Genomic DNA, 131,730 nt, shown 5'->3' with positions numbered 1-131,730 from the left:
AAATTGAATTTAAAGAATTGTTTCTTGTTTCTTTCTTTTTTTTTTTTCCAAGAGTCCAAATTCCTCTCTGTCGTGGGCCCCGCGAATTTACAGCGCGTCACTGGTCGCGCCAAAAACTACTCTGGATCGTCGAGACGCTCGACGTTACCAAAGTTCCGACAATCGGTGTGGCAACGATTCTCAACGAGGTGCTCGATGACTGGCGATCGTCAGGGTCATGGTGTGATCGAGGGAGGATTTAGAGCTGTTTACAGTTTATAGGGGCGGACACGCGGCTAAAACGGCGGCGTTGCCTATTTTCGTACGAAGTGTTTGCTATCCGTCGTCGCATGAAACACCGGCGAACGAGCGAGCGAGCGAGCGAACGAGCTAACGAGCAAGCGCGTTGCGCGCTCGTTGAAAGTGAAAGGAGGTTGAATCGCTTGCCCGTCCACTTCTGCCTGTTCCGAGGGAAGGGGGGCCGCCCCCTTGCCCCCGACGCCTCCTTCGAAACCACGAGCAAACTCCCCCTCCCCTGCCCGCCTCCGTAACCATACTTATTCCCTTCCCTCGACCCTACTACCCCGAACGCCGCGCCCCGCCAATCCACATTGCCGCCTCCGCCACCCTGTGTGTGTCTGCTTTACGCCTCCTCTCTTTTTATCTCGCTTTTACCCTCGCTCTCCGCGGAATCCCTTTGACTGCTTGTCCTTTTCATCTCCGTTTCTCTCTATTTTCACCGCGCTCACGGAATTCGGTTCAAACGAAAACAGCCATTTTTAGGTCAATCGCGAAACGACTTGTTACCGACAGAGAGCCCCTCGGAAGGTAAATTGTAACGGGGACGAATATTGAGAATAAACGCTTTGTATCTGACAATGGCTCGACTATTAACTCTTCTCGCAACCTGATATTTTGCAGAATTTATAAATACCCTACGCATTCTCCTTTCTCCCGTTTCATAACATGCGACAAGGTAGGGTTACCATCCCTGGATAACGACAATTAAAATACTCGTACTTTTTATATCTTATCTCTGACTTGATGGTTAGTTGAAATATTCTTCATCTTAATTTTACCGAACTGAGTTTTATTATGTATGCATCGATGCGTACATGAATACGTGTATGTTGAGTCTAACCTCAAAATGACAGGAACTAACCCAGACCTAACCTTACCTAATCTTAAAGAACACGTTACGTAATTACATTTTATCGCCCGAAGTAAGTAAACGATGTTCCCAAGTTTGCGTTTTATTCGTTATTCGACATTTTGATCTAGATAAAGAAATTCGCCCATCTGTGGCCTCGATGCATCATCCGCGACCTGAAATTCATGGCTGCGCGCGCTTAATGCTCGCGTAAACTTGACACTAGTCGTTGCATACGTTTCTCGAACTTCACTGCTCGCTCGATGCCATCTGCAGTGGGTTCTGACGAACGTTATGCAAAGCGTCATACATCATCCGTGAATTACGCGCGAACTACGGCGAACGCATTCTCGTTTCTCTCATTCCGCAACTTATGACTCCTAAGTAGGGCTACCATCCCTGGATCATAAGAATTAAAACATTCGGTTTGGGAATTAATTCTGCGTATCTGTATTCAATTATTTATAACTCTCGTTTAAAGGTCGATTCAGACTATACGACACGGTCCGGCACCGACACGACAAAACATTAAAACACGCGTTTTAATGGAACTATTCATACTTAACAGACATGGACCTGAACGTTCCGTCAACGGGAATAGCGTGAATAGTTCCATTAACACGTTGACTGCCAGACCAATAATCGTAAAAATTCCTGCTAGGCTAAAATTTTGTTTCTGTACAATTAGAAATGATATAATTTAATATTTTTGGTAAAACTGATTTCTACATCTCTTTAAAATTCATTAATCCTACCTAAAATTTTTTTTATTTAACGCTACACCTTCAGAATTAATGTATTTAATTCTTTAGTGAATATCCTTGTCACCCACATATGGGTGACGCGGCGCTGAATGAGTTAAAACGCGTGTTTTAATGTTTTGTCGTGTCGGTGGCGGTACGTGTCGTTGCCGGAACGTGACCGTATAGTGATCGTATAGTCTGAATCGACCTTAACATTCTAAATTTGATTCTCTACTTTGTCAGTGCGGAAAGGGTACGTTTGGCTTCCACGAGTGAAAAGTAAGAGTATATTGTTTTACAGGTTCGAGAAGAGTGCGGTTGGTAACCCCAATCGCCGGGAATTCAGACAATAGTCTGAGCGAGCCAATAACGAAAGTTGCTAAACTTGACTTTCAGGTTGTTACTTTCGGCCACTTGTTCGCGATCGAGTCGTTATTAATGCCACGCAACCCAGCCCTGCAACATAGATGACTTATCGAACACGTGCAGAGGCACTTCACGACGTCCATTATTTTGTAAATCTTCCCTTCCCACATCGTTTATAATTTTCAGATAAATGTATCTGTAATAAATGGATCTGATAATTGGAAATTTGTATATATCGGTCATCTATTTGTTAAGCGTAGAAATTACTTGTGTATATAAATGATTGATTATATAGAGTCACAGGATTAATTTCTACACCTTATATAAACAAACTAAATACTATCCCCTTTAAGATTTTTATCGTGTTCTGTTGTCTCCTAAAAAAAATTGACGTTTACAACGATTCATCGACGAGAATTTAATTCGACACGGTTGCATACATTAATCGTAATGAATTCTTCGTATATAAATTATGTCTTGTTCACGAATGAAACAAGTAAATCATTTCGTTCGAGATTTGGACGTGGTTTGTTGTCTACTAAAAAATCGACGTTTGCATACGGATATCGGTACTGGTTTCCTTCCTTTTTTACATACTGGGTATCCATTTCGTCTCTCACCCCGCCAGTCCCGCGTCGTAACATGGATCCGAGGTAGCCGAACGGTCTAAGAAACGGTCCGACAAGCGTGGATCACGGCTAAACTTGACTCTCGGCACTCCAAGGATTTCTTTTCTCTCTCCTTGTTGCCGTCCTACGTTGCTCGAAGCGTTCGTGGTCTTTCTCGCGGTTTTAGCGAGCGTCGTAGGTGTTCCGTCGCCGGGCACATGCATCCTTGCGCCTTTAATTCGACGCCAGGTGCACGACAGAGGAGGACTAGGAAATCACGACGCGAATACTTCGATCGCTATGCCGCTAGCGCAATCCACGGTTGCCGATCGATGACTACTCGACGAGTAAACAAACGTTTGATCTATGTATGTTTCATCGAAGCATCGTCGGTGTTACGAGGAGCGCGATACTACGATAATATTTGGTTTCTTCTCGATAATCTTAGGAAAAATGGTTCTTTTATTCGACGACACGTATCATCTGATTTGCCGCACGTGTCGTGCACGTTTACCACGTTTTCGTCGACCAGCCGAAGCGTGAACGAGCAGTCGAAATCCGACGAGGGGATTTTCCCTTTACTCGCGCCGACGATTCGTGCCGTTCCTGCGTGGGTGGCGACGTTTCGCGTAGGCAGAGGGCATTAGCGTATCGATATACGGCACGATTTGATCGAGCGATCGCCAAATATACATGCCAAATAGCGACGTTCATTGTATTTACGAGTCGAATTCCGGGGCAGCCAGTGGGTCGGGAAACTCGCTGCCGGACCAGAGGAACATTGTTCCTATATCTCTCGACGAGCAACTCTACCGGAAGTTTCAACTCGGTTTCACCTAAATTATGATTAAATATTTCTACTTAAACTGGAGTTATAAATGATTGTGTCCATTATCGTTGCACGTGTAAATATCTCTATTAACATTTTTCTCTGTACCATCGACGGTTAGGGAAACCGCGAGCACGACGGCTTTCGGTCGGCTTCGCCTAGTATTAGGCAATCGCGGGGAGCATCTCTACCGGAAGAAGTTTCATTTTTGCGGAATTAATGGACGGCGAGGGTCGTCTTTTCTTCTGGAGCGAGTGCTTTCGAGAACACGGAACACCGAAGACAGGAAACGTTTACCTGAACAAACCTACGTTGCGACACGAGTCTATGGGACATAAACTTTTACTATCGACACGGTTCACGTATGTTGAAACGAGCAAATTCGAAGCACGAGACCAACGCCAGCTATATCCTTTCCGTCGTCCTTTGTATTTCTTATTACGACGCACATACGTCTTTTTCTTCGTATCTTTATCTTCTCTGCATTATACTATCTCGATGGAACCGCAACATAAATAAATATCCAAGCAAGCGCCTCGGTGATAAACGTAATTATCACTTTACTCGGTTAGTGACAGGTGGCATTACAACGATAAAAAAACACGAGCTAACCTATTCCAGTGACATAACCTTCCTCCGACACGAAACAATCGCAAGCGACGAAGATGTCAATGGCAGAGCGTTCCGTATTAGCCGACCGGGTTAATAAAAACATGGACTCGCGCACACAGCCGAGATTTGAAAATCGATATTGTTGTTCGTGGCCGAACTTCTCTTCTATTTACTATCTGGTAACGAGCGACGCGCACGGGAGCGATTCACGTGCAACCGGGACGCGTGCAAGCCATAGAAAGAATGCAACCAACGTCCGGTTCGCAAGGATTCGACGTTCAAGTACGCAAGAGCGCCGAACCCGTGAGCGCGTGTGTCGAAAAAGAAAGGAAAACCCACTTGGCAAATCTGGTCCACGGGTCCAGTGACGTCAGGGCCCTCCCCATAGAAATTAATGCGCGACCACGTGACCATGGTCGCCCACGATTCGACCAATAGCGCAAGAGTACCTCCCTCCGACGCGCCAGACCGTTAGTGAAGTCATCCGCGCATTGCGAAAGAACGTACGAAAAAAAAAAAAAGGATGAAATCGTCAGCCAGAAAACCCTTGCTGAATCTCTAGCCGAACAAAGAACACGATCTCTCCGTCTAGCCAAAAAAGACAAGTTGGCAATGTTGTTGCTAGACTCTCAAAGTAACTAGAGGTATCAACTGCACTCTGGTACGAGCACGTGTGCTCTGCTTTGAGGGGGCTACTCAATCGAGATTGCATGCTTACGTTACAGACATGAAGACTGTATGAGGAGTCCTAACTGTGTAGTGTAGAAGGGTTCTCAAAATCCCGAGCTTTAAGTTATGAATATTTCTACCGCTCGCTACGCAAGTGCGCGCAGCTACGATATTGTATATATATATGTCATATGATATATGTAGTATGATAATACATACAGATATGACATATATATGTATTATCATGCATTATCATACACATACGACATATATATATCGTAGCCTGTGCGCACTTGCGCCGCGAGTGGTAGAAATATTCATAACTTCAAGTTCGGGATTTTGGTAACAGTTTTCTAGTAACTTTCTTAGGGAGTTGGATATCCTTATACAGTCTTCATGGTTACCGACTTTTTTCGAGACTGTGATTATTGAACGTGTGTAGTTTATGACTTAGTTTGATTTTTTGAGGCGATTCTATTTGAAGGTTATGGTCAAGTGAACATTTATATTTACTCTCTCTCTCTCTCCGAACCCTGACGATCGTTCTAACATGCATGTCGAAGCGCCCTGATTTACCAAGCAACGATACCCATGCCGTTCGAATCGAAGTTGAAAAGTATTTCGCGTAACGATAACTGCATTAATACTCGATAATCGTTCCTCGAGCCCGAGATTAGCATTCAACGCTCGACCAAACGGGCCTCCGTGCTAAGACTATCAGGGTGATATTTGCAATTTGGTAATTATACGTGTCACTCGCGTGTTTTTAGCCGAGCTTTCCAGGAATCTGGCCAACGTGAACGTATAGTCGGCTTGACCTTTGCATTCAAGGTTTTAAATAGCCATATTGACTCTCCTGAAATCTTGGTTAAGCCTCCATCTCAGGCACTCCGGGATATTCCTCTTTATTTAATTACGAAACAAACGTATAACTTTCCGTAAGAATAACCGCGTAGATTAGGTTGTATGCGCAGGTTGCCAACACTGCCCCCTCGTGTCTCAGATTTTTCTTTGGGTCACTAGCTTCGAAGCTTGTTAAGAAAATGAATATACAATTCCGTTTAAACTATCTAATCGCACGTGGATGCATATTACTAATATTTTAATATGTTAGTCTGCGTAAGCAGGCGCTTATATTGTATTTATTTATATGTAGATTCCATGCACGTTACGCAGAATAATCCATATGGTCGAAACGTCCACGGAAGAAAATTCTGAAAAATTCTGAAAAATTCGCGCCGAGCAAAGGAATTTCGCTGGCGTTGATATCAAAGAAATATCCCGTTCTTTCGCCAATGGCAATAATAATATGAATAATACGCGTATGGCGGCAATTGTGACGTAGATCGCGTGCCCATAACGTGTAAGTGGCGCGGTTAGACGAATTCGGGCGCTAAGGGGGGAGAGCGAGAGAGCGATGCCGAGAAAGAAACATAAAAGCTTCGGCGAAAAGAAGACGGTGAGGCTCCACTCAACGAGGGATTACACAATCCCCGCCTCAACCTAACCTTTCTCCCCCACCTTCCCCGAGTCTTTCGTGCGCTAGCTATCGCGCGAAACAACGAAGGTAGGAGTCGAGCATAGCAGGCAAGGCAGGTAAGCAAACGGGCAGGCAGAGAACAGGCAGGTAGGCAGAGAGCAGGCACTCGACCAGGTATAGCACACCTTCTTGCAACATAATACAATAATTATGAAATTCGTGAGTTTCTAAATAGAGGCGCGCGCCACGATTTCCGTTGTCCCGCCTCATTTTTCCACGTGCCTCCCACCAAACCGGGGGCCACGGGAGGGGTCCGTCGATCTGTCGTCACGATGCTTGACCTGATTCTGATAAAAAAAAAAATTCATTTTAAACAAAATACGTTGCTATCGCGCGAAGGACTTTAAACGAAACTTCCAGCAGTGTTCTTTCTTCGTTAAGGCAGTCTTCTTGAGGGTCTTCTTTAAAAATAAAAGATGAACTTTCTCACACGTAGAAGAAGAACGGAATATTATTGAAAATTATATACCTGTGTAAATTTAATACTGCATGGCACATGCACGTTCTTAAGCTATGCATCGGTATAATTTTAAGCGGCCTACGGGGACCGGCGACCGCTCTCACTTTTACGACTGCGGCCATGTGTCCCAATACAAGAATCGACGGGGCCTAATCGAACGGACAGAATTTCCCTCGGTCATCAAGCAAACGCGAACGATCCACGTGGCTGGCAGATGCAAAAGATGCGCCCAGATATTTTCGCAGTCGTAAATGGTACTCTCTCGTTATTAGTTTTAATGGCTGCCCTCTGCCTTCGGTACAAAATTTATAGTGGCTCTCGTACCGTCCTCTCCGCTACGGGCCTTCGACGTCTTTGTCAATTTTCCTTCCTAGCCCTTCTGCTTAGGGATGGTAGAACAATTCTTGCGCAAATTCGAATTTCGAAAATGTGGATGTAGAGTATAAAAATACATACTAAAACAAATATAATATATATTCTAAAATATATTCTAATTATCTATTTAAGTCTAGACTTGAATAAACAATTAGAATATATTGTAGAATATATATTATATTTGGTGTAGTTATACGTATATGTATATATAGTATTATAGCAGTTTAGACTTAAATAGATAATTAGAATATATTGTAGAATATATATCATGTTTGGTTTAGTATGCATTTATACTCTACATCCACATTTTCGAAAGTTGTATGTATATACAATATATGTATATATATATACTATATACAATACTAGAAAAAAATATGTATATACATATAGATAGTGGAATAGCAGTACATATTTACAGAACTGTTTGTCACATTAATGATGCCAATAAAAATATAACAACGGAGGTTGATTAAAGTAGAATAATTGCGGAATATTTTACATCAGCAAGCATTTCTTTCTTTTTTTTCCAGAGTTATCACGATTCCTGGTACCACCGCGAGGGGGTTTTAAATCGCACTGCCAGCACAACCATAAACCATGATCGTTTCTCTCAATAAAGAAGACTGGTTCTGCTTCCTCTGGAACGAAGCACGTACAGAAAACATGATCCAGCGCACAAAATGTGCATTAGGGAGTCGCGAAAGTCACGGAGCACGAAACGGAAAATTCAAACTGAATTCCGACCTTGATGCATCTCTTTCGTCCCAATTTTAATTAAGATACTTAAATAATTTCACGAATTCAACGAAGAAAATGTTGAACATTGAAAAGTCGTAACAAAGATCAGACAATGTTCGGTATTAATTTGCTACGATTATGCTTCGCATAAGTATTAACTAACAATAAAACGTCTTATTCGGCATTCTGCCTCGTGGCAATCATCGAATGAACGAAAATTCCCTGACGTCGTAAATCAGTCGAGAAATTGGGATGCCCGTCAGCGGTGAATTCCGAGTCCGATGGAGTATTACTGAATCGGCGCTTTTATTAAGTAATATCGTTAAGTAATATTTAAGTAGCACGACGAGTGGCGAATCTTTTCGCGGCTGACACGGCCCACGGTGTGTCATAACGCTCTGGGAACTTTCGACGTCGAAAGCGGCGGACATTTTTCGAATCTAATTTCACTGTCGTCTCGGTGGGAAACGCATTTCGTCTAATAGAAATTTGTCAGGCCACCGAAAGGCTTTCACCTGTCCCCCGGAAAGGTTGCGCGAACGCGAAACGTCCTACCTCAAAATTTCTAGATTCCGCTTGCGCAATTCTACCGGTTTGCCTTATACATAGACACGCTATGCTTACACGTGACAAACCCTGCCTTTGTCTAGCCGCGATTTGATTAAAGGAACATCTCGTTTGGGAGAAAGACGCTAATGACGAAAACGAAAGGCGTAAAGCTGGTTTCTAAGGCCTACATTTGCCCGACACTTTTTGGATGCTCGACTAGTGTAGCGTAAGAGACGAGATTGTCAACCTTAAGATGGAGACGTTAAATAGAAATCCGTTTTTCTTTTTCTTTTTTCTTTTTTTTTTTTAATAAATTTTTTAATACAAGGATACCCAGGATAACTTTTTTTCACCTGATTCTTAAACTAGATACTAGATTTACAATTAAACTTCAAACTACATATTTTTGTCGAATTTTTAAACCACTATTAATGCCCCTAGGAGTTACGTAAACTACAATCACGATTTTCTCCAGTTTTTAATTTTTGGATATAACGAGTTTTGCTCTCTCTTGGTCTTCATATAATACAATTTCTCTCTCCGAATCACTTCAGCTTATCTCAGGTGTAATGTCTCTCACGAATTTAATATAAAAATATAAAATAAACTAGTACTTTTATTAAAAAAATTGGAAGGTATATCTCGTACACCTTTGTCCTCTAATATTTCACTAAAAGCAAACAATACTAGCCACAATTTTATGTAATATAAAATGAACGAACTAGTACTTTTATTAAAAAAATTGGAAGATACATTTCGTACACCTTTCTCCTCTAATATTTCACTGAAAGCAAAAAGTACTAGCCACAATTTTATACAATATAAAATAAACTATCAAATAAACTAGTAACTGGTTTAATATAATATAAAATAAACTAGCACTTTTATTAAAAAAATTGGAAGATATATCTCGTACACCTTTCTCCTCTAATATTTCACTAAAAGCAAACAATACTAGCCACAGTTTTATATAATCATTGTAAGAGACAAAATTAGAGAAATAATTGAGGCGATTAGTCGAGATACCGCCTGAAATTAAACCAGTCGAGTGATGTTTCTTTTTTTTTTTCTTTAAAAACGCGAAAGTGAATAAAATGTACGGTCCCAGGTACGGATAAGAAAATCGCCTGAAACACGGAGCAGTGAAATTAATCGCAGCTGCGAGACCGAAGCTCGAGCGTCAATATTTGATCGCGTACCAGCGCATATGGCGCACACTCTCGAAAATGAAATTGAAAATCCAATGAAAGTACAGCATTGTCGATGCACGATTGCTATTGAACCGGTATTTACGAGCAAGGACTGCTTAACCCCCTTTAGGAACACAAAAAGCTTCGCGCACGAACGATCAAAGGAGGCATTAACCCACCGATGACTTCGTTCTTAATTCTGGCATTTTATTAAAACGCGTATGCATTTCATTAAAAATATACAGTATAAAATTGTATCGCGGCAATGGGTTTTCTACAGGTTTCAAGATTTCGTCTGGAGTTATCTCGAAGCATTCAAGCATTAAGCCCTGAAGGTATTAAAATTCAAAATTCAGCCTAACGTAACACGCATTCCAAATCTATTTCATTACGGTACTAAGCCAATATAGCTACTAAGTCGATATTTAAACTGACGGCATGCAACGTGAAAAGGGTTTCGTCGATGTTGCGAATCAAGTTTAAGCGCAATATAAATTTCGAGAATTCGCTCCGTGTCTATTCGATCGCGTTTACAACTATCGATCGACGACATCGTTGTTTTACAGTGTCGCGTAATAAATGTGGATGCTGGCTCGCACCGAGCCTGGGGCTTTCAAGGGAAGATGGCTTTCAATCGGCTCTAAAGCAGGGTCCGAGGTAACGCTCATTATGTCGAACGAGCCTTGCTCTCTTATTCACGGACCACTGCGAACGGCAGGTCTGTTGCAGAAACTGTGACAGGTGTTGTAGCGCGATTACCGCAAGTGTATTTAACTGTTGTTTTTGTCATGCGACAAGCTGTTCTTTCTCACCGTACCTCCGCCGTTTTCGCGTCTTTATACAAGCTCGCGAAGAAAAAGGAAGTTTACGTCCCGTATCAACGAAAAATCGAAAGACGGACATCCACAGACTTTACATCAACTAATTTCCGATCTAGCGATTTTATGTTCGATCTCTAAGTGTCGCGTGGCTACCATCACTTCTGATAACTGCTTACTCGAAGGAAGTATTCCGCTAACTCTCAATTTTCTATTCCTTACGATTTTCGAATTACGATACCTAGGAATTCGAAACCGCTTATCTGTATTTTAATGAACAATCGCAAAAGAGAACAATGGAATAAAATATTTACCTAATGCAATGTTACGATACACCCAGCACGCTTGTGCACGTCATGCTGCCAAGTTTCATTGTTTATCTAAAACCATTTGCATTTACGTAAATAATTAACCAAGATAATGTCCGAAGTATTTACAACAAAATCTATACAATTTCCATTATCGAGCACGGTCCAACCGAAACGGCAATTACGGTTAATAGTACTGGAAATTTCGCGATAACTATGAGTCATGAACCGAACTACGAGAAAATTTGTGCAGAGTTTTCCTCGAGCTCGTTTCAAGGGATGTGTAATTGAAAAAATTAACGAATGTACTCTGAAGCTTCGCCAAAATTATTCCCAACATTAAACGAAAAATTATGTTACGTTTTGCTTTTATACTTTCACCCACGTTTCGCATTTTTTTTTTTTTTGAATTTCACAAATTATATCAACTAGTAAATGTTGTTTGGACTATGTCTGTTTTAAAGACTTCTGATAATATGAAAAATATCATTGAACATAAAAAAAGAAGTTAATAAACTAGAATTTCACAGAAAAGTTTTTTGGGAAATTGATCGGTGTACGAATACATTCTACACTCACTGTATGTATACATTCAAATTAAATCTACACTGTCAAATTTTCTTCTTTGAACGTCCCTTTATATGTAAAAAAAAGTTTAACGGAATCAACAGTCAATAACAGAAATTAATTATATCTGGAAATGATATGCATTAGAAAAATACGATTAGCTGGACCAGACTCCCCCCTTAAATGTGTCGCGAACTACGGTTACGCGCCACGAAGAAATTAAACGTACCAGTTATACCAAATCGGTAGAACTTTAACAACACCGACGGTCGTTCTTTTTTTTCTTTTCGCATTTCTGTATAGCGTGCAAGTAAGAAACTGCTTCCTTTCGTAAACACTCGCAAGCACTCTGGAAACTTTCCGCGTTAAGCAATCCCGTTGCCGCTGTAGGAACGCCGTGGAAAACGGCGTGCAAAGGCGGCAATTGCGACAGAGCCTGTTTCGAGATTCGCTTAATCGCTGGGCCTTGAGGGCCTAGACCCAGTTGTGTACTCGAATTGCATTAGACGCCCCTAGTGATGAGCCAAAGGTACAAATTTCGTCATGGAAAACTCGGGTACAGTTATCAATCCTACTCGAAAAGAAATTGTAATCGAAATATAATTTGATTTGATTCGATTTAGAAGTGCGACGCTAGGAGCTCCTTTACACGAACACGGATTTTTGTTTACGACGCTCGTGTGTTTACGCTATGCCGAATCCGTTTGTTTTTTTTCCTCTTTTTTTTAATACAATTACGTCCTGTAAGTCGACCCGTCGAGAAGGCTACATGTAAACATATCACGAGGAACCTACGTTGAATCTACAGTGGGTGTAGAATGTATTTAGAAACTTTTGTATTTAGAAACTAAGAAACTTTTTGGAAAATTGCAGTTTATTAATTTCTATTTTTATAATCAATGATAGTCTACATATTCTCGGAAATTTGTAGAATAGATATAGTTCAAACAACAGTTATTAGTTTGTATAATTTGCGAAATTAACAAGAAAATACGAAAAATGGTGAGAATTATGGAAACAATAAATATTCATAGTTGTTAGTATATAATATAAGAGTTGCAGCAATTATAAAAACAAAATGAAATGCCACGAAGTATTCATTATATATAAATGAATGTAAATTTTATGGTTTTTTTTTTTTTAATGAAGTTTTGAAAATTTAACATTTGTTCCAATACTTATTGCTTCGTATTTCTATCGATTTATTATTTTTTCTTGTTAATTCTGCAACTTATATAAATAACTAATTTTTTTTATACTGCATCTATAGAAGAGAATATGAGAATATATTTATTAAGAGATATAAGAATATGTAGGATGTCATTGTTTAGAAAAAAGAAGTTAATAAATTACAATTGAACGAATTGGTTTTATTATTATTATTATTATTATTATTATTATTATTATTATTATTGACCAGTGTACTGAAAGCAAAAACTGCTAGTCACAATTTTATATTATAATCATTCCTTCCCGTAAAATCTACATGATTCACCAATGGAAATCGAATCAAAATCCCGACAAGAAAAACTGAGCGAACGCCATGTATTAGGTAGACCGAAAAGTAACGTCGTTTCTTTTACATTAAATTCAAACTTTCCAATAAATTTCTATCTTTAATTCATTATATAATCGCCCTGATTGTCGGCAGCCTTTTGTCGCCTAGTGTGCAAATTTTCAATGCCAGAAAAATCAATGAGCTGATAAATGATAAACAAGTATCTAAGATGGCAAAAACGACATTAATTTCCAGTCCACCGAATATTTAGAAAACTGCCGACGACTATATCGCGAATTTCTTTATTGCGTATGTAAGAATGGTTTGCCCAATCGATTTCGCGTTCGACGCGCGATTCGTATCACGAGGTAACATTGTTTGAGGTTAGGTTCGTATAACAGCACTTTGGCGGCACCTCGCGCCTCCTGCATTCCTGTTTCAACTGTTTCTAGATACTTTAGATCTACTTCCCTCCCCTGTCATGCATAATTCGTTACGATTTGTTCAACAAAAAAACGGCTAACGAATAGATAAATATTACAGTTGATAATGCGATGCGTTATAGCACGAAGCTTTAGTTGGTTAACGTCAATAACGTTCCAACCACCAATTCTCTAAATCTTTCCATAGCCTCTTCCTATACATCTGTGTACGATAGTAACTCTTCCCAGAGACAATATATGTAGGTCGTTCTAAAAGCTCGTGCCATTAATATTTCTATTTCTCAAATTAATACGTTAAACCTACTCTTAAGTGTCGCAAGAAAAGATAAAATCTGTCTCATTTCGCAATAGTTTCTCACCTCTCTCACATAGTCATTATTCCGTTACTAGAAAATTTTCTGTGATTTTTTATTAAATTTCGACACAATCTTCGGCACGAACTTATGGGACGACCAATACCACAAATTTCTATAAATTCCTTCAACGCGTTGACTGCCACATCAATACTCTTAAAAATTTCTACTGCGATTAAATTTTATTTACCGACTATCGAAGACTACATAATCAAACATTTATTGCGGTATTTATTTTTGTAACTTCACCGAAATTCAAACATTTCATATAAATTCATTTACTTTCATATTTAACTGTCAAAATTAATTTCTTTTATTTCTTCAGTAAAAAGCACTGTCACCCATATATAGGTGACACGGCGGTCAACGTGTTAAAACTATAGCAGCCTATATAGTGTTGATTGTCTACTTACAGCGGTCGATTTCAGGAAACAAAATAAGGGCTTCTCCTTCGTAACACTATAGACGCGTTAATATTGCACTACCGTTAAAAGTTCTCTTCTGAACACTTTCTAAATGTAGCGCTAGGTAATGTGTTTAGTGTTGGGTTAGGTCAGGTTGTAAAGCAGGCTTATTCGCTGAACCTCGCCCTTTCACTTTGCTTTGATGCAACACGCGATTCTTGTACGTATGGTTCGATTCTTGTTGTTAACGCGGCGAGCAAACTCGTCGAATAAAACGGAAAAGAAGACAGAGGAGGATGTGTTCACTCGTTGGGACAGAAAAATTAATTGGAACAACGAAAGAATCCGCGAAGGAAGACAACGTGTATCGGTTGATCGGTTTGCGGGCGCGTAATAAGGTTAAGTTCGTAGGAGCGTGATGCGAGAACGCTTCAACGAGTACGGGCTCGACCGAGGTCTCGCGAAGGGGACCGAAAATTCCCGAACTCGCGAACCGACCGTGCACGCGTTCGCGCGTAAACGACTCTTGACGTATCGCGAGATATGTGTACGCGCAAAGATATTGAATAAGAGATAACGCAAAAGGTTGATAATAATGTAGTAACATTAACGCACTGGCTGATATTACGAGAGCTATTCCGGTCGCCCGTTAACGTGCGGTGAAAGTAAATAATCGCGCTACAATAGAATTTGACTGCGACGCTGAACGATAATCGATGGTTATATGGTAGCGATTATTTACATACTGGCGATCATTTCGTCACACTGTGATGTGTTGCCTAGAGACCTGCCAATAAGAGCCACGAAATAACGTCAAGGTTAGGTCGGATCACGCCATTTTTCAGGTAATTCCGCGAAATTCGATTTCAGAAGCAAAGAATGTCGCTGAAGCATGGGTCATTCTTTTTCTGGTCAATGAATATTGTTCACCTTCACTTTCTAATACTTTTTCCTCAAGGCCAGAAATTAATTCTGTGCCTTGACATTCCATCGTTTAGAACTCTAACTAGAAATATCTACTCGCTATTTTGTCACGTTAAAGTACGAGCACAGTAATGTATGAATTTTTGACCGGGGGAAGATTAAAACTTCTATGGTTGTTCTTTAGAAGAAAGTTAACCTTAGAAAGGCACAGAATTAATTTCTGCACCTACTACAAATCTGTACCTCGGGGAACTTATGTCGGGTCAACACCGAAGCTTCAGGAGATTGGAAAGTAATGTCGTTTCTTTTACATTAAATTCAAACAAATTTTTAATAAATTTCTATTTTTAAACAAATTATGTAATCGCCTTCGTTATCAACAACCTTTTGCCATTTAGTGTGCAAATTTTCAACGCTATATCGATAAAAATCAATGAGCTTATTAGTGATAAACGAGTATTTAACACGTTGACCGCCACGTCACCCATATATGGGTGACAGTGGTTTTCACTGAAAAACGAAAACTATTAATTCTGAAAGTTAAGTGTCATAAAGTAAGTGCCATAGGAAATGAATTTAAACGAAATACTTGAATTCTGATGAAGTTACAGAACTAAATACCAAAATAAATGTTTCATTACGCAGCTTCCAAAAATCTGTAAACAAAATTTAAACACGGTAGAAATTTTCAAGAGCATTAGTCTGGCAGTGAACGTGTTAAAATTGCACAAACGACATTACTTTCCAGTACACCTAATATACGTCGACGTTAAGTTAATCAACTTAGCGACTCATAAGCTATCCGTTCAAAATTTCTAAAATCTGAGGGTAAGATAGTCTGCTCGTGAAGCATACACATGCAAACGCGCAGAGAAACGCACGTTCCCAGGATTATATTGCATAATTGAACATCGAAGTCTACCCGAGCGCAGACGAGTGCGCTTTCGTTCTTTCACCTTCTGCATAAAAAATCGCGACGACACCCGCATGCATCGCTTTCACATCCAAAAAATGAGCACCCATTATCGTCGCCCGAATAAAAGTTGCTTGCGCAACGGTATGAAGTTCTTTGTGTCGTTATTTACCTTCCACGTTATTCCACCGATCCGTTTCAGAGTTTTGCCAAACGTACGGCAATCCCTCGCTTAAAGATCGCTTTTCTTTAACCGAGGATGGATGGAGAATCCTTTCTCGTGATTGATTAAATTGGATATTGTAGTAAAAAAAAAAAAGAGAGAGAGAGAACATAGATATAAACATAAAAAATGAGAACAGTAGAGCAACAAGGAGTGGCTGAAACTTCAAAGCGACGCCGAAAGCGTATCGGTGTATCGATACTAATGCGATTAGATTTTTTTTTTTTATATTTTCACTATATCTTTATGAAAGTAACATCAATTGTTTGTCGAGAGTTTTTCAATGAATGCGATTAAACGCGATCTCATTCGGACTATTGTCAATCGTAACTTGTTTCAATGGTATTCAGACTTGTTTTTCATCGGAAAACCCGTGCCAATACGTTGACGATACTTTCACGACGATGCAACGAGAAATATAAAAGTTTTTAGTTAACATTCATGCCTGACACCTCGACGCACGCGCAGCATCGCTTTGAAGTAAGGTCAGCGGGTTTTTAATTCTACGGCTGCCGTATCGAGGAATTTTTGTACGCGTTCAAAAGTAAAAATTCGCGATGACTTTTCGATCCCATCCCGGCATACAAATGGTGTATCCGCGCGCGTCAAAGGCATGGCAAACAGAATCGGCCAAACTGTAATTCACGATTACGGCTAGCGAGGAATCCGTAATAACGATCGACGAATAATAAATATTTGTTAGACACGATTAGCTCCGATTGATTACGAATTATTGATTCGCGATTGCAGATTACAAGTATAGATTACGATCAGTGGTGTCAACGGGGTTGGTCTCACCCCTTGTACCAGATTACACAGAATCATTCATAATATTTTTGAAATATCACGTGATTGATTCCTAGTAACGGTAGTGACGTAAGTAGCAAACATAAAATTGTAATTAAAGACGCCTAAGAGCACTCTAAATAATATTCATTGTAACATTAAAATTTACTCTTTAACGAGATTAATGGATTTGCTTTGCATAACGCAGCCATTGTAGACAGATGTATATGGAAACTGTTCTCCGAACGTAACAGTGACACCCACATCCGACGGTGTCCGCATCCCCCAGTGACGCCACTGTTTACGATCACCAGACTACGGATCTGATGCATTTATGGCATATGCAAATATCTAAACGCGTATGCTAAACGCGTACAGGAATACGCGTACTTTTACGAAATTAAACATGGTATAAAATTCGCTTGCCCATCCCCCGAGTGTAAAGCGAGAGAATAGGGAGAAGATAACAAAAATATATAATATTTTTGTTATATATATATATGTTATATAATATTAGGTTGTCCCAAAAGTTTCTTTCGCTTGATTAATAAGTAATACATGCCCAATAGTTTATGTTTTATGTTACATTAGTGAATTTTGCGCGATTCATTTTGCTCCATTACTGTTACAACATGAATATCTATGAAATTAGATTACCTATTTACATAAACACGAAATACACATAAAATAATCGAGTGCAACTCGCGAAAGAAACTTTCGGGATAATCAAATAATATATAAATATATGTATACAATCGAGGATAAAAAGAAAACTCACCCTCAAGCTTCATGCCGACCTCGAGGCACTTTTGGAAACGGCAGAACGGACACCGCTTCCGTTGCGTCTTGTCGATGTGACAGGACCTCTCTGCGACGCACGTGTAGACCTTCTTGTTCTGGACGGTCCGTTTAAAGAAACCCTTGCAGGATTCGCAGGTGAGGAGCCCGTAGTGGTAACCGGAGACCTTGTCGCCGCACACCGGGCACAGCTCCTCGATGATGATGTCCTTGGTGTCGGGGAAGTCGGACGGGCAGGGTATCGAGCCGGTCACGACACCAACGCCAACCTGGCCCAATCCAGGATGACAAATGGTACCAGTTGGTAAAGAGTAGGTGGTAGTCGGAATCGCGACATTCCCGCTTACCGTAGCGGATCCGCTGCCGCCGCCCCCGGTGCCGCTACCGCTACCGCCGCCGCCAGCAGCGGCGTTTCCTGCGGTGGGCCCACTTCCGCCAGCGGCGCCCGCGCCGCCGCCGCCCCCGCCGCCTGCAACCCCGCCGTTGTAACCGCCGCCGCCGGTCTCGAGGGCCGTCGAGGTACCGCAGCCACCCCCCGCGCCGTTAGCTGCCCCGTTGCTGCCTCCGTTGCCCCCGTTACCGCCTCCGGCCCCTGTTGGCGAGAACAGACACGTGTACACCTTCTTAGTGCTGCAAGATCCGATATCCAGTGCAGAAGATGCGCCACATCCGCCGTTCCCGCCGTTGTTACCGTTTCCACCGCCTCCACCGCCGCCGCCGCCGCCGCCGCCTCCTCCTCCTCCCCCGCCCCCACCGCCCGTCGGTGAGAACAGACACGTGTACACCTTTTTGCTACTGCACGGCGAACTGTTGCGTTTGAAAAAACCTTTGCATGACTCGCACGTGAGCAAACCGTACTGATAGCCGGACATTTTGTCGCCGCACATGGGGCATCGTTCCTCCAGGGCGGTGGAGTCGAAGAAGGCGGCGTCGAAACTCGAAATACCGCCCTGCGTGTGCGCCTGACCGTGAACCGACAACTGTTGCTGCTGTTGCGGCTGCTGTTGCTGTTGCTGGGACTGAGATTGGTGACACATTGTCGCGGGTGGGCTCTGGGCGCAATTCCCATAGGGCGAGGAACCGTAATGAGGTTGTTGTTGTTGTTGTTGCTGTTGTTGTTGTTGTTGCTGCTGCTGTTGTTGTTGTTGTTGTTGCTGGGCCTGCTGTTGCTGCTGACCGGCGCCTGCCGCACCCTGGGGACTACCCTGCGGGCTCAGATGAAACGGCGACATATTCAGGGATATCAGGCCCGAATGCTGCTCCATCTCCAATAACATATCACCCTTGCGCAAGCACTGCACGGAGAAACGTGCTGGTGGCGTATCGGTTCATATATGAAGCGGCTGGGAGGTCTCGTTTCTTTGGTCACCGTGGAAATATCGTGCCGATGGCGCATACGACAGCGGCGGTCTTTACGGTTTCCCTTTGGTTTCGATGGTGTTACAGGGCAAGGTCGTGTTACTCGAACGAGCACCCTGCGTACAGTTGGGTTGTCGCTGACAGCGACGATACGACGACAACGACGACGAAAGCATAAGCGCGTTAAGAAACACACACTCTCGGGTGGTACCCTTGGCACGTTACAATATCGATCACCAATCACGCTTTTCTACGGCACAAGTTTACGGGGGAAACCATCGCGCACCACACCGACTTCGAATCGTACGACTACGTCCGAATCATCGTAGAATGAGAGGAATCGTGTACGCGTGAAAAATGGATGTCACTGTCGTTTATACCCTCCTATCGGCGCGTAACAACGAACCACCAGAATAGTTCGATCGTTACAATTTTTCGGCTCGTCGCGCGGGCACTGATAATCCAGCGTGTTACGTCGTGAGACACCGAACAACGATGAGCACACACGCGAGATCGAAGCTGGACGTCCAACGCCACGAGGACCCCCAGTCACGGTGTCGATCACGGGACAGAGAAAACAATCGGATCGTTGTTGGAGCCGGTAACCGTTACGCGATGATCACACATGCGCGCACGCGAAACAAAGTTTAACGGCGTTGTCACAAAAATATGTAACGTAGACTCGAGGTAAATAGGGCGCACACACTGCAATCCAAAGTAATGCACCGTCGTGTAAAAAGAGGGCGCATAAGAGCGAGACGAACAGACGGACAGAGAGAGAGAGAGAGAGAGAAAGAGAAAGAGCGTGAAAGAGGGACAGAAAAAAAATCCTCCAGCTTCCCCCCCGTACGACTTGACAGCTCGGCTATCTGCGTACGACTAGTTGTCTTCTCGCCTCGTTGCTTTCCCGAAGGGCCCGCCCCCTCCCCTCTGCCGCCCTACCGTCGACACATGGAGTTAGGTAGAGTCGGGAGAGACCGTCCCGCGAGACACACGGTCGCGTATATCGCGGCACCGCAACACGGCGAACACGGGTCTCGTCTTCGATCACACAACACGGCCGCTCCGTTCCGTCGTTTGTCGATTATCGTTGCGCGTTACTCTTGCCCCCGATTAAAAGGAACACACGACGCACTGGCTGTACACGATCCGAAAAACGAGCACGAACACGTTAAACACCGTGTAGGAGATAATACTTCGCCGTGACACCGTCGGGAGTAAAATAAAATTGGCAGAACCGGGAGAACGGCGAGAGGCGCGCACCGCCGCGTCAGACTCCCTTGGCGTTTCGGTGGGTATAGAGGAGAGGAGAGAACGAGCGCGCGCGTGTCCCTTTACCGACGGGCACGGGTCGAGTGCGAGAGCGCGCGAGAGAGAGAGAGAGAGAGAGAGAAAAAGAGAGAGAGGGAAGCACGGCGTATAACCAACACAGCGCACGGCATAAGTGAAAGTGATTCAGCAGCGCATGCCACCGCGCGCGGCCAGGTGCCCGACGAAGTAGTGGAGGTGCCACTGAGGGCCCCGCGTCTGGTGGGGAGGGCAACACGCGGTTCGAGGGGCAGAGAGGCGGGGAGCGGGTAACGTCGAGGCAGAGGAGGACGGGGGAGGTCGGGAGGTATTGCCGCGGTCGAAGGGATCGAGGGGGGGAGAAGGAGGTTGCGCGCTGGCGGGGATGACCTACTTACGGAACCAGGTCTATGTCGGCGGGAGAAGTATTGTCCTCGGTACGCTCCCGCGCCGGTCTGCTGGCGTTGCCGCCGCCGCCGCCGTCGTTTCGTCGACCGTATTTGTCGTCGGTGGCTGCCGGCGAATACCTCGACGCACGTGTAGCGAGCCCGCACGGGATTCGACTCGAATCGATACCCGCTTCGCTTCTTACTTCGTGTTTCGATATCCGTAAATGCGGAATTCTGACACGACGAAACTGTGAGAACGATCCGTGGGAAATTGAAATCGATACGGACGAAACTATTCGGTCTTGGATGGATATTCCAACGATTCTGTTATCATGACTTCGAATTAAAGAATTTTCTTTAGGAACGACGAACGAGAATTTCTAGGAAGATCGCGGGATATCGATGTCGTGCCGACTTCGCGTATATATTCGATATTTGTTTTCGGTGGAGGATGATGGAATGGACGGTAGAGCGAACAACTCTTGCTTTCAAAGAGCACAGGGGAGCCAAACACAGAGTCACGGTAAGCGGGCACAGGGCAGGCGCACAGGCCACATACAGGCCGTGGCTGGGTCAACTGTAACGCCGTTGGCACTCCCCGACAGTGCCAGTGCTTCTCTGTGTGTACGTCGCAGTAGATGTACGACGGCGAGGAGGTGGGGAGACCCACTGACCCAGTTCGCTGAGAACATGACGCAGCCGCGACTCGCTCCCTCTCGTTACGTCTTTCTCGCTTCCTCCCTCCGCCCCTCGAGCCTCTCGCCGCTGTCACCTCGTGCATCCCACCCTCCCAATTCTCCGTCTCTCTCTCAGACCCTGTCCTTACCTCACTACACGTTCCGCCGCCCTAAACGTGTGCGTACAACTTTTTCCTTCTTTCTTTTGCTTCCCTTCTTCTACCTCGCTCTCTGTCCCTCTTTCATATCTTACCCTTGCTCCCTCTTTCTCTGTCCAACGTCGCGATACTTATCGTCTTTGCTCCGTCGAACATACGCGCGACAATATTTCTTTCTCTAACCACGCTTACCTCTCTCGACGCCACCGCGATCTCCCCCCCCCCACCCCCCACCCCTCCCCCAACCCCCGCCCCACGCGCCTAGCTTATTCACTTCGAACGTAATTGTCGCGCTCTTTTCCGTCCAAGTAACCGTGCGCGCCTGCCGTAATAACGTGCCACACATTTACGTACGCCGCGTCGTACCTACATGCCATCGAACACGCGTGCACGCACGCGCGCACCGTGTCATCGATGAATGCACGCGGCAACTATTGCAAGCGTGTTGTCATCGTCGTTGTCGTCGTATCCAGTGTACCACAGGTTTAGAGGTTAGGCGCGTCGAATTTTTCCTGCTCGCCAGGAAAAATCATTCGTACCTATAATTGGGTCTCGTGTTCGAATCGCGACCGAAGACATCCCCAGCGGGAACTTTGAAGTCGAGATAGAGACCGTTTCGGAGTTGGACAGAATTTTGTATTAACGTCAAAGCAGTTTTAACCCTCGGTTATTAAATTTTGTCCAACTCGGTGTCGATTTTATGAAACCACGAGAGGATCTCTCGGATTCTCGATTCGAACACAATGTTACGCGGGTTGGTCGAACTTGCGTAAGAAATTAGAAATATACTCGTATACTTAATTATAGAAAACAGTAAAAGCAAACAAGAAGCGTGATACATAAAATTGCGGTTCGGATTAACGAAGCGCCGCACGAAGTAAGGAAAACGAAAGGAAAGTATACGTATACAGCGAAAGATAAGCGAGGAACGCCCGTGTAGCTGTTATTTAAAAAGCGTGGCAGGATAGCTTGTTTTGTTAAATAATTGCTTCGTTCCGAAAGGTAACGGAACGAGTAATTAGACGCAAATATTTTCTTATAATTTTGTTCTCTTAGAAGCAAATCGGTCGCAATGCATTTTCAAGCACACGTAAGATATCGTCAACGTTAAACAAAGATTAAGTGAATTCTATTTTGTAAGAAAAAAAAAGAAAAAAAAAAAGAAAGAATAATGAAAGACACTTTATGTTTGGCCTTCTAACGTGGTTTGCCCCCTTAAATTAGTTTCGGTAAACCTCGGTACAGAAAGTAACACGCCCATCGGCTTTCCCTTTAAAGTTCCTTTCTACTTTCTGGTCCTCCGCCTTTTACGCAACAAGTGAGCCGAACCTATTTAACGATGACCCCTTGAAATAAATACCACCGATGCGAATTATCGTCGCGGTGCTCAAGGATCGATTGAACTTCCTGTCGGCTCATTGTGCGGCACATTGCGCGACCCGAAACACGGGTGCACGCGCGTTTTGTTCCTTCGAGGAGGCACGACCGCGCCGATACAAGCGATTCTATTTCCATCGGGGCATTGAGAAAGAATAAAGAGCCAGTGTTCCATTGCGCGTCAGGTTAAATCACGATCGCCGCGACGATGGAGTCTAATAAAAAGAAAAAAGAAAAAGAAATCGGTGGAGCGGGATGGGAGGTGGCCGGAGGAGTAGGATCGCGAACGAAAGGGAAAAGGGCCTCGACGCTTGGAAACAGCCGAAAGGGCGGAAGAACCGACGAAAGAAAGTGAAAGCTATGACCCAGAAACTCTGGAAATGTAAATGGCGCGCGCGCACCGACACGTTCGGGAATTATAAATCATTATACAAGGGTTCCAACGGTTTCGACACACGATAACTCCGGCGATTTCGTTAGATCCGAATCTGGGGGACCGTGTAATTCGAACGGGGGAGAGGGGGGCAAAAAAAAAATTACGAAAAAGTACCTAGGCCCCTTTGATGAAATCGTCGACGAAACGTGGTGTGCATATCGGAGAAGAAGCTACGCGTTTCTCTATCAACTACCCTGGCCCTATTGGCGACTGACGATGCACGTTGAAAATGGTCGAATCGAGATAAAAATTTCGAGCGATGGATAAAGGGTGCACATTCCGTCACCTGGTACTCGTTGATTTAACACTAAAACTATCGAGGCCAAAGTGTACCTATATCTTTGCAATTAGACGGAGGAACGCACTAATGTATTAATGAAATTAATTCTCCATTACTAATTAAGTAAGTTTCGAAAGAAGCTCGAAGAACATGGATCGGATTGACCAGATTTGCAATCTCGGTGAAATCTGAATTTCCTTTATAGAATTAAATGTTTCACACCGATGAAGTGAACGTCGAAGTAAGAACTGTGGTATACTTATTGAAAATAAACATTAAAAATAAACATTGAAAGAAGATAAACAAGAATACAAAAGAATTCGAATTAATACATGAATATATAGCAAGACTAAAATTATGTATTCTTCTTATTCAATTCTGTGCTGTACGCGGTATTATTCGAGGAGCGCAGTGTTTTTTCCGCCACTTGACGAACAGACTAGGGAATAAGGAAACGTTGCGACGCGTAACGTAAACAGAATTCCACGCGAAGACCCGTCGTCTCTATCAAGAGGTAAATTACTTCCGATAGCCGCAATTCCGCGTGTGTCCGCGTGCTACCTACTTCGCCTACGAACGCTTAAAGGATCAACGCCGATGCTAATTGACCCAGAAATAGCGTAATGCCGATAATGGACGCGTAATTCCGGTAAAGGACTCGCGCTTTTTTTTCCTTTACTTTTGTACATTATTAGACTGCGGATTTTATGCATCCACAGCGTGCGCAAATACGAAGAATTTCGACGCTACAATTGTATCATTTAGCTAGGTATAATACTAGACGTAGAAATTAATTCTCTGCCTTTGCATTCGACGGGGTGAAATTTTATTCGATAACGGATCGCTGACAAGGAAAGCTTTTTAAGTGTCCGCCTCCGATCGTTTCGATTTTTGGATATATGTCTTAAAGGGCCGAAAAATAAGATATACGAATTTTTTTTATATTGGCCGGTTTTCATATTTAGTAGGTGAAACGACGCCCTAAGGTTTCAGCTGCAATAGGCTATCTCCGAAACTATCATAGATAGAAGAAAACTTTTTAAGAAAATGTTTCGTGATTTTCTATCTGCGTATAAAATCTGGCCCTACATTTGGTAAACAATAATTTGTTTATGACAATAGCCTATCGCAGCTGAAACTAGAACTGGCGAGTATTCGTGTCAATTACCTAGAAATTATTTCATACTTTTCAGTGCAGTTTTAATGTTTCTTCCAAGTCGGTTATATTTTTTTTTTCCAAAAATTATTTTATTACTCACCAGCTTCATATGAATTTGGTTAAACGATTAAATACAGGATATTGAATACAGTGCAACCTTTTCGAAGCCGTATTTAAAAAGGACTTCTACGGTTTGGGGCGCAACGAGAATGTAGTTCTACCCAGCTGCTTACAATAAAAAATGTATGTAACTTAGCGGCTAAAAAGTTATGGAACCCTTACATGTTGAGAGAAACTCAATTTTGTTAATTTCAGGTTGAATAAATGATATTCGATGCGATAGAAAGTTATTGTTCTATTATCCGAAAATTCCGCTCTACCGTATACGTTATCTCACGTATTATCAAGTGTTTCCTGGTGCCCGACGTTTATTTTCAGGGCGACAGTTAGGTTCACATTTTTTGTCGATAGGCCAAATCACTTCAACAGCCCGACGTTTCGCGTGACAATATTTTGGAACCTCGTCAGGAGCTCCTTCAGTTTGCATAAATCCTTTGTATTCGCGTTAACAACGTCGAAAGCATTCTACGACTTCGAGCGATTATCAAATGCAACCCTACTTTCGATACATTATAAACACCGATACCGTTTAACTCTATATTTAGCGTCGCGAATCATCCAGCCTGCATCTGGATTATCTCATAAATGTATTCAGGCTAGAAACGAGAGCGATCTTTGCTTTTGTAGATCGACGAGTATCAGGTTGGTGACGGAATGTTAATGTTGCATATTAAGGTCAACCGATCTACCGCGAACAAAAGAAAAAAAAAAAAAAACGATGGAAGAAAAAGAAGCGCGTACGCGACCATCTTCTAACGCGCGATTACTATCTCGGGTGTATTAGCTATGCAGGTACGGTATCTATAACTCGTAATATTCGACGCGAAGAATATAAGCCTGGTGTGTGATCTCTCTCCCTCTTTTTTCTTTTTGCTCTCTCTCTCTCTCTTTCTCTCCCTCTCCCCCCTCCCTCTCTCTCTTGCTCCGAACAACGTGTCTCGGTGTGTGAAGTGTGCCAAGGACCGCCCCACTCCGCAATCCCATTTTCGAAACTAAAAGTAAAATCTAACTCATTGTGCTGTTATATACACCGGGACTGTTAACGTACATATATTTTTGTCGTTTCGACGAGAAACCGTCGAAATCGTTTAGGGTGACGTGGGCGCAACGACGATTCGGACCTTCGACAATTTCGAGCGTGACGTCACGGGAGCGCCGCCATAAAATCTCGATATTACTTTCGCGGGAGAATTCTCGCGGGAATTATTCGCGCCGAACGGGGGGACGAAGCGGAGCGAAATTCGTATCTGAATAGAAGTTTAGGATGATTTATTGTTTGTTACGTTTGGCGCGGCTTCGTGTGACTGTACGTCGCGAATGAATCAAATCTGCGGTTTAATTACACTCGAAGAATTTTGTATTATTATTTCGAGTCTCGCGGATTATTAATTAAACCCGAATCGTCAGTCCGGAGTTAATATTATACTAATCTAATACGAGCATCTCTCGATCGATTTCCTACTTGTTGCTCGATAGATCCGAACTGAAATTCGGCTTATAGAATGTACTACAGATCGAAATCAAAGAATGAGGTTACGTTTAAAAACAGCGCTTCAGCTGAACCAACACGTTCCATCTCGTTATGCATCCTTACACAATCGCTCGACGAAGACGTTGAAATAAATGCGCGACTATAGAAAATATTTCGCAGCGAACCGATTAAAAATCGCGAATCGTATCGTTCATGACGGTTACCCTCGATTTTCACCCCTCTCGTTAGCGACGGTTGCAAATTTTTTATCTCGCGACACAACTCGAAACCTCCCTCTCCCTAGTGCCCAGGCGGGCGGCAATATTTTTCGTCGATCGAAGGACCTTCTTCATCTCAACCGCGCCGTGTTCTCTTTTCTTTTTTTTTTTTTTTTTTTATTTCCCCGATGATCCCAGCACTTTTCTTCGTCTTGCGACAAGGATTGCGCAAAACCGTCTCCTCCTCCTCCTCCTCCTCCTCCTCGTCATCCTCATCCTCATCCCCCCCCCCCCCCGGTTGCCCTACCTCTTCCCGCGGGTCGAAGAAAAAGAAAAATGAAAAATCGAAGAACCCAAGATGGAACGGACGCGCACCGAAACAGAAAGAGAGACAGAGGGGGAGATTGTTTCATCCACGAAATGCGAACTGGCGTTTTGCAGGCCAGTTCGCACGTCCTTGACACACTTACCCACATGGGATATCGCGAGACCACGTGTGCAACTGTGTGGATGCATTAACGTGCATGCGCGTGCACCGACACACGCGCCTCGTCGTCGCGTATAAACGCTCGGCGTCGCGTTCGCGTGTGCGAAGCGTTACGGCGCGTAACGTACGCGCATATACGTGCACGTACACCGATGGAAAATGACGCGAAGTACGCGCGTGCGCGCGTAACCGAGGCGTGCGGATCCATCGTTCTACGGGCAAAGGACGCGTAGATCGGTTTCGCTGTGCGAGCGCGAAGATGTTACCCCCTTTTTTCGCGTGTGCGCGTCGCGTACGTGCGCGTCGGCCATGTACGTACCCCCAGACACGACCCCTCCCCGTTAGCTCGTCGTCACCCATTTTTATTACTTCGCAACTGGGACACACGGCGGAATTCGAAATGGACCTTTAAAGACGGCGCGAACGCGCGCATGTGCCCCCACGGCGAAAACGCGAGGAAAACGCTCGCTGATCCCTGTGGAAAATTACCCCGAGATACGAGAAACAAGCGACTGGGATTTTTAGAGACGCTTTTCCTATCGACTTTCTTACAGGAAATCGAAGGATCCGAGAGACGCACGGTGGGACGAAACGGCTTTCGGCGATGAAAAATCGATTTTCGTGAATTCGTAAAATGGATAAACTGTTTATGTACATCGATAGAGGATAAATTGCTGTTCAACGTAGTGCAATCCGTTTTTTGATATTTGCTTCCGTTTTGCTGCGGTGCGTCACACAAAGGCAGTTGAAATTCGTCCAAGCAAAACGCTTACGATATTACTCCTAACTTCAATGTACGATTCTAAAAAACTTTGCTCAGAAAGACGATAATTGAAATGAATTATTGGATTGTCCGGAAAGTTCGTGCCGTTTTTTGATAAGTGACGTTAGGACAGGTCTGAATATATCAGAACGATATCAGAACGGACGGAATATTCAAATTGCTTGAAAGATGGGAAAAGGTTGTGGATCAAAATGGCACCTATATAACTTAATAAATTCATACTAAAATTTAAATATTGTACGTTCCAATTCTCCTTCGAAAACGACACGAACGTTCCGGACAACCCAATATAATGTTTACTAGATTCGTATAGATAGTATTCAATGCACAAAGTAAGTCAAAATGTTAACAACTTTTTAAATAATAGGGTCTGCTTGGAGAGATGTACATTTAAGTAAAATTGTAACTTTACCCATGGTTATAAAAAATTGACCGCACTTGTCCGAGGTTTAATTTGCAATCACAGGAAAGGGTGAACCATCCTCCATCAGATTCTGCAAAGATCAGGTGCCCCTAGGTGCTCCATTTCGAGAAATTGGCGATCGTACTAAGTAGGACTCGAACAGAAAATAGTATGCACGTTTGTACGCTTACTTCTATGATTATTACGTACACCTTGTCATTTTTAAATTACTAAATACGTTTCTCTCATAGTTAATAACAGGTTTGAGTCGAATTTCGGTTAAATAACAATAAATATGTCAAACAAGTGAAAGATATCGAACGCGTTACACGAGCTACGACACCCTGTAGCTCAAATAGCATAGGGAATAAGTCCCTAAAGTTTCGTTAAAATATTTTCAAGAGAACCAAAGTTACGGATTTTCGATCGCCGAGAGCCGTTTTGCCCCACTGTGCGACGACACGGAAGATTCCTCGCCAATTGGGTAAGATAAATAAATAAAAAAGAAAAAAAAAAAAGATAATCCTGTTTCTCGACAGTCGGTGGACTCGTGCCTTTTCGAAAATCACGGTTTGCGATGGTTATATTGGCGTCATCTCGAGTACCAGGAGCGCGAGCGGTTGCGCCTATTTAGAAAGCGAAATTGCCAAGGGGGACCGTATCTCTACCTGAGCGGGACTCTTTCCCAATGTTGCACGGTTTCCCATCCCTCGGAGGTTCGCGCAGGGCTTTCTCGCTGGGGGTCCCTGTCCATAAATTAAGGACGGGTGTAAATATTTGGAAATACTGCGCAGAGTTATTGCGTGCAATTCGCAACGGGAGTTCCCAGTGACCCAGTGCCCCGATGACAATCGGGGTCGCAAGGGGTGTTCGCAATTTTCTCTTTTACTGCGAAAGAATCGCCGGGACCCGTCCTTTCGGGTCTCCGTAAAAGTCTCCGGAGTGTTTCTCCACGGCGAAAGGCGAATAAAGCCGAAACATTTCTGTCCCGTGATGCTTGACGCCCCCGAAAATTGAGCGGAGCTTCTCGTCCGTGAAGAACGGGAGAAAAACGGCTACCGTAGGTAAAAAGGCTTCCGCTGGCCGAGACGCGTCGGCCATTTATTTTCACCCGGATCGGCCCCCGTGATCGAACCATCGGAATTACAACTCTTTTGGACCGAGAAAAACGGCGATGGGCTCGATCGGGACAAGGGATACTCGCTCCTTGGCCGCCCCCGCCCCCCGAATACAAAGATTTGAGGATAGCGACGACGAAAGAGGAGAAGAGCAGTGTTTCTGATACTTTGCAAAATTTTGTTGGGAGCGATCGAAAGAAAATTCCGATTAAAAAGACGCTTGGAACAGAGTAATGTCTCCATAACTGCACAAGGTCGGTCCCGAGCTCGTAGAATTCGTATATTTTTTGATATTTGTCGAAGAGCTTCGAACGTATAGAAGGACGGCGAATAAAGAAGAGGAGGACCGAGCGAAAACACCAGGTTTTTTTATTATGAACTTTTCGTTGTAAAACCTTTACCATCGTATTCTTGACATTTTTCTGATTAAAATGAGACCAAACGCGATAGGATTAGGATGATATTCGCCATGCATCATTTTTTAGTTAGTGTTCTACGATATACAGTGGGCGTAGAATGTATTCGTGCACCGATCAATTTCCCGAAACACATTTGTGTGAAATTGTAGTTTCTTAATTTCTTTTTTTTATAATCAATGATATTTTACATATTCTCGGAAGTCTCTAGGATAGATATACTCCGAGCAATATTTACTAGTTAATATAATTTGTGAAGTTAACAAAAAAATGCGAAAAGTGGGTAAAGGTAGCAATAAGTATTTGTACGATTCTTACGACGAACCTTATTGGGGCTGGTTTCTTATCGTAGACAAGTTCGTGCAGTTACGGAGACATTACTGTATTAACCCTTTGGACTCGAGAGGTGACTCTCGGACGCCAGTAGGTTTGACGCAGTAAAACGATCAACAATAATATTTGTTTAGGTTTAATTTCTTTGGAACTCGAAGTGTCGACAAAATGGTTGTCGACGAGGTAAAGTTGACCTGATTAAGCTTAGCATTCGTGGCAATAGAGTACTAAGAAAGCATCTCGAGTGCAAAGGGTTAACATTTTCTGACTCCGTTGGAACGTATTTCCTATCTTCTTAATCCCGTAACATTTATTTTATCGTTGATATTTATACTTTTGCATTCATCCCCGTACATTTTCCCGTATTTTCACTTGTAAATGCATACAAGTCCAGCCTAGTTATCAGCTTACTCGACATTGCCGTGTAAAGCATTTCAGCAGCTTACAAACTTGCCTCCTTGGAACGAAGACCGAACCGTCGGCGCTAATGAAACGATTCGATTACGACTTGTTTAATTGGCCTATTAATGTATCGTGCATATACAATTTTTTTTTTTTCTACACTAACAAATGTTGTCGCGTTTTAACATTTCCTCTTCGCGATGGTGTAAGTTTTTATCGAAACACGCGCGATAAGTAAATATCTTGCTGATTGTTACTTTTAAAACAGTATCGAAGTTATCGCGAAAACAGTTTGCGAATGACGAGGATAGATTAGAATTATTATTGCTGTTATTTTTTTTTTTTCCTTTCCCCTGTTATTAATATCGCGAGCTTTTGTCGTTAATTGCCGCGGTAGAATCGACGAATTCTAGAATGCAACAAATTCTTATCTACCTCCGATAATAAATCCGATAAATCCTCTAACAACGAAGTCTATTTTACTGAGACACAGTTGAGCTCGTTAATCGCGTCTCGACTATTAAAAAAATAAATACAGAAATTGTTTAAACGGCGGGCACTGTGCTTTTTGGGGACAGTTCCGACGAAGAAACAAAGACAAGGGGGTTGTCGCGACGTTTCGCGAAATGTGAAAGTTCGCGCGCACGCGACGAAGGTATTCGTCGCCGTTTATTATGCTCCGTAACAAGCGAATCATATTTATGTATTTAGTCCATGCAAGTTTGGTGTGTGTTACATGCACGCAATTTATGTATCTGTTCGCTGCATCGGGCATTGATTGTGCACCTTGAGGCGCGCGGAGCCCCGGCCTGTTCTTTTTTTATCAGCGATCACGATTAAGAAAAGCCAAGGACAGCGTCGACCTTGACCGAAAAATCGCGCGGCATGATTAAAAAATTCGCGATCCACGCGGAACGGGTGCGCCATTACTCCGGACGAAAGTAAGTCATCAATTCGCTGCGCCGCCAGAGCTAATGGCTAACCCGCGCCGCCGTCATCCACCATCGCGTTGGCATCATTTTCAATCGTACGCAGCACGGGCTTTGGTCGAAATTTCTATTTACTTTTTGTACGTGCGAATATAGACGATGATAGTATTAGGTTGTCCCAAAAGTTTCTTTCGATTGATTAATAAGTAATACATGCACAATATTTCATGTTTTATGTTACATTACCGAATTGTGCACGATTCAATTTCCTCCATTACTGTTACAACATGAATATCTATGAAATTTGATTGTCTATTTATATAAACACGACCACGTAAAATAATTGAGTGCAACTCGCGAAAGAAACTTTCGGGACAACCTAATAATTTGGTATTCGTTGGTCCATGCGTGTCTGTGTGCCGGTTTAATTGTTTCATATATATATATATATATATAACTACCAATTACGACACGGTCGAATCGACGAAAATAATTGTACGGAATCATTAATTTTGGTCAGGCGTTTGATAAGAGGGTCGAGGAGGGAGTCTCGTCGACCTGCAAAAGCAGCGGCAGCGTCTCGAACAGGATAACGCCTCAAGGTTGAAAAGCGAATCGGGTACGGGAGATCGGGTGTTCGAAAGGTAAGGCCGATAATAATGATCGGGGACCGTAATGACTGGCAATTTCCCGGAGAAATAATTCTGTTCAGACGGAGCGAGGCAAGCTAGACGCGCAAGTATTTGTACACCTCCGTCTGGAATTTCGCGTATCCGTGGAATTGTGGTCTGATCGTTCCATAAACAGGAGTTTACGGCTATTTAAAAAAATAAAATTCTCAGGAATATCGGTTGACGAGCTATGAATGAAATGAAATGAAGTGAGAAACGACGATTAATTTGGAAATTACTAATTTTGCGAGCAACCGTTTAAATACGTTCCCTTTCAAATTAACTAGTTCAAAAAGAGTCTCGAGACGTTTGCAAAATGGACGATGCTGGTGGACTCGTGCGAACGCGCGACCGCTGGCTAAACTCGACGGCATCTGTCTACAAGAGGCGTCTCGCGCATGCGTAATGGATCGCGCGCGTAAACGCATCCCGCACGTGCCAATTCCATCTGTGCGCCGGGCGCACGGCTAGATGCACCTCGTGTCTACGCCTAGCACGTATTTATATCGCGTGTAAGACGGTGCATTAGGTGCAATAGCAATCTCAAGCAGAGTCGGTTCAAGAGCCTGCACCGAACGAACGAGCGAGCGAGCGAGCGAGCGAGCAAGCGAACGGCAGCGGGACGAATGAATGGGCGAAAGTTCTTTCCTCCTCTTTCCTCTTCGGGGGAGTCCCCTGGTTCTCGCAGGCTCTCCTCGTGGCTGCTCTTTGTCCCTCCGTTAGCCAGCCTCGCCGGCTCGTCACGCGCGAAAAGTGGCTCATCCGCTTTTACTTTCCACGACAGCTTTCGTTGGCAATGGTACTAGTTACGGCTGTTACGTTAAGCGGTTACGAGAGAGAGAGACGTAAACGTTTCTTGTCGGTTAAACTCGCTCGCTCGCAGAAGTAAGCCAACTCTCTCTCCTCTCACTCTCCCTCTTTGTTCCTGCTTCTCATCCGTGCCGCTACCGCTCTCGCTTTCGTTCGACGAGCTACGTCAGGGGCGATACGTAACTCACAGTTAGCTCTTACCGAACCGCGTGTTCCAACTATTTTTCGAATATTTCGATATTTCGTGCGTGGAAGATTCTTACTGTTCCGAGTGTGCTCGATCGGAGACGAGCGCGGATTGTTTATGGCAGAGATGGGTGGAAACCCTATGCTTCGAATAAATCTGAAGTTTGCCGATGCGTTTGTCTCGTTTTCTCTTTTGAATACTTTCGAAAGAAGGAAACGAGACAAACATATCGGCAAACTTCAGATTTATTCGAAGCCTAGGGGTTTGCCCAAGATAGTCAGCAGTAGAAACGTGAATTTCGTAGACTACTACGTAGACTACACTTGCAGGTGGACTATTAGACCCAGGAACTAGATATCGTATACAGAGATGGGCAAAACTGTAGGTTTCGAATAAATCTGAAGTTTGCCGATGTGTTTGTCTCGTTTTTTTTCTATGGAAAATGTTCAAAAGAAGAAATAGACAAACTAGACTAGGGGTAACAAGACTAGGGGTTTACCCATCACTGGTTTCTGGTAACTTTATCGCAACCAGGATACAGAAGGATGGCTCGAGCAATGAATATTATATTATCTATCCGTCTTTTCTGCCCGAGAAGTAATCAAGACAAATTGTTCAATGAAAAATCGGACTGTTTTATAACACATTCACTGGCAGACTAAAACTCTTGAAAATTTCTACCGTGTTCAAATTTTGTTTACAGACTATTGGAAGCTGCGTAATAAATCATTTATTTTGGTATTTAGTTCTGTAACTTCATCAAAATTCAAGTATTTCGTTTAAATTCATTTTCTGTGACACTTAACACCATATATATAAGCGACGTGGCGATCACCGTGTTAAAAAGGGAATCGAACCACTGGCGTAATGGAACCTTTACGCTGGAAAACATCGATTAGTATTCAAGATTTCTTTGATAAATAAATTTTGATAAAATTTTAATTACCTTTCGCTCCCCGTAATATTTGGTCTACTTCATTCCCGGACCTTTTTACCGAGATAATTTCGCCCGTTTCTGATTAAGAACCACTGGAGCTACGTGTAATGCGCCCACGGGTTTGTTTTTCGCGTCTGCGATCTTCGCCGCTCCTCTCCCGGCCAGAAACTCATTTCGTCAAAGCCCGTTCGGTGGTGCAGTTCCTTCGTCGTTTCTTTTAGTTACGTAGTCGTGACGAAGCGGCGAAAGACCCACTCTCGCGTGAAACTCGAAGTGCACACGGTCGCGCGTAGAAAAACCGCCGAGCGTTTTTTCGATCGCGTGGACGCGTTTCTTCGTTTACCGAGCACGCCGCGCCTCGGTCGGCGATTCGACAATTAGGTTAATAAAGACAGAGGGGAAAATGCAATTCGCGTTGTCCGTTTCATTCCATTCCAGTGTTTTATGTATCGCGCGTCTTCGATTCGATAAAATCCAAATTGGATGAGGGTTTCGGGTCTAGCGATAAATAATCCTCCTTATTGCGAGAAATAATTTGGAATTTGTAAGCAAAAAATGTAAATGGCTTCCGTAATTTTCGTAAAATGAACCGTTACAGGTTTCCACAAACAGAATTACCCGGCGCGTGTTCTTTTCGCGAACGCAACGACGGATTACGTCGAGGAAAGTAATATGATTCATAAGACAGATAAAAGTAAATTTATCGGTTGCGTTACGAATACCAGCCGATAAAATTAATTATAACGGCGAAGCGTTGGTAACGAAATCGGCGCGCATTGTACAGGCTCACTGGCGACCGTGCTTAAAACTGATACAAATAAATACGTTTGTTATCGAATCCGTTACCTTGGTCAGTTATCGACAGATATACGGATATACACGTAAGCTCGATGATTCGAGTCAAAGTCAGTCGCCAGAATTAATTTGGAACTCCTGAAGTCATCGATTATTTCCCAGAAACGATCGAAATCTAGATTTACAATCAGTGTAATAAGTATTCGTACAAGATTTGTACGAGAAATAAATTTCAAATAAATAATTAACCAACATTTCTACATATTTTTAGAGTAGATTTTGTGTAAATTCAAATTTGTTACTTTTGATGTTGACCTTTTATTTATTTTCTTATCAGTTTTATTTTAAATTGGTTGCTGTACTTCTTACACCGATTGTAGATAAAAAAAAAGAAATCGAGTAATGATCGAACGATCCACACAGCTTCTGACTTGCTGCTTGCTCGATACAGTTCCAATTCCGTATAACTAACCTTTTAGATATAAATTAATAGACTGCGGATCTTTGCCCATTTATAGGAAACTTGAATGCACAAGAAACTACAAAATACAAACAACATGCAAGAATATCATTAAAGTAAAGTTCGTGTTGTGATATTTGCAGAATAAAATAAATTCCTATTTAGGTAGAATTTTTGTGGGCACGTTCGCGAACATTTTATTTGGCATAAAGATCCGCAGTCTACAAATTAATAACGATCAATTTTGATTAATATCGGGGAAAAGAATACGATTTCAAGTAAAAGCTTATTATTATGTCATCGGAACGAAGGTTACCGGGTCCCCGAATTTTTTAATGCGTCGAAACCCCGCGAAAATTTGACCAGGAGGGGCAGGAACGATTATTCTATGGAGGTCAAGTTGAAGAGTTCGAACTGTCGAGGAAGGACGGTGGCCAGAACGTGAGGTCAGCCGTGTGTCATTGTTACTCGTTATTTTTAGCGTGTTAGGGCGGCATTTTTACCGTGTCTCATTATTATCGACTTCGTAGTTAGGATATCGGGTGAACGATAACGTTGACTGCGAATCAAATGTGCTAACGATGCGACTCTGTTGTAAAAAGTAATATTGTCAATAAACAAGGAAAAATAAAAACCGATAAACGACAAAAATAGACTTGCACGTAAATAGTCTCGCAAATAGTCTCGTAAATAGTCTCGTAAATATTCGTGACTTCTATGGTCCGTTGAAGTAATTTCACTAAATTGAACACGATACGTTTGATGTTACATTTGCGAAGTTCATTCATGCGCATACTTGTAACGAAGCATTTGGGAATAAAAAAACCTATCGTTTAATTTAGATAATTTGTAGAATAGGCATAGAGGGGTACGAATACTTAGAGGACTAATTTTAATATAAAAGCAAACGTACGTGTCAATATCTCCCAACTAAAATACTCGTCTTTCTGACAGATCTTGACATAGGAATTAAAATTCGTCAACAGATACGGTTCCGAAACGGCGAAGAAAGCGTCTCAAGGTGGGTCTGGAGGCCAGTACGGGGGAGGAAGAGCAACGCGACGCCTTGAATCTTTCGCCGGGCATAATTGTGCGTTTAATAAGCGCTTTATCAAAGGCGATAATACAGACGATAACAGTATGTAGGTCAGTTTGATACGAGTGACCTGATTCCTGGCTTGGCACCGCGTTACCAGCGCTGGTAGATCCGCATGCGTGCCACCGGCGTACTACAATTTTCTATACGTGTACTTGCGGACCGTAATTCCGAGCTTCTCGTACCCACGTGCAACCGCGACCACCTACACACGCGTTCACGCTCGCGCCCGTGCCCGACGCGCGCGTGTCCCGTCGAGAAAATCCGTCGAACGAAGAAGGCATCGCGGTGCCGATTGCGTGTAAACACGCGGCGCTGGCTACTTTCAACCGAGCCATTCTCACGACGCAGCTTTGAACTTCTTAGAAACCGAGATGGCTATTCTCGCGCAACTGGAATTTCATTCCCAGCAATTATCGAGAAACTACCAACGGTCATTGACGATTTTTATCCGAGACGCAAACTCTGTACAGGGCGTTCCGTTTATCGCGAGCGTCCTGTATGATCCAATTTTTTAACCCTTTGCACTCGAGAGGTGACACGGTCAATAATGTTTCTTTAATCATCTTCGAACTCGATCTAAGTTTAGCATTCGCGGCGCTAGAACGCTAAGAAATCGTCTCGAATTGCTGGTAGATACCAGAAGAAAAGGCCTCGAGTGCAAAGGGTTAATAGGCAGAGATGGGCAAAACCCTAGGCTTCGAATAAATCTGAAATTTGCCGATGTGTTCGTCTCGTTTCCTCTTTTCAACATTTTCCAAAGAAGGAAACGAGACAAACATATCGGCAAACTTCAGATTTATTCGAAGGGTTTCGGTTCCTAGGGTTTTGCCCATCACTGTTAATAGGAAATAATTTCTTCGAGAAGCTTCTCCATTATTAAACGTCTGCTAGATATCGCATCAACGAATGAACGTTAACGAACGATTACGTTCTACGCTTGTTTCTCTGCGCTGTGTTCGTATACTTTCCCTCGAATACTATGTTTTTATATAAATGAGAATAGATGAAAATGTGTGAAATGACCTGATAACGGTGGTTGAAGATCGCAGGTATAACGGGCCTGTCCACGAGCCAGCAGAGGCGCCCGAAGAGCTTCCCCCACTCTGCTGCCACTAGGCTGCGCGTTCAACGACGACGCACATGCCCCGATCTGCTCTCCTCTACGCTCTCCACTACACTGACGTCTTTCTCTCTCGACTACGCCGCGTAAAGGGAAAAGAGGGGGCTGCGTGGAAGGGGAAGGAGCCGCGCGATGGGCTCCACCCGTGGATATGGCTGTTCTACGCCGCATTTTGGCGTTTTGGGACCTGCAAAACGGCGCCAGGACTCTCTGAAGAAACGGAATAGTAATAATTACAGAAAGAATACTTTGTTAACGTACCCGTATCTACTCGCGATGTAAAATCTGACTGAGAAACGCCCTTTAAATATTCTTTCGTTTTAAAAGAATCCGATTCTGTATTTCAAGATTCTGAATCTTAAGAATCATGTTCGATTCCCCTTTTTCAAAAACTGTCCCAACACACACGATCTCCGCGCAACGAAGGCGTATTATTATAGCCATTGTCGTTGCCATTATCGCTATTTATATATCGCCATTCTAGAGTAACGGTAAGAATTTGTACTCATTCGAGCGAAAATTGTTACCACGGAAAACCGTAAAAAATAACCGGGAAACTGTCAAAGGACTTTTTAAAGGCAGAAAAGCGAGACCTAAATACCTCGTTTGAAACAATTCGTTTCTTTTTCTTTTTTCTAGACCGTGTCGTGGCACGAGAACACGCTGTGTACGCGTTCAACGTTGGTAATATCTTCCCTAGAATGTCTAAGCAAAGTCGTTTCAGTCAGTCAAGTCCCCTAATTATTTTAAGCAGCTCGCGTAGCTTCGCGACAAGCCACAACGCGAAGCGTACGTCGATATAGCTCGCTCGACGGACGTCGAGGGGGAACGGAAATTTAAAAACTCGTCAACTTGAATGCGGTTCGACGAAATTTAAATATTATCTCACGTCCCATATATTGAACACCTCATTAGAATATATGCGGACATATTATACACACATACCTTCGCGTTACGCTCATTTCGCATTCACGCCGCGCGTTAAGACGTTGTAAGTTACTGTTGCAATTACACACCGCGTCACACACGGCCGGGTCATTATCCACGATATTGTGGTAATCAATCATTACGAAAGCAATTCGCAAAATTCGCGTACGTACGAAAGCGTAAACGGATCCTAGGATAGTTCGCGCGTGCACTTTTGTTTATCCTAGCTGATAATGGAAACGATCGCGTGCAGGAATCGTCGTCGTCGTCGCATTTCCGTGAAATTAAGAGGACGGTGGGAAAGGAAGGACGTGCTCGACTCGACGACCATCCTACACGTGAGTCGATCGAAGGGCTCTTCGAATTTTAATAAACGACGAAAAACCGGTGTTGACTCCGAAAGCATGTATTCCCTCTCGTTCTAATTTTTATTTCATTCTTTAGGATAGGATCATGCAATGTCCCCATTATATTACTATTACTATTGACGTGGGAACTCCTTGGAACAGAAATTATGATACAAACGTACAGAGGAAAAATAATAAAAGAAACAAAGTTACGATAGTAAGGAAAAAGAATGGATTTAAGGGGACTGAAATAGCGAAAGAAACGATAATTTGTCTGTTGTAAAGTGTATAGTTGTCCTATATACACGTCCCCCCCCCCCCCATCTCTGTGTTCTCCCAAAGGTTTTTTTTTTTTTTACCAGCGCGACACGCGTGCGATGCTTTCGTCATGCAACCGAGACACAAAGTGCAGCACGCCAACCAGAATTAATTCGCTTGACCCATTTACCCGATGCACTTGGACCACCTTGTACTACCGGTATCGATGTGTGTTAAAAGTGTGGCGACGAGTACAGTGACGCGTGCGCGAACGTCTTTACGTTAAGGTTTCGTCCGACGGGGCGACGCGAACGGCCAGTTTCGTCGTTCGAAAATATTCAGTGACCGAAACGAGCCGATCGCGACGATCCCTCGCTTAAAGATACAAAATCGAAATCGTCAAGTGCCTTTAACACGTTCACTGCCAGCTAATACTCTTGAACATTTCTACCGCGTTTAAATTTTGTTTACAGATTTTTGGAGACTGCGTAATGAAACATTTATTTTGATATTTAGTTCTGTAACTTTATCAAAATTCAAGTATTTCGTTTAGATTCATTTCCTATGACACTTCACTTTCAGAATTAATAGTTTTCGTTTTTCAGTGAAAAGCACTGTCGCCCATACGTGGGTGACGTGGCGAATCAACGTGTTAATACGAAGGGTGGAGGGTTCGAATCGTCAACGATATTACGTCCGTGAACGTAAGGACGTGCTGGAGGACGCCATTTTGTATAAGAAATCGACTCGCAAAGAAAGTACAAATATTTGGGTACTCCACAAACAAAGTATTCTTGCGTACCATGGGTCTCAAAAACTACTCGAAACGCGCAGTTCCGCTGCAGTTAACGCTAAAACTGCCAACGCTCAACCGATGGCCCTTGTGCGTAGTGCTATATCATCGAAAATAGAGTGGAAGGGTAAAATCGATCGATCGATATATCCCGAATTCCGTTCCAATCATTTTCGCTGTAAACTGCAGCGAAAATACTGTCGCTGCTCGAGTAATTTCAAAAAAAAAAAAAAAAAAGGAAAGGAAAAAAAAGGAAAGAAAAAAGTCGAAAGTATCGTACGCGGATGAAATTAACCGCTATTTTCCCCTTGCGACTGATGCATCCTCTTAAGTGCATCAACAGCGATGGTATAGCAATAGCAACGGGGTAATCGACGAGCGATACGTATGTAGAAACGCGTCCGAGGGAAGAGCGGGCGTCGAGGAACATCGAACAATGACGAAGCGGAGAGACAGATAAAGAGACAGAGGAGAGGAGAAAGAAGAGAGACAGAGGGGAGGGGGGGGGGAGAGAGGGAGGTCTCAGAGTGGCGCGCTTGTGCTCCCCGCAACAACGTCGCTCTCTCGATTCTCTCATTGACCTAGTTACCCAGTACACTTGACCGCACTCCGCGTCCCTCCCTCGCCCCCACACACGGTCACATCCCTTCTTCCACACCGCCGCCCTGCCCCTACTCTCTCTACCCTTCCTGAGTGGCGCGCCGCGCCGCCTCTGCACACGGGGAACCAAAGGTTCGCCCCTCTCCCCGCCGTCCCCTCTGGAGCCCTAAGCGGCTAGCGGCCGTCGGCGTCATCGTCACCGACGCCGTCACCAACGACGTTGTCCGTCGCCCTGCGCTCACCCTGGGCTTCACCCTTATTCCCGCGAACGACGGTCAGCTCTACTACCCCTGTTGGTCGCTCCCGTCCGTTGTGCCACGGACGAATCCACCCCTGTGAAACTAACGCGGCTTCTGGTTTGGTCGAGAAGGTTCTCCTTTGGTCATTGACGACTCGACTGCGGATTTTATACGTTTACGATAACTAATCTAAAGAACTAACGTATTAAACACGCGGTGTAGGTAAATATATGCGCACTTACGCGAAATGATGTAAGAATATTATTATTGTATTAATTGTGGAATATATATTCGATATGCATCGTGTATATTTTACGTATTAGGGGGACCAGAAAGTAATGTCGTTTCTTTTACATTAAATTCAAACAAGTAAATTCATAACAAGTTTTTATTTTCAGTCAATTATGTAATCGCTCTCGTTAATAGCAACCGTTTGCTATCTGGTGTGCAACTGTTCGATACCTAATCGATGAAAATCAATTGATACACAACCATCGGATAAATGATAAACAAATATTGACACTCGTAGAAACGACGTTACTTTCTGGTTCCCCTAATACGTTGAATGTATAATTGCGCGCCATAAATGCATAAAATCTGCAGTCTATTGATCGCCATTGTCGATGTACAGCAGGGTGGAAAGGTACGGCAGTAATTTCTGAATTTCCTGTACTTAATCATCTCCTGCTACGAATTTCGCCCAATGGTCCCTGTTAATGTAACTTCAGGACGAAGTTTGCGTACCTATCCAGTCCCAATCGTCAGTTACGAATTCTGTTCAATTGTCGCCGTTTAAGGTAACTTCGGGGTGAAGTTTAATCGCCTAATTATTAGGTTGTCCGAAAAGTTTCTTCCGTGACTTGTACTCAATTATTGGACTGTCCAGAATGTTTGTGCCAATTTTTAAAAAAACATTCGAAGACACGTTTGAATTTCGATATATATTTATCGAATTATACACGTACCATTCTGTTCCACAATTTTTCCACCTTTTAAGGGATGTCTACGTGTTATTTGTTTTCAACCATTCCGATATATTCGGACCTGTACCGCCTAGTGAAAATCGCCACGAACTTTCCAGACAACCCAATATGATCCTAACCGATTGATACGCTTCTGCCAAATGCTTCTTTTTATCTCTTTCTCTTTTCACTCTGTCCTTCTTTACGTTCGACGCTCGATTCGAGCCAAATGTAAACAGCATAGAAATGCGATGTTTGGGTCCCGATTTCTTTGCATTCATCCAGTCTTTACTGTAGACTATAAGTAGACTGTGGATCGCCAAGCACTCCAGACGTAGTCGCTACCTAGCTTTGTGTCGAGGGTCGCCTTCGCGTGGCGAGGAAAATTATTGGACGGGGATATGCAACATAAAGCGTTGCGACGCGAAGCGGCGGCGTAACGACACCAAAGGGGGCTGAAGAAAATATAGAACTCGGGAGAAGAAGCTACGAGAATGAGAGAGAGAGAGAGAGAGAGAGAGAGGGCACTCGCGGATGTAGACTCGTCGGGACCTGAATCTATTAGGTTGTCCTACTCGCTAGCACCCCCAGTGGTGGTAATTCTACAACGAAGTAGCAACGGGTCAAAATTGACCCACGTCAGACGGAAATGAATGTCTCGCGTGCCTCCGACGGGAGTGTTTCAAAAGGAAAGCGTCGGAGACAATGCTCCTCTCCACGGACCGGTTTCGTTCTCGTTGAAGGGCCGATCGCTTATTACGGGCGCTGGGAAACAGTTTTAAAGCTCGGAACCAGCGACTGTATGGTTACTAGACTGGAATTCCGCTCGTGCAGGGAACGCGGCCGGGTCTTACCGTCCAATTAATACACGGCGAATGGTAAGAAGCGCATTACGCACTCGCACTCTCGTGGGAGTGCGTGAGCCCGCCGGTGAAAAAAGAAAACGAATTATAATAATAATATACACGCGTAAAGGGGAGGCTACATTGCCGCATCCTTCGAAGAAGACTTCGATATTTTCTTCGTAACAAGCGATTTAACGCGCGGAACAAAACAGTGATGGGCAAAATTCTAGGCTCCGAATAGATTCGAAGTGTACCGATATGTTTGTCTCGTTTCTTCTGTTGAACATTTTCCAAAGAAGGAAACGAGAGAAACACATCGGCAAACTTCAGATTTATTCGAAGTCTAGGCTTTTTTTGCCCATCACTGGAACGAAACGCGAGAGAAGATTCAACCCCTTAATCACATTTATCCTAAAAATAAAAATTTCAGATAAAAACTTTGGATTTATTCGAGGTCTATGGTTTTGCTCATCACTGGAACGAAACGCAAGAGAAGATTCAACCCCTTAGTCACATTTATCCTAAAAATAAAAATTTCAGATTTATTCGAAGTCTATGGTTTTGCTCATCACTGGAACGAAACGCGAGAGAAGATTCAACCCCTTAGTCATGTTCATCCGAAAAATAAAAATTGTACACTATTCTATATACCATTTCGTACCATTGTATTGTGCGTAACAGTCGCAGATACGCATCGAAAAAATTCGGTAGATCATTTAAAGAGCAGATGGCGAGACAGGAAGTGAATGCACCGATGATTCATTTACCCGATCGCTTTGCAATCATGGAGAGCAAACGAAGAGGGAAAAATTGCAGATACCCGTTTCGCTGGAACCGAAGAAAATATCGACTCGGCGAGATATCGATCAGATAAGAACCGCGATAGCCTCGCATCATTGCAACGATATTTTCGTCATTATCCAAGATTGCCGTTCGATCACGCGAACTTCTTCGAAAGTATTCCAGCATCGGCGAATTCGATAACAAACTTTTATCGCTCGGTGTGCGTTACGTAATCGGCGCGGGTAACGCGAATGCACCTGACATGGGAGAAAATAGGGACGAAGAGAGGGGAGGTTTGGAAACTTCGGTAAAGTGGTGGCCCGGTTTATCCAAACGGAATGCGAAATTAAAAAAAGGAAATATATATTTGTCGACGTTTGAAAACCGAGTCGAAAGTGTAAACAAGTTGGCGACCCGGTCAGCCGGCGACGCGAATGGCTGGTTGGAGGTATCCTTCTCGGCGGATACTCATCGTTCTACGTCAGCGCCTCTTTGCAGCAAGTTCTCGATCCTATCAGATCCGATTGATCGATCACCGATCGGGAGAGCAGGTAGCAGGCCGCAGACCGGCAGTGAGCAGTAGGCAGTACGCTGCGAGTAGTTAGCTGCTTGGCGTTGCACCGGTGCAGCCTTGAGCCTATTCCACGCACGAAAGCCCCCGCCGCACGCCTGGCTGCACGCTGCACTTCTCGTTCAGACCCCAGACTGACTAAGCCGACTCGAAAAAACCGCGCCGACCGCGTCTATCCGCGACAGTATCGGGCTGACGATAAATTTAGTTTAGACGCATCCACCAATTTTAACCCTTTTGCAATTCTTACGCGCGATCGATAGTTTTCTTAGTTATTCGTGCGGAAGTGGGTTAAAAGAAAAGGGAACCTCTCTATACCACAATTTGCTCTTTTTTTGTTTTGAACCTACCGTTCTAGGTTTTCTATAATAATCATGATAACGATTTGCAAGAAAATATTTGTTTGTTCTATTTCATGGATGCTTCCTTACACCCCAAAAAAGATTATTTGGAAATTAATAGTTTAAAAACAAAAATTTGTGGAAATCACCTATTTTTAAAGCTGTTACTTTGGTATCCCCCTTAAAAATATGTTCGCAAGGTCCCGGTCGAGGTGACGCGGCCAAAAACGTCCGAAAAGTGCAAATCTTGCCGAGCACTGTTTCAGTGGGTAAGGCCGATCGTACACGGTCGCAACCGATCAGTTTCAAACCACTCTGAAATGAATTGCATGCGACCGTGGATCTAGGTAAAACAAAGATAGCGGAGCTGGTAAAACAAAGAGCGCAAACGGTTTGCAACACTAATTTCAAATCGGTTGCCACCGTGTCCGATCGGCCTAAGACAGCTGATACACGCATGTCTCACAATTTTATGTTTACAACGTTCAAGTTCGATCAATGTGTATCTTCCTATCTTTCGAGAGATGCAAGAGAAGTCCATCCTAGAGATGGCGTGTACTACAATTTTTGAATCACTCGTGATTCAATCACGTTCATTCTCAATCACGATGATTTCTCACAGTGATTCGCGATTCTTCGTGATCGCTTCCCCGATTGGTACGGAACATTCTTTTCACTTTTCACGAATTATGTCGTTCTTAGATTATATATGTATTATAATATGGTCTAAAAGCAATGTTAATATAATGTGAATACGATTTAAACTTGACTCATTTGTAGTTTCTTGAATTTCCGCTGAGGGAAGACAGCGAGACACTAACGATAACAATTAACATGAACCGCTTCTGAAACGCCATCTTCCGGATCACGGTCGTGATCGAACTTTAATCACGACTGCGATCGTGTGATCGTGTGATTACCGTGAAAAATCATTGTTAGCGATTTTTCATACCATTCCTAGTCCATCCTCTATATCTACTTAAAAAACTGCCGAACTCCGTTTAGCACCGCGCCGATACCTTCTCCGAAGGAACGCGGGAACGTTCGTTCCGTGCGACCGAGGCGCATCGTTTATCGAACCAGCGTCGGGAATCGGAACGAGAAGACGGTTTTGGGCAGGAAACCGTGAAACGGGGGCGTGCAGGCATCATTATTGGTGGATGGTCGATAAAGTTAGAGCGAGAGATGGGCAGTGTAAACTTGCTCCCGATTTAGAGCCGAGCCCTTTTTACACGAAGCCAAGTAGGCCATGCGCGAAGGATGACGACGACGTCGTGGAAAAATATAACATTTTACGAACATGCAAGCGTCGCCGGGTATATCGCTTAGGATCGGGTCTTGCGTACACCCAACCGGCGAATCAATATTAGAAAATCACCGTCTGCGCGGTTCTAAAAGGAGATCGCGATCGCGGTACGGAGGCATTCGCGAGCCGAGGACCGAAAATAGCACCAACGATCCACCTTGGATGTAATTTTGTCGTTCTGTGGGGTGGCAGGGGGAGGAAACGGGCTTTATTATCGAACGCGATCGATCTTTCAGGAAGCCGGCGAGGTTGACGAACCGGCCGATAACGCGGCGTTTTATCGCTCGAATCGTTTCGAGTGGAGTCGAGGCAGTCGCCCCGAAACTTAGTCATCTTTGGGAATTAATTCCGAGGAAACGAGTAGCGACTTCGACTTCTCCTTCGGAACTGTGTTGGTAGCCACCTCGAGGAGTGAGAAAAATACTTTTTTAGTTACAGCGAAGTTTCCTTAGATGCTCGGGATATTTTTAACCGACTTCGAAAAAGGAGGAGGTTACTCAATTCGACATGTTTATTTTTTTTTTTTTTCTTGGTATTTGTCGACCAGCTTCGAACGTAGACGAGGACAGCAAATAAAGAAGAGGACGGAGCGAAAACACCGGGGTATGTCGACGAGTTTTATCGGTGCATTCATCGTAGATAAATTTGTGCATTTAAGGAGACTTTACTGCACTTATAAACGCATAGTAAAAATGGCGTAGCGGGTGACGGGTTAACACTTTCACGTGTGCGTCAATTTCGAAAATATATGGTTGTTCTTATTGTTTGTCAGTTTTCATTATTTTTTGTTCGGCAATCGTATTATATATAAAACAAGTTACCACAAATATATTTTTCAAAATAATCATATTAGAACATTTGTAAGAAATTTTTCATTAAATGTCATAATTGCAGCTCCCAGCGAACGGCTACTTATTTTCAACGGCAGCGAAATTGTTAACACGTTTACTGCCAGACTGATACTCTTGAAAATTTCTATCGCGATTAAGTTTTCTTTCTAGACTATTGAAAGCTACATAATCGAATATTTATTGTGGTATTTATTTTTATAACTTCGTTGAAGCTTAAGAATTTAATTCGAATTTATTTTCTTTGTTATTGAACGTTCAAAATGAATTTTGTTTGTTCTTCAGTGAAAAGCACTGTCACCCGTATAAGGGTGACATGGCGATCAACGTGTTAAAGGATCATTTCGTGGGAAGAAATGTCTTCCCGTTTAGAAAGGAGCTATGCTACGAGAACAGATATATAAAAATCCGTTTAAACACTACTGAAGAAACCTACATGCCCTACGTCTCGAGAACAACGTAGCCCAGTCGTTCCTACAGTCAGCCATCAGTCGCGATAGGCCGACGACTCGAGGTGCTCGTTCGTGCGCGAATACCATGAATCCGAGATTTCTAAAACCTTGACAGTTTTCCCGATAACGAGCCGGGATGTGTTACGAGTCGTGTCGCGAGCGTGGAACGAGCCGAGATCGTCTGAAAAATGTCGAGCTCGATCGGTCTCGCGGTCGAAGCGCGAAGTGGACTGCACACGGGAATCCGCGACGTGTCTCGGAACAGACGCTGCGACGGGCGTTGCGCGAACCCCGCGCGAATAAAGCAACCGCGAACGGAGGGGACGGGGGGCGACGATTTCGCAAAAATTAATCGCCGCCATAAATTTATCGCGTTCCTATCGTGAGAATCTCGCCGCTCCTCGGGGCGCGTACCTGTGGCTTGCGATGTAAAAGCGGAATCTAGGCCGATATAAATAGGCCGGCACCAACCACGGAATAACAGGTAGCCTTAAACGCCGCATTACCGCCGCGGATATGTATACTCGACGAGACGCGGATGACCCAGAGACCTCGGGGAGCCATATTTTCTCCGACTTCTTTTCCGGATTACGGAACGGGGCCCGCGGTGACGCGTCGCGAATCAACGAAGTCGGCCCTATCGACGCCGCACAGTGGAACAAAATCGGAAAAAAGTACAAAAATGTTAAACTTTGTCATTTTCATAATTTTTTTATACGTTTTCGTTAGTTAGACCGATTTCCAAAACTACTTTTTTAATCAAGGAGCGCCACCCAAAGGAAACCTTCTTCAGTTTTTCGTCAATAACACGAAAGCTACTACCTGTAGCGAAAGAATGATTTTATTCAAAATGAATTCTCGTAAAATTATCTACAAGTAAAGGTTTCGTTCATTTTTTCGCTAGGACCAACGGTTCGGAAGAAGATTCGATCGTCCCCGAATCGTGGTCGCTCTTGGGACAAATTTTATTCGACGGATAAAAAGTGTAAAATCACGGAATTTTATATGGATCGTTTCAGCGCGTGTCCTGCGATTCAGCTGAAAATTGAGCGTATCGCAAACTTCGCCTTTGTGTTTTTCCTTCCCCCCACCCTCTCCCGCCTTTTCCCCTCGTCTTCCTGTTTTGTGTGCACGCGCAACGAGTACACGTACCGAGAGTATGTCGGAGCAACACGTCCCGCTCCGTTGCACCCATCCACGGTAGCGTACGCGTTGCACGGAGAAGAAAAAAAAAAAAAAAAAAAATGCCCGCTGGCATGAAACCCCCGACGGTTATGGTCCGCGCTGTCCTAATTCTGACGTTCTCAAAGAGCGTCCCTTTTCAACCGGAATGAAAAGAGAGGAAGAGAAAATTACGGTGCGCGTAAATAGCCGATCTTGGGCGACGCTGGATCGTCGAGAGCGTCTTTCGATCGTAGAAAGACGTTCAAGGCGAATTAGGGTACCTGAGAGTGATTGTGTGTTTTCTTAGAATACGATTGGGTGCCACTATCTATTCAGCGTGCGGCGAGTATGCGAACTAGTGGCGCCAGTGGATGGGTAAGTAAAGGTATCCTCGTGCCCAACGATATTTGAGTTTCGAAGCAAAGTGAAGCAATAGGATCAGTGAAAAATGAGAAAAAATGGAAAATCTCAGGCAGTGAGAGTAGAAGATCCTAAGTTCGCCGCGAGTATGGCATTCGACGCACCGAGACGTTCGCGCGCAACGCAGTCAAGACAACGCGTTTTGCTTCGGTGCACTTAGCTACCTTTGTGTCCGTTTTTCTCTTCCTCCGTGCCCCGCTCCCTGGGAGGATAAAAAGGCGAACAGCATAATACCCCCTAGCCGGGCGTTGTAGCTGCTATCGTATATATCGGCTCTGTCCCAATTCCGACCGAGTATTGTGTCACTCGATTTTACTTTGCCACTTTGCCACAAGAGAGCCCGTCGCTTTAACGCGTTTCCCGCGGACCGTTGATGCACAGGTAGGGGTTGGCATCCCTGGGATCGAGAGAACAGAGTATACTCCAGAAATGGAGTACCCTTTTCGACACTTTCAACCGGTGAGGAGAGGTACAATATGCAGGGTGTTTAAAAAGAGCAATCAATATTTATATGATGTATAGGACACACTGTACTGACAATGAATAAAAAGGCTTTAGTAAACATAGGTCCAAAGGTGAACCGTGTCTGAGATATAAACATTTTTGTTTGCTAGTATCACGATTGACTTACTTGCTTCCATCGCATGCGAATGTTTCCATTCGAGAACCAGTTGCATGGCCTCCTCGATCCCCCGATTTAAATCCTTTGGACTTCTTTTTATCGGGATATTTAAAAACGTATTCCAAGTGTATTCCGCGCCGATAAATGACTTGGAAGAACTACGTAACCGAATCCACCATGATTGTCAAATAATTCGACTCTGTAAGAAGAAGATGCCAAGCGTGTACAGAAATGAGCGGTGGACACGTGGAAAATCTTGTATAAATATCGAAAACCTAGTAGTAAGTCAATCATGATACTAGCAAACAGAAATGTTTATATCTCAGACACGGTTGACTTTTGGACCCATGTTTACTAAAGCTTTTTTACTCGGTACAGTGTGTCCTATACACCATATAAATATCGAATGCTCTTTTTTAACACCCTGTATACGCACCCTTAAAAGAAACGGCACCTAGTACCTATCAGATCTCAGAACGTGTTCCGCTCGGGCGTATATTTCTAGTAGTATATTTCTAGTAGTATATTTCTACTAATTTCGATTATTTATTTTGTTACCTCAGTGTTACGTTCAGTACTTCGGACTTCTGTCCCTTTAAACCTTCTGAACCTCCCGGAGGGTCCCACTCGACGTTCAACGAGCGAGCAGTGTAATGACACTAACCGATTGATAAGCTTCTGCCGACTATTTTTTTTCCTCTTTCCTTTCTACCTTCAACGCTCCACTCGAGCCAAACTTAAACACGTAATAGAAACATCGACTGGATAAATGCAATGTTTGGATTGCAATGTTTCGGTTTTCCCGATTTCCTTGCGTTTATCCAGTTCTTACTGTACTTTGGATTCCTGTACCGAAAAGAAAGAGCTTTACTAGATTAGCCGGTACTGGCATACAGAGCTTCGACTAGGATCCGCGTGCTTCGAGAAAAGTGGTAATCCCATGCGCAAGGAGTCGATGATGCGCGAACGAGGAATGATCCTCTCCCTCTGCCTCTGTGCAAACGGCCTCGTATAACTCGCGCGTCAAGAAATGTACAACGCAGGCTAATCTACGGCTGGCTCACCTATCTCAACTGACCCATAACTGATGTAATTCCCGCGCGTAACGCGTTACACTACCGTGTAACTACGCGTGTCTGTTGTCTCGCGCGTCCTTAGCATCGTCGCTGGTAATTAATGCCCTGGCAACCGGGGACTACGACTGGAAAATCCTGGAGAAAAAATCTGTCGGCGAGGATAACGTAGAAACGTCGCCTTACGCGGGGACTCGGTCGATTGAATATTACACGGCTGATGAATACGATGAAAACGATGATTGTTATCGTTTTAAAGTGGATAGAACTGGTACGCGAGAGTAATAAAAGTGGCGGAATTGGAAAATGAAATTGTACAGAAATGGCAGCGATGCATCCGGTCAATGAAATAAACGGAATCGATAGATGAAAAGAGGAAAAGAAATCGATCTAACAATTGGCACTGATAAAATAAGTAAACTATCGAAACACTTTGTGCGGTCATTTAAATTCAGATTGCAATTCAGCAAGCGAGAAAGGTGGAACGTGTTCGCGTGTCTCTCGTTATTAAAAATTTGTATCCCGAGAAGAGTTTCGGAGTCTCCGTTTTCGAGTGTAGAGGAAATAGAGCAAGTGGCGTGGGTGTTGGCTCTCAAACTAACACCGCGGGCTTATCGATCGTTCGAGCCGCGCTTTCCTCGGGATTGTCCTAAAAGTTCGACGAGCTTTCGGCTTAATCGACGAGAGAGAGAGAGAGAGAGAGAGAGAGAGAGAGAAATATAGAATTGTCTCTCGCTCTCGTTCTCCCGATATCTCGATGTGTGCGTATCTCTGCGGTGTATCTCGAGTTTCTCGAGAGTCGTACGCGGGCGTAGGTCGTTCCGTGTGTAAGCTCCATAAAGGCGTCACGCTCCGTAAGCAGAGCCCTCCTTGATCCAAATTCCAACCCGGGGTTGGAGGTTGAGCGATTCAATCTGACTTTAATGTTCACACTGGACAAAGCTTGCTGCTGGTACGCGTTGAACTGTGAACCGCTTTCACCGTTTTATTTTTTTCCATTCCCGAACCGATTAACAAAGGGAATTTTTCGCGGGGGTGGGGACGGAGAGCCGCGGAGGGGCAGCGTGTCGCAAGTCCCCAGGCTCACGAATATAACGACGTGAAATATTTCACGTAACGGCCAGCCACGTGTTTCCTCGAAGAAAGCGCCATTCCGTCGGAAATTTAATCACCGTCTCGTGGAACCTGTTCTAAATCTAAACGGCGATTCGTTAGGTACCGGGTCCGTTCCGACCCATCCATCGACACCTTTCCACCATCACGAGTGATTCGCATCGATTATTTATAAGTAGACCGAGAATACGCGAAATAAAATCTTCGGGGAATGTATCTACAAAAATTGAACCTAAATTGGAATAAATTGGAATTAGTAGTAGTTTGAACTTATTATTATCATTGGTAATAGTATGAACTTTACTTTCAATATTTTTTACGTCACTGCTTTCACTGAATTTTACTTGCACATTCAAGTTTTCTGTAAGTGCATAAAAAACCGAGAATCTTTATGCGAAATAGAATCATCGAAGAATGTATCTACAAAAATTGAACCTAAATTGGAATTTAACTTGGACATTCAAATTTTCTGTAAACGCATACAAATTTCCAGGCTACTTACAAGCCATTCATTTAACGATTGTACTTAACTACGTTCTTAACGTAGTGAAGAGGCTACCTTTAAAGTTAAAATGACTTTACACACGTATGAAATTTTCATAAATTATTTCCTCTTGTCGACGAGCATCTTCATCACCCAATGCTTAGTTCACTGTTAAATTCCCTAGCTGGGTTCGACGAACAAACGCAAGCTGCGTTTTTTTTTCTTTTTCTTTTTAGTATTCAAGCAAGTAGCGAAACACGTATTTCCAAGTATCGAGTGAGGTTATTAATAGAGTAGGAACGAAGAATATCAATCGACAGTGTCTGCAGCGAAGCTGCATTAAATTTCAGAAAGCGAATTAAACCAGCGCTCGACAAAACACGCGAAGACGAGAAAACCTATACAATGTCCCATCGAGTTTAAACAATTTAATTTACCTTCCCTCTTTGACTAAATCGTTCGAGTTTAAGAAGAGTCCTGATAAACGACTCCCTTTGGTAAGATTCGTGTATAAATTCGCGAAAATAATATAAAGACGCCCGGGTAGCGTTTGAACTTGATTAATTCCGAGGAGAGGCGCGAAACGCGTTTTCTGAAATTAATTTGTACGGCGGTGGAGGGGACGGGCCGAATCGTAGAGGGATATTTCACAAGTACGAGGCGATTTCGGCGCAAAGTTCGGTCACGAGAACGGCTGAGAAGCGGAGGAGGTAGACACGGCCAGGTAAAACTCGGCGGCTCTCTCGTTTCGTTTCGTTTCGGCTCGTCACGGACCGGTGCCCTGTTAGCTCTGCCCTTGACACAGTTCTCCCCGCGAGAGGAGCGTTCTTGCCGTGTTACGAACTCGCTCTCAGGTCCGTGGTGGACCGAGGGCGCCTCTGTCTGTCCCGTCCATCCGTCTGTCTGTCCGTCTGCCCGTAATCGTATGCCGTGTCCGATGTACAGACGGTGCTCGCACTTCCAGACGCGGCTACACGTTTGCGAGCCGCTTGATTATTCGATGTGCTCGATGATGATGATGATGATGATGATGATGATGATGATGATGACGATGCTCAAGTAAGTTCACGTTCGCGCGCTCCCCTGGTTACCAGGCGCTACCGTTTGGGCACTCGATCAGTCGCCGAACGTTGAGCACCAAGTTGGAATATTTGATATCACATTCGAATGGTATTATCGTGATAGCACTATTTAAAGCTTGTTTGATTAGGAATTTTTTGTTGGATTATCAATACGCTTAACGAAGAACGAACTTATTGTTCTTTGTCAAAATTGAATCGGCGTTCTCCGAAGTGTTTCACGTGTACGTATCGCCATCGATACTTTGTTTCAAAAGTCGAACTGTGGCGACGTGAAACATAAACAGTCGGGAGATATGAGAGGACCCTGATTTCCTTCTAAGGTCGAAGTTTTAGTTAGTCAAGCCCGAGATCTCAGAACGTAAAGAACTCTGCAGCTGTCGCGAGAAATAAAATCTATTTCCTTTTAATATAGAGCGTAATTAATTATTTAAAACTCTCATATCCAATATTTTTTAGGGTGTAATTGCCCCCCTGTTCTCTCACCCTCTTGGTACACCGCGGGCTGTGACCAATCGAGACGTGTCCGAGATTACACGAGAGGGCCCTGGCGCGTGCAGAGTATTTCGAAACGAGCGTAACTAAATGTTTATTCGTCTCTGCCTCTTTCTGCGGTTGCCTGGCTCCGTTTTCACGCGCACGGCGCGTCGAGATCGCGCTCGAGTTGTATTTTGCACAAGAAAATTGTCCGAACGACGATCGACTATCTCTTCGAACGTATTCATCGCTCGGTAATTTCGATCAGCGTCGTTTTCAAGCGAGCGTCCCATCAGATTTCTTATTTTAACTGTAGAATCCTATTTCTTATTCCTTATTGAAAATACAACGGAGTTAACATTCTATATACTGTTGCGAGCACCCTTTGGATGGATCCAAGGCCTGCTGGTCAAGCCTTGCTCTCATATTTGCCTGTCAAGCTGTCATATTCGAACTAGACGCCATTGAATGCTGACGTTCCGAAACTAACAGCACATTTAATTACCTTTATTGATATTTGTATCGTACACACCCTGTTGTATATTAAAGTTACTCGTTGATCCTTAAAGTTCTCGTTAACATAAAACATGACGATACTCTTTACTTGTCTTGCTCGCACAGTGTTAACGATACACGATATCTGTTTTCATTTTTCACCTGTGGATCGGAACGATTGCAACCGTTGCTATCGCGGTATCTTCAATTTTCCACTTCGCGCACGAAGCAGCCGCGCATGCGCGCAGAATCGCGCGCGAGGACATGTTTTTGCGACGTCCGATGAGAATTACGTCCGCGCGTAACATTATTTTATTGTCTGCTCTTAACGAGCCTCGAACGAGCTCGACGATTATACGATTGTAGATATTATAAATAACTGACACCATTTTATTTCTAACGTCCGAGTCCGCTTTATCATTCTTCGTTATTACTTTCTCGCAATGCGCATTATTTAATATCTCTGTACGGAAAACCAGCTTCGAATCGAATCGTTGCAATATTAAGGAAGGAACCAAATTTTTATCATCGATGGAATTTTAATTAATTTTTTTAGAAGAATCTATATAAAGTATACATAGAAAGCGCTATTTTTATTTTCATTTCAAAATTAAAAAGTGGACGAAAAATAGACTAAAATTGCCCGGCCTAATTCTTCGGCTCCACTTAGAAAATCTCGTAAATTGATGATGTTAACGTAATACTATTGTAAATAATAAAAATACCACCGTTGGCTCACGGTAATATATCCCATCGGACGGCGCGTACTACCGGTGGCTCACGCTCGCGTGTCCGTCAGACGACGCGTACCACCGCGCCGCCCCATGGCGAGAAACACGAACAGCAGCGCCCGGCGTGAACGTGTTAAACGATGGAATTGCCGCGAGATGTTCGCGCCATTCTGCCCGTCGAAATCCGAACCGTTTGCGAAACGTTCGCGGTGGCTCGCAAAAGTGTGACGGTGATAAAAAATGTCTGCCACGGTACGTGTACTTTCGGCGGGCAGGCATTAATCTTCTCCCTAGTAACGAGGGCTCGCTTGCCGCATCGGAGGGTTTAACCGTGTCACGATTTAAAGGTCACGCTCTTTCCACGTAGCGACCGATCGAAGATCTTGTCTGCGTTTTCGAATAATAACAGCCTGCGAAAACGGTTTTTCGCTGCCCCGCATGCATCGTCTGTTGGTAACAATGCATCGTCAATCGCCGTTTCGGTCCTCCCATCCGAACGATTACGCGATGGAAACCCGACGACCGCTGTTGCGGCACTCTCTCGCCGGTGGTTTACAACCCAGCAAATTTTCGCGATTTTTTTACGGTATAGACTTGCGATAGAACGAAGATGGTGGATTCGGAGAGATTCGCTGGGGCCTCTGAAAGTCACTTTACGTTATAAAAGGAGATATCCTCCGTGCGATGCGACGAGTTGAAATTTTTGAAAAATTTTAGGACTTCTATGCGTTACACGTCAGTGTACCAAATTTCAGGTTTTTGTAATTAACCACTCCCGAGATATACAGGGAAAACAATGTCAAATGTATGGAAGTAGGACTGCCCCGCTTTTATTGAATAACTCCGTGTTAGGGAATACTTGACATCGAACCACCCCCACCGCTGTTTACATTTCCTCGGCTCGAGCCGTCGTGCCTCGAAAACAACACGCTATCCAAACCTTTGTTTCTCATGTAAACATCTACGATCCTACCGGTTAGCAACGAGTTAGCCATTCCTCGAATACCTATCCTGTTCGAAGAAACCAATCGATATCACGAATCAAAAAATAAATTACCATTTTCTCGTTCGAAGTGCCCGACCTTTGATTTATTTCAATTTCCTTGCACAATAAAAATTCTAATTTCCGCCGAATAGATTTAATTGTCCACCATCGTGTCGTTAATAGAAATTTTTCTCCGAGACAGGACTTCCATTCATCTCGCGAGAAGAGGTCCTGGACGTTTTGCGATCCGAAAGTCCTCGGCGATAATTCACCTCCTTGTTAAATTAGATCTTGGCCGCCCTCGCACTCCCCCCCCTCCCTCCCCCCTCTCGCCCCCACTCCCATCCCGAGTAGTTTTGAATCGTAGACGCGGAGGTCGCATACTAAGGGAGTAAAAGCAAGCAACGTAGGAAGGAAGAAGCGATGGGATGAGGTCGTGTTAAAACTGGGCCAGGTTTACTCGGTAACTATGTCACCGCTATTGATCTGTCATCCACCCACAACCTTCTACCGTACCACTTATCGTCGACGTAGTCCCGCAGAGCAAACTGTTGCAATAGTTTATTTTCATTTCCTATCTTCCACTCGCCCGCCTTCCCCTCGCCCGCTCCGACCACTCGCAGTTGTTCGTCGCTGTTAAAAAGTTCTCTCGATCGACGTGCGAAGTAATGCACGCTGCGCGATAGGAGCGAAAAACGGAGCTGTTGTAGCGGCAAGTCGTCTGTTTCGGGAGTCGTTACGATTACCACCACCGTGGAAATCGATGTTTCGAACAAAATTTTTAATCGGTATATGTAGGAAAACGTAGGTAGTAATTTTGTTTATTTTTCAAAGAAATGGAATTTGTTTCGTATGGACTGTATAGAAGCGAGAAGTTGGTCAACAGGTCTGATTGGTGACGGTATAGTCTCCTTGAATATATCATAGAGCGAGAGAGTTTTATTTATAAAAGTTGACTATACACAGTTGACTGTACACAGTGTTGCATATTTGTTCGGTCTTTATATTCGTTTCATTCTTGCTCTAGATTATTCTCTGTTGTGTGGTTTATTGGGACCCACTGGACCTATAGCTCGGGAACCTCGGAATTGCTAAACCCGTACTGCAGCTACTATCAAACGTAGCTGCAACCCCTGAGGGCAACTATACCATAGAATTCTATATAATCAAGGAGACTCTACTGTCAATCAGATCCACCGGCCAACTTTTCATATTTCCCGAACGCAAATAGAATTTTATTGGTATCTGTGTTACGGTAAATGTAATAACGCCGTCTACACGGTAATACTGTCCGAGTAGGTTTAGTCACAGGAACTGACGCATTCCTGAAATTTGAAAAACGTCGCGAAACCGTACATCGATCGAAAAAGGGGCTAAAAACGGCGTTCCCAGACACATTTTCACTTATGCGAGCTGCCTATTACGGTTACATCCCCCCTTTAAACAGATTGACGCACTCAGATTTTTGATCCGGCGTACTTTTGAAATTTTGAAATTTAAAAATTTTTCAACAATTTTGAACATTTCAATTTAACGTCCTTACAGCCGGATACTTATTACAGGAGTCTGCAAACGTTATTGAATGGGAATTGTATTTGACAGTATTCGATATATCCACCTCAACTGTCAACTACCCCAAACCTGCTCAGACAGTATTTCCGTGTAGATAGTATATGCATTAACAATTTTGTCACATTCGCCATTGCGAGATGGGAATTATATTTGACAGTATTCGATATATCCACCTCAACTGACAACTACCCCAAACCTGCTCAGGCAGTATTTCCGTGTAGATAGTATATGCATTAACAATTTTGTCACATTCTCCATTACGAATTGGGAATTACATAAAATCACAACTTTAGTGGGTATTATGCATAATCACCGCATTTATCACATTCACCGTAACATATACATTCCTGCCATACAAAGTCCAAATAAGCTAACAGAAGTTGCGAATAATTGATTATACAAAGTTTTCATTGGTTATTCGTCACTCATTGACAGAATAAAATTCTGTCAATTTCTAAGCGTGATGGAGACTGCACGAAGCGAGTTTAGCCAGCGTGATCGTACGCAACGTTCGCTTATTGGTCAATGGGTCCTCTTCGTTTCCTGCTTGCGTAACGGGGCGTTAGGAACCGATTTCACTATTTCGGATTAGGAACGAAGTTAGGAACGGCTCCTCTTTGGTAACACCGGCCCTGGGGGACTACGAAACACTCTCTCGACTACTTAACTATGCTCCGTAACTCTTACCCAGTTTCTTAATTGTACGACTCTCGAGCTTTTTTGGTCGCTGGTCATTCCGACCCTCCTCGGATCCCTTCGCTTTCCATTCTCTCGAAAAACGGGTTAACGCGATAACCAGTGAATACTAATTCGCTAATTTACGATAACGCGGTTACGAATGGTTTCTACTGAAATCTACGACAGCCTCACCGAAGTACATTAGATTTTTAATAAACTGCATCTTTGGATCTCGTGCTATCGAAAAATCGATGTCTCTGCCAAGATATTTCGTAACTACACCGCTATCATCTTCGATTCTAATCGCGTTATTTTCACCTTGAACGAGAAGAAAGTCTCGTTAGAATTTCTTGCAATCCCGACTATATATATATAACGCAACTTTCCTTTTCAGGCCCAAGGATCCAATATACATATGTATCTCGTAAACTTCAACTCGCCATTACGCAAATCAATACTCCACGAATATGGTTTTGATCTCTCGTGAAGTTCGTAAAATACACGGTCCAGTTTATCTACAATTCGTTCCGTTCGGAGCAGTTTCAGCATACATCAACGACTCGAGAATGCAGTCGAGAAATATTCGATGCTTCGCGAGTCACTCGCAGCCATTCCGTTTCTTTTTCTACGCGGCGATCAAAGTCGCTACGACGCGCTAAACACCGCGGACAGAGTGCAGCACATGAAACGGGAATAAAAACCTGACGCGGTCGTAGGTGTGTGATTCCTTTTTTCTCTCTCTCTCTCTCTCTCTCTCTCTCTTTTTTTTTGCGCGCGTGCGAGTCGTTTTTCCATGACATAAGTGTCCCAGTTTGCACGCCGCGTCCTCAAAGACGAGGCTCGAGGCTTGCGCGCTTGAGGCAGGTCGGTAATGTTAGCGAAGCACACCGAGTTGCATATCGCGCGAGAGCTGCATTACCTTCGATCCCGCTGCCTCGATAAGACAGCGAGAGAACGAGCGAGCCCGTGGCTCGATGACGAGTCGCGCGAGACTTTAACGAGGGAAGATAGCGGGGAACTGGTTCCGATCGGTCGAAGAAATCGAAAGTCACCGGCATGGGCTCGAAACGTGAAACGAACGCGCGGGTCAGGACGAATTTTGATGCGAGATTACTTCGATACACACGGATCGCTTCGACGCTTCATTTTCCAATTACGTACGCTCTCCTGTATCGCATGCTTTATCTTTATAATTAACTCTTTATTTACTGAATGTCTCGAAAATTTGTATACGATACGAGCCACCGGTGGTACACGCCCGCGAGGGATACTCACTCGATCAAATTATTATTATTATTTACAATAGTATCACGTTAACATAATGATACACGTCCATCTTGGTCGTATATCGTCTTGTAGTTGTCTCTAACAAAGATTAAAAACGAAATTCATAGAAGTGAACGTGAGAATCACAATCGGTTTCAAAGCGATTAATTAACCCTTTGCATTCGAGAGGTGACTCTCAGTCACCACTAGGTTTTCTTTAGGTTTTATTTCGTTGGAACTCGAGGTGTCAATAAAGTGATTGTCGATTGAGGCAAAGTTGACCTGATTCTCAAATCTCGAATTAAAGATCTCATTTACAAAATCAATATAATCTTAGCATTCGTGGCAATAGAATGCTAAGAAAGCATCTCGAGTTGCTGATAGATACCAGAAAAAGGGCCTCGAGTGCAAAGGGTTAATAGTACTAAGGGTGCATAGTACTACGAGAAAATTGACGGGACTTGTAAGTGCCGCCAGTAAGTGGAGGGTTAAATTCTAAGTTAAAAAATCGTAATTAAATCGTAAGGCCGATCTCGCACACGGACACAACTGATCAGTTCCAAACCACTCCGAAACTAGTTGTATGCGACCGCGGATCTAGATAAAACAAAAATAGTGGAGTAGGTAAAACAAAGAGCGCAAACGGTTTGCAATACTAATTTCAAATCGGTTGCGTCCGTGTGCGTCCAGCCTAAGCGAATCTACGAAGACAATCTCTACAGATACCTCAAGCATACAATAAAAATCCAAGAACGTTTAATCCCCTCAGAAACTATCCTAACTAATTCTTCGAACGTCCACGCTACCAGACCCGCTTAATTGCAACGCCGCGGGCCCCGCTTCGTTTCTCTTATCCGGGACGATAGCGCGTCAAAGTGATTCCCCGTCCAGCTAAGAAGATCTACGCGAATCGTCTCGCGATGCAAGCGCACGTATGCCGGAGTTAAGTGGACGTTATTTTTAGATCGGACGCACGAGTCAAAACGTTCGGGTAATTGAGCGGCGGCGGTGATTTCTGTGCCGCAATTTGCATAGCTGCGCTCGGCTCGCGTGTTCCGCGAAAGAAATTCGCGCGCTGCCGACGTGAGTGGCCTGATTCTTTTTCTCCTGCGGCCGTACGAAAAAGCATGCGAATCGGCTTGCGTCACACGTATCCCACGCGAGCCACCGCGCCATTGTCACGCTCGTATCGTAAAATGAATCGAACACCATTTCGAGCGACATTTTGGATCTATAGTAGGAAACCCGAGGCAAGAAAGATCGGTCCGAATTGCCCTATTTGTTGTCAAGTACTCCAAAAAGCGCGAGACTCGCCATAGCGTCCGCCACAGCCTCGCCAGCTACCCATAAAAAAAAAAAAAAAACTCTGTCGCAGAGAAATGATAAAAATAGAGATTCGATGAAATCCCTAAGGTAGATGATCAATTCACGGGAGACGTTAAAATAACAACTCCGTGAGGTCATTTCCCTAAAGAAAGTACGTGATTTGATCAAATCCCTTGACTGTTTTAGTGAAAAGATGGAATAATATTGTTTAGATATCAAAAGTATTAATTTAGTAAATCATTCGTTATTAAGTGTAGAGTAGATAATACAACAATAGTCGTAGAAACATAAATTATTTATTAATCACATTCCCTATTTTCTCTATCTCTATCTCACAATCTCTATTTTTATCATTTCCGTGCGACAACTCCATAAAAATCGTTTTCCTTCGACGTCGCGACACCGAATCGACAGCTTCCCAGCGTTCCACGGCGTCGGTCGTCTACGTGGAGCGTATAAAATCGTTGGTCTCGCCCTTTTTTCCCCACCCGACTTTGCCTCGGATCCGTACGCGGAGCGATACGTGTGATCGCGATCGAATATTTCGAGGCGTTTAAATCCCGTTTCGTCGGCAATCTTTTTCCCACGTAAAACGAGGCGCACGCGTGCCTATGCCGACAGAGAATCCCGGAGGCGAGAGCGAGACCTCGTCGCGAAGCGAGCGAGACGGAAAGAGAAACGGGACCAAGAGAGAAAAGGCAGCCCGGGCACTCAGCTTTCGTTTTCACCCAGCCTACTTGTTAATCCGGTGAGTCAATAGTTGTATAACACTGGAACTACGTTGCGTAACCCGGCGTTGGTTTCCCTCGCGACCTACTTGCCCACTAAACTAGACACACATTCTTATCCACTGGTAATCCGTCTCTCCCTGACCGTTTCTAGCGTTCTCCGACTAGGCCTCTCCGACTAGTCCGCGAGCTCTTACCACCTGGACGTCCAAGAGCCGAGATTCATTATAATACAACGCAATCCGCGGATTTACGGACGATTTATTATAATACGATCTATAAGACTCCTCAAAAGATGCAGTAACAAATCCGAGAACGTTCGATTCCCACTGAATTTCTTACGCGTTGAATATAAACTATCTGAAGAAAAAAAGCACTCCGACTAAATTAAATTGCAAAACGCTGACACCGATGCATGAATTATAATTATATGCATAATTATATTTATCGTGGTATAAATTGCAAAGCAACGCGATCCGAAGCGAGGAATCGAAGTAACAATTTTCTTTGGTATTAGTGACATTGCAGCGTCGTTGTATTGAACTCTTCGCGGCTAGAACCAGAAATGGAAGATGAAACGACTCGGAGATTATCGTGGATCGTTTTCAGCAGAAAAAAAAAAAAAAAAAAAGGGACGCGATAATGCTCGATCGGCGAGCGATACGATAAAGGCACGATGGCAATCTGAATTCCATTCAGACCATGACCCAGGGTAAGAGCGAAAAATTATCAACGGCTTCCATTCGCGGCGACGGTAACTATATTCGTGAGGTGTTGCATACGCCTCAAGGCCCAACCGATTCGAGATCGCCGCAAATATTCGACTCCCGGGGCGGAGAGTAACGGAGGACATTTCACGGCACTTCGGAATCTTCGACATGGTTTCGACGGTGCCGACCTTGGGCCCGATCGCTTCGATCCATTTCGGAGATATCGCGTACTTTTCAACGCTGATTGCCACAGACGCCGCAAGAAACCACCATCAATACATAATCGGTCTGCGATCCGGCCGAGTTGGCCAAGAACGTCGCGAAAGTCACCAGAGATGACTACGCGCGCCGTTAATAACGTAGGCACGAAGGGAATTTATTACTTTCTGTTTTAAATTAAAAGAGTAAAAAGAGCCGCGGCGGTAAATATCGGGCTCGTGCGATGAATAGTAGAAATAGCGAATCGTTCGATCGGAGGAATCGATTCCGGCGCGAGCTCGATCTATCTTAAGCTCGCATTTAAATATAGTCGTCCGGTGTTCCATAGTCAATAGTTGTCGTCAGAATTGGAAAAATCGCGAAGTCACGAAATCGATGGCGGAACGGGATCATCGTGGATACGCAATCAAGTCGACTGCTGGAACGATAAACGCAGTCGAATTCTACCCAAAACCGAACCAACGCATGGCCCCTTGACGCGTAGAAACTTTCTAGATGATCGAGTCGAAGGAAACACCAGGTGCGTATCATTGCTGGACAATTCTGATCACAGGATTTCCTACTTTGTAGGAGACGAAGGGAGGTTTTATGTTTCGGTGGACGCATCGGTCGAACGTTCGATGCGTTAAACGTTCTTGTATATATATATTTTTTTTTTAAATGTCTTCACCGATTACGCCGAGATGGCTTGACCAATCGGAATGAATCGTGTTGCATCTTGTAGAGCATGCCCCCCAAGAGCACAATTGTTTCACAATTTTTGTGAAACAATCCGTCAGATGCTTTGGTTGGTCTGAGTTAGGTCTGATAGGTTATCGGCCGATAATGAAGATTGCTCTGTCAGTAATTAGAGTGCTCGGTCGGCAATGCGGATCACTTTGTCGATAATGTGGAGTGGTCGGTCGATAATGCAGATTCATATACATTAACTAGAAATTATTTCATGTTTTTCACTGCATTTTCTCATACTTTTAAACAATTATATCTAGAGCTAATGCGTATTCATATAAATTAACTAGAAATTATTTCATACTTTTCACTGGACCTTTATTGAAGTCGGTTACATTTTTTTTGTAAAAAATTACTTTATTATCAACGTTTTCGACCAGCAACGACTCGCAACCACACCGAAAAACTGAGAGATGCAGGTCGCGGAACGAGAATACCGCGGCCCAAACGAGCGCGAGACAGGTGGGAGGATTTGCGAGGAAATGGAGGGTAAAAAAAAAATGAAGGAAAAAGAAAACAACTCGCGTGAGTCTGCGCCGGCTGACTTATTAACGTCGGTATTGAGATTAAGTTTATTCAGCAACGTGTATGCCATGACACACTAACCAAGTGGTCGAGACCCACTTAAGCTACCGGGTGACCTCCATCGAAATGGAGTGGATGGGGTGATAGTGCGTGGTGTATTTTAAACGTGCTATACGCAACGCTCACGGAAAGCGTCCCGACGCGAGGCCGTTCGCGGGTGTCCTTCGATTTTCAAACGGGAAGACCATTAATTGCCTGCACCGTGCCACGGCTGCGATTCGCGGCGGACCTTCGAGGAAACGACTGTTTGCACGCCACGCGGATTTCGCAAAGGCGAAAAAGATCGTTCCCGGGATCTCTTTCACCGGGCCGCAGCGACCAACGAACTACCACGAAACGTTTTCGACAAGGTAGGGGACGGACTTTCGCGCGAAATGGGTCGTCGGCGATTTTAATAATTTTTAGGGCGGAATTTGATCGATTACTTGTGAAACTTGAAGACAAGGCTATCGACATTTTTAGAGGAAAAAAGTAGAGAGAACCGATAGTAGGACCTTGTTATTTTACGCGAAATCTTCACATTTGTGCGAGACAGTCTACAATTTGAAGTTGCGTGAGTGCTAACGAGGGAAGAAACCAGACCGTGTCTCTACTGTGATTATGGATTTATTTATCTGGAGCAAAGGAATTGCATCATGGGTGTCAGATGTGTGGTTCGCTCTCGTTACCATTGGTGCTCAGAGCTTCGTTCAAATACGTCGAATTAATAAGACGATATGACGGCGTCTTTATTGCGCAACTTAACTTTTAACGAATTAAAACGAGCATACGATAAATAAAAGAAAATCGAACAGGGCAAATTTATTTAACTTGTTTATCCATTTCGTGGCTTAAAAGTGGTCTCAAATGTATTAAGACAAGCGCAAGAAAAATAAACGGATAAAGAATTATAGGAAATTGAACACGAGAAGTTGCATCAAATTGTTTATCGCAGGATTTGTTTGTAAATATCATTCCAAGAGTCGAAACCGAAGGTGGAGACCGAAGGAGCCGAGAGCCGATAATTAGAAGAGGACTGGAGAGTTTACGAGCGCAGATTATAAGCCTCGAGGATCGGTTTTCACTTTCGACGGCGACGTATTCGCGTAACTTGAAAAATTGGCCGAGTGCTCCTCTCGAGGATCTTTGGAGCGAGAAAGTTCCCGATAGTTTCGCTATTTCAAAGCCCCTGAGGATATTACGATGAATCTCCGTGTTGCGCAACCGGGTTGAAAGTCACGTATTGTCAAATATGCCGTGCCGTGGAGCCTCGAATTGTTGAAATCAACCGAACGAAACGCGAAAAAAACGCACCGTTCGCGGGGCAATTACGGGATTATCTACGCGAACGACTTTTATCGCTCGGGAAATTACCGGCCACTTTAGTGCCTTCGACATGATATAGTCGTCACTGGTCAGATACTCGCGCGAATACGTTGTTTTAGTTACGTTTATTTGTTCACTTGACATCGATTTCGCGGTGGGAGCTTTTTAGTCGACGCTTTCTTTAATATTGCACGGGGTGCATTATTTCGCACATTCACGCCGGCGCTATTTGGGTTTCTCGCCATGGGGCGGTGCGATGGTATACACCGTCTGGTGAACACGCGAGCATGAGCCACCTGTGGTACACGCCGCCCGATGGGACATACAGTCAGTGTTAAAAGTATTCATATAACAACCCATGTAAAAATAAATGCTCCCTGTACGAATACTGATTACACTGACTGTATGTTTAAGTGTGAGCCACTGGTGGTACACGCCGCCCGATGGGACATATTAGTATTCGTCATCGGTGAAATGGTTAAATGTCTCGCGACAGAAAGAAGCCATCAAAAAATGAAAGAAAGAAAATCGCGTGGTCGTCCAAGGGTTAAATCGTCATTGTAAAAGTTTAACCTCCGTTTAATTCCTTCAATTAATCGAATTAGTCGTATACGATCGGTACGCGAGTGAAATTGATCGTTTCGCAATGGCCGGCAATTGCTTAACGACTCGATTCGTTAAAAAAAAAAAAAAAGAAAGGAACGAGAACGTTTCAGTAGGCGCGAGAATGCTCGTCTTGGACGTCTCTGCTTCCGAGGGGGAAAATCTAACCGAAAAAAAAAAAAAAGAGAATTCGCCTCGAATTCTCGGGTATCGTGTCGCGAGGCACATTAGCTAACCGAATACGTATACATTTCTTACGCAAACTAGCGAAAGTAGGCGGGTGCCGAGAGCTGCTCGGCAACGGAGAGACCAAGCCAGAGTCAGACAGCCAGTAGCGATGGCATCAAGTTCAATATCGGAAACGAACTATGTCAACTCCAAATTTTTGGGAAATTTTATGAATGTTACGTTACTTAACCTCTTCAGGGACGATTTTTTTGTTTGTTATTATAAAATTTGTGTTCTTTTTATTATTGACAGCGATTATAATTATAAAAAACTAAATGTTCACATATGTGGCCAAGGGCGTGAAGAGATCAAGTAGTGTTGTAACGTGTTGGAAGAAATTCCTATATATTAGGGTAATCGAAAATTAATCAAAATGCTCGATTTAAGCGATTCGGTCGGGACCGGAGAGTTGCTTATTTCGAGGGAGGTGTGCTATTCGGCTTGACTTTGTTCTCGACTGAGACGAGAGGGAACCCTCGGTAGGGAACCCGTAGACAAAACAGGGGGTTCGGTTTAGCGGCAAGCTATGTACAACTACCAGTATTGTTTCGGAGAATCCACACGCCAAGGAAAGAGAAAATATTAGATATATTCTGTCCTCTTTCCACTAATCTATTCGGCTTCTCGCTTCCACGGACCTCCTCACTTCTTTTCGAATCTCTCACTCGGCGGACGACTTCGAATAAAAAGATGGGGATACCGAGTTGCTTATTTCGAGGCGGAAAGCAGTTGCTTATTTCGAGACGATACTGTACTGACTACCTAGCAGCTGTACAATGAAACACTTCGCTCGTCTATCCATCCACACAAGAATTGTTAGGTAGACTGGAAAGTAATGTCGTTTCTTTTACATTAAATTCAAACAAATTTTTGATAAATTTCTATTTTTAAGCAATTATGTAATCGTCCTCGTTATCAACAGCCACCTAGTGTGCAAATTTTCAATGACCGATAAAAATCAACGAGCTGTTGAGTGATAAACAAGGACTTAAGATTGCTAAAACGACATTACTTTCCAATCTACCTAATATATTAACCCTTTGCACTCGAGGTCTTTTTTTTCTGGTATCTTCTATGTTTTCTTAGTATTCTATTGCCATGAATTCTAAGCTATCTGTATCTCACCGGCAGTCATTTTATCGACACTTGAAGCTCCAAAGAAATTAAACCTAAAGAAACATTAGGTATTGTAGATTTGCCGCGTGAAACCTAATGGTGACTGAGAGTCACCTCTCGAGTGCGAAGGGTTCATATCTAGGACAATTACATTTGTAACACTTGACTCTAATCAAATTTGGGCCTGTGGGATGGTTGATCCCATCGCTAGCAGCCAGCCAGCCACACACGTAGCGCTGTGGCAAAGATACGTGAGAGCGCGTGTGTAAGTATCGAGCAGGTCTGGGTTGGGAAAAGGGTTGCGAAAGGCTGCCGAAAGCGCCTCCTTCGCGCCCGAAAGCGAGAGTGGAGAAGCATGGGCCAAGTCACGAAACGGTCTGCCATTTGCCGGAGACATATCTGGGGCCCGTACATTCCCGGCCAGGCCTTAATTAACACGTGCTCGGGCTACGTGAGTTATTTATATCGCTCGCCATCGAAAGGAAGTATATAATTGGTGCATACGTGTTCCGTTCGAGGAACATTTCTTATTTTTTTTTTTTTTTTTCGTTTCTCTGATCGATGCAACGCCGTTCGAATATAATTTCCTTCTTAATTAATTGAATATCGCTCGCAACGCCGCCGATAAACCCAGCCTACGTTCGATCGTTAAACTGGTTAACGCTCGGATATATCCGCGATCGGCCGAGAGACATTACGATTCGATAGATCTAAAAATGTCGACTCGCAACGAACGATCATTTTTATTTAACCGTGGAGGCTTTTTCGCGCGCTTTCATATTCCACTGGAAGGGGAGCTCTCTTTAAAAGGCGGCTACCCACACGAAAATGTTTAAACCTCAGCCTCCCCCGCCCGCCCGGAGCGACGATAAATTCCGTTTTATCCAAAGCGGGGTATTGCGAGAATAAACTGCGGGGCTCGACGCGGTTCGGATTGAATTCGGGCAATAAAAACTTCTTAAGGGCACATCGGGGTCTTCGATTTACGAGCCGAGTCGGGTACAGATGTTGCAAGACACGTCTGGGCAGGAAACATACCAAGGAAATTAGCCGAAACGGAACAGGCCTTAATTCGGGTGCCTAAGTGTGGGGTCGTTACAACAAGAGGAATTTTTATCGCTGCTTTTTTTTCCACGGTTCTTCGAATCGAAAGGAAAGTTCGTTCGACGTCGGGGCACGTTGGGGTGGGGACGATACCGGAAGAGGACGAAGCGGCATAGTTTAGATCGTGGACCATGACCAAGTGATAGTGACTTCGAGGATCAGCTGACGCACGGCTCGACGAGGTTACGCCTCATTTAAATGTGTTCCATTTTATGAGCGTTGTGCGGAAACCGCTTCGCCGGGGACGACGTTAGACAGTCGCTTCACGTAGCCGCGCGATTCGCTTGCATAAATCATTAGAAAGCTATTTAAACGTTGAACGCGGAGCGGCGCGCGCACGTGCGGCGACGTATCGCGCTCATTTTGTAATATATGTCGTTTGTTTCTTTTGTAAATGTACGAAGGAGAGCATTGCGCAAGCCTCGGTAGCTCCGAGCCGAGCCTGAGAAATCCTACAGGTGACAAAAACCCGACGGAACGTTTTTAGAACGACTCCCCCCGATACATTCAAAGCTACCCGCGCGGAAGGATAGACTCCCGTTTCGCTTCATTTCCCATGACGGAAATCGTAACGCGCCCAGCGATCTGCTTAGGCTACTTCGAGCAATTTTTGCTCCCCCTCGCAAGGACCCGCGCCCAAGCAAACACCGTGGGTCGAGGCCTTGGTCGTGAATGATCAAAAAGTGGCCGAGTTAGGGTTTCATTAGACGTTTCTCTGGGAAAGGAATTACTCTCCTTGGAATTTAACGCGTCGTTGCGGGGTAATTGGGGCACAGGTAGTGTGTCTACCACTCAAAAGTTATAAACTCGTAACTTTGTTCTGTATCAAGCAAAACTGTTGAGATGCGATCAATTACTGTTTTACAATATGTATTTCATCTATTAGAATTGCTTTCAAATTAATATTTATATAATATTCCCAAATTCATGGTATCTCACTGATAGATAACGAATTACCGCTTCCTCTGGCAAAAAAGAAACCAATTAGTACCGATGGGTAAAGTGTCAAAAAACGATATTTCCGAGAAAAATTACAGGGATATAAAGAAACGTCTGTATTTCTACGATTTTACGTCGTTCGCGTGGGACACACCCCCGTTCGGAGATCCCGGACTCGTTCCTGACCCGCGTTCGCCTCGATCTTCGTTCTCGTACGCCACCCTCTTTGCATGCGGCGCGTAACGCTCGCACCGGTGCATCCTCCGAAGATAAAAAAGCGTCGCGTCCTCGTCGGATTCGCGCTAACGTCGGACGACGCCTGCGCCGTCCGCGGGAGAGGTGCGAGAAGGCGCTGCTGCGTCCACGTACGCGACCGAGGGAGTAGAACGGTGGGAGGGGATGGTGGGGGAGGGTGAGCCCCCGGTGGGAGGCAAGGATTCGTGTCATTGTCAGTGGGTAATCAGGTCAGTGGGCCAGTGGGACGACCACTTTCAATTTCAGTCCTTCTAGCTGTGCAACTCCGGCCGTCCCGCGTCGTGTTATCTCGCGCGCTCGCTCTCCGTCTCCCTCTTGCGCTACGCGGCCTCGATCCGTTCGTCTCTTTCCCCCCTCGCTGCTCGTTTATATCGCGAGGAGTCTCGTCTCTCGGGGGTACTCTCGAGGGCGTCGTGACTCCACGAGAGAAAGGGAGAGGGGGAGAAGCGCGAAGTCGTAAACGCGGCAGGGCGCTAGACGGCTGGGTAGCGATGGGATTAATACCGTATCGATTCCATCGATACCGAATAAACGAAGCTGCGCTACCAATGCAACGTAGCGCGTTTCGATACAACCAGGTATCGCCGCGCCAAGGCATCGATACCCGTCGATCGCGTGCAGCACGTGCTTGGCATAGATCGTACGGATACTTTTGGAATGAATACTAATCGAACAGGTACATCGATACCGGTGTATCCGAATCCCCTGCAGTTGATACATCGGTTACGATATTAGTATTCGATATTAATCCTCTATTCGCAGTTGCATCTACTTGCAATCGTTGCACACCGATTGAATCTCCTTTTTCGTATCTACAGAACGATAACATCTACTCGTTATCGATACGGTTTCAGTAGTCGTTCCAAAAGCATACATATCGAGAACTGATACAGAGTAGCCGAGATTTCGACACCAAACGGTGTTTTACAAAGGGTACTTTGGAATCGAATCGGTTGAAGTATCGTCGACGTGTATCGCATCAGTCCCATCACTGATGAGAGGTAAGGATAGTAGGAGAGAGAGAGAGAGAGAGAGAGAGAGAGAGAGAGAGACCGAGTGAGGGGGAAAGAGGAGTCCTGACACGCGCCAATCACGTCACGCTTCTTCGGTTGCGAACGCAGCGAGAGCGCCACGGTTTAACAGAAACGAGCGAGAGAGTGATAGGGAGAGTGACAGGATGGACGCATGCGGGACAAGGGGAGAGGGGAGGGGATGATGCACGCGCGATCACGCTCGGTTCGTTCGTTTTACTCTCTCGCACGAACGCCGGGAAAGATAGCAGAAAGTAGGACGCGTATTAAAAACCACAGACCGTGTCCCGTGGCGTCACTTCTCGTGCCTCGCCGCGGCGCGCCGGTATTACCCAATCGAATTCATCATAACTGGCACGAGAAACGTACGAGCAAGCGAACACAGGCCGACGAACGAACCGAAGAAACGAACGAACGGACGCAGTGGCGCACCCAGAAATTCACCAAACAGGGTGCAACGCGGACGAACGACACCTGACAACGGTTCCAACAGATTTACGAGAAACTAACTTTTTTTTTTTAATTGTATAAATATTGAACATCTATCACAGACAGTAGAAATGAACTGTAGGAACAAAATTTTGTCCTTCATATAAGAATATAAAAATTACGTTATACATACAATATACATACAATGCATATAATATATGTAACATACAATACATAGAATATACATACAATACATATAATATATGTAATATACAATATACATTTACAAACGATATTTCCAAGCAAACTACATGTACAATATATACATATACATACGTATACAGACGTAGAATATATACATATACATACAATGTACATTTTGTGCATGTACTCTTACGGTATTCTACGATAGAATGTTAAATGAGTATCTAGAATCGCTTACGTAAAAATGTCTAGAGATAATTGGTAATGCTCACTTGCACCCCTCTGGGTGCGCCACTGGGCGTCGAATTGGCCGAGACGGGTAGGGGGGTGAATTATACGGCATAAAAGAGAGAGGCGATTTCGGTGACACCAGACGAGATCAGCGCCGTGAGGCGGAGATCGACGAAAACACCGACTAGCTTCTTGCTATCTATGATAAGGACTTTCGATTTCGATGGTTCGTGTTCGAGACTACGCGTTGGCAACGCGTACACGCCGCGGAGATTTTCTTCGCCCCCGTTTGATCGACCGCGAAGGGAAAGGCGAACACGTTCTCCGCGAGCGTTAAATTCACGGTGAGAATTTTTCACACGGAAGTTCCAGGGAAATATTACTCGAGCGCTAAATTTAGCCGCTGATCAAAACGAGACCAACGCCGTGGCGCGGCGATCGTGGGAATTACAAAAGGTGCGAGAGCGCGGGTCTCGTCCACTCGAATCGATGATCCTTAATTACGTTTGAAAATTAAGCTGACGCTAAAGCATAGAGTGAATTAATTTTCCTAAGGAATTGGGTCGCGCCCTTGAGGGGTTGCTCGCGAAAGCTTAAGGAATGTCTGCTAACTGTATTCGGTTGATCGAACGTTCTTTAACGACCGCCGGACAGGGCTTGATGGCGACGACGTAGAATAATAGCTACGAAGACCGCTAAACGGTTGCCTATGCATCGCTAATAAACGAATCGAAATTCCATATAGGGCGGATTGTCGTGCACGTGGAAACCGATCGAGAAAACGTAACGTTTCCGTGGCGTGCCAGATACTCGTAACCTTTCAAACGATATCGTTATATTTCGATGGAAATAGACGAAATTAACGGAGCCCAATCTATAAATTGCAAACCGATTATACGTCGACGGTTTCAATACGCATGGCTGAAACAAATCGAACGTTTCCGTAATGCGAAACATTTTAACACCCTCGCGGCTTCGCGTGCCGCGCGCATGCGTCGGATGGAACGGATAGCAATTCTTATATGCGATCCTTTAGGCGAGCTTTCAGACGTTGATACCATTCAGAGGGCGCCACGAGTTAGAAGCAATTTCGGCGACGTCGAGATGCATACACGGTCTACTTTTCGATGTCGCGGCGGTGCAGCCGTCGTTCGTACACGTTCAAACGCGTTTCGTTTGCATTTGTAAATACAATACTATTATGCAACCCGTCGCCGCATGCAATTATATGTGTTCTCAATAAATCAGTTATGACGAAATAATGATTACTAACCCTCTGAGAATGCGAGCCTGGACATTCTCGACGACACACTTTTACCGCAAGCCGTTTTAACATAAATTACTGTTTTAATTGTCGGACGAGGCGTGTCTCGGCAGTTTACTCAAAACGAATTTCGCTCTGTAATGGATTCTCAAAGATGAACTTTTTCATTATTATTACTTAAAGTACCCGTATGATTTTGATCAATGATTGCATTAAACTTTTCGCATTCGACTATCACACATCTATACATGATATTTTAAAATCACTAGTATCACGAATACGTGTATAATTATTAAACCGTACAATCAAGTGTCTCAATATATTTTACTCGAAAGATTTCCAATTTTTCTAAATGAATGTACAGTATGCATGGATTAAAAAAAATTCAATTTCTTGAAGGCTCGACAATTTTTACTCATCGTAACAATGTCTTTTAAAAAAAACATTTCATAATCCTCTCTAAATCTGCTTCCAATAAAATGTTGGATAGGTCGAACAATTATCAATAATTATTGGGTTGTCCGGAATGTTCGTGGCAATTTTTAAGAAACATTTAAAGACACGTTTGAATTTTGATATATATTTATTGAATCATATATGTATCATTTTGTTCCACAATTTTTCCACCTTTTAACGCGTTCACTGCCAGACTAATACTCTTGAAAATTTCTACTCCGATTTCATTTTGTTTACTGACTATTGAAGACTACATAATCAAATATTTATTGCGGTATTTATTTTTGTAACTTCACCGAAATTCAAACATTTCATATAAATTCATTTCCTATGACACTTAACTTTCAGTATTAATATTTTTCGTTTTTCAGTGAAAACCACTGTCACCCATATACGGGTGACGTGGGGATCAACGTGTTAAGTGTATGTCCACATGTTATTTGTGTTCAACCATTCCGATACATTCAGACCTGTACCGTTTACTAAAAATCGGCATGGACTTTCCAGACAACCCAATAAATATATTTTCCCATCGTTTGAACTAAATTTCAACCGACAAAAAGTGCGCAACACCTGTCTAGAAAGCTGCCAGCCGAAAATTACGCCGGCAGCGACGTAATATCTCATCGTTACGATGTAAGGGGGTAAAATGGGCGCCGTGAACGCAGGGGATGAACGTTCGTACCGATAAATTGGCGAACGTATCTACACCGGTGCCGCAGCCCGCTGGGAACGTTGAATAATAATTATTGTTGTTGGCTCGGCTTGGTGTTATTGAGTTATTCCAATGCGAGTTTATCAAAGTGGGTCAAGCGATTCAATAGCGACCGCCGTGGAGGAGAAACGACCCATCGTCTTAACGTGGCGTGGGAGTGTACGTAAAGCAACGGAGCCACGTACACGCGGCGACGTACACCAGGTTCGCCACTGATTTGGTACACGTAAAAAAAGAAAAAGAGAGACGAACACTCCGACCGTAAAATTAACTCCATTGCAATAAAGAACGATTACGACGAACGGTCTTTCCTTGCTTTGTAGAAACGAAAGGCGTCGAGCTGAATTCCAGATTGGAGATCTTTCCCTACGAGCGACTTTCCGAACATACACCGTGTTATCTAATTACATAGAATCGCAAGGAGAGCAAATGTTGATTTAAAGCTGTAGACAGACAGCTGTAGAATTGAATTGTCTGACTCTACGTCGCTTTGTACACTTTTTCTGCAACGACACCGGCGGCGTGACTCATTCTTTCCTCCGTCGGCATCACGCACTTCTAATTCGCTGCCAATTATCATAAATCTGGCTGCAATAACATGGTAGAATAGAACGGACGTGTTCTAGTCGGTACCTTTTCGCACAATTCGACGCGACGTAGCTCGATACAATGCGTATCGATGCAACGTCGATCGAATAATGCACTTTTAAACCTAGATAATCTAGCTATAATAGAAGTCCATTACCAAACAGATAAAACGAAGTCCTAGTAAGCTACTTTATCAAAAACGTTCCAATTGACCCCCGGTCACCCCTACGTATCGTCGTAACGTCGTCGCTGAACAAAGAGCTGGCTGGTCGCCATTTACTTTTATCTTCATTTACGAGGAACCCCTCGTTTCCGAACCAAGTAAATCCTGGAATCGTGAGATGGCACGACGCGCGTGGGCTCACCGTCACGGAGATTTTCCGCAGGTAGTTGAAGAGCAATTATCCGCTTCGCCATTAGCGTTCGCAACAGGTAGAGGGGCGCGCGACGAGTCGTAAATTCCCGCAGGAAAGCGACGACTTCTTCGCTCCTGGCGTGAGTTGGGACAACAGTGTCAACGGTTGCACAATGCCAAACAAAACGGAAGAAAAAAAAAAAAAGGAAAAGGGAAGCGATTCTCGGGGTGTCGCTACCCCTAGGGCAGCTGGCCAATAAACAGGCGATAGGATTTAAACGAGACGACACGGCGAAACGAAACTCTCGATGAAAAGTGAAAAGAGAGTGCGAGAGACGGAGAGGAAGGGTCGCGTGGCCATTGTTATGCCACTTCCGATGTTGCCCGGGGTAATAGAGAAAAAGGAAAGCGTGCCTGGAAACGATTTCGGCACCTTCGTCTTCCTAATTTTACTGGGTGTAATTAGAGTAAATAAATTTAGAGCGATTGCGGGATTTATGGGAATTACCTCGTTTGAAATGGTATCTAGTCTAAACCACTGTTTATTGAGGGGGACTATTCGTGGGATTGTCAACGACTCGTGAGTGCATAGATAGTGCATCTATAGATACACGTGGATCACGCTGGTATTTGTGTTTCTCGCCATGGGGCGGCGCGCTAGTACACGCCATCTGATAGACACGCGAGCGTGAGTCACCGGTGGTACATGCCGCCTGACGGGGCATATATGTAAGTGTAAGCGACAGGTGATACACATTGGTGTGAACGTTTTAAATACCTAACAGAATTGGAGAATAATTAGAAATGGCATCAAAAACATTGTCGATAATCCAATAATTTGAAAAAGAAGTCCAAAGTACATGAGTCAAATTAAGAAACCCCTAAATAGACTTCTATTAACCAGTCGGCTGTGACGTCCTCTTTTCAGAGCGCGCACCTATGTGTGTTGCGAGAATCAAGCTACGACAGGTATAGTCGTCGACACACACAACAATATTGGATCGCAAAGTTGGCTATATATTATGTTGTTCCAAAATTTCATGCCATTTAAACTTCTGCTGCTGGAATTAATATGTGAAATATATTCTCAAATAACCAATTGTAACTAAATTTTACGTGTGACGAGTATATTCGTGATGATATAAAATACTGCCTTTTCCCCATGACGAGTATACTCGTCATGACACAAAATATTGCATTTTCTTCACGACGAGTATACTCGTCATGACACAAAATATTGCATTTTCTTCACGACGAGTATACTCGTCACGGCACAAAATATTGCATTTTCTCCATGACGAGTATATTCGTCACGACACAAAATATTGCATTTTCTCCATGACGAGTATATTCGTCATGATACAAAATATTGCATTTTCTCCATGACGAGTATATTCATCACAACACAAAATACTGCCTTTTCCCCATGACGAGTATATTCGTCACAACAGAAAATATTGCATTTTCTCCATGACGAGTATATTCGTCATGGCACAAAATATTGCATTTTCTTCACGACGAGTATACTCGTCACTCACAGCTGACTGGTTAATCGAAGTGATAAAATCTGAAGGTACCAAGGGCCTCGTAGATTCATTCACGTGCCCCATATAACCGGATGACCCAAAATCCGTTCGAGGTGCACCTGAGCCGTCGGTCCCGCTTGACGGAGGACCTTCGTGCCCCCTACCCGAGCGGATAATCGTGATTTATACAGTGCGCAAACCGTGGGTCCCGACCCCCCGCCTGCGTGTCGCGCAACAAGTGCATCTCGGCGCAGCAGGTAGATGTTGACGTGCCCCCATTGTCCGCAGGGGTGAATACAACCCCCAGCACGAGTCGGTGTCTCGACACAGTCTCAAAGCTCGGGATCACGAGGAAATTCTGGCACGCGCCGCCACGCTTACGAAAAACACGGAGAGCCCTCGCCAGCTGTCCCTTTTTCCATTTTCACGGAATTCTCGAGACGCTCGGGGATAAAAGCGGCTTTTACGGGGCTAATATTTTACTTTTACTGCAGAGGAAAATTGCGAACGACGCGCGACTCGCAATATTTTCACCCGAGGCGTGTCGCTCTCCCGAGCCGAGTGAATTACGACGCTAGGATTGTAAAGTGGGTGGAATTACTCCGACGTTGCGCGTCGCGACGCTGAATTCGACGACAGTTATTGCCACGGGAGGGGACGCGGATGACCCGTGGACGGGTCGTGTCTTCTCGAACGAGTGGAAATGAGAGTTTTGTGTTGAGCAACCGACGGGCCCGACGACGGAGGGGACATTGTTCGAAAATTACCATCTTTGGTGCTTAATGTTTGTAGATAACGTGTATCTGTGAGCGAGGGTCGGGCCACTTTCTAGCGTTGCGGACAATATTGGGAAATTAGTAGTTTACGAGGGGCCACCTTTAATTGCACGAGACAGAGGAAATGCCGAGGTGAAGACGGTTAGTGAAACTTCTCGATTTTTCAGAAAAAAAAAAAAGTTCCTTCTTCGAGGATCAGAGAACCAGTTCTGTTGAAATGCAACGATTGCCACTTTCGAGACTTGAGGAAAAGTGTCTGTTTTTCCTTAAAGCAGAAAGAGGGGTGGGGTCCTAGCAGGGACAGAAAGCGACGATCCTCAAGTCCGTCGAAATAAGTCGTCGTGAATTTCGAACATTTTTCCTCTAACATTCTTATATATGTTGTAATCCTTTAGAAAATAAAGTTTATATAGAAATACAATTCTAACAACTTTCCTAGGAAGCGTTTCCCTGCAAAAGTACGTATAACGTAACAAATACTTTTTCACCAGGGACAAGAAATGGCCATATTGGAACAATGTTTTTTCTCTGGGCCCTGTTTGCACGAGGAGAAATTTTCGGGGCGTCGGGCCACGTTGGCGAAGCGTTTCAGCGAGCCTCCGGATGAAAGTAAAAGTAAACCCGGAGCAACCGAGAGCTGCTCGCCGGCGTGAGACGCGAGCTCGGAAGGAGGACGCAACGAGCGAACGCGTCTTTCCGACATTTAAAATCGTACTCACGCACTCGTAGAGTTGCATCGCGATGATTGCGGGATGCTTTCACTGCGCCCGATGTCTCGACAAGCGGTGACGTAACGAGTTTCGCTTCGCGATCGCGTCGCCGTAACATAGACCCATTTTTAATCGAACGGCAACCTGTTCCGTCGCCGATTATCGCGTCGGAACTCGATAAGTCGACAGCGGCGAAGCTCGTTGCGTCCCCGATTAGGCTAGGCCAGTGATCCTTGCGGATACACCGCAGCCACCGTTTTTGTCGTGATTTGTGGGGGAAATAATTTTCTTTGAAATTAATAAAGCACGTGGAAACTATTTTCGATGTTATTGTTTGGGAATTAAATTCGTAAAATGAACCGGTACTGAAAAAATCATTTTAAGACGAAACCGTCTTCGACACGATTTTTAAAAATTAAACGTTTCGAATTAAAGAACTGAGCCTGGCGCTAACGCGGAAACCCTGCATCGGACGAACACGTCGAAAAGCTGCGTTATCAAATTTCCGCGACACAGTTGCGAACGATACTTCCGGTTGATAATTTCGCGCCATTTCCTACACGATATTCGGCGCATCGCTGATTTCGCAGCGCTATCGCTGCTCACTGTGTCATTTCTGAAGAGGAAGCAGACTCGAATCCAGTGTGATAACGGTATCTGTCGCGAAATCTACTAAGTGTAGAAATTAATTCTGTCCCTTAACGTTCAATCCTTCAAACATAAATATTTTGTCACGCTAAAGGGAAGATTAAAAGTATTAGGTTGTCCCAAAAGTTTCTTCCATTTCGTTAATAAGTAATACGTACACAATTTTTTTTTTTTATGTCTAATGTTACATTATTAAACTGCGTACGATTCATTTTGCTCCCTTACTGTTACATATTCATTACTGTTCAATATTCACATCTAAGAAATTAGATGTTGTCTATTTATATAAACACTGGCACACAAAATAATTGATTGCAAGTCACAGAAGAAACTTTTGGGACAACCTAATAGTATGGTTTATCTTTATAAACAAATGATAAGTTCATCTTACAAAGGCACAGAATTAACCCTTTGGACCCGAGAGGTGACTCTCAGTCACCACTAGGTTTTCTTTAGGTTTAATTTCTTTGGAACTCCAAGTGTCAATAATGATTGCCGTCGAGGCAAACGTGACCTGATTCCCAAATCTTAAATTGGAGATCTCATTTTCGAAGTCTCGATCTAAGCTTTGCATTCTTGACGATAGAATGCTAAGAAAGCATCTCGAGTGCAAAGGGTTAATTCCTACACCTAATACTTTTCTTTAATTACGCCGGGACTAGAAATAGCCATGCGAATAAAGAATCCGGGTCTGTGCGAAAGGTAATAGGACTCGTCTCTTCCACGAAAATAACGAAGCCTCTAGAACATCAGGAATGCTCCCTACACGACTGCACCGCTGAAAGAGACTCGACAGGGGTTCGAGTGTCTCGGCTATTCTTTACGTTCTTTTCAGAAGCTCCGTGGACCAAGCCTCGAAGCGCATTGCGGACGGAATCGCCACGCTCGAGCAGGTTGAGCGGGTAACACCGCGAAAACGGGATCACGGGACATTATCGGTTCGTAAGGGAGCCACATCGCTAACAACACGGGATACCTAACAGAATGTTTCTTTTTTAACCAACTTCGAAAAGGAGGAGGTTACTCGATTCGACACGTATATATTTTTTTTTTTTTTTATCAAACCTACTATAATTCGGAGTTGAAAATAGTAACTAAAATTCGCCGATTTCTCAAGAATGAAATAAAGTACCAAATGCACGTTGAAACATACTGAAAATATTCTCGTGGTTGCAGAAAAATTCGGTAAATTTTTCTTCGTAGAAAAAAACAAATCGCGACTTAATATCCGACCTCCTAAACGTGGCAGGAACGGTAACGCATGGCCACCTGATCGAGAATCGAGAAAATGGTGCGCGAACCCGCCCTTGAGACTCGCGGAGGAACACTATCTTGCAACGAGCCCGCGTAATCGCGCAATGCCACCGCCAATTATCTGCACAGTTAATGCTGGCGAGAGCCATGAATATTCATACTTGACATCTTTATCGCGGGGAACAGAAATTGGACTCGTTCCGCACGAGGTTCCTTTTTGACCCACCTTTTCCCCCGAATCGATAGCCTTTGGTGTCACGGTTAAGGAAATTAAACCGCGCGCGCGCGTCTACGTCTCGAACTGAAATTGGCCCTGAACCGAATCAACTTTTATTCGATCAAAGTTTGAATGAGGTATTTAGTTGAAAATGTATTTTCAATAAATTCGAGTGTTTAAAAAGTAAACGCCGCGAGAAGGGTGCAACTGAGGAGGTTCTAATAAGAGTCGCGAAACTCCCGCCATTTCGATGGGAGGAGTAGAGGTCGTGAACGTAAATAAAGCCAACCGACGAGTCTCGTTTCATCGAACCGCTATATTGTTCGCGAAGGGTCGGTGCAACGTTCATAAAGAAACACTCGAAGGCTGTCTGTTCTAAATCTGAGGCAACGAGGAGGCCCGAGCTCGTTTTGCATCTTCGCTTTGGAATTTACACCGAAACGCCTGTTGCACGTACTGCACGTTCAAACTGGGGTTCAGCTAACGCTTCGAGCGTCGCATTGGCTGCGGCAGGGATGGGCAAAATTTAATTGGAACGACGAATAACAAATAACATCGATATATGGCGATATATCGAATCGAGCAGTTGAATCTATTACAACTAAATATTTCACATCTATCGCGAAATCTATCGTGTACTTCTTTTTCGGTTATATTTGCGTCACGTGTTCGAGAAAAATTTGCAGTCTGGATTATACAATCAAATCGTGTTATGCGTTGAACGAAAGAAAGCTTATTTGAATACCCGTTCAACTCGATAACCCGTCATAAAGAATTTTCATTGGCACCTGTCATTCGGATAAAATCCCGTTTTGGTTTGACGAGTATCCACTCGCAAATCGACGGATAAAATACTTAAACCGAGAAAGGTTGCATTGGAATATTAAGCAGAAAGAGTCCAAGGAGGCAGAAACATTTACATGGTAAATATTCGACGAACCTCCGTGGCACTCTCGTCTACCGTGCATTCCATATGGAACAACGCTCTTCTTTCATATTGCGCGCACAGTGTTCGATCTGCGTATACGCAAATTCTATTCTCTCGTCGTTACTTGTACGTGCACGCTACGTAACGTAGCGTATCGCGTACGAAGAACAAGTTTACAGATAAACAAGTTTCGATGGCATATCTATCGATAAAGATAACGGGCATGCGTTACGGAATGATCAACAAATACTTGCAAAGAAGTGCGTCGATGAATGAAATTAATTTCTTCGGGTTTTATTATGGAAAAGTCAGGATAGAATTGCGTTAACTTTTCCGCTGCGCGACTTCCTATGATGTGACGCGTTCGGTTCGGAATCGATTTTCTAGAAAATCGATCGCTGCGGGCAATTATCGATGGATTCCAATCGATTCCGATACGAATCGATCTAAGTTTAGATAATTATTCGATTTCTCGTTAGACGTGATTTTCGAACGATTCGGTTCTAGCCGTTTCGATTCAGCGTCGATTTCACGATCTGACATCGTTACTAAATCTACGCGCAAGTATAGGACACGTATAAACAAAGCTATCATAGAAATTGCACTGTAATGAAATCATCTGAAAGGATAATGCTCGCGCGTTGCAGCAACGAGGAAAAATAAGACCGCGTGTACCTGTAACTTCGGAAGTGGACCGAGTCGAAAGAGCGAGCGAATAAGCAAGTCGGAGAGAGAGAGAGAGAGAGAGAGAGAGAGAGCGCACAAGCAAGCGAGTGAGAGAAAGGGGGGCATAAAGAGGCAGCTAGCAATAGAAGGAGAAAGAGAAAACAGACAATGTGTACCGGTGGCGAGAGAAGGAGAAGAAGAAAGGGCGAAAGACCGCGCGCAAGAAGAGGGAAAGAGACAATCGAAAGCGAAAGCGAGACCGAGAAACGGCGAAGAGTGAGAGTGAAGCAGACAGGGGCAAAGCACAGAAGAAAGAAGGGAGTTTGGCAAGCGGTACGCTACGGCAACAAAGAACTCGAGAGGACAGAAATGTCGTTGAGGTTACCTGAGGCATCGTTTACTGGCAGATCAGTGATCAAGCTAACCCGTGGTTGTGAGTGCTGCTGCTGCTGCTGCTGCTGCTGCTGCTGCTGTTGCTGTGCCTGTTGCTGTTGTACCTGATGAAGGTTCTGCTGTTGAGGTCCCGTCAGAGGCAGATTAGCCGTGGTGTTTTCGGTCAGGATGGTCGGTAACGAGGAGGAGGAAGACGATGATTCCGTAAGGGCCGTCGTGGTGGTGTTCTCGAGGGCCGTGTGGCCCCCACCTTCCCCTGTCCCCGTAGCCATTCGGCCCTCGTGCATTCCAGCAGACAGACAGACGGGGGTCCCTCCTCCTGCACGTCGTCCCCGAGCGCACGCACTTCTCTCGAGGAACACCTACACTCTCTTACGTGCCCTCGCGCTCTCTCTTTCTTGCCCCCCCGTCTATCTATCTGTCCGTCTCGCTTCCTTTCGAGAGAAGCGCGCGCTCGGTCTGGTTCCTTCTTTTCCGTCTCCCTCTGTCGGACGGTTTTCTCTCTTGGTCTCACTCTCTCTCTCGTCCTCGTGTGCGCACGCTCTCGCTGTCCTCCTCTCTCTTTTTACTACTACGCTCCCCGCGCCGGCCAGCGCCGTCTGAGCGTACCGAAACTACACACCGTCTCTTTCAACCGAACATCGGTATATCACACAACAGCGACATCGCACACGCCCGCGGAAAAATGAGCCCCGCGCGGATTATTAACCTCCTGTCCGGCGGCTCGTGAAAAAAATCGAACGTTAGACAAATGTAGGTCTGTAGGCCACTTCACTTACACTTTGCATCGGGACGGGCACTCCCTTAGTCAAGCGAGCGTCCGGCGCACCGTTGCGCTCTGACAGCACGAGTTCCAGTACCGTACACCCTGCGCCAAAACGCCCCTGGCCTGTATCCCGTGTCCGTATCACACACCGAAATCACTTTTCTCGGTGATCGCCTTTCGGTTGCTGCCATTGCTGGCCTGCATCTAAGAGTCCGACTGCCGATCTCAAGGCGTTTTATCGTCAACTTCTTTATCGTACATTAGAATATCTTAAACAGATGCTGGCAGCATGATTCCTACTATGCTTCGATAGATCTTGGATTTTTAATACCATTCGTTTCTATGGAATACGGAGAATGTGGATTTTCTATTTGCGGATCCACGTCTTTAGAAATGTCACAATTTACTATCTTATCGAACTCTCTGTTAGGTCTATCGTTGCGATGATCGATTTAAGGAAGTTACTCGATTCATGGGGAATGTGATGTATAATTCCAAAAGGTTTCTTTTATGATAGTTCGATGAATGTATCCGATGCGAGATGCAAAGAAAATGCTGACGATATATAGCTTGCGCCCGTGTTTACGATGCGCAGGCACGGCAGTGGATATCGAAAGGGAAAATACTATACTGATCTTCGTAAATGCCACTTATCCGTGAAGAGAGCGTTCGAATTCGCTGTTACATTCGAAATAGTAAATCTCGAACACTCGAATAGTCTCGTAATGTTTTGCATTCGATGTTTATGGTATCGAACTACGACAGAGAAGAGATGAATTCGTAAGAAAGAACGTATCGACCACTGTTTTATATGGGTACCGGGTATTACTAGACACGGTACTGTGTTCCAATAATGTAACGCGGAAAGACGCAATTTCCGAAGGATTTCTCTGCTCTCTCGTGTTTACAAGCATTTAGAATCTGCGAATCGAAAGCCTGTCAAATACATTTTTAGGGTTATAAATGTTGTCAGTTTACCACTGTCTTAAATACGACGATACTGTCTAAGTAGGTCAGGTGTCACAATATCTGGTCGTCCTATTATGGGGCGCTTTTACACCGAATGTTGCATAACTCGTCACGCACGACTTCACCAAATATAACCGTGTAAAAACTATGGCCTGACGGACATAATGCGATGTAATCCCTTTTCATTGTACAATACACTTGACTAACGCTTTCGGACAACGCTCGCAGCGTCATCTGGCACCGAGAGCCGCGAAATATGAATCGTAGAATAATCACATTCGACCAGAGGTTATAATCTGTAGATCATCTCTTTGCGTTCAACGCACGATGTTTTTATCTATTTCTCGAAGTAGAGAAATGTTAGAAAATAAGAACATCAATTAACGAATTTATAAATGTTTAGCAGCAAACATACACGGTGTTATAGAGATATACATGCTCAATTTAATAGTAATAAAATATTTTCATCGCAATTTACAGTCAACAAAATAATGTTGTATATTATTAACATTAATATAAAAAATCTTAAAAAATTTTTAGAAATATAAATTCATCTAAGAATAATAACTTCGTTATTTAGAAGTAATCGCAATATTAAATTTATGGTTATTAGTTCTTTTGTTTTGCTTCGTTAATTATATTACGCGAGATAATTAGTCTTTGAATTTGTGCGGTGCCTTCGTAAATTTGATAAATCTTTGCATCTCGCATCAACTTCTCTACTGGATACTCAGAATTGAAACCAGCACCGCCAAAAATCTGTAATATAATGAAAATGTAAAATAATGGATTTAAATGTTTAGAGTAACTAGAAATATACACTTTATGTTACGTACTTGTACAGCATCCGTTGCACACTTGTTAGCTACATCGCCAGCATAACACTTCGCAATACTGGCAAGAGTTGTTCTCGATGGAAGACGATGATCAGAGGCCCAAGCTGATTTCATCCACGCAAGTCTAGCCGTTTCAACACCAATTGCCATATCAGCAAGCATAAATCCTACAGCTTGATGTTCTGCTATTGGTTTATTAAATGTTTTACGTTCTATTGCATATTTCGTAGCTTCGTCCAGCGCCCTCTGTGCCAAACCAACAGCTGCAGCTGCCACCTATAAGAAGGGTAAAATATAATATTCAAACACTAAGAATTCATTTTTCCTTTTTAAGAAATATTTTTGTTCAATCTACCGGTGGTCTAGTCTTGTCAAAAACTTTCATAGCAAGTACGAAACCTTCCCCTTCAGCACCTAAAACATTTTCTTGTGGAACACGGACGTCTTCGAATGTTATCATTCGAGTGTCAGAAGCTCTTTGACCCATGTTTATCTCCTTTTTGTGAAAAAATAAAGCAGTTTTATTTATTGAAGCGAAGTGATTTTAAATTCAATGGAAAGAACCTTACCTTACGACCAACAGTTACACCTTCAGTTTCACGTTCGACGATAAAGGCTGTAAAGGCTTTATTTAATGGAGCTTTTGGGTCAGGATTTGATCTCGTCAACACGAAATACCTAAAGAACATTAATTTTTTAATATATATTAAAAATAGATAATAAGATAATTAATGTAACAATTTAATTATAAATTAGTTATACCAGTTAGCAACACTGCCATTTGTTATCCACATTTTGGTTCCATTAAGAATCCATTCGTTTCCTTTTTTCTCAGATCTCGTTTTAATATTAGCTACATCTGATCCAGCACCAGGTTCAGTAACACAGTATGCCTACAATTTTTATATTGTGAAAATGAATATATAGATTGCTAGTATGTATTTAAATAAATTTCCACTTAGTTGTCTTACAGCTATGAGGGGCTCATCGATAAGTCTACCAAGATATTTTTTTTGCTGTTCTTTTGTTCCAGCTTCAATTACTGGAGCTTGCTACAAATAAAATACATTTGATTTAAAATGTTTGTTTCTTATGAATACAAATTAAGAGTGTTCTACGATACTAACACCTAGTCCTGTTCCTTCTAATACAGTTGATATTCCTGTACAACCATAAGCAAATTCTTCTGCAACTAAACAACCATCGAAAGTGCCACACTCCATCCCCCCTATAATAATAATAGTTTACACATTTATAATCTATACAAACTTATAATATATATATATATGTATAGTCTGCTTTTATTTTTTTTCAAATCCTATTTCACTTTCTTCATATATATCTTTAATTTTACCACAATATTGAGGAATATGCTTATTCAAAAGTCCTAAACTCCATGCATTCTTGACAATATCCCATGGATATTTTCCAGTTCTATCATACTCAGCAGCTACTGGAATAATTTCTTCTCTTGTAAACTTTCGTGCTAAATCTTGCATCTCCCTTTGAGTTTCAGATAGTGCTACAATAAACAAAACATTTCAGACATGAACCATGCAATTGTAACACAATATAATTGTAGTATATTACTGTGCTAACCAAAATTAAAACCCGTAGCACTCTCAGTTCCTGTTGAGAATGGTCGTGTCAACTTTTGACACATCCCTCCTTTTAATGCCTAAGAAACATAATACACAGTTGCAGTTTCGTGATTGAACGTTTGATATATTGAACAATTTTGTATACATTTATTTTGCATATCTCCGAAAATTGTATTGTTTCACTTAATCAGTTAATTTTAATTTTATAGAATATCCGTCTTATAACTTTTCGATAAATTACTTACCGATCGCAAAAACATTTTAGCTGTCTCCTTTTCCTATTGCGTTACGAAAATATTTTTTAACGTGAACTTACAGCAGTACGGTTACTTTTGTGTATACGTTTAATGCACTGTACTGCACTGTACTACTTATTGAAAATATTCCCGTACACTAGAAGTATGACCATGTACGATGTATGGATATTGATAGATATGAATACGAAGATAAGGAGTAATGTTCATTTAAAGGAAACATATAAAGATCAAAGTACGAGTAACATTACAAAATTCGGCCAATCGTTATTTGAACTTTACCCTTACATATAAAACAGCATTCATTTGTTCATTGTGAGAATTCATTGCCTTATTCTAGAAATAAAGCATTTCCCGTTAAGTAAAAAAAGAACAAGTAAATAAGGAGTTGATTAGTCACCGTCAGGTTGCATTCTCATGAATCAGCAATATACTCATGTTGTAGAAATACAATTTTAAAAATTGTAATATTATGTACCTATACGTATTACTTCTCCTCTTAATTTGTGTATTTAATCAACATGAGATGTTTCATAATTCTAAGAGCTTTGTTCATAGCAGTTATTGTTTTCATTCGTTGTGAAACTTATAAATATGCTATTGCAAAGGTTGTGGATTACTCTTAGAACTAACAAACATACCTCACTGCTATATTCATTAAATAAACATATTGTTATCTATGTAGATAATAAGTAACAATTGATGACCATTGAAATCTAAAAATGACCTGTTGTTTGCAAAATATTATACGAACAAATACAGACTTTTTTTTTAAATTCTATGCATAGTAATTCCTGGGTAGTTATATTTATGAATAATGACTTCCATCTTATGAATACATAAATTTAGGCGCGAAAATTTTGATCATTTCGCCGGTATTTAAATATTTTCGAAGATTGTTAAAGTTACAATAAAGCTTTTAAATTGGTTAACATAGCTAGAATCGCAATTACGTAATACATAATAATTTACATAACGTACAATATTGTACGAATCAAAAATCAATTGTCTGAGTTATAAGAGGAACGTAAATGAATCTGCAACCAAATGTAGAATTGTCATTGTTGATACAATTGTTAATTTTCATACAAGAAAAGTATAAATTGAAATTAAATCGATACGTGTGTAGAATTGGTCAAGTTTAAATTATTGTTGCAATAACAATTGCATTTGACAATCGTCTGTCATAATCTTTCCAGCATGAAGATAGAGATACATCCACTGACAGACAATCCTACAGCAGCTTGGCGTGAATTGTCACAACAGCAAAAAGTCATTAACATAAATGCTAAACTTCCAACAACCGATGCTCCAAATGATAAGGTAATGTACTTTGATCGTTTATTCCTTTTAATTGTTGCAAACTACTTGCTTCAGTCTAACCTAAAAATATCAATATGGTAAAAGATCGACGATAGAAGTTATAATACTTTACTATATTCTAGCTTCGTGTCGTTTGTATGAGTGATACTCATTCTTTAACACCATTCATTAAGTTTGATATACCGATGGGAGATGTCTTTGTTCATGCTGGAGATTTTACAAAATGTGGTAGTTTACAGGAAGTTATAGAGTTTAATAATTGGATTGGTGAGTAATCAAAAATGAGAGTAATTACGTGTGTTTTCTATATTAATACATGGTAAATATTATTTTATCATAGGTAATTTGCCACATAAATATAAAATTGTTATTGCTGGTAATCATGAACTTAGTTTCGATTCAACATTTACTCATCCCTTTTCCATGCAAACCAGTGGCGATCGTCAAAAGCACACAGGGACCAGTATTTTGGACACCATACCTACATTAGGAATGTCCAAAGATACGTTGGCAGAAGCTATACAAACCACTAATGTTAAAGATTATTTGACAAATTGTACTTATTTAGAGGATTCTGGAATTACAATACATGGAATAAAAATCTATGGTACTCCATGGTAAATATATACAGTCGCGAAATAGAATTAAAGAACGTTAGTTCGGGTATAACATTTATTTTTCCAAAGAAAGCTTTTTTCATATTTCAGGCAACCAGAATTTTGTAAATGGGCGTTTAATGTACCTCGTGGAGAACCGTGCCTTTTAAAGTGGGAGATGATACCATCGGATACCGATATTCTTATTACGCACACACCTCCTGTAGGTCACGGAGATTTGTGCTGTAGCGGTGTACGAGCTGGATGTGTAGAATTATTGTCCACGGTACAGAACCGAGTTCAACCAAAATATCATGTTTTTGGTCATATACACGAAGGTATGTCTAAACTTTCTTTTTTTCAAAAGGGGATTACATATTATTGTGTTTGTAACAGGATATGGTATCTCATCCGACGGAAAGATAATATATATAAATGCATCAACATGTGATCTAAATTATTTGCCAAGTAATCCACCAGTAGTTTTTGATGTAACACTGCCACCTGGTCATTGTAAATCATAAAGAGTGAGGAGTATAGGAATAAATTTCACATTGCATTTCTTGTGAGGAGTGTTTAAAAAAAAATAGGTCGTTTCATGTATTAGTAACATTTCTATGAATTTTTCTACAAATTATGTAGTCTTTTGTACTAGGTATTTTCTTTATAAATTATGAAGATTACAGAACAGATGTAAGTTATGAATCAAGCAAGTTTCTTTTACTTTGTAACATTAAAAAAGATATTGAAATTAAATTTATTACGTATAATTTGTTCTTCAAAAATACCAAAATATTGTTATGGTTTTTTTATTTGTGTAAAATAGCATGTAAATAGTTAATATTATTTAACAAATATGTGTTCAAGCAAATTATAGAAATCTTATTAAGTCGTTGCACATAATATCGTAAATTAAATGATAAATTATTGCTTTGCTCGCACAAAGTACTCCGCAATTCAATCACGAAATATGTTATTTAATGTATTTATTTAATTTCTAATTTACCTTTTTACGAATTACTTTCAATTATATAGAGCATAATACAATAAATATTTATTAATCATACAATCTAATAGAATAGAATAAAATTTGAGTATTATAATGCAACATATAAACCATAGGTTAATATATCAATAGTTAATAGTTGAAATTAAACTAGTCAATTAATTTAATATTTAACTAATGAAGTAACTGTACTTGAGCATATTTGCATCAATTACATTTCATACAAAATCATAACTTCTATCCTAATAATGTATAACCAAACACTTAAACATAGTATAGATTATAACAAGGGCGTTCACTTTAAGCTATGTTCGTATTAATATTAAAATAATAATTGTGTATATAATTTTTCCAATATATTAATAAAAAAATTAGAATTGTATTTTGTTAAAGATATTTATTATAATATCCAATTTATTAACAGGTGGCACTTTTTATCGAATTAAGAAAAATTTGCATGTAAACAATATTGCATTTGTATTGACTTATATTTTCATATAATATTGGTCCAAAGCTAAGTGAGTGACTGTAATGTCATATTTCTCTGATAAATGAGGGCACAATTGTTTTCGGCAATAGAAATACATTCATATAAATAGCAATTTTTTAAAAAGTCGTGGTAGTAAAAGATAGTCGAAAAGAATACAAATGTCTCCTCAGCGTTGTTTTCCTATATCATAGAATGTAAGGACGCAATGTATTAAAATACGATACCACATTATATTAGAATTGTAAAAAGTTAGTCTTCTCGACGCTCTGTATTACTGTGTGAAAAATTGTACACAGGTATTGCAAGTCATTTGCACTTGTCTATAAAAATGGGATATGCCTCTGGTGGCGTGATTATATTGCATGAATATCTATTTGCACACACTGCAATACTTTTTTTATCCTGATTTACACGTGTAATTTTCAGGATAAATGTAATGTCATTTCGTATCGCGATAACATACTTCTAACATTCTGAATACAATTTAAATTAAACGATGTAATTAATACCTATATCCTAAACGGAATAATTATAATGTGTTTTGAATATTAAACAGCAGCCAGAAAAAATTATTTTGTAAACAATTTCACTCTGAGAATTGTTCGTCGGCATCTATAAGTTACCAAGTTATTTTTAATCAAAACGGACAATATACTTTTTATCTATCTAATATCTGACTTCCTACACACATCTAGGAAAAAACGAGCACATACAGGTTTCAATTTAAAAATAGGACACTAACGCTTATCTCAAGATTTCTCTTGTAGGCAAGTTAGTTTTGACTGTACTCAAAATAACAGTAAACGGATGTAAAAAGACTACATTCTCCTTAAACAGTTTGATACAGTACATTATGAGGAAGATTTATGTCTAATACGGTACATTTGAAAACAGGTACGATACAGATTCACCATTGTGAGTCCGCCTTACAGCTTCAGCAAACATCATTGATACATCAATACACTAAAAAGTATGGCAAGTTTAATTATTAAATTTAAATTATTCATTTTATGTGTTTACCTGTATCTTTGGGCAATCCTTCATGTGGCCATCTTGAGGAATGGTGTTTGTTACTACAACAGCTTCAAAGCAAGCATTATTAATTCTACTAATTGCTGGCCCGCTAAAGATACCGTGTGTTAATATCGCATAGACTTTTGTTGCTCCAGCTTCTAGGAGTTTTTCTGCTGCATGACAAATAGTACCACAAGTATCAGCCATATCATCTACTAAAATGGCGACTCTGTCTTTTACATCTCCAACTAGCACCATACTAGCAACCTCGTTTGCTTTTTTTCTCTCTTTATGTATAAGTGCAAATTCAACGTTTAATCGATCAGCAATAGATGTGACTCTGTTGAGGTGAACATTATTTGGCATGTTTATTTGAAGTAAACTTCGTATTTCGATGCGTTACCTTTTAGCACCCCCAGCATCTGGAGAAACAATAATACTGTTTCGCCATTCAACAATATTTTCCTTAATCCATTTTAGGACAGCAGGTTCAGCAAATAGGTTGTCAACTGGAATGTCGAAAAAGCCTTGAATTTGACTAGCATGCAAATCCATTGTAATGATGTGATCAGCTCCTGCTACCGATAGCATGTTTGCTACTAATTTTGCCGAAATTGGTGCACGACTCTGAAAAAAAAATAGTTGAAAATTTCAATTTCATAATTTTATGCGAGTCTCTCAAGTCCATTTGCAACTGGAAATATCCTGCAATTTGAAAAAAAATTGCTGTTAAAATTTTCGTAGAAAAGTTATAAAAGATCAATAAATAAAGGTCACTACAATCAAATATAGTTCTACGAAAGAGATGTGTTAAAAAGATAAGAAAGAATTAATTCTTTAGAGGGACAAAATATGAATACAATGGCTGGCTATGTACTGAAATATTCGTTAAAAAAAGTACATGTACATATAAACCAAAAGAAAAACGATGTGTTGCAAATGCACCCCAGTTAGACTCAACAAAAAGTAGAAATCAAGCAAAGTTCAAATTTATAAGTATAAAACAGAACACAGTGCATTATGATTTCTTGACTTTAAATAAAAAATAATATCTTTAAATTTGAATAACAACCAAAGTAATAACTATATAATAAGGAATAAAAGACTATATTAATTAACAAATTTCATAGAATAATAATAAATGCATTATGTTCAGGGAAATAATTACAATTAAGTAATTTTAATAAAACTATCTATTTTTATCTATGTGAGCATAAATTTCACAAAAGCTGATTATTGTTAAGATTTTAATAGAAGTCTTTGTTTGCAAATCATTGGCATGACATACTATTAACAAGACAACACAATCACAGTTCTTTCTTGCCAAAGCATTATTTCATTAATAAGATAGGCATTTCCTGATTAGTATACTTGGACAATAACATTTTCAGCAACATAATAATTAGTACCCATTTAACATACAGATGTGTACCCCGTTATGTGTATTGTATATAGATTATTAAGAATGTATGTAGAATGCTATTATATTAATATTTTGCCCTCTCATTCAGATATCAATATGCTTTGACCACATAGTTCATTCATTCATTCATTCATAGGGGTTCCATTGTGCCATATAGCCACAATTATAAGTTTTGTTAGTCCTACAAAGAAAGTTTTGTAAGAAACTAAAAATGATAATACAAATTGAATTGTTCATCGAGTTATAGTTACAAACGTTTCACTCGACAATTTTATTGCTTTTATACTCACTGTAGATAGGTCGGGCACAAAATCCTGAAAATACCCAACTATTCAGAAACTTAGAGGCATGTATCATAATTTTTTAACAAGAATTATTTTTAACAGTTTTACCATACAGTTTATTTAACACCTATGAAATACTTAAAAATGTATTAATAAGATCATTTATGAAAAACAAAATTGTACTATTTTATTACTTATAAGTGTTTAATAATTATTTTTCATTTCACTGTAACATTATATTATTTTCATATTATTGCATGCTCTATTAAATCTTTATCAAATCAATAATTTTTTCCAGATGCATAATATTATGTAACTATTGTTATCTTCAATATATTATAGCAACAATAATTTGCTAAAATGAAAAATTTAATAGAACAATACAAATTGAATGCAATAGTTTATAATATGAATTCACAAAAGGCCCCCCTCGATGAATTCTAATATCAGTTTACAATGTTCATATAGGCTATCAACATTTGATAACCTTAGATTATCACCAAACGTAATGCTTTGACTTGTAATATATTTGTTATTTACTGCTTCACTAATTTACTTTTTAATACTGGAAATTAACGCTGTTTCTTCAGAGAAAGCAAAGAGTGTTGCAAGTTCAAGTTTTATTCCACTTAAGTTACTGTCCTATATTGTATGAGATATTAGATGAAATTAACGTTTCTTTATGATTAGTCCATGCAAATTATGTGTATGACTAAAATATTTGTTTTAAACATGTGTAACTTCCTCTGTTCAAGATTGAAATGTATTTTGAATTTCAGAAATGTTTCGTGAAATTTATAAAATGAATAATTAATTCTTTTAAAATGATAAATACCCTTAATTTTTTTATGTACATGCTTTACTACATGATCATTGAAAATGTACTAATACAAGTAAATACCTTTGTATTATATAAATATTTTTCATGCATTGCTTTAAATTATAAAACACTGCTTGTACAATTATATGTACCAAATACTTAAATACAATATATAAATTGTCTGCAATATATTTCCAAAGCTGCACCTAATATTGATCTGTGTTAGATATGATTTTGTAAAAATATATTTATGATGTAGTATGCAATGAATATATATTCTGTAATATAAATGTACCATTTGGTACAACCCAATGAGATAAGCAAAAAAGTTTCAAGCATATTTCATATGATGATGAAAAGTCATGTTTGCGTTCCAAAGATGATATTGCTCCATTGGTCTGTTACAAAGCTATAAAACAATAAATAGAACATAAAAAGACCGTTAGAAGTTACCCTGAATTTCCATTCGTTTGTCTTGATGACAATTTGTTCTTTCTTAGAATTTGAGTTGTCACCTCCATCACCACCCTGTGAAGATATATTAAAAAAAAATATATATTTTGTCTTGAATAAGATTCTTCCTTATTGCAAGACTCACAATTCAATTTTAGACACGTACAAAAAGTATAAACAATCTGATCAAACCACAACCTGTTATGTAAAGCATTTGCATACATAAATGTTTACTTGGAAAAAATAAACATATAGTGAACATTACACTACACATATATGTAGTTAAATTAAGAATTTGTATGTTGTATTATTTTATTATAACTGTAATTATACTATTTCTTTCTTACAGAAGTAGTCACTTTATCTGTATACACAAAGCAGTTTCAATCATGTTAATCAGTGGCATACATTGCATACAAGGTGACTATGTTGATCTAGGGTATTAGAATCATTGCAGCATAGTTTCTAATAAGTTGTTATGTGAATTTTAATTATTTGCGCAGTTTGTTTGATTTATTCATTTTATAAAATAGACGTACACAAAATATTTTTTTTATACATTTGCTTGTAAAGAAATAATAATAAAATGACTTTTATAGAATATAATGTTCAAAGTGAAAAATAATAGAAACATTACTGTCTGGAAAGAGTACAGAAAGAATCACAACAAAACAGAATCAGACACAGGATCACTTTAGTGTTATTGTACTTGATATATAAATAGAAAAGAGTATGCAGCTAAAATTTGGCGAAATGTAAGTAGTAGAAACTTTCTGACACAAGGTTTCAACAAATACTTTTTTATATAATGGTAAAAGTACATACATATATATGCTAAAAGATACCATATAATGGGGGCAGAACTGTAAGATCACAAGTGGTATAAATAATTTCAGTCTTAGTTTGTATCAATATCCTATATTAAATAAAAAATGAACATATTTTTCTTATTCGCGTATCTTACCTTATCCTTCTTATCTTGTCTAGCATACGGGAAACAAGGAATTACAGCAGTGACTCGAGATGCAGATGCAATTTTACATGCATTGATCATGATCAACAATTCCATTAAATTGTCATTTACTTCTCCACTTCCACTTTGTACAATGTATACATCTTCTCCTCGAACAGATTCTCCTATCTCGACACTACGAAAATAACAAAGAAAAATATTTTTAATTAAACTGTTACACAATTGCTAATATAATAACAAAATTGTATGAAAATGAAAATTCTTATCTACATAACATTTTGAATAATGAATAAAAGACAGATAATTCTTTATCAGTTACTTGTATAAAAATTTGAACTAAGAAAGAAAACATTTCACTGTGAACAAATTAAAATAGAAGCATTCGATCGCGCAACGCAAATAAATCTCTATACATTTCTATATTTCACAATCAATTATTTGAATAAAATTTTGTCCACCTTTGATAACCGTATCAAAGCTTCATTAATAAATTTTTTAAATCAGAAAAGTAATATCGATATTCTTTACGTACTCTTCCATCAACGCCTAGTCTTTGTTGCATATTTAAGCTTAATTAATTTTAAATCTCACGCAGGTAATGCAAGCAAACATCGGACACAGAAGTAAATAATAACACGGTAATAAATCATCTTTATCGTCATTGTACACAAGTTAAAATGATACAGCGGCGTGTGCTGATACTCATAAAGCACATTCGATATTAGAATTCATTAGAATGGTGTATTAATAATTGTACTAGTTGACCTTCAATTTAAACGTTACAGCTTAGTGGAACACGGGAAAACCGGCCTGTCGCGGACAGGGTTGTTTGCACATTGCTGGGGTTGATTAATTAATGAAAAAACGAAAAATATACGATGAAAATGCCGAGAATATTCCGTCTTTCGCACAAAGATAGAGCAGATGGAAAAACTATAAATGAAAATTCAAGTGACACGTGGTCAATGCCTGAGTTTAACTCATTGACAATAACGTGGGTTCTAGCGGTGGTATGCGACCATTACCATGTTTCGAGGTTGCTGAATTTCTTGGTGACAACCTTCCCGATGTCGATACCGAGCCTGTCGACGATACGTTGTGCCAAATCTGGATGCGATGTGCCGCTGAACACTTTGATGTTTGGCATCCTGCTCTGCAAAAGTCGTCCGCGAGAATTTTCTAAATTTGCGCGTAACAAACTCTTAGCACGCACTGGCTGGGACACAGGCATCACTAAAACAGAAATCACAGAGAGACTATCCAATCAGAAGTCGTCTTTCGAGCCGGATGTGACGTAACCGCTACGCTCCGCCTACCGAATGTCGGACATAACCGCGTAAACGCATTTCTTATCATGTATTTTTTTTTCTCCTTTTGTTATTGACTAAATAGTAGACTAAAACCATACAACTTTGTTTCGTCGTGTCATGAAAATTTATAACATCTTCGCAAACGTCAACGATCACATATGTTGTGAACGTTGCAATCTAACCGAACGTTCAACGAAAATTATCGATAAGAAATTTCGCATCAAAGTATTATTTCGAATCGTATGTATGGAAATCGTTATGTAAGCTACATTTCATTTTATTTATTTCGATGTTGAACTCGATTGAAAAATAAATGAAATAATTTAATTTGCTCGGATGTTTCATTACGATACGATTTTCGTATACCACGCGAGAAATGTGTAATTAATGTTTTATTACTATATACTCGGGACTTAGGATTTTCCTTGGATTTTCCTTGGATTTGTTTAGAATGAATGTATTCATGTAGAATTTCCTTTCTAAATGATTTGAATAATCAGGCTGAAGGTTAGTTAATTATCATTTGCAATTTGGCGCCATAACGAACAACGACGTGACTATAGACGAAATTCAAAGAGGCACATGAAAATAGGTCATTTTATTACGAAACTGGAATTCATTATATTTCAAAATACGACTCTTGTACGTCGTGTCTATTTTAAAACGTATTCTAATCTTGTATGCGGATTTTTCTTGGATCTGAATTCATATAGTGTTCTCTTTTTAAATAATCAAGTTGAACTTCCAAATACAGTTGAAGATTAATCCTTGCCATTTACAATTTTGGCGCCATAATGAACATCTACGTGAATATAGACAATATTTAAAAGGATGAAATAAAATAAGATCGATACGAAATCGACATTTTATTATATTTACTATGGTAAAAAAATAACTTTTTGGTAAAATTCAATAGTGAAAAATTCCTGTTTCTACGTCTAACAATTTACTTTACCTCTGTTCTATTCAGCAAAATACATTCAATAAATGTTTTGCTTTGACAATCAGTTTACAAGTTGGTAACACTATTAGCTTTGATATAAAAGAAAAATCACTCTGCTATTTAAACTCAGATTCTACTATTCAGACTCATTCGTAATCCTTATCTATCAGATTCTGTCTTAGACGCGACGCTATTAATTATTCGAATAAACTGTTGACCGTTCAAACGATCAATACCGTTACGTATGAGGCAAGCTCTGTTAGATAAGCCTTTCCGACGAGTACAAGTACTCTTATTGCATAAAAAAGTTAAGTGTCAAGTTTTTACTGATAATAACATTTTCCCCTCTGTTGACAACAGGATAGGAAAAAGTGAAATCAATCTTCTTCCCGAACCTACTTGGGACTAAAGTGTGGATTCACCAGGAACGTGTACGTACGTAGAATTTCTTCAATAAATAATCCGAATGATCGAGCTAGAGATAAGAGTATCAACGAAGATTTGTTAAATGACCATTTACATGACCATTTGGCGCTGTAACGAATAACGACGTGAATATAGACGAAATTCAAAAAGGTGAACACGAGCGGGTGACAGTCAACTTGTTCCATCAATGTGGCGCCGGCGGTGATTGAATGAAAAATTGGATGGTCCGTGAACGGAGATTTTGGCATAGAGCACGGGGGTTAGAACGATCGTTTTTCTTAGTAGAAAGAGAGAGCGAATTCGTGTACGATTACCTGAAAGGTTCGCGCACGTTGACGCTTTGAGAGAACTTCGTTAATCTATTTGAATGACGATGACAGTGTGCTGACCGTCCCACTGATACGGGAGCTATGGCGAACATCGCGGCACAGAGAATCAAACGCGAATTTAAAGAGGTTATAAAGAGCGAGGAGGTGAGTGAACAATAGCTTTGTATCGCTATAGGGTCCACGATTCGTCTTTTGGGAAATGGTACTATCTGTATCGTTTAACAGCAACCTTCGATTGTACGATATTGTTACGAATACATCTCATATGTGGCGTGACAAAAATGTGCCGCAATTCATTGGTTGGTAAAATCACCGCGAACAAAGCATAGGCACCTGTTGTATTGTATTCTCGACTGTCATCCACTTTCAGAATTGTTATTCAACTTCTTCGAACGTATGCGTAAAGTGTATTACATTTAACAAGCTCTTACATTAATTATTTTAAATTAATTGGTGTGGTAAGTGTGCATAATTCTTGCACTTTGCAGAGATACCCCAATAAGTTAAAAAGATAATGTTAATCATATTTGTCAGATATCTGTCTTCAATGGACTTGCCCTTCTTTTTAAATGATATTCCTGTTTAAAATACTACATACCATGGTCCTTCAAATTCTGAGAGCACTGGCACGCTTGATTGGTCTCGTGCTGGTCTAGAAGATCCATTTTATATGCACATTAAGATCTGCTTTGATGCAATGTTTTCATGTGTTTCTGCGTCTGAGATTGCGTCAGTGTCTTACAATCTTTATCTCATGATGTTTTTGTAAACCGTTGGTACACAATAATATACTGTTTTATTATCAAACATTGGTGTCGATATGTCAGTGGAATTTTTTTTACATTTTGAAAAATTATTTAATATTTATAGATATAATCCTGTATGTGAAATGCTTTTATCCAATGAAAGTGGTGTCTCTTTGTAACTTTTAACAAAAATCATACAATTTTTATATTGTTCAATTAACAGAATAGTTATATATAATAGAAGTATGTAATTATATCATTGTGTCATTGATTCATTCCTATAAGTATATATATCTCTTACAGAATCTCTATTTCTTATTTTTCTAATGATAACTGTTTCAAATTCTGTTGCAGGTTGCTAAATGTGCGATAAATGTTGAGCTTGTAAACGATAGTTTAACTGAATTAAAAGGTGAAATTGCTGGTCCACCAGATACACCATACGAGGGAGGTAATTTTGTACTCGAGATTAAAGTTCCCGAGACATATCCCTTCAATCCTCCTAAAGTAAGCACTTTGTAAGTCAATACGATTAATGTATGTTAATGATAAAGAATCAATTTTGTACCACTTAGGATTAAGGCATGTTACTATAACCTAAAGCATGACAAAGCATTTTCCAAATTGTCACTCATAAAGAAGGCATTATCTACAAAGTTTTGATTTACAACAATTCTATGATCTATTATAAGTTCCTAAATAATTATCTTTTCTTGTAGGTACGATTTATAACAAAAATATGGCACCCTAATATATCTTCAGTAACAGGTGCTATTTGTTTGGATATATTAAAAGATCAGTGGTGCGTGACTATGTAGATTCACAGTGTATTATTTAATATATTGCTTTAATATTATGCAATGTACTACATATTGTAAATATTGATTTCTAGGGCTGCTGCTATGACCTTGCGTACAGTATTGCTATCATTACAAGCATTATTGTCTGCAGCAGAACCAGATGATCCACAGGATGCAGTAGTGGCTAAACAATATAAAGAACACCCAGAAATGTTTCGTCAAACTGCTAAACATTGGACATTTGTGTATGCAGGTGGTAAGTATATAAACTCTCTGTAAGATTGATAATCGTTTTCGTATAAATATTGGAACTATTTCAGGGCCAGCTAAGATGCCTGACTTAGATGACAAAATAAGACGATTAACAGATATGGGAATCGAGGAACACAATGCAAGGGTTGCTTTATCTTCCTATAATTGGGATTTGGAACGTGCCACCGAGCAGCTCTTCAGTTAGTGATAACTGTATAGTTAATCTGTCATATACAAGCACTGCTCATTTTGTCATTACAAAACTTCTGTAACACTACACCCAATTATTGATACCATACCAGTTTCATAATCAAATTCAGCACTTGTAACGACAATATTTCAATGGCAAAAAAACTTGCAGGAAATTCATTTAATGTCCTTGAATAATAGTCGTTTATTTAACTTGTAAAATAGGTATGAAGAAACAGTAATTAATAAAATCTGTTAAGTCCATCTCGATAGCCACATTTTAAAGAAGGATTTAATGATAAAAATATCATTTTTCATCTTGCGTTTATTAAAAGTTTAATCGTGTTATTTAAACATTTGAATTTTTATTGGTTAGAAGGAGTACGCAATGCATTTATCAAAGTTCTTTTAAAGAAAAAAAAAAAGTAGTTTTATGTGTTGAGCATTCATTAAATCTCTTTGTACAAATCATTATATATTTTTAAATCTTTCATTGGCCTTTCCTTTCATTTATGTAGCTGTATTTTATTAATTGGTTAATAGATTTTTTTTCAGAATGTATTGAATACATAGTTAATTTTTGCATAGCACAATATTTAATGAATATTTTTTATTTTTATAGACGTTCGTGTTCTATGCTTTGTTACATTCATACGAAAACATTAGTCATTTTGTATTCTTATTATTAATTTCTAAATTCTTTTAAGCCACAAAGAGGTTTATCTTAATTAGACCTGATTGTACATTATCGAAATAGACAAGAACTTGTTAGCGTTAAATGATATTTGTAAAAAGAATCGTAATCATAAATGCTATATTGTTAATATTTAAATTTTGTACATTTTCGGTGATGGGATGTATTTCAATACTTTATAAATTACCATGTCATTTATGTATACATTACTATATATATGTATATGTAGCTTATTGCATTCGAAACTGAACATGTACATTCCACGTTCAGAAAGCAAATCGCATTTATACGTCACTAGGGATACAGTTATAAAGCAAATTTGGTTTTCAAGTAATAATAAATTTAATGACAAAAAAAATATTAAACAAAGTATGGTGTTGCAAATCTAGAAAAAAAAAAGGTTTTCTATTACGAATATTTAGTACTATGTATGAAAGTGTCTTGTTTGCGAAGGATAGCTGAATTATAACTAATTTAAGGAGAAATTAATTATTCATAGAATCTAATAAAATAGCGGCATATGTAGAATACATTGCAAACTTGTTCAAAACACTACTTGTATAGCATTACACGTATTACCCTACACATGTTATATAGACTTTTAAATATAATTACACAATATCATGTCCCTGGCAGTGCTAAAATAGGAATTTTTCAATTTTCTTTTACATCTTTTAGTAATTAATACAGAGGCTGTGTTAATAGATTATAAATGCTGTTTGGTTTGTTTGATTTAGAAACACAGATTTACAAAAATTTAGGTATACATGGGTTAATTTATGAAAATAATTGGATGCAACATCTTTAAACATTCTAGATGTAATTTAATATTTCAAAAATATTAATAAACAACTTTTTCAGTACTAGTATTTAAAGTATTTATACAAAAGTTCCCTTACAACTACAATTGATTAATCCTAACTTCTGTACATTTTTCGTATTATTAGCAACCATGTTACTTAATGTTTATCAGTATACTTACTTTCACTATTATTATTTTATTTTTAAATATTATTCAGATCAGTCTAGTCTACTAATAAGGATACGTATAATATTTAACTAACTAATGGTAACTTTTAAATTTATTTTTACTATTTTTCGTAAGTTCAAGTTATGCATGCAGAGAACTTTTGTATTGTCAAAAGTAAATGAACTTGTGCTTGACTTGGAGTAAATGTTTGTTTTATGTTATTTACAAACGTTTGTATCACATGATCTCGTACAAAAAAATATTATTCAGCCTTGGAATTAGGAAATGCATTATCAGTAGTTTTATCATACATGTCTTAAATTACAAGCTTACGATGTATATGTGAAAGACATTTTGGTCATGGATTAGGCAATACAAGCATCGCGTTTGTTTTTACACACATTTGTTATTTTTCTAATAATAAAATTTATCCATGACTATAAATTCTAACCTTTTTTGCGGAAAGCGTTGCTAAAAATAAATTACTATTAACATCGACTGCACACATATCCACAACAGGGTCAGATACAGGAAGACTATTTATTTGTTTTCCCGTCGATATACTCCATAGCGATATGCTACTGGTGGATTCTTGATGCGCAGCGACTAATGTATCATTTTCAACATTTATATAACATGGTCGAGACAATAACTGCTGAGAATTACCAGCATGAAATGCGTGTACAACATTACAAATAGCTGTTTCATCGTTACCTTTTTCTATCGTACATACTATGTGCCTAGCATGAGGTTGCCTGGCATTTGGACGGGAAGATATTAACGCATGATTGTTTTTTTCATCGTAACATACTGATACAAACGGACCCTCGAGGAATATTTGTTTCGGTACATATTTCGATTCTTTTTGTTCATAAGCATAACATGTATTTAAGCGGCATGCAATAAATCCACCTCTACTAATACCACTATTAGGATTAGAAGGTACTGTTGCTAAAGAAACCACCGGCGATCTATCGCCCGGACTATCCAGGGTTTCAATAGCACCAGAGGTTTGCCTGATATCGAACTGTGTTATAGATCCATTCTGTGCACCCGTGAAAAATATATTTGGATTGTCACCTGACCAGCAGCAACTCCACAATGGATAATCCGTTTGATAAGTGTGCACGATAATGTGATTCTGAATGTCCATTAATTTTGCACATTTATCAAAACCAACGCTAAGTAATAATGACTGCTGGGTCGCGTTAAACATGATATCTCTTATAGCTTGAGAATGTAAAAAAATAAATTGACGTGGTTGAAACTTTTCTGAATCAATTTTTTTAATGCCATAACCGGAGAATAACGCGTTCGTCGATTTCTGAGATACAACTAGGAACCCATACCAAGGATTATAATCTAATACACGGCAACCACCATCTTTACATATCTCTATAGATCGATCTAAATGAAATTTTTTAACCATATGTTTAGAAATATTTTGATTAGAATGAATGCTTATTTCCAATTGTTGACTTTCTAGTTCAGTTATACGATTCTGCATACTAGCTACTTGTTGTTCAAACAATTTTTGTCTTAGAGCATACTTTGACAATTCCATTTCTATACGATTTTTTTCAGTCGTTACTTTATTTACTTGTTCTTTTAATTTATCTAATTCTGAGGTATCTATAGATGTTAATTTCTTGGCATACAACATTCTAATATCTTTTACAGTAGCTTTCCTATTACACTGGGGGCAACGGCGATTTGCACTAGCACAAGAATGTAACCATCTCAAAAGACAACTATGTCCAAATAAATGCCCACAACGCAAACAACACAAACGATGTTCTCCTGAGCTAGTCCATAGATCCATACATATGGGACAAGATTGATCAGAATCAACTTCAGACTCATCTGTAGTTGTTTCTTTAGCTTTCTTTGCCTTTGATTCATCATCATCATCATTTTCTAAAATAGCAGACGTACATGACACAATTATAAGTAAACATAACAGACATGCATGACTTGAAGAAAATTACTCACTTGTATCTTCTACTGGGATTTCTATCGGAGTTGCAATCTCTACAGCATTGCCATCATTGTCATTATTATCTGATTCTTCAGAATGATCTTCATCGGCACCTTCAATTTCTGGTGCTTCACCACCTACAATATTCAATTCAAACTATTATAAATCCAATATAATTATAATAAATTCGTATATATTCTTAATTTATTGTTTATATGCTAAAATTGTATGTACTTTTATACTCTCGTTTATATACAGAAAATGATGTATAAAATTTGTGTTCTGTATAATACAAAAAAATACAGATCTATTGCAATAATTATATTTATTTATGTATATATGCAATCATATAAAAATTACAATTATAATATTTTATTATAAGTCCTATATTTAAATGATTTAATATAAACACTTACTGTAGTCCATAACCTCCATTTTACCAAAATGTAAACTAAAATATTTCCGTATGAATGCAATAAAAATATTATTTCAATCGACAAGACCTCTTTTTCACAAAACATATGTTCACATCTTTTCCGTTTTGCAAATAAAATTAATATATCGAAGACAACAACAATAGTGTTTACACATAAGCGGAATTTTCGATTGATCTTTTTGAACGAATGTATTACGGTAATTCGTTCAAAAGTATGTGTTTACATTGCACAAAATAAGCTTGGCATTTTACAGTGTTACTTGATTTCAATAATAATTATTCTTCATCAATTTTTATCTTAATTTAACATATATTTGTCTCGCTAAATTTCTCTGCTGATCATTGTCAAAGAAGTCATGAGAATATTTTTTAAATGTGCAAAATGTAATGTATTGTTACAGGGTTTAAGTAAAAAAAGCATGTTATTTCATTCACAAGTAAAATATTATTGTATATTTTTTAATCAAATGAAAAAATGCAATAACTTATCGACGATGTATGTAACTGTTATATCGTTTCGTAATTTCAACATAAATCATTGTAAGGATTAAAGTATTTAAATTATCTACATGTCATGAATATAAACGATAAATCGAATATGTAGCTATGTTAACATAAAAATAAAAGACGCATGCTTCAGATCCTTATTCGAAGAAATTGATGGTTCTCCCGAGTAAGTGTCACGATCGGTATAAAAAAAAAATCTTTCCTCGACTTCCTCCTAATTTCGACGACTGTTAACACATCAAACATATTATCTATTGCAGTTTTGACATCTACGAAAATTACATAAAAAAGGCATTTTTGAAAAACTAAGAAATCGTTCGACCCTATTTGATATCAGTGCCGATTCTTCACTGAGTAAACCAGGGAAGGGGATCGTGTCGTTTCCTAACTTACGATTCTTTTAAAAGAAGCTGCGTTACTGAGTGAAGCAACGGTGTTGTTTCGAAGGTAAAATAATGAAGGTAAAATATTAACCATTTTTTAGATGTTTTTAAGTAATTGGAATTTGACTAGTAGTTAGGAAAATAAGAAGGTGATCGAATTTTGTTGTTCGCCAGGTACATTTAATCATATCCTTATCAGTCTCGTCCTTGTACTTTTGTTATTACAAGTCCACGAACATCGTGGAGTACTTCAAGTCCTTTCATAAACCTAAATACGTTAAACATTAAAAAAAGAATTGTTATACTACTTGTATTGATTTTTGTATCTTTTTTTTTTTAAATTTTTTTATTTCAGAAGCGGCGACCGTGTACGTTGAACATATCCCGTTCTCCAGGAAGTTCACCTACGTCTCTTTATGCTCGCGAACTCGACAGCTTTCCTATCACAACGAGAAGCTCTTACGATTTGAAGCGTCGTCGTTTGCAACGCTACGGGCCGAAGTCGCAAAAGAAGAACGCAAACTGCAACGAGTCGTCCTTGAAGAGGGATGTCTTTGGTTCATTGGAATCTTTGTTCGACCTCAAGAAACCCTTGAATTTACCAGAAGTATTCTCGATAACAGTCGAATGCTATCAAGAGGGGCACGTTTTTCCATTCGCGTCGGAAAAGGTTCAGAATTCTAAGAACCTCACAGATTCGCTGCATTTGCGACAACGGACGGACCTTGAACCGCACATTCTTAAACGGGTGCGATTTTGGTATTAAATTGTGAAATTAATTCAGAAATTAATTTTGAACGTTTGGTAGGTTTATGAAACCGACGATTACAAAAATAAAGCGGAAAATATCAAGGAGGACCCAAACGTTGAAAGGCCAAAGGAATCTGAAAAGAAGGGAAGACCAAGTACAGTAGAAGTGACATTATCGACGTAAAATACATTTAATTTTCAGTTATGTGTCGGCAGTTATTTCGTCGCTAAATTAATTTCATTTCAGCATGGCTGAAAACGAGGGAGAAGCGTTAGAAGAAGTTGCTGAAGAAGAGTTTGAAGATGTCGAGGGTGACACGCCAGAGGAAACTGTACCAGAAGAAGAGGACAATGCAGCGGTAGATGAAGTCGATGATGGGGCTACAGAGAAGTTTGAAGAAGGCCAGCCTCCAGAATATCCGCTTCCGCCTGGTGTTGGTGAAGGTGCACCCCTTGTAACAGAATTATAATACATAATGGATCAAAATTTACCTGAGAGAAATAGTTTCTTTTAGTATACAATGATTAATTACTTAAAATTAATTCGATTAACGTATTTTTTATCCAGGTGTCCCGATCAAGCCTGGTGGTAGAGTGGAATCCGTGTTGAGCTCATCTCCTTTGACAGACTCCGCTGTACAGGAAGAACTGAAGAAAGCAGACGAACGTTGCGCTGTGCTGGCGAAAGAGATTGAAACATTAAAACTTGAAATATCTCAGCTCACCGTGGTAATGCCTTCTAAAATATATCTCGACACTCGTTTAACTTCCAGGTGTTTCGTTTATTTGCTATCGTTGTGTCGTTTTATAGAAAAAGGATTTAACGGCGGAGGACACAATGGCGATTCAGTCGAAGCAGAATGAAATCATGTCGAAGCTGGCAGAATTCGAGGAGATAACCAGGAAGGTGCAACGTTCGCTGGGCTTGTCCGATTTCTCTAGCGTCACCTTTTCGAAAATGTTCGACATGCTACCGTATCCGCACTCGAAACCTAGCGGGGTACATACTAACTGTTAAAACGAGTAAAGCACGAAGTAAATACTATTAGTCGATTTGTCTTTTCAAGTATTTTTCATGGTTCTTTTCGGTAGTAAGAAAATAATCAATTTTATCATGCAATAAACGATAATATTATGAGGAGTGTTACCATGATATTATACAGTTTTAAAATGAAATCAAGTAAGTACAAAATTTCAAGGAAACATTGCTGGCACGTTGAATGTAATCAACTGGGTTGCAGGTTATTGCTGAAGAAGAAGTGGAAATTGGTATTAAAGATGCAGATCCTTTCAGGAAAGTACCCAGTAAAAGAGATATAGGAGTGTCGAAGGAAAGGCCGGAAGATGTTTTTGATCTACCTCAAATTGATTATCCGGAAGACAAGTACGTGATCAACGTCAATATTCGTGTTGCATGAATGCTATCCTCTTTATGCAAGTTATATTTTATTTGCTATCGTGTAATTAGACTTCCAAGAGTAATCGTTTGTGGATATACGGAAGATGAAATTCCAAAAATTGTCGTAGCAGACAGCAAAAAGAGAGGCAAGGACAGATCGCTCCAGAATCTAACTGGAAAATTAACGGAATCGTTAACCATGCAAGAGAAACTCGTAATAGAGAATGCGCAACTCGAAGGCGGCAAGTAAGAGTCTTTATCCTGAACACCCGATATCTCGTACGAAATAATAGATGGTTCATGAAAAGAAAATATGAAAATCAATTACGTTTCCCTAACAACGATCACGCAGCCCTTATCGTTGACAAAATTAATCATGTTGACATAAGTCAAATGATCTCGTGTCTGTGATAGAAGTTAATGTGTTTGGTACATAGATATAAATTAGAAGAAGCATTACTGGAGAAAGACTCTGCTGTCGAGAGCCTGCAGAGGAAGGTATGCGGACTACAGGCTGAAATGAGAATAGTCGTGAAGGAGAATTCGGAATTGAGTCGTCAAGTAGCTTGCTTGAGTCAACAGATCACCAGTCCTTGTTGTTACACTTGTCCAGGTGGAATTACCTCTCCAACATCAAGCCCGTCTCCTTTTCGTTCGTATTCGTACACCACTACGGTGCAGCAGGACGACGATTACTGTCCGTGCAAGTGTTGCCTTCAGCCACCATTCGCTGACAGTTTGTCACCGCGAGGCAATTCCGTATGCGGTACATATCCATTCAATTGGACAACGAGTCCTCAATCCTAAACAGTAAAAATAAAGCTCTGTTAATCGTTTTTCAGTGAATCAGAATAGTCAAGCATTTTTATCTAGCGGAGGTGAGCCACGTCAAAAGACATTCCGTTTCCATAACAGCAAGTGACGGATTTTACAAGAATGTGACACTTCATCGTTAATGTTCACAGATTCACCTAGACTCGCGGGTGGCGCGTCAAGAACAAAAGCTTGTACCGAGAGCAGTGCTTCTTCGCAAGTCGACGGAATGTGTTGTCGCAGTCCAGCCGCTGTTAAGCCGCCATGCCAGCCGTGTCCACCTCCGAGAGGGACGTGTCCCGCGGAACTGGAGAACCAACTTGCATCCTATGGCACCAACACCAAACAGATAGTACATCTACAAAACATAATTGAGTCTTAATGAACGAGTCGCAGGGACACGCTTGTTGCTCTAAGCAATTATGAGTAATTATGTAACTGGTAGCTGGGCAACTTGGTTACATAATTACTCATAACTGAGTTTTGCTCCAATTTTACATACTTATGCGTTGACAACAATTCTAGGAACAACAGCTGGGCAATATAGAATGCGAAGTACGCAACATGCAGATAGAACTTGCTAACGTGCAGCGAGAACGTCAGCAACTGGAGCAACAACGCAAGTTGCTGAAATGCACCGGTCCCTGTGCGCCATGTGGTTGCTGTCCTCCTCCACCTATGATTTCATCGTCGGGTTCACCACCTTACGTACCACCTGTACCAATCCTACCGCCACCTCCCGTACCTCTTGTCAAGGTATCCGAACAATATCTTGATCACCTTCGTTGCGTCAACCTACGCAACGGGTTAGTTGATCGGTACACCATTTGTTATAAAAATTGTCATGCCACTGGAGATCGGGATCGATAGTAACTATTCTATTTGAACCTTGAATCACGTTGAAGAAATGTTAAATATCAAAAATTTTGTATGAAATAAACATATTTTTATAACGATTTCGTCTTTTTTTTTTAATCCGTACAAAATGTAACATTATTCTGTACGTAATTTATCATTGAAAGTCCATAGGCCACATTTAAAATATGATTATTTCATATAAGATTTTACACAATCACTGCTAATTAAATGTAACGACTCTTATTAAATTATGTACAGTATAATGTAGACATTTATCACGTACAACTTTGACATCCTTCTGTTCACATTTTCTTTTACTCTAGGGTTTTCGATCCCTTATAAATTGATATATTTTAAATCATATACAGATGCCACCTGCGCCTTCCTCAACTTGTACTGGTCCTTGTACAAATGCACCTATGGTAAGATTGAACTTCAGCAGGAAGTTTAACGCGCGTTAAACAATTATTAAACTAGCTATTTAATAAAAGGGCGCTAGCACGTGTCCTCAGCAACAGTTACGTGATCTTCGCGAGCAATACGCACGCCTTCAGGATGATTACAAAAACAAACTATGCGAGGTTTCGTGTCTAAGAGCAGACGCAGAAAAAATGAAGCAGCAAACACGCGAAGCCATCGAAGAGAAAGAAAAATTAGACATCAAACTGATAGACGCTCAAGAACGTTTGAAAGCGATCGAATCCGAAAAAGACAAATACGAAGGTGATTATCTTGAATTTTGTCAAACATAAATTTCGGTGATCTACATTGTCAATTTAACGACAGGTTTTAAGGAGCAAATGGTCGAACAGGAGCAACAATTGATCGTGGTTAAACAACGTTTTCGGGAAGCCCAAGACGAACTCGAAGAATTACGATCTTTGATTCAAGATCAATCTGCTCAGCTCGAGGATTATCGTAATAAATATTTACAGGTTTCCGTTATCAATACATAGTTTCTGAAAGTTTCTACATAGGTACATATAAAAATGACCATTAAAACAAATAGGCGCAACAACAAGTGGAAGAGCAACGCCGACAACTCGATCTCATGGAGATGGATAACGCTCGAATGAACGAGAATGTGACGTTAGAAATCGGTCGAGTTAAAGTGTGTAATCAATTACATGTGTATGTCTGTTGGCGCATAGACATTTTGCTGTTTTTCGTATAGAATCAATTCCAAGAGAAGCTTGCCGAGCTTGCCCCGTTACCTGATCTTTTGAAACAAACACAAGTGAAGCTACAGGAAGCGCAACAAATGCGCCTGGTCGCAGAGAGAAACTGCGAGGATCTCTCACGGGAGCTTATAGGATGCAAAGATAAAATGCAAACTTTGCAAAACCAGTTGGACGTTTTGCGTAGCGAGTACCAAGCGATCCAGGTTACTGTCTTCGCAGTTGTCCTTCAGAATGATCAGACATTCGAAACATTACCCCTGCGTATTATTTACAGGATGAAAGGGGCACTGGATCGGGGCGGTTCGACGAATTGGAAAGAAGAAACTCTGAGTTACGGCATGAAAATGAACGTATGAAAAATACACTTGCCAGATTTGAGGAACACGAGGCCCAGTTACAGAAACGCATCGACGAGAAGATGCACGAAGTTACTCAATTAACGGCGATGCTGGATCAAGTACGTTATTGTTCTCTATCCTTGTGTGGAATAAAGTAGTTTTAATGCGTTGTTTACTTAACAGGTTCGAGAAGATTCAGCGAGACAGGTGGCAAGGACGAAAGAACGATGTGAAACTATAAGAAGATCGATGCAAGGCCAAATCGCGGAAATGGAAAGACAATTGGCACAATGCAGAGCTACCGCGCGAGCTGCGCAAAAAGATAGAGATGAAGTAAATCGTTGTTGAAAGTTTTATTTACTTTATGAATGTTAAATGCAGCTCATACGTTACGTTGCGATTTATAGATTCGGCAGAAGATGCAAGGCCAAATAAACAATCTAAACGAGGCGTTTGAACAGGCTCAAGGCCGTATAAGGTCATTGCAGGGTCACGTAAATTATTTGAAAACATCTTATAGCAACATCTTCAAGGGTCAAGGAGAGGTACCGCCTGGTGTCTTGCCTGGCGAGGCTGGGCCAGGATTTGATTCTTGCGACTGCAACCACTGACAGGAAGTCGATCAATCTCATTGTAAACTCGTATAAATTATATTGCCCAACTAGAATGTAACAAAAATTGTCTGGGTTTTTGTGATCATTCCATTATCGATAAACTCTTTAAAAAATGGTAAATATTATTTTCCACGGTATGAAAATCATAAAAATTTTCAGACGCAACTGATCTGTTATAACATAAAAAGAGCAATGCGTGTGATGAAATGTAATAATTTAGTTTTTCGACGTATATGTACTTTATTTAATAAATTGATCATGTAATTTTTATATGCAATGAAGTCGAAGAAGTAAATAAGAAAGCTTCACGATAGTTCGCACATCTTGATTTAAGAAAATTAAAATTAATGACCTGTACAAGAAAAAAAGCACTTATTTAAAAGTAATATTAGTTCCATTAGTTTGTATCAACAGAGTGAAGCATATTGAGCATATCGAGGATAGCGTCCGAGCGCGATCGTACTCTTTCCATTTCCATACGGAACTCTTCCAGTTGAGATTCGATCCTTCGTGCATATGCATGACAGCATCTGTAAGTAATGAATTATACAAATAATACAAATTTATTCCCCACGCCATACTTTAATGATAATATTAACAAAATAAGTTACTTGTCGTTGCATTGCTTTGAACTCGAACATGCTGGCTCGAGTGTACAAGGAGAAATCTTAATTTGAGGAACGTTTGGTATATACGACGATGACCCTTTGTGCTGGAAACTACTTTTATTTGCACCATTGTCACTAGTGCTGCGACAATCTCCACATCCTCTTAAGAGATCCATAAGAATTCCTCGCACCTTCCTGCCGCTTAATCTTCGTTGTCTCGTCTGCGTACACAAAACAAGTATTAGAGCGATATACCAAATTTCTAATGCATTTATTAGATAGATCGACAATTATTTTGCATTATCTTACTTCAGGTGTTTCATTAGATCGCTTGTGTGGAATTAGAAGATCGTCCTCGCCTTCGTGAGAAGGAGAATGACTACATGTTTGTCCTTCCGAGCTATCGTGATCGTGTGTATTGTTTAAAGAAGATTTACGCGTGTAAGAGGTACTCGTAAGAGTATTGCAACAGTTTGGTGGCTGCGGGTTATTATCAGTTATATTTTGAGGAGAGTTTCGACACATTTTATTGTACTTGCAAAATACTTCATTTATTTCGGTAGAGGTATTCGTTATATTTTCGTCCAAGTGCCCATTTGAATCGGGTGTAAATGTACTTTTGCACGAATTCCTCCGAATTCCTTTGATGCGATGACACTTATCTTTACTATGATTAGGACAATCGTTGCGTGTCCGTGTTTCATGATATGATCCGCAGTGACATTCTTTCTCTAAGAATTCTGTATGATGTGCACTACAGGAATGTAATTTCTCTTGTGAACGTATAGTACTTTTACATGTCTGACATTCTTTGCGTTGTTTCGTGGAATCGTATTCTCCGCAAGAATAAGTACACGCATTCGGTGTGAAAGGACTACTTGCATATTTTTTATCATTTGCATCGTTAACTAGAACATGCGATTTTGCTGTACTTGGCGACAAACTGTAATGACATTGAGAAACTTGAGATCTGTTAAATTTAAACGGGTTCTTTGACTTTTTGTTAGTCGAACACACAATCGAGTTGCCATTAAATCTAGTTTGTGGTGATTTTTGCCAGCAAGAACACAATTTGTTTTCAGTCGATTTCATAGACACTTCTATGTCATCTTCGTTATCACTTACAGATTCGTCACCTATTTCTTTACCCCAAACGCTAATTGTGCCATTGATTTCAGACATTCTTACTTCAAGGTTACCCAATAAATATGGACCACATTCTTGGATATGATTCTTCTCGTCGTCTGATTTATCCTTTGATGGTTCTTCTGCTTGAATTAAGAAACTTCTTTTTACGCTATTTTCATGTTCCCTGTATAAGAAACATTTTACACTGTCATCTTGGCCGTTAGTTTCATCTACTTGATTTTCCATAGATATTGAACTACTATCGATATTTTTATAACCAGATCTATTTTGCGATTGCTCTGTTTTTTCATTTGTTTGTACCTCTGAATAATTAACTTCTACATCAGCTGCATCAGGATTATTTTTCTTCTCTGATTCGTTGTTTGTATGAGGTATTTTATATGGCTGATTCGAAGTAGAAGTACCGAGCATATCCGTCGCTTTTCGTTTTTTGGAATTTGAAGCTTGAATTGGAGAATTAAAGTCTAAATTTATTGGTTGGTTTGTTAAATTTTCGTTTGTTCGTTTCTTGGGATTCCTTGCTAGAGGGCTTTCAACTTTTGCTTTATTTTGCGTTATGTTCGAAAGAGTCTGCAATATTCGAGACGAAGTAATGAATGCTCGGGACAATGGATGTGGTAATTTCCTTGGAGTACCATCGGTGAGTACTATGCTATCGTCGGAATTTAAAATTGATGTCACATTGGGTGGTTCAATAGATATAGCTGGACTACAAGCGCTGTCTGCCCAATGATCAATAGAACTTATCGTTGATGCAACGCTACTAGTAGATACTTTATTACTTGTGTCTCCTGTAGTTGTAATTATTTTTGGATTAATCATAGGTTCCACGGTAGTTTCGGTTTGCACAGACGCTACTTTCATTTTGCATGTCTTATGTTCATTTTCATACTTTGCTAACGACTTTTTTACAATATCTATTTCTACTTTCATTTTCATATTTTCTTCTAATGCTTTTTGATAAGCTTTTCGTAACTGATCGAATTGAGCGTCTCTTTGCGAAAGTTGAGCTTTAAGTAGAATTACTTCGGTACAATCTGCATTTGTTCCCACTGTTGCACTTTCTTTTGCGACATTTATATTTGCTGATTCTTCCTCTGCTGATCTGATACTTTCCACATTCTCGATTTTCAGTGAACAGCTCGTATTACTGGTATCTGGCGCGCTCACCATCTCTACTTCATTGTATGTTTCAGATTCGTTAGCGTTTTCCTGAACCTTGCGTCTTTGTTCAGTTAATACCTTTTGGGTGGCATTGAAAGCATTATCCATATATTCTTCATAGCTCAATGTACGTAAATTGAAAAGTGTAGGTGTTTGTTGATGACCATTAACTAAAGAAGGTTGATCTACTTTATTAAATCTAACATTCTCGTTAGAAGTATTTTGTAATTCAATACGATGCTCTTTAACATCTACAGAACCATTTTGTTTTTCTAACTTTTCGTCGTAGCTTTGTATACGTTTCTCATGATGAATGTCACTGCACTTGTTTGGTTCAGTGTCCTTTCGAATATGTATATATTGGCTGTCTATTATTTTAATATCAATTTTCGTAGTGTCACCGTTTTCTCCTATTTGCGTCGTCCTATAAACTGGATTACAATCTTCATTTTCTTCGCGTTGCAAATTCTTAATAGCCTTTTCCGCGTAGTCTTTTATGACTTTGGTAGTTACCATTGGCTTTAAGGGATCAGTGTCATTGTCTATAAAAAGAAAACAAAAATTGTTTATAATTCAGGATTTATTAATTACTTTAGAATTTGGACATTCAGATGTATGGAAGATAGTACAATTTTATCTTTCGATAAATACCCAAATTCTAATAAAATAAATATACTTCTTACTTTTGTTATCCTTATAATGTTTACTCGATATATATTCTTGGTCTCTGATACGCTTTTCTATGGATTTTCTATTTTGTTCTTTTATGTCTCTTATATATTGTTTTACTTTGCTTTCAACATGTTGAAACTTTGGCGTTGATAGTTTTTTATGCGTGACATTAACACTATGCCTCTTCTTATTATACAGAACATTGTCTTTACTGAAACTCAAGTCTTGCAACGACAAACTTCTCTCTTTGTGATGCTGCTTTAATCTGTTGTTTAAAACAAAATCATCAGAAGCTCTATCGAAACAATCTTGATCGTACTCTGTATTGATATCTTCATCATTGTACATCTCTCTTAAAGCATGTCGTTCATCATCCTCCTCATCGTCCTCATCCTCATCGTCTTCATCATCTAAGATTACATTTCTATGTTTATTTTCAAGCTCCATCTCATACATATCTATGATTACAGTAGCAATTAGGATATCAAATATCGTATCATCGTCAAACATTTTTGTTCCTTACTTACCATCGCTATCTGCATATTCGTCTTCATCTTCACCATAAGGTTGAGTACTTTCTTCCCCTGAAGATAATACATAGATACTGCCACCCCCTTGATCGTCACTGGGATAAGGACTTCGACTATGGTCCTCCTCCATAGGTATTCTGTCCTGTTCTTTTGTATTATTGACACTTCTGCCTTCGCGCCCCGACGGACTCGATAAACTGAGATACGTCGGCATTTCTTCGTCGTCCAACATAGGCTCTTCTGTTTCATTGTTTAACATGCTTACTCCACTCTTCGATTGTTCATTAGTGTGATTTCTCGAATTCATTTCTGTATCGGTTTCTTCCGAAGTATGTTCGTTTTCTTCTGACATCGTGCAAGTTGATATCGAATTCTATGAATATTAAAATTATGCCGAGACTTTACGCTTACGAGGACCTCGAAATCACGCAAATGCGCATTGACTGCGCACTATTCGATGTTTTGGGTATTTAACGCGTGCTATCACACTTTTTCGATGACCGCCATTACGGCTGCCGCTGATGGCACCTGCATTTCAGTGCGTTAGCAACGTTCACCTTTTATAACTCTCTTTGATCGTACATTTACTTAAATATGCGTAACGTTTTCGTAAGACGATTAAATAATAATTATCATATCTCATAGAATTATTATACACGAAAACGCAACGTTTATGTCACAATTTTATGTATAATTTTTGCAAGACTAATGACCCGCGAATCTACAGGGATGTATTGCGAGACGAATACGAAGGGCACTTGCTCTAAGCTTCACGTTACATATTCGTTCGTAATATCTATTTGAGTCATTATTTATTTTCATTTTAAATACTGCTAATGTATTTGTGACATACGCTTTACAGTTTCGCAAAAGACGTGTTACTTTTTATTCAACGACAAGTAGAAATACGGTTTGTCGATTATTGTGACTTGTGCGCATGCTCTTGCAAAACGGAATGAGAATTTGAAAAAAAGAAACATCGGAATGCTCTGAACGAGATAGCTTTTTTAAACAAATTCCAAGCATTGAAAATTAATGCGTGCGACTCGTACATCGTACACTACTGGCCAGCTGAATCGAAGGAACGTGGAATCGACACATTTGTTTCTATGCGCGGTGAACGTTTGTTTACTGTAATTAGCCGCTGATAGCTCATCATTTTACAGAGTAACATTCTCAGACGTAATTAAAATAACATGTCTTCCGAGATAAGTGGAATTCCCGTGACCATTGAGTTTGGGTAACATGAAAACTATACATAACCCAACTTTTTGTAACGTTGTACCGAGTTGAATAAATTACCCGCTAAATAATTTCAGGGGCGGGGCGGAACTACTTTTCGACAAGAAGAAAACGCACGACGTGAACTTACCTGGCAATGAATGTAAGTTTGACGAATGCTTGTCGATCGGATTTCTTAATATGCTACGTGAAATGTTATAGGGACGATACAGAGGCTGCTCTTCTGGATAAAAGATAACCTTCTGAAAGAGCGACTGGAACTCTTTATGCAAGGAAATACTGTGTAAGTAAGCAAATTCATTCGATAGTTCTATACCGGTGCTGTAAGCATTTTAATTAAGAATGAATGATACACCGGAAAGATTTCGTGATAGATACGCGTAAAGTTTACAATGACACGTGTGTAGCACTACAAACACAATGGATAACTCCGGGAAGGTCACCGCTCACTGAGCCGCTTTGTGAGCGGGTTTTAGTGGCGCCATCGGTGGGAAAAGGCCCAAGTTTGTAGTAAATATAGTTCTTATTGTTTCTGTAAGATGGCGCCACAGATATCGTTTTAGTAAATTATTCTTTTTTTCATAAATGAATGGCTGATACGATTCTGTGGTTTATAACGCTACAATATATTAGCTAGTATGTCAAATTTATCATTTTTATGAGTAGTTATGTAATGCAGCGATAATTATCTGCTCTTTAATTACTAGCGAAGATAGTTCCCATTTTCGACGTTAGATGCCACCACTATAATATAATTACCGACAATGGTAGAAAAAAGAATGATTTCCTATGCCAATTTTATTGTTGCAATATCTCTAATATAACTACAATTTTACTTATATAAACTTAATAAAATAGAATTCGTCATTATTATGAATGTATATCGTAGGTCGGTAAAACGTTATTAAAAGCGCCATCTAGCAGTACAAATAGGAACTATCGAGGACAAACTTGAGGGTTTTCCCGATAGAGGCGCTGATCAAACTCCGGAAAATAGTTCGGGGCGTTCACCGCTAGATGGCTATTCGTTTGACCGAAAATACCGGGAAAACTGTGATAATTTAAAGTTCAAACAAGAAGGCTAGTTAATTACTACATTGTAACGTTATAAACCAGTACATAAATATACTGCATACCTTACTAATGTAATCTGTTATGTGTACAGGCGACCAGGAATCTTGGTTCTCGTGAACGATACTGACTGGGAATTGTTGGTAAGTGAAGTAATATTCGCATCAGAGACGAGGTGTACACTTAGTATACGTTACACGTTTCGAGTATCCCACGTGTTCATTCCTAACGCAGATTTGATCAAAACGCATATATGGACGCAGCCAGACAGAACTGGGTTATTATTTTATTCGAAAAGTGGGTAACGAATAAAACCAAATGCACGACTATTTATTCGATTACATAAAATACAATTTAATACATAACTTTAATACATGCGATCAAAAGAAACGAAAGATAGTACTTCACCCCGTGTATTCGTCACTCGACGTACTAGGTAAATATTTCGCCCATCTCTGCTTTCTGAATCTCTTCATGCTCGAAATGCGATAACGCTCGTTCGCCGTAATCGCGGGACGCATCTGCGGGCGACATCTGACAAACGTCCGGCGAAAGTATCTCGTCGTGGGTTCTTTTCTTTCTTTTTTTTTTTTTTTTGTTTCTTTTCGTACCGCGGCTCGCATAATCGAGCCACGGGTGTAGTTACCGTAACACCCGCCACTGAGGGCGGAGAAAATAAGAGAACGGCGGCGGTCGTGAAAGGGCGCAAATGACCCAAAGGCACGCCACACCCACGGCGAAATTATCATTTTAAATTTGTAAATGTACAAAACGCGAGCGCTATTAGGACGTGCTTCCCGAAGCACCCTCGAGGAGAAAGAACCTCGAGAAGCTGCGACGGGGTTTGGCGGACGGACGAGGAGCGAGGAGGCCAGGGAGCAGACACGGGAAAGATGATGGCTTCAGCCATTATTATGATAATACCGACGTTTCTCGAAGCTTCTCTCGTATGCTTCGACTGCCACGGCTCCTTGTCCTTTCTTCTCCTTTTTCCATCCCTCGTCCCTACCGCCAGCCACGTCACCGTGGACGAGCTTACGCGTGCCGTTGTCCTTTTCTAGCCGTGCACCCCTCGTCTGTCGCGCGTCCCGAACCCTCTTGCTCCGTTTTTCGTCGTTTTCGACTCGTAAATTAAAAGCGAGAGCAACGTCCCGGCCGCGGGCTCGCACATTTTCCCTCGTATCATCTCTTCCTCCCGCAATCCTCCCCCTCTTTGCGTGTGCTTGTTCGCGATTCGACAAATTCGTCGTGTCGTTCCTACGTCGGCGTCGCTTGTAGGATCGAATTAAAGCGGATGGCTTGGCGCGCGTTCGTTGATTCTCCGCTGAAAAGCCGAACAGACACTTTTCCACCCGTCTATCTGTAACTCGCCGGGATCGCTGCTCGCGCGACCACGGTAACGCACCGGGTTCTCTTTTTAAAAATTCAACATTTTACGGCGGCACTGCGTTCGGGTAAAATGATACCTGACAAAACTAATTGCAACTGTAATTGTATCAATTGCTACTTTTTTTTTTTTTTTTATTAAAAATCGTAATGAAATAATAATTTAAGAATTTTATTGTAGAAAATGTATCGTCGTCGATACTTTCTGTTTGAGTTTTGTTCTGACTGGTACAATTAGGAAAATATCGTCCTAAGTAGACGATTAACGACAATGAGAATAAACTCCAGAAATATTGGAATTAAAAAGCACGCAAATAGGCTACGACAAGTTTTTTCGTTATTTTAGGCAAACAGCATCGCGCACGAATAAAAGGAGTAACCATTTTATGGAAATTTTGTATGTACAGGGCGAGGGGAATTACAAGTTGTGCCCGAATGACAAGATACTCTTCATATCCACTTTGCACGGGGGATAGAGGCGAGAGGGTTGCGTCGACGGCGATCAACGAAGAGCGGAACAGTCTCTCGCGCTGCTCATCGATTTCTTCGTAGCCTATAAAAGCTGACTGTGCCTTCGCATCGAGACGAGGCGCATGTACGCGTCCACAATGCCGGAGAATAAAGTGTTCATTCGCACGACGTACGTCTGAGACGTTCCTCGTAACGACTATAACATCGCCGCTGGAACTTTGGCCGTTTTCCAAGGTTCCCCGTATTATTGCTCCTCCTCTTCGTTACTTTCCCATCTTTTGCCGCCGCGCGGCCAATGGGCCGTGTCCTGTCCCTCGTTTCTCCTTGCATCCGTACTTAACACCTGCGATCTTCGTGCTTGCACGGAGCATTGCGTCCATTACCCTGTAATTAAGAGACAGAGCTGGTTTATAGGGGTTCTAGGCTGGTTTATAGGTCAGAGGATGCGATGAAACGATTGGGATAGGAAATCTACTTAAGGGATCGATTTTTAGGGATTTTTCGGGACTAAGCATTTAGTTTCTCGTTTGCACGGATAACGAGATTCACGAGATCATAAGATACTTAGGATTTTTAGGGTGTCTCGACTGCAGGGAGAATCTTTGGGTAAGGAGAATAATCTTGCAACCGTTTCGACCATAACAGAGCATATATGTTTCAGTGAATATTTCTGATTGCCTTTGGCCAAATTATAAATGAAACTTATAGGAACATGTGTAAAAATGGGTTCTGACTTTGATATACAGGGTGTCCCAGAATTAGCGTAAGAATTCTGAACCGCAACTTCTTTTGCAAAAATGTCGGTTGTTGTTTCGTTTTTGAATTATTCACGAAAAACCACACAAAAATATATTTTCAAGCATCCTGTATTTTCAATCGTGAAATATATTCCAAGCATACGACGATCCCTTTTGTTGACGAAGAAAATATTCCAAAAACGAAGCACAATCTGACATTTTCGCAAAGGAAATTGTGAGTCAGTGTCGCTCTATCGACTCAATGAGTTAATCCAATAAAAAAACACAGTAATTTTCCATAAGAGAACTTCGAAAGCGTTCGGTATCGGCGCCTTTAATCTCGTAACTCGATTGGCAAGTGAACGCGAAATTTCAAATCCGTTCTTTTCGCGGAACTTTGGCGGCTGGTTGGTCTCGCCGCGAACAAAACGGAGCTCGGTTAATTGCGCCGGTAAATTAGTTGGAACGCGACGGTCCGCGATCGGGACTCGTCGAAATTTAGCCGTTCGCCCCGGCTGTGAGTCTATTGAGCCGACGTTCGTCCTCCGTGCACGGAGGGAGGGGAAATCTTTTCAAGGAAAAAATGAGAAAACTTTCGCGAAACTCTGTATAATTAATTACGGACGGTAGTTCTTCACGGTACACGATAAAGATCGTATCGAAGGTCTCTCGAGTTTCGCCAAGTTAATCAACTCTGGTCCCGCGATGTCTGCGATACTCCTTTACCTCATCGATCCTCGCCGCTTTCAGCATCGGTACCGCGCTACGTTTAATATTATCCGTGAGCCACGGACGAGCCACCGTGAACTAGATCCCGCGATACTCCGCCCAATCAGCAGTTAGGCCAGTCATTTTAGACGCCAAACGTTGCAGAAGATACTGTAAAGTCGCATTTTTGATATGTTGTTAGGGACCACCCAAACACATACATGTATTTCAGTCACCGATCAATTACGTTTGTTTTGAGTAGCTTCGTGTGTAGACGACCTAATAGTTGGCGAAATATTGGACCACGTAAGTTTTGTCCCGCAAGATCGCTGAAATATCATACTGTGCGTCTTTTTCTTTATTTGCTGTGGTTCTCTATCTTCATCGCATTTCCCTTCCACTTTTCAAGCTGTGAAACGGGACATATTTATTCTGTTACTACCCACCCATTTCATCGCCTCACAGCATTTTTCATCACATAACGTGACACGAATTTCGGCTGTTCGAAAATAAAAAGATTTTCAATCTTAAAAACAAAATGTTTGTTCTTGGTCCTCTAGTTTGTCAAGATATTTGAATAAACATGGTTTTCACCCGCAACTTTAGACGCTGTTTTCACCCCTTCGATATAAACAATTGCCGATAAAAAAAAAATACGTGTCAAATATTTTTTCGAGAGCTACCTACCGCATAAATTTCATATCAAAATCGTCGCGTGACAATTGGATATGTTCCCTTGTAAGTTAGTAGTTCAACGGGAGACGGCCACCTTCGTCGTTCAAGAAACAGTAGATTAATTCTTCCTCGAGGAAAAAATTTCTGAATTGAAAACGATCGATGTATAGTCTATATTTTTTATTTTCTAGTCGGTGCAAAATTTATTCCCGACGCGAGTAAAAGAGCCTCGTTCCAAAAACGGAACATCGCTCGTGATTTCCTCGATCCCACCTCGATCACCCTCGAAGTTCGTTTCGCTTATTTCAGACTTAACCCTTTGACTTCGACTATCCAAACGCGACGCCATGAAAGTTTCAACGCGGCCAGGAAAACCGCCGCGTAGCGTCGCCTTGTCGGGGACCCGGCGATCCTGCAATATGCATGCACACTTCGCAGTTCCACGATGTCGTCAAACGTTTTCCCGACGCGTTTCCCTGTTAGGACCGGTTAGTTACAGACTGATACCTAGGTACAAACGCATCTCCCACCTAGCACGCACGAATGCGTTCGACGCACGTGTAACCGACCGGCCCGCGGGATACACGCATGCACGATCGTATATAATATAGTGGATCTGCGTCCTCTGTAATGTAATCATGGCTGACACAATTAATCACTGGACCATCCAACCCCGGCGAACCATTAGCGATCGGGACACTCAGGTTCACGGGGGAATGCGTTTCGACCTGAAAATCTATTGTACTGGTGCACGAAATACGGATACAATTAGCGTAAGTTTCCCAGATACCGCAGATACGTGGGCTTTGAACCCTGTGACCTCTTGGGTTCGAGGACCAGTGGACGGTTTGAAGTTTTTCATTGAGACGTGGAAGCAGTGTTTGGGTTTTTATTAAAGTGGGTATTGCACTCCTTTCTTTTTGCAATATTTTACAATCATTGCATGGTTCAAGTTGTACATTTGGTTCTTATTACTATGTAGGTCTAATATATGTTTTACGTTATGAGTTTCTTAAGTAAATAACCTCTGAATGTATAAAATATATATTAAATTTAACAAGTCTTAATAATAACTCAAAAACAATAATATAGAGAAACATAATATTTATTCTTATAAATAATTATACTATTTTATTCAGGAATTCTGTTTCGTTTGCGCTTGACTTCAGTGATTTAGTCTTCAGGCGACTGCACCTATATTTACAGTTTTATACGTATACGTATTTGTTCAATCTTTCGTTTCGGGCTCTATTTCCTTCCCTTAAAACTGATATATAGACGTATCTATCTCTAAATAAAATTTTATAAAAACATACGGAGCATCTTGTTTATCACACCTACCTCGAAGAAGCAGTGGGTGCTACGATTCTACCGTCTAGTTCCTTCGTTGGTGTAGTTGTTTGGTGTGATGGAATTTCAATGTTTAGACTATTAGATTTTTAGGTTCAATGTGGTAATCGCGTGTCTAGCGTTTGTTTTTACATAAATCGTCAACGCGATTTCTCTATGTAATACATTTCGCCGAGAATTTAATTTCCTTGGCTCGGATAGAAACCGTGCTCGCCGAAAGGATCGTCGCGATGCCAATACTTTTTAAAACGGAGCTTCGGTAGCTGGAAGGTTCCTACCGCTAGCCTTTCCGACAACCCGAACGAATAGCGAAGAGTACATTGGATTACTAGAAAATGGATTTTCCAGCAAGACAATGCCGCCGACCATAGCAGTCGCGCAGCTACGGCATGGATTCTCGGGGATCATTGAAATCGATGTTTTGGTACGGCTGGCACGTTCTCTCGGCCAAAATCCGATGGAAAACATGTGGGGCATTATCGTTGGAGAGGTTTACGCTGGAAATAAGCAATATTAGTGCATGCCAGCGCTGCAAACCGCAATTACAACTCCGTGGAATGAAGTAGAGGGAGAAACGCAACGAAATTTTATTGGAGGTATGCCGGGAACGAATTCTCGAAACGAAGAAGCCTCGTACATCGTTCATTACGATTAATGATATCGACTTCTTGCGTTTCGACGTCTTTTAACACGTTGATCGCCGCGTCGTTCATATACAGAGTGTCCCAGAATTAGTGTAAGAATTTAAATAACAATTTCGATCCGAAAATATTGTCCGAGGCTTCGTTGAGATATTAGCCCTTTGCATTCGAGGCCTTTCTTTCTGGTACCTGTCAGCAACTCGAGATGTTTCTTAACATTCTATTGCCATGAATTTTAAGCTATCTAGATTTGAGAATAAGGTCACCTTTACCTCGTCGACAATCATTCTTTCGACGCTTCGAGCTCCGAAGAAATGAAAAATAAAGAAACATTAGGTATGGTAGATTTGCTGCGTGAAACCTAATGGTGACTGAGAGTCACCTCTCGAGTGCAAAGGGTTAACGAAATCCGTAAGTAGAATTGGCGAGAAATGGTCAGACACGAATGAGTTGTATTGTATCCCAAGACAATATTAACCCTTTTGCATTCGAGGCCTTTTTTACATTCCTATCGAAATGGTTAATCGGATTACGTTCCATCCACCGCAGCTATCTCTGGTCGCGGCGGCGGAAGAAATTAGGAAGGAGCACGGATCTCATCGAAATTAGGCGCGTCGAGGGAGTCCGACGGGCAAGAAGACCGCATCGGCGCGGTATCGTCGGGAATTAAAGTTTCGCGTCGCTCGCTAATGGTTGTTTCACTTTGAAACGTACGGATAATTTCAGTTATCTCGAAGCGTCGCGGTGCCGCGAAATATAAAATAATAAAGGCCAGACCCCGAGCCCGTGGCGGCCGAGAACTTCGGCTATTACAATGAAACGGTTCCGCGCAAACGCGTCTTCAACTTTTAACGGCTCGCCCTTGTTCCTTTGTGCCCCTCCCCGTGTCCCGCCGCTCCGGTCCCTCATTTCCCTTCGCTATCGCGAATTTATTTCTCCCCGGCGATGGTATTCAATTGTGCGTCGAGGGGGAACGGAATCGACGAAAGGCGAAACGATTGCCCAAAAAGTATCCGCATCGGTTTGTAATGAGATCGAGATACTTGCTAACTTTTAACTCTCCTCTTCTCCTTTTTTTCTGTTTCTTTTTCTTCCTCGTTGGAAATCGCTAAGTGCTCGGTCGCATAATTACGTTCACCCTCGTTTCGCGGGCCGCGCGCCATATTTATTTCGGTTTAGTTCGGCGAACACAAAAGTTGCGAGGCCAATTTGCTTTTATAGTTCCTAGAGGACGAAACGGCCCGGGCAAACTTTTTTTCTGCGAGAGCCCGAGGATGGGGTATCGCGGTGTGGGTCTCGGGGTGAAATTCGAGGTACCAGACAATTATTGTCAGACCGCGGATTTTTATGCATCTATCGGAAATTTGAACGTGCAAGAAACTACGGAATGTAGACAAGTTGGCAATAGTATAAAAAATATTGACAGTAAAGATCGTATTATAATATTTGCAGGGTAAAATAAATGAATAGGTTCAATTTTTGTAGGTATTTCGAAGGAGACGAAAATTTGGACAATTTTCAAGTTTAACGTTTTCTGTTATCGAAACATTACGGCATGACCTTGCACATTTCATATTTGAAAATTTCCCCTCATCCAAAAGTGCCGAATAAATCCATCCTTCCATTCAATTTTCGTAGGGACGTTCGCGAAGATTTTATTTTGCATCCGCAGTCTAGTGATAAATAAATAAACGATCAAACCTTTTGGTTTTAAAATTAATCATCGCAGTTCTCAACGGTATGTTTATCATCCTTTCTCTCTTCCTATGCTTACCTGCCCTTTAACAAATTTTTATATCTAATTCCACCCTCTGCTCAAAGTCGAAAAGTGCCACAACGCAATCGCCCGTACTAACTTCAACATTTCTTACGCATTTCGTTGAAGCGTAGACCGTGTTTGGATCATCTAACTCGGCCTAAAAGTATCCGCATCAGTTCGTAACGAGATCGAGATACTCGCCAACTTTTAACTCCCCGTGTTTCCTCCTCTTCTTCCGCCGACTTCTTTTATTTCGCTCCCTTCGTTTCTTTTTTTTTTTTTCGTCGGAAATTACTAAGTGCTTAGTCGCATAATTACATTCACCCTCTACCCTCGCGAGCACCATATTTATTTCAGTTTACCGCCGGCTCGCCGTTAGAGTACTAATCCACTTAATTTCATCCTACCGGGGAGCGTGGTCTGTTTTCTTTTTTTTTTTTTTCTGTATTTCGATGCCTTCGCGCAGATAGATCGCAATTAACTCGACGAATAAAACCCACCTGAAATCCCGAACCTTTTCGCCGGCGACGCGGCTGAAATAACGCGGGCGAATAAGAACGTTAACGCTTAAGTGTCGGCGCGGGATGACCGGGCAGTTTTCGAGGAGTTTTTAAACCGCGCCGGACCCCGTTAAAGGTGATTAATTTCAGTCCGGCGATTACATCGTCCGCCGAGAGTGCGAATGTTCGCGAGTTTAATACGCGGGACCGCTTGAAAAGTCTTGCGGCACGGCTTTATTTACGCGTTGAGAAGGTTTTAGAAGACTTAAAACGCGGAATCCTTTCGGGCTTTTTTTTTGTAACGGAGCAGAGTTATTTTACGGGAAGTCGATCGTTTCGGATGTTCTTTTCGGAAGATGGTACTTACGACGAGTTTCAAATGTAGGTTTGCTTGGCGAATATTTGTCGATAATGTTAGTACGAGGTTATAAAGGATTTATTTTTGACCCTTAAGAAAGGGTTGTTTTATTCGTATCTACTTCTACCGTGATCAGACACAAATGATTACAGTAAAGTCTCCATAAATGCTCAAACTCGGGGCCGAACTAGTGCATTTATGATAGAGATATTTCTGCATTTATAGAGACTTTATTGTAGCCTTAAAGACATGTTTTTTTAATTGAATGCAAAAATATTTCACGCATGGCACAATTGTACATAATTTATTTATTGTACATAAGAACTGTGTACAAATGTCGTGGTAAGTTTAGAGTTAAAATAATACATGCCCCGGCGATTAAATTCATTCTTATTAAGTTGACGTCATGGATATGTAAATATCCAAGAATTAAAGTCTGTTTAAAAATACGAAACGAAGCGTAAGTATTAGAGGGTTAAGCTTGGGAAGCCCGATGACTCGATGACGATGGCCACGATGTTAAAGAAGCTTGCTTAAATGATTCCAGCAGGGATTGCGACTGTTGATCCATTGAAGAGGAATCAACTGAAAGTGGACGCAATTCGACAATTGGTCGTTTGTACGCTGATGTACCGGCGCGAAGAGTGACGATCCTAGGTGAGAACCATTTGAACGTGGATGGAGTTCAGTGACCCGGGCTAATGGCCACTTAGATGGTGAATAGCGTTCGTCGGTGGGAAGTACAATCGAACCAAGTTGAATCGTGCTGGTTGGATATCTGCACTTGTAGATGAATCGTCGACGGTGAAAATATTCTTTCGACCATCACACCCGAGCTCTAAGCGAAATTAAAATATATTGGATGAGCGCAAAAGTTCGTGGCCGATTTCGGAATAAACTACAACAAGTAATCGGGCACGAACTTTTACGCTCACCCAATATTTTCAATCATGAAACATATTCCAAGCATACGACGGTCCCTTTTGTCGACGGTGAAATTATTCTCCTGACCATCTCACCTGAATTCTAAACAAAATTAAAATATATTTCCAATCAGAAAATATATTCCAAGCGTACGACGAATCTCACAATTACACTGTTTATCCATTTATATCAAATGGAAATACTGTGAAATCGATGAGAATGTTCAAAAACTCAAAAATCTACAAAATATCAACGATAATATACACATTACACCGTGTAGAAAATAAATCACACCTCCTTTTCGATCTTCGTTCTGTATAGAAATCGATAAAAGTTCGCGTAAGCATCCGCGGTCTACTCATAATATTGAATTTTATATCCGTTACAACTGTTCCGAGTATTCGAGAAGCACCGACGGCGATAATTTCAGTAACAGTGATTCCGTTGGCGACCCCGCCAGGGAAACGTGATCTCTAAGTAGTTCGTGGCGTGCATGGGCAGCACGAACGGGGATTTTCGGGCGGCTTTAAAATTGCAAGCTCGTTGCCAGCCAAACGACGGGGTCCAATGGCGCACGTACGGTCATATTTCCCTCCCGATCAGTTCCAGGACAATCGAGCGGGAAATGCTGGCGACTGGAGAACGGATCGACGAGCGAAGGATCGAACGAGATTCGTTCGTGAAAACGAACAATCTCGCAGGGATAACACCTGCCGTTTGCATTTGGCTCCGATGCCAAAATCATCTCGAGAGGAACGACTCCCGTCGGCCTATATCGTTCTTTTTTCACTTGGTCCGCCTGCTCGACCGTCCACCCTCCTTCCGTCGGTTCGCCGTCCCGTGCTACCCCTCGCCTACCGAACGAGTCCTTTTCTTTCCGCTCCTTTTCTTCCGTGGCAACGTCTCCGAGACGCGGGGCCCCATCAGCATAAAACGCGCTGTTTTATGAGCCGTAGCGAGTAGACGGTTTCGTGTTACATCTTCCTCAAATGATCCCTCTTGTTGCCTCTGCTCCCGACTCCATCGAGAGTTTCGACGATGGCCGTTGTTGCCATTGCCGCTTCCCGTTCCGTGATTCCCTTTTGACACGTTTCACGAGCACCGCGCCGTACAGCGACCTCGGAGACACGGTTTCGCAACGTTTCGTTGCTCCCTTCCAGCCAACTTGTGTCGTCGAACAGTGTTAATTTGAGTTAACAGCCTCGTTGCGTCGAATTGCAACTTGGGTCGTTTCGCCGATCGCACCGTTTCGGAGCAGCCTGTAAATTATTCGGGAAACCGGCGCGCCTGTAAAATCGTTTCATTGAGTTGGATCGCGTTGACGAAGTTTCGGTAGATGTTTCTGATATCGTAAACGATAATCGAAATTCTATGGTTCGTCCGGAATAAAAAGATTCCTGTAAGACTAAAAAGATTGACAATGGGACCGCGCGATGCGCTTTAAATCGCACTTTGACGAAAGTAACGAGTACAATATCGTGGGAAATTATTTGACCGTTGGGTTTACGGGGTTCGCTCTGTCGTATAAAGGGACTCTGACACATTGCACGTAAACTCGGCTTAATTCTACCCATAAAGGAAAGCGTTTACGTCGGGCCCGTTTACGTAGTGACCTTGTTTTCCCGCTCGGTTTGCCCCCATCTCGTGGCTCGTTACGAAACGTGGAAAAACCGCGTTCCTTCGTAACATTTTATAAGATCCGTGACCTGGTTCCCGAGTATACCTTCCGAATCGAGAAGTGCACGAGCTGAATGCAGGTTGTTCGTTAGTTAACGCGTTAAAAATACAAATACTATATTTAGAACTTATATTTGGTATGTACATACTTTTTGTGTGCTATCTTATCGTAGGTAAATTAGCTATATTAAATAATGAATTTGATGTTTCCAGAGAAATTTTTCATTAGGAGTATATAATCGTGTAGTATCTATTTAGGTACATGTTTCTAATGAAACATTTATTTGGAAACACCAAACCTGTAGTTAAACAAGTTTTTTCAATAGACGTATAGGGTACGAATACTTGTGGGGACTGACTGTATGTGTGTATGTACCATGAAAAGTTGGCTAGTGGGTTTTACTAGTAACAAGAACCTCGATTATGCTATAAAACTCTATATTGTAATTTTTACTACGCTATAGAATTCTATAGTGTACTCATTTACCTGTTAACAACCACTATCCATCTTTTTATCACCTTACTATACCTCCCCCTACTTCGCAGTCATTTAAAAAAAATTATATCTAAAAATATGCCAAGAATAAAATTCATATGTACCATACACGCCTTTTGTGAGCTGTCTTAGTATACTCATTACCCTGTTAACAATCACTATCCATCTTCTCACCACCTTACAATACCTCCCCCCACGTCGCAGTCATTTAAAAAAATCATAGCCAAAAACATGCGAACGATGAAATCCTCCTCCAAGAAGTGCGAATAAAAGTATCCTAAAAAAAAGCACCATCACGACAGAAAATAAAGGAGAAGCAGCTTTTACTTCATTAAGGGCATTGTGTTTACCAAGCCTCGTTCGAAACCGTGAAAAGGACCGAATTCCCCGCCAATGGGAATGATTCACCTGTGCAACCACGGAGAATCACTGGCGTCCGCTGGCGTGGAAGGAAAAGTAGAATAGCCGCGGGTGATGGGTGTGGGGGGTGGAGGAGTAGGTGGTCCAGAAGTGAAAGGAGAGGAAGAAAAAAGAAATTTTCTTCCCCCAATATCTTTCGATCTCCCGTCGAATGCACAACCCTGGCAAATTGGAAGGAATATACCCCTCTCCCGCTGCCGTAGCCGCACAGAACGAGAGGGACGACGCGGAGGGGAAGAGGGTTGCAGGGAGGTTGGCCAGAGAGGAGCCCGGATTGCACAATGTACGAGATTTCGTCCAGTCCATCGGGAGTCCCATCGCGTCCCCATAGGCAGCTATTAGGGCGTGGGGTTCCCGGGGAGGGATTCCCGCAGGATGGCTGGATAGATGGATGGTTTGGAAAGCTGAGAAGGGACGGGGTAGGTGGATAATTTGTCCGGCATCCACCTCACCCCCCCCCTTCCCACCCGTCGTCCCTTCGAAGCTGTCTCCTTGCCGTTCGCCCTCGTTCCACTTCGGCTTTCATCTCGCTTTCGGAGGTAGCTCGGAGAGAACAGGGCAACCCCTGCGCCGCTGACCCGAATCTCAACTAGGTGTCCGTGTCTATTTTACTTGTCCGATCTGTAGAACGTTAAGCTCGGACAATCGTGCAACCCTGCGACACTTGTTCGTTTTTATCCGATACGAACTTCAGAGGGAGAGAGACGCGACCTACACTCGTGCTAGGTGAAACTGGGTCGTGCTTTCCGACTTTTTTTTTTTTCTTTCGAGGATTGAGGGATCCCTTTACTTCGTCAGATAGAAATACGAACGTTAGTAGCCCGGACTTCCGAGGAAGGCTTTGTCACTTCTGTTTCGAATTTTTTACCTCCAGATTGTCGCGGAAATGCGAAGACACCCTATAGACAGGAGTCGCCATGCTTAGAAGGAATAGTTTGCAGGTGGAATTGTCGAACTGCCAGTCGAACTGTTAAGACGTCTGAATTGTTCAGGAACTATAAGTTGCATCGTTACGTCGTATTACGCTATCGTCGTTGAATTATTGTGTACGAAGACTTTACTATGTTAGATCCTATTATCGATTCTGATGAAGGTAGCCTCTCCTCAGAGTTCGAGAGGATAGGTAAGGCGAACGTACGAATGTTACGGCCTAGATACGACGCAGACGTATCCCACTGGACTTCGATAGGATATCGACAGACCCGACTGGACCTAGACGGGGCTCTTCATACGCGATACGACCGAGCCAAACCTTGTCTGACACGGTAGAACTTCGCCACGCTTCGATAGTGCGACGTCCAGTCGTGTCAGAGAAGGTCTGCCTACGACCTGCAAGGTCTTACCATTCCCCAACTATAGCCTCAACTTTAATTCGGGGCACTAAAAATTATTGACTATGTTTTTTATAGCATCTATCGGTCCAGTCGGTGTAAGAAGTATTCGTACAGCAACCAATTCACTAGCTTTTGATGCCTAGATCACAAGAAATGGAAGTTTTAATGTCAGGATTCCAAAGGTTTGAAAGTAATGCTTATATAAAGTCGAGCACTTTTGGCGTATTTGTCTGGTTAATGCGACGCTATATTGGCTTTTTTTTTTACCAATGCTCTGTTGGTCAATTAGGTAGGGCATTCTTCCGATCCGAAACCGGCGCACAGGGCCTTCCGCAAACGTTCACGGAGAGGAGAATTAGGAGAAGAGGAATGGGAGCGAGAAAGCAAGTTACGAGCGAAGCCATCAAGCTGACTTTTTACTTTGGTAATACCTCTCTAGTGCCTGGTTTCATATAACTGCGTCTCCCGCGGTATTTCTGTACGGGGATCGCCGGGCGTTCGTCTCGGAGCTGGTAAATGTTACTAAAGAAAGGGAGAGAACAAGGGCGAGGGGAGAGAGGGAGAGAGTATCCAGTAATTTGTATGTACAGTAAGCCTTTGTAATTGCCAGACCACCTATCTACCCCCCGTGAACGCGTAGCGACCCCTCGATGTTTCTGCTCTCTCGCGATTTACATATTATAATTTATAGGTCAAAGATATCGAGTTGGGGAGGGATGCTGTCGACGTTGCTTTACTCTCCGGAGAGATGCGTGCATCGCGACGTGATTTTGCGACGATAATTCCGTTTTTGTAACGAGAAATTACCATATCCCTCGCAAATAACTAAACGGATACGAATCTGGAAAGTTTGGAGAGGCTCCAGGGCTCTCAGAAGTAACTAAACAGATCCAAGCGTGGGAGGTTCGAAAAAGGGGTTTAAAGTGCACGTATAGAAATTACTAGTGTGGACGCACCTCCGCTCCTCACCATCAGAGAGAAACCGCGTGATCCGCGCGTTTCTCGCAAGCGTTCGGTCCCACCTAACATTCATATATTCACCTAGCATTCATCATTTCGAGGGGTGCATTTTGTAGAGGGCATCAAGGAGAGTCTCCCCAAAGGTTTTTTTGAATTTTTCAATCCCTCCCGTCACCCCTGGCCTTTTCCAAAGAGGCGATTTTCTACACTCTCCCCTTTAGGGGAGTGAATTAACTCCTTCACATCAACCCTCGCCAATGCAACTTTGTACACACCCAGAAGACACTTAAAGACTACTCCTCGCGAAGTTTCACCGCAATCGGTTAAAAACTCTCATAGCTATGAACATTTGAAAAATCGTTCCGGTTTGCTTGTCCGCTAGTGTATAAACCCTTCCCGACCGAACTTCAAATACCCCGGCGCCTAAGGCTTGCTAGATGCTTCCTTTTCTTTTCTTTCTCACCCCACGTTAGTTTTTTAAATTCAGGCGATTCCGAGCGATTAATAAATTTCGCGATTAAAACGCGGTAAGGTAACAAGAAACGTCACGACGCGTCCATTAAATAACGAAACGAAACGTTCTCGGGTTTAATGCAAGGCCGGCGTTTCGCGAATGATGTTCCGACAGTGAAACACGTTGCGCACGGTGATAAAATCTAAGTGTTTAAGAAACGACGGAGCGAATGAAGATGTACGAGCGGAGGGTATTAGGATACGGCGAGAGAGAAGGGTAGCTTTCACCGAGGGGTAACTAAAACGTACTTAGCTGCGGGGTTAAAA

At 41.5% G+C, this 131,730-nt stretch overlaps 9 protein-coding genes and 1 long non-coding RNA gene across 21 annotated transcripts; 4 read left to right on the top strand and 6 right to left on the bottom strand.

Annotated features, from left to right (window-relative positions):
* Window positions 1-17,620: 17,620 nt before the first annotated feature.
* Window positions 17,621-19,122, bottom strand: LOC128893348 (keratin-associated protein 5-4-like). Its single transcript, XM_054154248.1, has 2 exons — window positions 18,191-19,122; window positions 17,621-18,112 (listed from the first exon to the last, which is right to left on the bottom strand). The coding sequence occupies exons 1-2, from the start codon at window positions 19,118-19,120 to the stop codon at window positions 17,699-17,701; spliced, it is 1,344 nt and encodes a 447-aa protein (XP_054010223.1). The 5' UTR covers window positions 19,121-19,122; the 3' UTR covers window positions 17,621-17,698.
* A 655-nt stretch (window positions 19,123-19,777) lies between these two features.
* On the bottom strand, window positions 19,778-81,770 carry LOC128893350 (forkhead box protein O-like). Of its 2 annotated transcripts, none has more exons than XM_054154252.1 (2): window positions 81,387-81,770; window positions 19,778-19,907 (listed from the first exon to the last, which is right to left on the bottom strand). In XM_054154252.1, exons 1-2 carry the CDS (start codon window positions 81,679-81,681, stop codon window positions 19,822-19,824), a joined length of 381 nt encoding a protein of 126 aa, XP_054010227.1. In that variant the 5' UTR covers window positions 81,682-81,770; the 3' UTR covers window positions 19,778-19,821. The 2 variants fall into 2 exon arrangements, with proteins under 2 accessions (XP_054010227.1, XP_054010226.1); XM_054154251.1 differs by lacking the exon at window positions 19,778-19,907 and adding an exon at window positions 37,654-37,912.
* Window positions 81,771-83,565: 1,795 nt separating this feature from the next.
* Window positions 83,566-85,984, bottom strand: LOC128893349 (medium-chain specific acyl-CoA dehydrogenase, mitochondrial-like). The gene is made up of 10 exons (XM_054154250.1): window positions 85,812-85,984; window positions 85,565-85,643; window positions 85,320-85,487; window positions 85,093-85,193; window positions 84,937-85,017; window positions 84,728-84,858; window positions 84,535-84,643; window positions 84,321-84,461; window positions 83,966-84,241; window positions 83,566-83,888 (listed from the first exon to the last, which is right to left on the bottom strand). Exons 1-10 carry the CDS (start codon window positions 85,824-85,826, stop codon window positions 83,739-83,741), a joined length of 1,251 nt encoding a protein of 416 aa, XP_054010225.1. The 5' UTR covers window positions 85,827-85,984; the 3' UTR covers window positions 83,566-83,738.
* Window positions 85,985-86,644: 660 nt separating this feature from the next.
* On the top strand, window positions 86,645-94,092 carry LOC128893342 (metallophosphoesterase domain-containing protein 1-like). 3 transcript variants are annotated; one of them, XM_054154244.1, is made up of 6 exons: window positions 86,645-87,143; window positions 87,266-87,410; window positions 87,484-87,760; window positions 87,851-88,077; window positions 93,579-93,649; window positions 93,829-94,092. In XM_054154244.1, exons 1-5 carry the CDS (start codon window positions 87,021-87,023, stop codon window positions 93,623-93,625), a joined length of 819 nt encoding a protein of 272 aa, XP_054010219.1. In that variant the 5' UTR covers window positions 86,645-87,020; the 3' UTR covers window positions 93,626-93,649; window positions 93,829-94,092. The 3 variants fall into 3 exon arrangements, with proteins under 3 accessions (XP_054010219.1, XP_054010217.1, XP_054010216.1); XM_054154242.1 differs by having other exon boundaries at window positions 93,579-94,092; XM_054154241.1 differs by lacking the exons at window positions 93,579-93,649; window positions 93,829-94,092 and adding an exon at window positions 88,136-88,619 and having other exon boundaries at window positions 86,647-87,143.
* On the bottom strand, window positions 89,123-103,492 carry LOC128893340 (ribose-phosphate pyrophosphokinase 1). Of its 5 annotated transcripts, XM_054154237.1 has the most exons (9): window positions 103,256-103,418; window positions 102,854-102,976; window positions 95,228-95,435; window positions 94,194-94,377; window positions 94,075-94,092; window positions 91,963-91,986; window positions 90,653-90,876; window positions 90,256-90,589; window positions 89,123-90,198 (listed from the first exon to the last, which is right to left on the bottom strand). In XM_054154237.1, exons 1-9 carry the CDS (start codon window positions 103,272-103,274, stop codon window positions 90,106-90,108), a joined length of 1,227 nt encoding a protein of 408 aa, XP_054010212.1. In that variant the 5' UTR covers window positions 103,275-103,418; the 3' UTR covers window positions 89,123-90,105. The 5 variants fall into 5 exon arrangements, with proteins under 5 accessions (XP_054010212.1, XP_054010214.1, XP_054010213.1 ...); XM_054154239.1 differs by lacking the exons at window positions 91,963-91,986; window positions 94,075-94,092; window positions 102,854-102,976; window positions 103,256-103,418 and adding exons at window positions 93,230-93,304; window positions 97,809-97,962; XM_054154238.1 differs by lacking the exons at window positions 94,075-94,092; window positions 102,854-102,976; window positions 103,256-103,418.
* On the top strand, window positions 96,971-100,760 carry LOC128893343 (ubiquitin-conjugating enzyme E2-22 kDa-like). The gene is made up of 5 exons (XM_054154245.1): window positions 96,971-97,354; window positions 98,311-98,463; window positions 98,676-98,758; window positions 98,849-99,012; window positions 99,077-100,760. The coding sequence occupies exons 1-5, from the start codon at window positions 97,292-97,294 to the stop codon at window positions 99,211-99,213; spliced, it is 600 nt and encodes a 199-aa protein (XP_054010220.1). The 5' UTR covers window positions 96,971-97,291; the 3' UTR covers window positions 99,214-100,760.
* A 338-nt stretch (window positions 103,493-103,830) lies between the features above and the next one.
* On the top strand, window positions 103,831-110,201 carry LOC128893345 (uncharacterized). The gene is made up of 20 exons (XM_054154247.1): window positions 103,831-104,243; window positions 104,524-104,913; window positions 104,974-105,095; window positions 105,163-105,359; window positions 105,484-105,644; window positions 105,727-105,915; window positions 106,157-106,299; window positions 106,384-106,560; window positions 106,752-107,080; window positions 107,157-107,192; window positions 107,280-107,479; window positions 107,653-107,883; window positions 108,354-108,407; window positions 108,477-108,708; window positions 108,772-108,920; window positions 108,995-109,096; window positions 109,160-109,369; window positions 109,441-109,623; window positions 109,688-109,837; window positions 109,912-110,201. The coding sequence occupies exons 1-20, from the start codon at window positions 104,238-104,240 to the stop codon at window positions 110,113-110,115; spliced, it is 3,465 nt and encodes a 1,154-aa protein (XP_054010222.1). The 5' UTR covers window positions 103,831-104,237; the 3' UTR covers window positions 110,116-110,201.
* Window positions 105,088-107,954, bottom strand: LOC128893346 (uncharacterized). 3 transcript variants are annotated; one of them, XR_008461310.1, is made up of 6 exons: window positions 107,873-107,942; window positions 107,630-107,803; window positions 107,326-107,485; window positions 106,938-107,117; window positions 105,449-105,593; window positions 105,088-105,367 (listed from the first exon to the last, which is right to left on the bottom strand). It is a non-coding gene; the product is annotated as an uncharacterized LOC128893346 (long non-coding RNA). The 3 variants fall into 3 exon arrangements; XR_008461311.1 differs by having other exon boundaries at window positions 107,286-107,803; window positions 107,873-107,954; XR_008461309.1 differs by having other exon boundaries at window positions 107,326-107,803; window positions 107,873-107,946.
* A 132-nt stretch (window positions 110,202-110,333) lies between the features above and the next one.
* LOC128893339 (probable serine/threonine-protein kinase kinX) lies at window positions 110,334-115,920 on the bottom strand. Of its 3 annotated transcripts, XM_054154234.1 has the most exons (6): window positions 115,614-115,920; window positions 114,239-114,614; window positions 113,723-114,169; window positions 111,036-113,581; window positions 110,730-110,947; window positions 110,334-110,648 (listed from the first exon to the last, which is right to left on the bottom strand). In XM_054154234.1, the coding sequence occupies exons 2-6, from the start codon at window positions 114,591-114,593 to the stop codon at window positions 110,516-110,518; spliced, it is 3,699 nt and encodes a 1,232-aa protein (XP_054010209.1). In that variant the 5' UTR covers window positions 114,594-114,614; window positions 115,614-115,920; the 3' UTR covers window positions 110,334-110,515. The 3 variants fall into 3 exon arrangements, with proteins under 3 accessions (XP_054010209.1, XP_054010208.1, XP_054010210.1); XM_054154233.1 differs by lacking the exon at window positions 115,614-115,920 and having other exon boundaries at window positions 114,239-114,769; XM_054154235.1 differs by lacking the exon at window positions 115,614-115,920 and having other exon boundaries at window positions 113,723-114,121; window positions 114,239-114,769.
* Window positions 114,779-120,457, top strand: LOC128893344 (ubiquitin-related modifier 1-like). Its single transcript, XM_054154246.1, has 5 exons — window positions 114,779-115,481; window positions 115,561-115,625; window positions 115,685-115,766; window positions 116,649-116,697; window positions 118,348-120,457. Exons 1-5 carry the CDS (start codon window positions 115,438-115,440, stop codon window positions 118,414-118,416), a joined length of 309 nt encoding a protein of 102 aa, XP_054010221.1. The 5' UTR covers window positions 114,779-115,437; the 3' UTR covers window positions 118,417-120,457.
* Window positions 120,458-131,730: the final 11,273 nt, after the last annotated feature.

The sequence above is a fragment of the Hylaeus anthracinus genome, unplaced genomic scaffold, assembly GCF_026225885.1.
Source record: "Hylaeus anthracinus isolate JK02 unplaced genomic scaffold, UHH_iyHylAnth1.0_haploid 27361, whole genome shotgun sequence".
NCBI classification, from domain to species: Eukaryota; Metazoa; Arthropoda; class Insecta; order Hymenoptera; family Colletidae; genus Hylaeus; species Hylaeus anthracinus.
This window is presented reverse-complemented; position numbering and strand designations above follow the sequence as displayed.

Excerpts from the sequence above, each read along its gene's own strand:
- LOC128893350 (XM_054154251.1), bottom strand. The coding sequence starts at position 81,681 with ATGCACGAGGGCCGAATGGCTACGGGGACAGGGGAAGGTGGGGGCCAC. Across the intron at positions 37,913-81,386 it reads GCCAGTAAACGATGCCTCAG|GTCCCAAAACGCCAAAATGC; the intron begins GTAACCTCAACG and ends GCCGTTTTGCAG.
- LOC128893349 (XM_054154250.1), bottom strand. Across the intron at positions 85,194-85,319 it reads GCATATTCCTCAATATTGTG|GGGGGATGGAGTGTGGCACT; the intron begins GTAAAATTAAAG and ends TTATTATTATAG. Across the intron at positions 84,644-84,727 it reads AATGGCAGTGTTGCTAACTG|GTATTTCGTGTTGACGAGAT; the intron begins GTATAACTAATT and ends AATGTTCTTTAG.
- LOC128893345 (XM_054154247.1), top strand. Across the intron at positions 104,914-104,973 it reads AACCGCACATTCTTAAACGG|GTTTATGAAACCGACGATTA; the intron begins GTGCGATTTTGG and ends AACGTTTGGTAG. Across the intron at positions 108,709-108,771 it reads CGAAAAAGACAAATACGAAG|GTTTTAAGGAGCAAATGGTC; the intron begins GTGATTATCTTG and ends ATTTAACGACAG.
- LOC128893343 (XM_054154245.1), top strand. The coding sequence starts at position 97,292 with ATGGCGAACATCGCGGCACAGAGAATCAAACGCGAATTTAAAGAGGTT. Across the intron at positions 97,355-98,310 it reads AGGTTATAAAGAGCGAGGAG|GTTGCTAAATGTGCGATAAA; the intron begins GTGAGTGAACAA and ends ATTCTGTTGCAG. Across the intron at positions 98,759-98,848 it reads GATATATTAAAAGATCAGTG|GGCTGCTGCTATGACCTTGC; the intron begins GTGCGTGACTAT and ends ATTGATTTCTAG.
- LOC128893348 (XM_054154248.1), bottom strand. The coding sequence starts at position 19,120 with ATGTTATTGGAGATGGAGCAGCATTCGGGCCTGATATCCCTGAATATG. Across the intron at positions 18,113-18,190 it reads GCGGCAGCGGATCCGCTACG|GTTGGCGTTGGTGTCGTGAC; the intron begins GTAAGCGGGAAT and ends GGATTGGGCCAG.
- LOC128893339 (XM_054154234.1), bottom strand. The coding sequence starts at position 114,593 with ATGTCAGAAGAAAACGAACATACTTCGGAAGAAACCGATACAGAAATG. Across the intron at positions 113,582-113,722 it reads ACATTATAAGGATAACAAAA|ACAATGACACTGATCCCTTA; the intron begins GTAAGAAGTATA and ends TTCTTTTTATAG. Across the intron at positions 110,649-110,729 it reads TCAAAGCAATGCAACGACAA|ATGCTGTCATGCATATGCAC; the intron begins GTAACTTATTTT and ends CATTACTTACAG.
- LOC128893344 (XM_054154246.1), top strand. The coding sequence starts at position 115,438 with ATGTCTTCCGAGATAAGTGGAATTCCCGTGACCATTGAGTTTGG. Across the intron at positions 115,626-115,684 it reads GAACTTACCTGGCAATGAAT|GGACGATACAGAGGCTGCTC; the intron begins GTAAGTTTGACG and ends GAAATGTTATAG. Across the intron at positions 116,698-118,347 it reads ATACTGACTGGGAATTGTTG|GGCGAGGGGAATTACAAGTT; the intron begins GTAAGTGAAGTA and ends TTGTATGTACAG.
- LOC128893342 (XM_054154241.1), top strand. The coding sequence starts at position 87,021 with ATGAAGATAGAGATACATCCACTGACAGACAATCCTACAGCAGCTTGG. Across the intron at positions 87,144-87,265 it reads CCGATGCTCCAAATGATAAG|CTTCGTGTCGTTTGTATGAG; the intron begins GTAATGTACTTT and ends ACTATATTCTAG. Across the intron at positions 87,761-87,850 it reads AAAATCTATGGTACTCCATG|GCAACCAGAATTTTGTAAAT; the intron begins GTAAATATATAC and ends TTCATATTTCAG.
- LOC128893340 (XM_054154236.1), bottom strand. Across the intron at positions 102,779-102,853 it reads AATCCCAGTAGAAGATACAA|AAAATGATGATGATGATGAA; the intron begins GTGAGTAATTTT and ends CTGCTATTTTAG.